This window comes from Populus trichocarpa, chromosome 10 (assembly GCF_000002775.5).
Source record: "Populus trichocarpa isolate Nisqually-1 chromosome 10, P.trichocarpa_v4.1, whole genome shotgun sequence".
Classification (NCBI taxonomy): Eukaryota; Viridiplantae; Streptophyta; class Magnoliopsida; order Malpighiales; family Salicaceae; genus Populus; species Populus trichocarpa.
Window position 1 is genome coordinate 7,427,735 of NC_037294.2, and position 138,925 is coordinate 7,566,659.

At 32.8% G+C, this 138,925-nt stretch overlaps 10 protein-coding genes and 1 long non-coding RNA gene across 16 annotated transcripts in view; 8 read left to right on the forward strand and 3 right to left on the reverse strand.

The window, feature by feature from the left end:
* Positions 1 to 4,047, forward strand: part of LOC7460776 (CRS2-associated factor 2, chloroplastic) — a 6,968-nt gene extending 2,921 nt beyond the window's left edge. Inside the window, exons 5-6 of the mRNA XM_024610375.2 lie at positions 1 to 123; positions 3,394 to 4,047. The exon at positions 1 to 123 is cut by the window's left edge and continues 25 nt beyond it. Of these exons, the coding sequence (XP_024466143.2) occupies positions 1 to 123; positions 3,394 to 3,794 (524 nt within the window). The 3' untranslated portion in view covers positions 3,795 to 4,047. The remainder of the gene's footprint in view (positions 124 to 3,393) is intronic.
* Positions 4,048 to 4,478: 431 nt separating this feature from the next.
* Positions 4,479 to 9,972, forward strand: LOC7460775 (uncharacterized). 2 transcript variants are annotated; one of them, XM_052456715.1, is made up of 9 exons: positions 4,479 to 4,756; positions 5,208 to 5,570; positions 5,965 to 5,998; positions 6,228 to 6,458; positions 7,815 to 7,904; positions 8,596 to 8,661; positions 8,754 to 8,845; positions 8,933 to 8,980; positions 9,516 to 9,972. In XM_052456715.1, exons 2-9 carry the CDS (start codon positions 5,254 to 5,256, stop codon positions 9,631 to 9,633), a joined length of 996 nt encoding a protein of 331 aa, XP_052312675.1. In that variant the 5' UTR covers positions 4,479 to 4,756; positions 5,208 to 5,253; the 3' UTR covers positions 9,634 to 9,972. The 2 variants fall into 2 exon arrangements, with proteins under 2 accessions (XP_052312675.1, XP_052312674.1); XM_052456714.1 differs by having other exon boundaries at positions 4,480 to 4,756; positions 5,219 to 5,570.
* A 6,521-nt stretch (positions 9,973 to 16,493) lies between these two features.
* On the forward strand, positions 16,494 to 20,141 carry LOC7460774 (ATP-citrate synthase alpha chain protein 1). 2 transcript variants are annotated; one of them, XM_002315651.4, is made up of 12 exons: positions 16,494 to 16,684; positions 16,802 to 16,908; positions 17,094 to 17,432; positions 17,531 to 17,611; positions 17,793 to 17,844; positions 17,948 to 18,062; positions 18,282 to 18,363; positions 18,554 to 18,649; positions 18,749 to 18,850; positions 19,088 to 19,204; positions 19,612 to 19,728; positions 19,847 to 20,141. In XM_002315651.4, exons 2-12 carry the CDS (start codon positions 16,810 to 16,812, stop codon positions 19,916 to 19,918), a joined length of 1,272 nt encoding a protein of 423 aa, XP_002315687.3. In that variant the 5' UTR covers positions 16,494 to 16,684; positions 16,802 to 16,809; the 3' UTR covers positions 19,919 to 20,141. The 2 variants fall into 2 exon arrangements, with proteins under 2 accessions (XP_002315687.3, XP_024465787.1); XM_024610019.2 differs by having other exon boundaries at positions 16,533 to 16,684; positions 16,807 to 16,908.
* Positions 20,142 to 48,866: 28,725 nt separating this feature from the next.
* On the forward strand, positions 48,867 to 50,392 carry LOC7460772 (F-box/kelch-repeat protein At1g23390). Its single transcript, XM_002315649.3, has one exon. The coding sequence runs from the start codon at positions 48,962 to 48,964 to the stop codon at positions 50,186 to 50,188; it is 1,227 nt and encodes a 408-aa protein (XP_002315685.1). The 5' UTR covers positions 48,867 to 48,961; the 3' UTR covers positions 50,189 to 50,392.
* Positions 50,393 to 65,743: 15,351 nt separating this feature from the next.
* LOC7460771 (protein NSP-INTERACTING KINASE 3) lies at positions 65,744 to 72,022 on the forward strand. The gene is made up of 11 exons (XM_006378163.3): positions 65,744 to 66,595; positions 66,745 to 66,877; positions 67,027 to 67,098; positions 67,261 to 67,404; positions 67,527 to 67,598; positions 67,738 to 67,797; positions 67,898 to 67,986; positions 68,096 to 68,242; positions 69,614 to 69,955; positions 70,703 to 71,094; positions 71,511 to 72,022. The coding sequence occupies exons 1-11, from the start codon at positions 66,490 to 66,492 to the stop codon at positions 71,826 to 71,828; spliced, it is 1,875 nt and encodes a 624-aa protein (XP_006378225.2). The 5' UTR covers positions 65,744 to 66,489; the 3' UTR covers positions 71,829 to 72,022.
* Positions 72,023 to 75,301: 3,279 nt separating this feature from the next.
* Positions 75,302 to 79,327, forward strand: LOC18102398 (protein trichome birefringence-like 2). Its single transcript, XM_024611282.2, has 5 exons — positions 75,302 to 76,417; positions 77,006 to 77,198; positions 77,364 to 77,554; positions 77,795 to 77,953; positions 78,795 to 79,327. Exons 1-5 carry the CDS (start codon positions 75,651 to 75,653, stop codon positions 79,135 to 79,137), a joined length of 1,653 nt encoding a protein of 550 aa, XP_024467050.2. The 5' UTR covers positions 75,302 to 75,650; the 3' UTR covers positions 79,138 to 79,327.
* A 23,534-nt stretch (positions 79,328 to 102,861) lies between these two features.
* On the forward strand, positions 102,862 to 113,051 carry LOC7460768 (homeobox protein knotted-1-like 6). Its single transcript, XM_002315646.3, has 5 exons — positions 102,862 to 103,402; positions 103,661 to 103,780; positions 103,938 to 104,073; positions 112,168 to 112,406; positions 112,721 to 113,051. The coding sequence occupies exons 1-5, from the start codon at positions 103,130 to 103,132 to the stop codon at positions 112,880 to 112,882; spliced, it is 930 nt and encodes a 309-aa protein (XP_002315682.3). The 5' UTR covers positions 102,862 to 103,129; the 3' UTR covers positions 112,883 to 113,051.
* A 734-nt stretch (positions 113,052 to 113,785) lies between these two features.
* Positions 113,786 to 122,055, forward strand: LOC18102400 (uncharacterized). Of its 2 annotated transcripts, none has more exons than XR_008060379.1 (4): positions 113,786 to 114,122; positions 114,279 to 114,377; positions 114,453 to 114,587; positions 121,352 to 122,055. It is a non-coding gene; the product is annotated as an uncharacterized LOC18102400 (long non-coding RNA). The 2 variants fall into 2 exon arrangements; XR_008060380.1 differs by having other exon boundaries at positions 113,975 to 114,122; positions 114,279 to 114,367.
* LOC18102401 (cysteine-rich receptor-like protein kinase 2) lies at positions 115,884 to 120,836 on the reverse strand. Of its 2 annotated transcripts, XM_052456657.1 has the most exons (9): positions 120,740 to 120,836; positions 120,175 to 120,263; positions 118,334 to 119,123; positions 118,095 to 118,208; positions 117,822 to 117,961; positions 117,509 to 117,719; positions 117,089 to 117,323; positions 116,806 to 116,956; positions 115,884 to 116,702 (listed from the first exon to the last, which is right to left on the reverse strand). In XM_052456657.1, the coding sequence occupies exons 3-9, from the start codon at positions 119,097 to 119,099 to the stop codon at positions 116,364 to 116,366; spliced, it is 1,956 nt and encodes a 651-aa protein (XP_052312617.1). In that variant the 5' UTR covers positions 119,100 to 119,123; positions 120,175 to 120,263; positions 120,740 to 120,836; the 3' UTR covers positions 115,884 to 116,363. The 2 variants fall into 2 exon arrangements, with proteins under 2 accessions (XP_052312617.1, XP_006378229.1); XM_006378167.3 differs by lacking the exon at positions 120,740 to 120,836 and having other exon boundaries at positions 120,175 to 120,603.
* On the reverse strand, positions 121,944 to 126,832 carry LOC7492389 (cysteine-rich receptor-like protein kinase 2). 2 transcript variants are annotated; one of them, XM_024610255.2, is made up of 9 exons: positions 126,697 to 126,832; positions 126,148 to 126,236; positions 124,311 to 125,100; positions 124,070 to 124,183; positions 123,797 to 123,936; positions 123,483 to 123,693; positions 123,063 to 123,297; positions 122,779 to 122,929; positions 121,944 to 122,664 (listed from the first exon to the last, which is right to left on the reverse strand). In XM_024610255.2, the coding sequence occupies exons 3-9, from the start codon at positions 125,074 to 125,076 to the stop codon at positions 122,326 to 122,328; spliced, it is 1,956 nt and encodes a 651-aa protein (XP_024466023.1). In that variant the 5' UTR covers positions 125,077 to 125,100; positions 126,148 to 126,236; positions 126,697 to 126,832; the 3' UTR covers positions 121,944 to 122,325. The 2 variants fall into 2 exon arrangements, with proteins under 2 accessions (XP_024466023.1, XP_024466022.1); XM_024610254.2 differs by lacking the exon at positions 126,697 to 126,832 and having other exon boundaries at positions 126,148 to 126,432.
* A 795-nt stretch (positions 126,833 to 127,627) lies between these two features.
* Positions 127,628 to 131,296, reverse strand: LOC18102402 (cysteine-rich receptor-like protein kinase 3). Its single transcript, XM_024610257.2, has 7 exons — positions 130,243 to 131,296; positions 129,769 to 129,882; positions 129,535 to 129,674; positions 129,211 to 129,421; positions 128,892 to 129,126; positions 128,315 to 128,459; positions 127,628 to 128,224 (listed from the first exon to the last, which is right to left on the reverse strand). The coding sequence occupies exons 1-7, from the start codon at positions 131,003 to 131,005 to the stop codon at positions 127,916 to 127,918; spliced, it is 1,917 nt and encodes a 638-aa protein (XP_024466025.1). The 5' UTR covers positions 131,006 to 131,296; the 3' UTR covers positions 127,628 to 127,915.
* Between the last annotated feature and the right edge of the window lie 7,629 nt (positions 131,297 to 138,925).

Sequence of the window (138,925 nt, forward strand, 5' to 3'; positions counted from 1 at the left end):
CTTTTGACGATGAGCAGATACTGATGTGGAGGGGACAAGACTGGAAATCAATGTATCCAGAAGCTCGACCTTCCATTTCATTTCCTGCTGAATTAGATATTGCAAGTGGTTCTGATGATTCAGGTATGTGTTAGAGAGGAGACTGGGAGTAACCACATTGCATTTGCATGACTTTAGAAGACAACTACTGATATTGCCTATTAACTTGAACAAGGATACTAGACTTTGCAACAGTAATTTCTCAGCCTTAAATCAATTTTTTTTTCTTATCCTAGAGTTTTGGAACATGTGATTTACATATTACAAAAAATAAAAAATAAAATCTTGTGGTGGTTTTATTGTGGTGTTTTGAACTGTGTCTTCTCTCACATTTATGTGGATTTGAACAGGGATTTTTTTTTGGTCACCAAACGTTTTTTACTCAATTGCATCCTTGCATGTGCTGTTTATAGTGTTCCATGAGTCAAGAATTTATTCTCTTATCATATACTTGAGAATTTAGGGTTTTTTTTTCCAAATTTCAGAGCTTGATTATTGGCAAAACTTGATTAGATATAGTTTAAATTTGTAGCACAAGGACACAAATAAAAGAAAAGACACCAAACTAACAACAAAAAAAAAAAAAACTAAAGAATTGTGGCATCTCTCACAATTCACCGTGGATTTCAAAAGTGATTTTTTTTTTTTGGTGTTTTGTGAGTTGAGAGTTTCTTCCCTTATTATATTCAATTTAAGGGTTTGTTTATATAGATTTCAGAGCTTGATCATAGGCAAACTTAATTAGATATTATTTGAATTTATAGCATAAAGACATAATTAAAAGAAAAGGAACCAAACTAAAAACCGTAAAACTTGTGTGGCCAATCTCAAATTTGCATAAAAATACGTTTTAGTCCACATTCTACATTGAATTTTTTATGGTTCCTTAGTTTTAGGATTTTAAGTTTTGATCAAAAAATTTATTTTAGTTACATTTCAGTCCATGAGTTTGAGAGAGGAGAGGAAAAGTTATCGAAAAATGGTGGAGGATTGAGAAATTGTTGATTGGCCACATTTCAACATCTAAAAAGCTGTTCTTGGTGTCAATGAATTCTATTTGATAAGAGGAGTTTCATTCAAGTGTTTTTTTATCACTTATCTTGCCAAAAGATAGATTGGGGCTCGAGAATGTTTTTTTATTCAGTTTAGTTTTTTGTTTTTTTGATCGATTAGGCTGATTTGGGTAGGGGTGTTCATGGATATACTTGGGTCAGGTTTGGGTACATAATTCTTTTCAACCAAACATCTGATATTTTACAAATTGTAAACTCAATTCATTCAATTTTATTTTTGGGACCTGAGCGAGTTGAATATACAAGGTTGGCTTAAAGTTTTTGTGGACATTACAAATATCTACGAGTTAGGCTTATATTGCTAATTGTAATGGGTCTGTATTTAGAGGCAGACCTACAACATAGATTGTAGGTGTCATGGTACCTCAATGTTAGGCCTAATTTTCATACTTTGCACCGTCGTAGTTACCTTCCCTTCCTCTCTAGCAAAGAGACATATCATTTTTTTTTATGTTAAAGAAGTTTAATAGGAAACCACTAACAAAAACTTTGGAACCAAAACATTTATAAATAAAATAAAAATAAATGTTGAATTCATAAACTATCAAATATAAAGACAAAAAAAAAAAATGATATATGAGTTGGGTTGAGTTGGCTGGGTTTTAAAAACCCGACCCGTGATATCTATTTATTGGGTTTTTTAATCTGCTATCATCTGTAATATCCACATTATTTGACCTTAACAGGTTGAGTTAAGTTAAATAATCCAAGTATTACAGATTGATCAATTTTTCTAAACACTTTTAGATTTGGGACTAAAAATGGGTCTGTTGAGGTCTGTAAGGTGTTTTCAGGTCACAAATGAGTTGAAAATTGATGTTTTAGATAAAATAAATCGGAACCTAACTTTGAGGTGGTCTGAATCTGTTTAGGTAGACAATGCTTCATCTACCATAGCAGGCGACATTTTGTCTATTTTGTTTTTTTTTTTTGTTTTTTTTGTTTTTGTTTTAATAAGGTGGACAATCATCCGCCCTATAAAAAAAAAAAAAGGCCAAGCATATGGGCTTGACTTGCAGGCCAAGTGCTCGACCTTAGTTTTTTGGCCTTCAATTTGTCCACTTTGTTTTTTTTTTTTATATATAAATAAGGTGGACAATCATCCGCCCTATAAAAGAAAAAAAAGGCCAAGCATATGGGCTTGACTTGCAGGCCAAACGCTTGACCTTATTTTTTTGGTCTCCAATTCATCACCACCATCTTAAATATTTTTGTTTTAAAAAAAGAAATGCGTATAATTTTTATTTATTTTATTACAACTTTTTGATTCACAATTAAATTTTTTCATGATGCTAGAAAACACATTAACAATGCTTGTCCATTCCTTTTTTTGCATTAAAAGTTAACTTTTAATCCTACCTGCAGCAGCGTAGCGGGAATAAGTTGGCTAGTTTAGACTAAAATTGGAAGCCTTAATCAATTTTCATCTCCACCAGTAGTTTTGGAACATGTGATTTGCATATTGACTGAAATTGGAAGCCTTGATTTTGACATGGTTCATGGTCCTATCTCACAGTGCAACTCTCAACTGATTCTGTTGGCTGTGCAATTGTTAGATAGGAGAACAAAATGCTGTAATGGTAGCTTTTCAGATAATTGGTACGTGGAAGTTGGGACTTATCACAGCCATGTCTGAAGATAGTGAATCTCATGAACAGTAATTGAATACTAGGATGATTTCAAGGTGTGCAATATCTAGGAAAATTCTTATGGCCACTAGAACTTGGTTAATTACAGGAAAAGCTCTGTCCAACTTGATCTGGCAGGCAATTGTTATTGAAAAATTCAAAAAGGTCCAAATCAATTGTTGTCAGAAAGCAGTTTCCTAGAAACTGCGTTCCTGAAAGCATCATATTATTGAGGGAGGAGGAGCCCACTGATGCAGTTTCTCTCCTCTTTTTGCAATCTGTTTTGTTCCCCGTTTTTACCCCTCCCCAGTTGCAAATAATGATCAGACGTGCATTTAATTATCGAGCAACCATATAATTGGTTGACTAGCCACAAACTGCTGGTGAACATTGGAATCTGGATTCACATGGTATTTTGTTTCTTCTCCACATTTTAGGAGGTCGTTTTCAACTTTTTTGTATCTTTGAAATGCATCTCAATCCTTTTTCAAGCCACAACAATCGATCGACATTGTTGCTTGATAATCTGGCTAATTGCCGTTGTCTATTTGTTCCCCTGAACTTAATAATAGTAATCCTACATGACTAGGAGCTAATTTCACAATGTTACAGCTCTAATATCTCCTTTTTGTTTATTTCACTGTTATTTTCAGGCAAGTCTGATGATGATTGTGATAACTCTGATGCCAAAATAGTGAGCTCAAGCCCTAAAATGATGCTCCTGTGGAAGCATGCACTTGAGTCAAACAAGGCAATTTTGCTAGATGAGATTGATCTTGGTCCTGATGCTCTTTTGACAAAAGTAGAGGAGTTTGAGGGTATTTCGCAGGCCACGGAACACTCCTACCCTGCATTAGTTATGTCTAGTGAAGATGGTAGCAGCAACTCAATCTCAACATTTGAAGATGATTCTCATAGTGAAAATTTTTCTGAAGATGACATGTATAGTGATGATGAATATTATGACAGCGAATCCTTTGAAGAGCTAGAAACCTCAGCCCCTCCGGGGTCATTATCCATTGATCTGATAGCAGAGAAGCTCGATAAAAAATGAAAATGGAAGAAGTATCTGTCTGGTGTGCTTATCAACCTTTCTTGCTCGCAAGGGCAAGGCAGTGCTATTGCATGGCAAGTGCTGTCCTCCTCCTCAGCTGAATGTCTCTTGTGTGTATTTGTAGCCTTTCCTTTTTGCTCTTAATAAATGTTCCGCTGCCCCCGATGTAAAGAGAGAAAAAAGGAATATTAAATTATTTATGATGAAAAATATTTATTAAACTATAAAAAAAAATGGAGTTTGATGCCAAAAAGGATTCTTATGGCTGTATTGTTTCCACGAGAACAAGAAAAAAGAAAACGTGTCAAACTAGTATCTTCCCTTACCTGCTCGTTCCCGGAGGTCCGGTGGCCGGATCCTTCTAGAATTAGAAGAGTAAATTATACATTAGTCCCTAATCTTAGAAATTATTCAATATATCAAGGATTGTACTCCCATAATAGTGGGATTTATGAATAATTTTCATGATAAATCCTCTTATCATATCTAATAATTTATGTTTCAATAATTCAAGATTTTTCCATGTAAACCAATCTATGTTTTAAGACAATGGTCTAGAAAAGAAAAGGGATTGAGTTGTAGGAGTTTTAAATAAACGAGCTAAGTTATAATTAGCTTCAGATTTTAGGGACTAAAACATAATTTACTAAAATCACAACTTAAATGTGCCGGGTTTCTTTCCTCTAGAATATCTTGTTTATTATTAGAGCGAGAAAAAAATTAAATCAATCAAAATCTTGTCTCTTCCGATCACCGCCTTGCGATTCTCCATACGCTGCCCCACCCCCTGACCATTAAAAAGACAGGAGACTAGTAGCAAAGCAAAAACTACCAACTGATTTTCCTTTACGTTGCTGCTGTTTATGTCATGTCCTTACAGAAAGTGTGCAGATAGAGAATAGGAGGAGGATAAGGAGGAGAAATAAGCAAATTAAGAATCTTCTTGATTCTATCCCTCAGCTGTAAGTTTCAAAGACGCTTGTCTCTTCTGATCTAATAAAACTAAATTGCATATAAAGCAAAGAATCTCTCTTTGTTTTGTTTTTTTTTTCATATATTGTAGTAGCATCCTTCATTCCTTGCTTGCTTGGAGTTTTTATTTTATTTTATTCCTTGCTTGGAGTCTTTATTTTCATCTACATTTGAAATCCCCACAAAAATATTTTAGCAAATTTATCTCCCTTCATTTGATTCTTGTAGTCCCTTTTTTATTTTACGTCGATGGTTTTCTTGCAATGGATGGGTTTAGATTTTTTTTTTTTTGTGATTTACCTGTTTAGCAAAATGTGAAATCTTATCGTAATATCTTGGAAGTTGAAACTTACAGCTTCATCTAATTTGCTTTGATTTTCAAAACTGAATCTAGTCGTAAAATATGATGATCAGTGGAGCAAGTTTGAGTAATTTGTTGAGTTTCTTATCAGGATCCTCAAAGCATACGCATACTTGGCAGCCAATCATGACTGCTGATACAACCTTACCGGGTTACTGGTTGAACTGGAGATTCTTCCTATGCGCTCTCTTTATTTTAATATCTATGGTTTTAGCAGCAATTCTAATATGGAAAAATGAAGGGTCTAAGGAATCGGAGAGGAGAGAAAATCAGCAAGAAAGACCAGGGTTTCTGTACAAAGATGAAGCTTGGAATACTTGTGTGAAAACAATCCATCCGGCTTGGCTGCTTGCGTTTAGGATTATCGCCTTTTTTGTTCTTTTATCATTGATCACAGCAAATGTGGTAACTGATGGAGGGGGCATTTTTTACTTTTATACTCAGTAAGTCACTGACCTTTATAGCATTCATCATAATTTTACTCAAAGATATTTCAATACAAGTTGAATAGGGGAACCATTTTGAAGATTTCTCTAAAATGCGGGTATGATGGTTATCTGTACAGAACGTTGTTTAAGTGTTCTGTAAATTGTATGGAGCACAGGTTGAACATATGGATTTCCAATTATCTGCTAGAGCATACTCTATTGGTCATCCAACTCTTTGAGTCTTTTCCTTTAGGTGGGGTTGAAAGCCTCCCTAGATGTACAAACAGTTGTGGCAACAATGGTGTTGCTGTTTATCCTTATAAGCAACTAAGAAAAAGAAAAGAAGTTATCATTGTTTCTCATTGCATATCTGATTTTTTTCCTTCCTCTTCTTCCTTTCACTGTGCAGGTGGACATTTTCTTTGGTGACAATCTATTTTGCGGTATTTCTCTTGTAGATCTGTTTATACATTTTGATGATGTCCAAGGAATAGTTTCTTTTCAGTTAACCCTGAAGAAACATACGAGTGTCAGTATAACTGTATAAGAGCCATTTATATATCAATGTTTCCCAAAATTCATTAGGTTTTGGATAAAGGGTGGCTACTCGAAGATTAATTTGATCGATCTCAGTTTGCATTAGTTACTGATGCTCTGAAATTCAATTTGCAGATGGGATCTTCGGTTTCCATTTATGGGTGCTGCTACTATCGCCGTGTATTGGGTGGTGATCGGGTGAATCATGAGACTTTAGATGCAGAACGAGGCACTTACATAGCTCCAACACCTGGAGAAGAAATTGTGAATATATCCAACTCAGACAAAAGTTTAGATACCAGCCAAGAACCTCGCACTCGCCAAATTGCAAGTTCGTGGGGCTATGTTTTTCAAATTGCTTTTCAGGTAAGTTCTTGTTTAACAATCAGCTTCCTTAGTTTCAATTGAACAATGAACATTTGATTTTCTATTTTTTGGCTCTCGTGTTTCTTTTATTCTTTCCATGAGGAGGTAATTTGCCTTGATTCTCTTTATATGTTTCTGTTGAAATTCTCAACTTGAAAATGAGGAATATATATGTAGATAGATAGATAGATAGATAGATAAGTATATAGATATGTATGTATGTACGGAGAGGGATAGTAGTAGTATTGTATGATGATCTTTATGAGTTGTTTATCAAGATCTAAAGCATCACCAAAAGGGTCAGGTTCTGACACTTGTTCAACAGAACCATGGAAAGATAGAAAGTGTATGGCTTGAGGGATTTTGAGTTTGTTGGGCAAAGACCATGTTGTTGAAAATTCACAAAGATAGCTTTCAGACCATTTATATTTCTTGGTCTGGAATGCTCTGGTAATTAAGTGACAGCACTTGCGCAGTCATTTTGTGAAAGAATGGTGAGTAATTTCTCACAAAAATAGATAGAAGGTAAATAATAAATGTTGTTTTATTGACATGTTTGACGCACATGCAGAAGAGGCATACTGGCCACCATTGAACTTGATCCATCTCTTCAAGTGGAGAGATCCAATTATTGATGGTGGATATTAGGAAAGGAAATTTGGTAGGAATGCTGTGGTTGGTGCTGTACTTCCATACCTACTACCAGCCAATAGACAACTTTTTTCAACCATGAGTAATCTTAATCTGTAAGGTGTTGGCTCAATCCATACTAGAAGTTTCATAGCTAATTATATTTTCTCCAAGGCAAAGAGAAGTTAGAATAGGATTACTTTGCTTCCGGTTGATTATTTTTTAGAATTGCTAGGCTTAGTTTAGACTTATAAGAACCAGGAACTCATGCCTGTAAACAGTAAAAGTTATACTAAGATTCATTGGTGGATATATAACACAAGTACTTGGTATTTGGTGAACCCATAAGTCTCTCTGATTTGAATTATGCAAAGATATATACCCTTGATGGTGCGTGCTGATGATTAAGTGCCTATGATCTGTTAACCCTGCTCACAGGTCAGAAATCCACCGGTTTGGATTAAGTTGTGCACATCATCATACCCTTTTTGTCTTTATTCTGGATGTTTATTATGTTTACTCTTATCTTTATTCTGGATGGTTATTATGTTTGCTCTAATGCAACTTTAGTGCTCCATTATTTTCCCATTTTCTTTTGACTAATTTTTTAATTTTCTGCCTCCTTCTGTAAGTGTCTTAAATAGATTTTAAACGGTGTTGCCTCTTGTATGAAAGGTAAGCTGATGAAATGCCTTGCTTATTCTTTTCTTTTCTATCTATGAACAGATGTGTGCAGGTGCTGTTGTGCTCACTGATTGTGTGTTCTGGTTCATTATTTATCCATTTCTATCAGCCAAAGATTTCAGTCTTGATTTTGTAAGTATCCATACCACTCCACTTGGTTTTTTGCTTCTGTTAGAGTTGTACATATGGTGGCAGGGTGGGAGGTTTGGGCGAAGAAGGGGAGGGAGCAAGTATGGGTGATATGAAAAATAACCTAAGATGGCAAGTTAATTTTCTTCATTGGCTGAAAATTAATCTGCTTTTCATTTCTTTGTTGGAAAACTTACTACAACACCACCTGACTTTTGCTTTTGTGCTTGTATATGCATAGAAGAACGGGGCCAATAGAAGTGAACCTTTCTAAATGCACATGATTTACTTTGCTTATGAATTCAAAGAATTTATGGTTGTTTTTTTTTTTTTTTCAATGTCTGATAGTTTTCTGACCTTCCCTTGATTTTTGTCTCTGAACAATGGGAAAAGAAGTGTTCTGGCATAACAACAATTTTCTTTGATACATAATAAAAAATTCTTTAATTGTTTAGTTTTTTCTAAACGACGAAGTTGTTTTTAGTTTTCTACATGTTCAAGAAATTAACATAACATGAGCCCTGTGTTGCAGTTTTTATAAAATTTGAAGTCTCGATTATAGATTAAGCTAGTCAAGTGCGCTCCATAATCAAAGCATGTGTTGAGGAAATATATGCTGCAATTCATTGCAACTGTATTGTAAAACAAGTATATTTTCCTTTCATTTGAAAAGTGTCTACTTTTGTAACTGCAGCTGAATGTTTGCATGCACTCAGTCAATGCTTTTTTTCTCCTCGGTGACACAGTCTTGAATTGCATGGTAACCCTGTCCTTTGTTTTGTAACATTGGTGGTTTTTATATTCTAATTCCTTAATGGTCAATTACAAATTCACATTATCCTTTTCTTCCAGCGGTTCCCCATGTTTCGGATCGCATATTTTGTTTTATGGACATCCATATTTGTCGTTTCTCAGTGGATCATCCATGCTTGTGTTTCAATGTGGTAAGGCCTTGTGTCATTTTGCCTTTTTTAGTTATTTACATATGATCCTTTTTGTTTTTCTGCATGATGACTATACCTTTCTTACAGGTGGCCGTACCCCTTTCTTGATTTGTCATCGCCATATGCCCCCGTATGGTATGTAATAATGTACTCATCATTTTTGTTATTACCATGTGGCAAAGCTTATACGTCCAACATCTAACCTGATACAAGCTAGTTTAAGATGCTGTTTCTCCAAAGAATTTACCCATGATGCCTTGACAAACTAAGAGATTTTGTTTGGGGATGTGATTTCTTGGACTTCAAACTTCTTAACTAGCAACTGGAAGCGACAATTTTGGTATTTGAGAAAAAAAGAATAAACATCCTTTTTTACTTTTAAGTCATATGAACCTTCAGGTTCATTGGCTCTAGTTGACTTTATTTCAAGTAGGCGAGCTATTGTGATTGTTGGCAAATGGGCAATCATGGTATTTTACTCTGCAGAACTGTTTTAGGTTTACTTAGATAACTACAGGGTTCCGGAAGGTTAGCACAGCAGCACTCTCATTTCTGCAGGTCCAGAGCTGACTGTTGCGACTAACAATTAAAGATTTGCTTGGTTCTGCCAGCGTATAACATTGATGCTGATGAACTTACCCATCCATGCTGCTGCTATTTACTTGTACAGGTACATGGCCGTGGGGTTGATGCATGTTCCATGCTACGGCATCTTTGCTTTGATAATTAAGCTGAAGCACATTTGGCTGTCAAGATCATTTCCAGATTCCTATCAAGGTTTGAAGTGAGAATTAGGACGGTACATAATGCCCACGACGTTATCATTGCTGCTATTAGCACACAATGGGTTTTTTTGGAGTAATCAATCAGGCTCCTCGCATGGTACATAGTATAATTGTTGTTTTTGAACGAGAAGCTGTGGATTTGACATCATAGCATCCAGCATCAGTGCGGGGTTTTTTTTTATTTTTTTGCTCAAAATAGTAAGATTTTTGAGAGAAAAAAATGTAAAAATTGTCAAGCACCTACCATTTTTTTGCATCTCTTGAAAGAGATGTACTAAACAAAACGTGCTTGGATGAATTCATCAAGGAAACGATATGGCACTACGCCACTAATTTACTGCAGCCATGTAGATATCTTTTCCTTTCCGAATTCATCATAATCCTATCATTTTTTGTTTTGTTTTTCTTTTATGGTGCAGCATGTTATGACATTTTTTAGGGATTTTTGCACTCAGTAAACCTACTTTAATGCCTTTGTAATCAACTACCCCGTTTTGAGTTCTTCAATACCCTTTTTTTCTCCCCTTAGGCGGGTTCGCATAGCACCTTGTTCCTCTTTCATGTGCCCCAAATCACCTATGAATTTGGTGCCCTTCCCTCACGCTTACGTGATTTTCATTACAATCTCATATGCATCTTGTTTGATGATTTCGATTACCCTCTCATGGTGTTTTTGTGTTAATGCTATCTTGTTTGAGCACAGGATCGTGTATATGTTGATTTTTAAAAAATAAAACAAATTGAAACTATATTATTTTAATTGACTTGAGTCAGATGTGACTTGAGAATGGTTTGTTTGAATGTTTTTCCTATTGTGCTATGAGTCTCCCTTCTCATTTACATCCACAAACAAGAACGTAAGTCGTCAGGAAAATATTATGGCATAAGATACAAAACACGAAACAATATTTTTATATTTTTATTTTTAAAAAAAATCATCAAAGCTTGTTTTTAGGAATCATAGCACTATCAAATTGATTAGTGATAAATTGGAGGTGATATCATTTTTTTCATGGGATCCATTGAACATTACTAAATTGATTAGTGACAAAATGGTTTGTACATTTTTTCTAACATAATGAAATGACTTAATTGCTCTTAAAAACAAAATAGATTAAAACTGACGTTCAAGGGCTTCTTTGTAATTTTATTATGGCTTTTTAGTTATAAGAAAAGTGAATAGGGTAAATTAGTATTTTAGAAAATATATAAATAATTTAAAAAACAAAAGTGGCTAGTGTTTGTGCTCTTTGGACAATACGTATGGCGCCTCCCGTTGCTCAAAAGCCACCTTCTACGACGTTGTTGGAAGCGTCACGTCGTTCTCTTCATGATTATTTTTTTGTTTTTCTTTCCGTGGGGTTATCTCGATCTCATTTCTCATGTTGTAAGTTTGTCGAGTGAACCTGGTTTGACTAGAGTTTATTTTACATATTTTTAATTGATTTTTTTTTCAGTTTTGTCTTTCATCATTTAATTTGCTTGAGGTTGACCTCCATTGTTTTATTTCATTTCTTCTGTATATAGTTATTTCGGTCTCATAACTAGGCCACAAATTTGGCATGTTAATTTGAGTCAAGTTTGTTTTTATTCTTTTTTAAATTGATTTTTTTTCAATTCATCCTTAAACGTTTGATTTACTAATAATTAAGTTTTGAATGTTTCTTATTTTTCTCTTTATGAGATTATTCTATTCTCATTCAATTTTTACTTTGTTATCACATAAAATTGTTGAGACCTTTTCAGAATATTTAAATGGTATCTTTTTATAATATTGGTAAATGTTCATTATTTTTTATTGGCCATTGACCTTTATAGATTTTTTTTATTATCATTTATTTTTCTAATTATTTTATTAAATTAACTAAAATTATTGAATTCATTTAAATAAATGATCGACTCATGAATTTTTCTTGCTTTTTTTTTAATATTAGCATCATTTTAATGCGGCGCACACCATTTTCTTACGTCATATCGACACTACCTACCTTACAAAAATTACACACAAATACCCTTCCTTTTGAACTTAGAAAAGCCTCGTTGGTATATTGCCAAGAAACTAAGGCTCCGTTTGTTTGTTGGAAAGTAGTTTCTTTTTGGAAAGTTAATTCTGGAAAAGTGAATTCCAGGAAAATGAATTATTTTTCGATGTTTGGTAGTGTAATGGAAAATAAGTTGGAAAACACTTTCCAGTATTTGGTTATGTCATGGAAAATGAGCTGGAAAATAACTTATTAATATTTTATTTTTTTCAAGTTTATTAAAATAATAAGGAACAAATCTTACAAATTAAAAAGTTGAATGGGAATGAAATTGGAAAAAAAATATATAATTTCATAAATTATCTCAAATAAAATAAATATTAATCAAAATAATAAAGATCAAATCTAAAAAATAAAAAAATTGAAAGATGAAGAAATTAAAATAATAATAATTAACATTTCATAAATTATTTCAAATAAAATAAGTAACAATAAAAAGAATGAGGACTAAATTTGATAGATAAAAAATTTTAATTAAAAAATGATAAGGGAAAAGCAAATAACAATTATAAAAATAAGGACCAAAATTAATATAAAAAATAAATTCTAAGGGATGAAATTGAAAAACAAATATTCAAAACAATATATATATATATATATAGCAATCAAAAGTTTGAGGATCAAATTTGATATAATCAGCAAATAATATGACATTTCTAAATTTTTCACAACTTCCGGAAAGTGTTTTCCGCCCAAAATAAAAGGAAAACATTTTCTTGGAAACCAAGCCAAATTTTTCTTTGATTGAAAAGTGTTTTCTGTTGATCAATTTTTTTAATAACAAACAAACACGTGAAAGTTTAAAAAATAATTTTTCAGAAACTAGTTTTCGAAAACAAACACAGCCTCGAAGTTTTTAATTCTCAGCTCAGTAGCCTCTCAAAACATCCGATGCTTATGCACCGTATGACATGGCTTATTATTTTTATTTTAAATCTCAAAATTAATATTTTTGTGTAATTAATTACTCTTTCTAATATTAATTTAAGTTAAATTAACAATAATGTTCTTTATATATATAGAAAATTATTTCTTCGGTACAAAAATGGGTGTTCATGTATTCTCTTGCATCCTCACATGCTCTCAGTGTCATTAAAAGTTGTAGACACACCTAACTGCCGCTTAAGCTTTAAAGTTATTAAAGCCTAAGCCTATACAAATACACCTAATTACTCTTTTAATGACGTTGTGGTTGAGTCGTCAACATGCGCCACCCTAGATGAGAGCCTTTGCCAAGAAGATTCCAATGACATCGATAGAACTTAGAAGGTTGTCATTGGAGCTACGAGGAAACTACACGCATGTAGACATTTCTTTTTATTTGTTCTTTGATTTCTTAATAACTCTTCAATTTAATTTAAGATTTAATATATCAAAGCCCAAATAAGATCCAACCGCGGAAAAAAAAAAAAAAAATAAGATCCAACCGCGGAAAAAATAATAAAAAAAAAAATGAAAGAGATAGATAACCAAATCAAGTTAGTTCATTGTGGTTGTGTTATAATAGGGAGAAAAATAAAGGTGAGAAAAAAATATTAGTTAGAGAGATAAAAGTTTTCAACTGGAGGGTTTAATTGAATTGAAAAATAGCTTTAATAAAATAAAAAAAATCAAAAGAATAAGGATCAAACTTAAAATAACAAAAATTTTGATTGAAGGATGAAATTGAAAAAAAAAAAACTTCAACAAAAGTGCCAAGGAAAAAATTACAAATTCAAAAAATGAGGACCCAAATGAAAAACAAAACATATGAAAAATTGCAATTGAAGGACTAAATTGAAAATAATAAAAACTTCTATAAATAAAAAAGGAACAAAATAAGAAAATTAATAGAACGAGGACTGAAATTGAGAAGTAAAAAACAAATAGGACAATAATATACATTACCTGTTAGGAGAGAGAAAAGAAGAAAAAAAATCAAATGACCACGGGTGACAATTCAACCACTGTAAGTTGTCACACGTCACTCTATATGAAAGAGAACATGGTGACGCATCTAGGAAGACAGCGAAAGGCCAGTTAAGTCCATCAGGTGGCGTCAAGCGCATTGCCTTAATGGCGCAGACGTCATCCACGCGCTAGGATGTGCCGAGCACGCTCTAGCAACTTCAAGCATTAAAAAATTCAAAAAAATGTGAAAATACCAAAATATTTCCCACGAACCCGGCAATTACACAAAATACTCATATGAAAGTATAAAAATACCCTCAAATTCTAAGCTTATATTTTATCTCTTCCAAGGTTAAAGATGTAATTGCCAGGGTCGTGGGGGATATGTAATTGTGCATTAAAATTTTAAAACCCCAAAGCCCCCTTATCCAACAGAACAATATTTTTTTGACTCTAGAGGCAAATACATATTTCTACTATGAAGAAGTTTATGTAAAGTCAAGAAAGCCATTGCTCAACGGTTTTATATTTTGTTGACTTTGGAGGCAAAAGAGTAATTTTACTGTGCAAAAAAAAAAAACATCAACACCCCCACCTAAGAGGCATAATGTTTTTGGATCAAAGGGTACAAAGGTAATTTTCTTAATATTTTTAGATCAAATGACACAAAGATAATTTAATTGTAGCTTAAGACACATTTAACTGTGAATTGGGTTACAATAAAACACTTGAATTGGCACGTGAATTGGGCTATAGGGCTATAGTAATTTTAGATGACGGGTAATTTGTTGGCTAACAAATAAAAAAAACTATTTTATATGCATAAAGAATGGAACTACAATGTCGCAAAAAACTAATAATAGGAGAAGGAATTGATGATATTCTCATCTAAGCTAAAAGAAAATGCATGAACTTTGCCTAAAGTATTAAAAGCTCTTTGATCTTAGAGTTTTGCACCTAACAACATAGCCCATGCTCAGACAAAAAAGGAAGGATAGTTGCATTGCATTTAGGGACAAGGCCATGGAATCCTCAAACTACAAGCAACGTTGTTCTTGAAACTAGTCTAACTTTGAATACTGACTTGTTGTATTGGTGACTGTTTAGAAATATGATGTATATCGTATTTTTAAAAAATTTAATTTTTTATTAAAATTTAATTTGTTTTATATGTTTTGATGTGCTAATTTTAAAAATAATTTTTAAAAAATAAAAAATATAATATTTTAATATATTTTAATATAAAAATATTTTAAAAACCAAACACACACACACACAACTGGACTCCCAGTCACGCAGAATTTGATATGATCTATGTAATTGAATTGATGAATTTTATTGACTTGTCAAGGAGCATATAGGCCGAAAGCTATCCTTTTGTTCTCATTACTTGGAAATGTAAAAAGGTTCTTTTCAGCCCACGTGTTCCATTAAAAGGTAGTTGAAGGCATAGTTATTAAACCCGGTCCGGGGATTGACCCGGCCAAGGGGCCGGGTCCCGAGTTTTAGGGGTCAACCCGAGTCAACTCGGGTCAATCCGGAAAAATTAAAAAAAAATAAAGTTTTAATATTTCATATGAAAAAATCTATGTAAATATAGATTATACATATTATGAAGTTTAAAAGAATATTTTAAAAAGTTTTTTATCCCACGTTAAAAATATATTATGTTAAGTTTTTAAGTTAAAGTATTTAAACTAAAAAAGTTTTTTATCCCACATTGAAAAAACATAATTTTTTCCTTGGAAACATAGAGTATATATACTAATGGGTTTCGAATCCCACATAGAAAAAACATAACTTTTTTCATGGGAACATGGAGTATATATATGAAAGAGCTTCAAATCCCACATTGAAAAGATACTATGTTATCCTTTTAAGTTGAAGTATTTAAACCAAAAGGTTTTTTATCCCACATTGAAAAAACATGGTTTTTTTCATGGGAACATAATGTATATATATGAAAGGGCTTCAAACCCCACATTGAAAAGATACTATGTTATCCTTTTAAGTTGAAGTATTTAAACCAAAATGTTTTTTATCCCACATTGAAAAAACATGGTTTTTTTCATGGGAACATAATGTATATATATATGAAAGGGTTTCAAACCCCACATTGAAAAAATACTATGTTATCCTTTTAAGTTGAAGTATTTAAACCAAAAGGTTTTTTATCCCACATTGAAAAAACATAACTTTTTTCTTGGGAACATAGAGTATATATACTAATGTGTTTCAAATCCCACATTTGGAAAAAAAAAAAAACCGGGTCTCGTCCGGGTTCGCCTGGGTCCCGGGTCAACCCACCGGGTCGCCCGGGTTTGGCCGGGCTGTTGCCACAGCCGGTCTTTTGTTAAACCCGGACCGGTCCAGCCACCGGGTCAACCGGGTCCCGGGTCGACCCGCCGCGCCGGGCCGGGTTTAATAACAGTGGTTGAAGGTCCTGCTTCAATATCTTAAATAAACTAAAATTTTTATTTTAATTTATGAATTATTTTTATGTATTGATATTAAAAATAATTTTAAAAAATAAAAATTATTATTTTAATATATTTTTAAATAAAATATATTTTTAAAAATAATCCTACCACACTCCTCACTATCATAATCATGAACTGAAAATTCTCAAAATTTGGATGGAAGCAAGCCTCTGTGATATCACCGTCCACATCTGTGAGAATTTAATAAACGACCCCATGTTTTTTTTTTTTTTTTTAATGGGTAGTTGAAACTGTGGTCTAAGATGGCTGGTGCCGTATCTGCTCATTCGTTTATTCAGTTTGGTTGCTTGAAATAGTTTTTTTAAAAAGAGAATTATGAAAACAATCTATATATAAAAAAATTAATTTGAAATAAATAAAATAATAATAATTTATTTTAAATTTCTTCAAAAATATTTTTAAAACTGGAGCTCTCTCATTCAACCGGGAGATATGGTGGAAAAATACTATATATGAAAGAAAAAAAAAATTCATTTAACTTGAGATCTTAACTAAGAATTCTGTGTTGTTAAACTGGGATTTGCAACTATAAATACCAGGAAGCAGTGCAGACTTAAGACCAAAGGCGCTAGGCAGAATATTCAAGTCTTCCTCTCTGCCTACCACATTCCTATTTTAAAGGTAATTAATAATAGTTACCGTTTGCTTGTTGTTCCTTAATCCCTATTACCGCCATGCATTTGTATTTGTGATTGAGGCTGTAATAATTTATGTTGATATCTCTGTTGTATTGAATAGAAAAGAAAATGGCACGCAAGAAGATCAGAGAGTACGACTCCAAGAGATTGTTGAGGGAGCATTTCAAGAGGTTTTCTGGTCGTGATTTGCCCATCAAATCTGCTCAAGTCAGTCCCTCCTTAGCCCCGATCTTCTTTTTTTTCTCTTAAATTAATCCATTAATTGTTTAGATATGTTGCAAAGGCTTACAGAAGATCTCTAAAATGTTATGCATTTGAATACACAAATTCCCATACTCGATATGTTGCAGAGGTTACATTTTTCTGTTCCTTACTATGTATATATGTTTCAGGTAACGGAATCGACTGATTTCAATGAGCTAGCAGAGAAGGAACCCTGGTTGGCATCGGCAAAACTGGTTGTCAAACCTGACATGCTGTTTGGGAAACGTGGGAAGAGTGGCCTTGTTGCTTTGGATCTGGATCTGGATCAAGTTGCTGAGTTTATCCAAGGGCGTCTTGGCAAAGAGGTTGAAATGGGTGGATGCAAAGGACCTATAACAACATTCATCATTGAGCCCTTTATCCCCCACAACCAAGAGTTCTATCTAAACATTGTCTCGGAGAGACTTGGGTGCAGCATCAGCTTTTCGGAATGCGGAGGGATTGAAATTGAAGAGAACTGGGATAAGGTATTGTTGTTTCATGGGAATTTTAGATTAAGTGTCTTGTTCTGGTTCTGTACTTAAGTGCTTTGTTTCTTACAATGGGATTTGTGGTTGTTGAACAGGTCAAGACTATATTTGTTCCAACAAGAGCAACGTTTACGTCGGGAGATTGTGCTCTACTTGTTGCCACCCTTCCTTCAGCGGTAATAATTTTCTTCGAGAAAGTGGTCCTTCTCACCATATTTTTTTTGTTTCGGAAAGTATGCTATCGAAATAGACAATGGTATTATCTATCATTCTGTTTAATTTCGTAGTTGGCATTTTGGTTTAGGCTTTTATTCTGGATGTGGAATCATTGACGCAGAATTTTTTTCTTCCATCCAGATAAAAGGAGAAATTGAGGAGTTCATTCAAGTAGTTTTTGCTCTTTTTCAAGGTATGCCGATGATCTCTGATGCATGCATATCATATTGTAATTGTAATATAACATACTTTGGCTATTAGAATTTTATGCTAACTTCTTAAGCTTTTATTGCTAGATCTTGACTTCACTTTCCTGGAGATGAACCCTTTCACTTTTGTTGATGGAAAGCCGTATCCGTTGGATATGAGAGGCGAGCTGGACGACACTGCAGCTTTTAAAAACTTCAAAAAGTACTTTCATTTGCTTAAGTGAACCTTTACTCTCTCTTTTTCCTTTCTTTTTTTATTAATAAGAGGTGATGGTGTTTCGAACAGACATGCACAAGACAAAGCATGGATAAAAGTTTATAAAACCAAGTGTTTTAAGCCCTTGTGATTTTATGCTCTAATTTATTGAACACATGTCTTGCCATCTTCACTGTCATCTTACCCAGCTACATTCTTTTTCAGATGGGGTAGCATTGAATTTCCAATGCCATTTGGAAGAGTTATGAGCCCTTCAGAAAGCTTTGTTCATGGCCTAGATGAAAAGGTAATAATCTAGATTGATAGATGCCTTGACCTGTACTGCACTTGAAATCTGTGTTAATTCATTCAAGAACATATTTCATTGTTATGATTTTGGTTATTCTTTAGCCTGAGAGTTCAAGACTTTTTAATCATGTTTATGATTTTCAGTTAGATCATGATGTTTATGATTGTTTTCTTTAATTTTCTTTCAGACAAGTGCTTCTTTGAAATTCACGGTATTGAATCCAAAGGGGCGAATTTGGACTATGGTGGCTGGAGGAGGTGCAAGTGTCATCTATGCTGATACGGTATGGCTATAGATGTTTGGTTACAGGATTGCCAGAAACCCTACCAATTTTTTTTTTCTTTGCATTGACCTCTTATATCAATTAATTTTTGCTGATCAGGTAGGAGATCTTGGCTATGCTACCGAGCTTGGGAACTATGCAGAGTATAGTGGAGCTCCCAATAAAGAGGAGGTCTTGCGGTATGCCAGAGTTGTAATTGATGTAAGGTCCTTTTCTCTCCACTCTTTAGGTGTCATGTTACTGTTTTACATCACTAGAGTGAACTGCCATTTTCATAGTTGACCACCTCATACTGTTTTAAGTTACTGTTTTTTCTGAAAACAAAGCATAAAAATGCTCTGAAAGATTTGGAGGGTATTTTCCGATGCCCATATACCCTCAGATGTGTGTTCTGTATTTCATCTTGGCTGTACAAATAATCTCATGACATCTCAACAGTGTGCGACTGCTGATCCTGATGGCCATAAGAGAGCCCTTGTAATTGGTGGAGGAATTGCAAACTTTACTGATGTTGCTGCTACATTTAATGGCATAATTCGAACCCTGAAGGAGAAGGTGAGTTAGTCTGGCTATCATTATCTTATCTTCATTCTTCTTTTATTCCCAAGTTTAATGGCAACACCAATGCAGTGCCAAATTGCCTTAGTTAAGAGTTCCAAAACTTCGGTTGCGTTGCAATTGAAATTCAAAACCTTCTTCGACAAACGCAAATTTTTTATTGTGAAATCTCAACCTTGTAACTGCAAATTCCAGACATTTTCATTTAAAATCTAAAATCTGTCTGTAACTCACAAATCTTTTAAACATAATATTTTTCTCACCAATGGAGAACATAAAGAATGTCTGGACTTGTGTTTTGGTTTGTATGTTAAACAGGGTTTGAACTGAACTGCTGTGGGTCTTTTTAAAATCTCCTTGTTCGAATGTACTGTTGATAATCGAGTATGGTATTCATTTATCAGGAATCGAAGCTGAAAGCAGCAAGGATGAGCATATATGTGAGGAGAGGAGGTCCTAATTACCAGACGGGCCTTGCAAAAATGAGGGCACTTGGAGAGGAGATTGGAATCCCAATTGAGGTACCGATGTGTGGGAAATCTCCATGGCCTTTTCCTTCAGTGCAAGTAAAAAAATAGTGCAGCATCACAAACAACACTAACAACTGACAGTCGTTCTTGTTTCTATGTCGTCTCATAGGTTTACGGGCCGGAGGCAACCATGACTGGCATATGCAAACAGGCAATCGAGTGCATCACCGCAGCTGCATAAGTCATCAACTCTAGGAATCAATCTGGATTTTGCCTGCAGTTTCTTACACCAAGTTTCGAGTTTGCCTCAGATCTTAGCACCATTTTCTTTCTACTAGAAATCCCATTATAGAAAGGTAGCTATAATAGACCAGGTAAAGCTTACCAAAATGAAAATGTAATCTCTGACCTGATGTTGGTTCTGATTCCATAATAAAGAGCTGCTTATTTCTGTGTTTGCTATCGATCCTCTGTTGTTGCGGGAGCGTTGTTGAATAAGCTGTTGATCAAGGGCTGCCTCATTCATTAATTTTCCGTGAAGACTGTTAGAATTTGTTTATGAGAATCTGCCTTATTTTAAGAAGATAGAGATAAGTGCAGAAAAGTGTTTGAATCAGTCTTCAATGTTATTGTTTTCATAACAGATTCTGCCACAAGATTTGCTGTAAATTCTATTATTTGAAGTCCAATAATCTCACATGTTTGTTGAGAATTTTTTTTATTTTTTATTGTTATGTTGTTTGTAAGCCTTTAAATAAGCATTTTCAATTAATTAAACGTGTTGATTTTTTTATTCAACTCAGCTTTTTAGAATTTTCAATTCTTCTCAAAACATCGTTACTTGTTAACTTAGATTTCTATAAGTGGTATCATAGCTTATATCCTACGGGTTATGAGGCAAGTATTCTAAGTGCTAAATACAGTAATAGTGAGTGTAAACACTAGTGATTTATTCTTACTTTAGGTTCTATGTCTACTTTAAATAATATTGCATCTGCAATTCTAGTGTTCAATGGTGAAGACTATCATATTTGGACTGTTAAGATGAGGTTTTATCTAAGATCTCAATGCTTATGGGATGTTGTAGTGTTTGAATCTGATTCACCACCATTGACAGCAAATCCCATAATTGCTCAGATGAAAGCGCATGAAGAAGAAAAACTTAAGAAGGACAAAGCCATCACTTGCCTATATTCTGGACTTACAGATCATATTTTCACCAAAATAATGAACCTAGGAACACCAAAACAAGTATAGAACAAGATTCAAGGTGAATTTGAAGGTAGCAACAGAGTTAAAACTGTTAGGCTCCTTGCATTGAAAAGAGAATTTGAGTTTATAAAGATGAAAGACAATGAATCTATCAAAGATTTTTCTAACAGATTAATGAATGTTGTAAATCAAATGAGACTTCTTGACAAAACATTTACAAATCATAAGGTGGTAGAAAAACTTAAGGTGGTTGTACCTCAAAAGTTTAAAGCCAAGATCTTTGCAATAAAAGAGTCTTGTGATTTGCAAAATCTCACCATTGCAAAGTTAATTAGCAAACTTCATGTACAAGAGCAAAGGGTACAAATGAGAGACGATGAGGTTGTTAAAGGTATTTTCTAATCAAACAACAAAGGAAAGAGTATTGGTAACCTTCCAAGAAAGAAACCTGTCAAGTTTTGCAAAGGAAAAGCAAGTATATCTTCAAAAAGGCAAATTTTTTCACCTTGCTCTTATTGCAGAAGAACCAACCATGTTGAGAAAGATTGCTGGTTTAAGGGTAAACCCTCTCTCCAGTGTACGTTCTGTAATAATCTTGGTCATAGTAAGAAATATTGTAGAATCAAGAAGAAACAATCTCCGCAGCAAATACAACAACAAGCTAATGTGTCTGAAGAAGACAAAGATGATGAGGAGCATTTGTTTATGGCATCACAAGTTAGCAACACTTCTGAACTGAATACATGACTCATTGATAGTGGCTGCACTAGTCACATGACCAAGTATTTGTCAATTTTTTCCTCTATTGACAGATCAGTTCAACTAAAGGTCAAGTTGGGAAATGGAGATATTGTGCAGGCTAAAGGAAAATGCACTATTGATGTCAGCACTAATAAAGGTACTAAAACCATCACAAATGTTCTTTACATTCCAGAACTAGATCAAAATCTCCTTAGTGTTGCATAGATGTTAAGGAATGGTTATACAGTCTCTTTTAAAGAGAGATTCTACTTTATCACTGATACACATGATTCAGAGATAGCAAAAATCCAAATGGATGGTAATAGCTTCTATTTGAAGCTCGATGCAGTTGAAGGGCATGTCTTTAGTGCCAAGGTTGATGAGAGTATTATTTGGCACAAAGATATGGTCATTTCAACTTGAATTCTTTAAAATTCATGTATGATGCTGGTATGGTAGATGATATGCTTGAAATCCATATTAGTGCCCAAACTTGTGAAAGCTGTGAACTTGGGAAGCAACATCGACAATCATTTCCTCAAAGTATATCCAAAAGAGCAACTCACAAACTGGAGTTAGTCCATTTAGAAATCTGTGGACCAATGAACATAGTCTTATTGAGCAATATTGTTCATTGATGATTTCAGTACTTGGGTTTATTTTCTGAAAACCAAGTCACAAGCATTTTCTATGTTTAGAAACTTCAAGAAAATGGCTGAAACCCAGAGTGATAAAAAAATCAAGGTGCTTAGAACTGATAACGAAAGAGAGTATACTTCTAAAGAGTTCAATGTCTTTTGTCAAGAAGCTGAGATTGTACACCAACTGACAGTTCCATACTTGCCACAACAGAATGGAGTTTTTGAAAGGAAGAATAGGACTTTGATGGAGATGTCCAGATGTATTTTGTTTGAAAAGAAGTTACCAAGGTTTATATGGGCTGAAGCAGTCAACACTTCAGTGTATCTGCTTAACAGACTATAAACTAAGTCTGTTCAAAGCGAAACATCATTGGAAGCATGGTCTAGTGTCCAACCTACTACCAAACACCTCAAAATGTTTGGATCATTGTGTTACTTTCATGTGCCATCTGTCAAGAGAGGCAAACTTGATGAAAGAGCTGAGAAAGGAATTTTTGTTGGATATGCGTCAGAATCTACAATCCGAATGGAGCTAAAATTCAGATTAGAAAAGATGTGCATTTTGATGAGAATTCTTGCTGGAATTGAGACATAAAAAAAAGTTGATCAGACTACTACAGCTACTCTTGAACCAGCAGTAGGAAGATTTGGTGTTGAAGATCGACTAGGTATTGAAGCAACTTCAGATTCACAAATACTTAAAGTAAGGCCACTATTTGATGTGTATGAAAGATGTAATCTTATACATGCTGAGCCTACAAGCTACACTGAAGCTGCAAGATTTCCAACTTGGATTGATGTTATGAAATCAAAAATTGATTCTATTGAAAGAAATGGAACTTGGAGATTAACAGAACTTCTTGAGGGTAAGAAGGAAATTGGTGTGAAGTAGGTCTTCAAAACCAAATTCAATCCAGATGATTCAATTTTCAAGCACAAGACTAGATTAGTTGTTAAAGGCTTTGCTCAAATTGTTGAAGTGGATTATGGTGATACTTTTGCACCAATAGCTAGGTATGACACTATAAGACTTGTGATTGCACTTGCGGGTCAAAAGAAATGGAAAGTTTATCATTTAGATGTCAAGTCTGCCTTTCTAAATGGAATACTCTTTGAAGAAATCTATGTTCAATAACCAAAAGGCTTTGAAATTGCTGGTCATGAACACAAAGTATACAAGCTATACAAGGCTCTCTATGACTTGAAGCAAATACCAAGGGCCTGGTACAACAGAATTGATACTCATTTAATTCAACCGGGATTTAAGAGAAGTGAAAATGAAGCTACCTTGTATCTGAAACAAAATGAAGATGGTCTACAGCTGGTAATATCACTCTATGTTGATGACATGCTAGTGACTGGAAGCAATGTAAAATTGCTAGTAGAGTTCAAAAGAGAAATGAAAGATGTTTTTGAATTGTCTGATCTTGGCATAATAAACTACTTTTTGGAATGGAAATACATCAATGCAATTCAGGTATCTTTGTCTAATAGAGGAAATATGTTGTTAATATACTCAAGAAATTCAAGTTTGAATCATGCAAAGAAGTAACAACTCTATTGGCACTAAATGAGAAGATTTCAAAAAAATAATGGTGAGAAACTTGAGGAACCCTCTGCAAATAGAAGCCTAGTAGGTAGCCTACTATACTTAACAGCAACCAGACCTGACTTGATGTTTCTAGCTGATTTGCTTTCAAGGTTCATGAGCTCACCTAGTAATGTTCATATGGGAGTTGCCAAGAGGGTGATGAAGTATACTAGAGGGACAACCGACTTTGACATCTGGTACTCTAAGACAGGAGGAGTTACATTGAATGGATATGCAGACAGTGACTGGGCAGGGAGTGTTGTTGATATGAAAAGCATTTCTGGATATATTTTCACAATTGGTTCAGGTGCAGTCTGTTGGAATGCAAAAAAGTAAGAAGTGGTGGCGCAATCAACATCTGAAGCAGAGTGTATCGCCTTAGCAGCTGCTGCAAATCATGCTATATGGTTAAACAGGTTGCTTGTTGATCTGGGCCAAGAACAAAGCTCACCAACTGAGCTTTATTGTGATAACAAGTCTGTCATTGCCGTTGCTCAAAATCAAGTTCAACATGGCAAGACCAAACACATCAATGTGAAATTTCACTCCATAAGAGACGCTGAGAAGAATTTACTTATAAAGATTCATTACTATCTAACCGATATTCAACTTGCTGATATAATGACTAAAGCACTTCCTAGATCAAGGCTAGAATTTCTAAGGATGAAACTTGGTTTGTCTAAGGCAAATCTCAATGAGGAGTGTTGGAATTGGTTTATGAGAATCTGCTTTAAAAATAGAAGATAGAAATAAGTGCAAAAAAATGTTTGAATTAGTCTTCAATGTTATTGTTTTCATAACAGATTCTACCGCAAGATTAACTGTAAATTCTGTTATTTGAAGTCTAATAATCTCTCATGTTTGTTGAGAGTTTTTTTTATTATTATTGTCAGGTTGTTTTGTAAGCCTTTAAATAGACATTCTCAATTAATTAAATGTACTGCTCTTTACAATTTCCTACTCTTCTCAAAACAGTGTTACTTGTCTGCTTAAATTTCTACCAAAGACAAGTGCTACTGTTAGAGTGGATAGCTACTAAACTGATTATACACTAAAGACTTCTTGTACATAAAAAGAAATGACCAATATGTGTTGTGCAAAAGAAATGTAATCGGGACTGATTGAGCTGGATCTAGGTCATGTCTCGATTAAATCTGCCAGGCTCAGTCTTTCAGGCCAATAATTGAGCTAGAGACTGGATCGAGATAGGCCTGTGATGTTTGGGCGAGAGCAAGATTGGTACAAACAACTTCTGAATTAAGAAGTAAAAGAACTGAACCGAGAGCAAGTAAAAGAGCTCCAAATATCATGTCATTAACATTCAAGAAAATCCACACACATGCATGCATGCATGTATGTGCCTTTGTTTCAGGGACAAATCTAGAATACACTGTTTAAAAGGGCCAAATTGTAATATTTTCATTTTAGAGTGACCCGTTAAATTAGAGCTTATTTGAGAAGCTTCAAAGAATAAAGGAGATTTTGTAATTTTCATAAGCTTTAGATTTGTTCTTACTTGGCATGACTACATCATGTAATTAAAATAATTTAATAATATCTCCTTATGCGTTTTATTTTATTAGAACAATAACAATTTTCTTTGCAACTGGATAATAATTAATACACCCACAGTAGATATGCATTCAAATCCTTTAAAAAAATAAAAAGCTAATAGGATGACAGTTAGGATTAGGGTCACAATTAGGATCAAGATTAACTAGATCAGGTCTACATCAACCAGGTTATCAACTTAATTCAGGTTTTTTATCGAGTTAGTCAGAGCTGTTTTTTTGTTTTTTCTTCAATTAAGATCTCAAATTGACCCACTAGATCAAACCAATTTTTATAATTATGATATAAATATCTTAATTTTTTACCTGATAAGATATGAATATTGTTAACTCAACCCGATCTATACCCAAACATGATTGAAAATATATATTAGTATATTTATAGTTTTTCATTTAAAACACACACACACATATATATGTTTGTATGTATGAATAATATTTATAATCCCATTATTGACTGCAAACCACTCAAATAAGTATTTGTTTTTTATTTTGTGTTCACTAATAAGTATTACTTGGATACAAAACTCAATTAATCGGTTATATTCAAACTCCTTATCTAGAAAATAATAAATATGTTATAGTTTATAGTTCATAGATATATGTTAGAGTGGAAAGCTCCTACAGTATGAAAAAAAGATATTAGAAAAAATTATTAATACTTATTATATGGTTAGGATTTGTTAGGTCGTTAGGTTTTCTTAGATGTTTTAAGGTCTATTATAAATATATACTTTGTAACTATACTTCGACATGGTAAAAAATTAAAACTCTTTATTTATGTATGTGTTTTATATATTTTTTAATTTTTTTATTAAATATTCAATAATAATTGCTATAAATTTTTGAAAACAAAATAGAATATAAATATTTATTGTGGAGAGGAGTATAAATATGGATATATTAAAAATCCCAAGGCATGGGTACTTTACACGATAAAGAGTGTGTTTGGCAGTGTGGTTATTGGTGCTTTTCAAATAACTTTTCATGTCAAAATACATGCAAATAATTTTTTTTATTTTTTAAAAATTATTTTTGACATCAGCACATCAAAACGATCTAAAACGTACAAACCATATTAAATTTTAGTAAAAAAAAAAAATCAAATTTTTGTACAAACCATATTAAATTTTAATAAAAAAAATCAAATTTTTTGGGAACGCAGGTTGAACCGCGTTCCCAAACACTGCTTAAAGTCTTAAGAGTTTGGTTTGAATGTAGAAGATTATGGTAATTAACTCAGATATATTAAAAAAGCTATACAGTGGTTGTGTTTGGTTTTAGAAAACACTGCACAGGTTGCTTGTGATTTGCCGCATGCTCTACTATTAACGTCTAAAAGAAGTTTCGTTGATACAGTTGTTGAGCGTAGATACAGAAAAAATATGCATTCAACGAAGAAAATAATTTAAAAAATAAATAAATTAAAGTTCACTCTTGTTTTTTATATATTAAAATATATTAGATAGATGAATGTCAAACCAGGTTCACCCTAAAAACAAGCTCTAAATCATGGATTTGACTTGGTTTAATTACTTTGTTTTTTTAATTATCTTTTAATTAATTACATGATAATAAAGATATGTGCTTGTATATTAGTCATCGTATTTAAAAAAAAAATAGGTTGTTTTAAAAGAATGTTTGCTTAGAAAAAAAAGAATTATAATCTTATTCATATAAGAACTAAAATTTTAATGGTATTTCAAAAAACAATAAATCAAATATATTTTTAATTAAATTAAAAGGTTAATAAAGAAATATGCATATAATATTAGTCATGTAATTTTTAATGAGATAAACTTAAAATAAAAAGGCAAAAAAATTCATACGCATGGTGGTGCTATTTTTCCCTAAAAAATTCATTTTAAACTTATCTCCACCTAAAAAACTTAATAAATATCCTGGAACCTCCAAAAAAAAACAAAAAAATATCTAACAATGCAACAAAAAAATTATCTTACAACTTTAATAACTTTTTTTAGGCAAGATAAAGGTTTAGAAAGACCTTAACGAAACTTTTCTCATTGAATGAGAACTCATTTATATCAAGATCGATCTTTTTTGTTATTAAAATGTAGTCAATTAATAACTTTCTCTTTATTTTTTTTCTTCTTAAATTCAGTGACTAAAATGTAAATAAAATAAAATCATGAAATAGGATGTATAATTTTCAAAATAAAAAAATCAATAATGAATTTGAACAAAATATTAAAGTTAAAAGGCACTGACACCATTTTTATATAAAAAGGGGGGTGCCATGTCATGAGTTTAATTTTGGTCCCTTAATGTTTTAATTTTTACAAATAACAAAATTGAATTAATTTTTTATAAAATCAAGAATCAATTCAATGTCAAGATATTTTTTAATATTACAATAATCTGAAATAAAACAACACGAACCAGATCATCGAGTCTAATCACCAATCAATGCAATGTGGAAGGGTTTAATTGGAAAAAAAAAAACCTTGATAGCTGGATTGAAAAAAAGAAGAAGAAAAAAGGACCGAAAAAGAAGAATATTTTCTCATTAATTAAAAGGATATCATTTCACCTCACATTTCAATTTCGATCCTCTTATATTTAATTCTTCATAAACAATTAGATCAAATCCTTCTTTACAAAGAGTCCGTTTGGCTAAGAGTTTGTGGCTGCGTTTAGCATGTAACAGTGACAGCATAGTATTTGGTTAAGAAATGTGCCGTGATTTTTTTACGTGGGACCTACCATTCTCTGCGTTGAAAACACGGTTTTGTTGAAGCAGAATTTACATGCTTCCCTCTTTGCTGCATGCTTTAGCACATCAAGCAAATTAATTGGCATGAACAGTGCAGCATGCTGCACTGTTCATGCAGCATGCTGCACTGTTCATGCCAATTAATTTGCGTGAATAGTACAGCATGCTGCACTGTTTGCGTCAACAGTGCAGCATGCTGCACTGTTGATGATAATTAAACAGTGCAGTGCAGTGCTGCACTATTCACGCTAATTAATTAGCGTGAACAGTGCAGCATGCTGCACTGTTTGCGTCAACAGTGTAGCATGCTGTATTATTCTGGCCGAATCGATTCCGATTCAAAACTTAAAATATATTAAAACGGATTCGATCCAGTAAAATAAAAATTATTTTTTATTATTTTAATTGTATTTTATTTGAAAAACTAGTATTTAATATTATTCAATATTTAACTATATAAATTAGACAAAGATCGCTTGATGACGTAACATTTGCAAAATTGTAGATATTTTAATGGAACAATAAAAAATATTTTATATAAAGTATTATTTATTTTATGATGTAATATCAATAGTTAAATCTACAAAATTTTAAATTAAAAACCATCAATATTAATATATATATATATATATATATATATATAAATTATTTTATAACCTCAATTTCAAAAGTATTATTAACCAAACACATTAAACTATTTTTTACTCAACCTCAATTTCAACTACAGTTTTAACCAAACACCTATTTTTTCAAATCAACTTCAACTAAAAGTATTTTTTATAAAACAATTTTTTTCAAACCACAATCACAACAGCTATCGCAATACCAAACACACTTAAAATCAAGAACCAAAGTCGAGGTATTTTTTAACACCGTAAAAACTTAAAAGAAACGAGCACGGAACAAATCATCAAACTTAGTCATTAATCAACACAACATGAAGTAGTGATCAAACTTAGAAAACACCACACAGGTTGCTTGTGATTTGCAGCCTGCTCTACTTTTAACGTGTAAAAGAAGTTTCGTTGATACAGACTCACAGTTGTTGAACGTAGATACAGAAAAAAAATATGCATTTAACGAAGAAAAGTATTTAAATTAAAATTCACTCATTTTTTTTTGTTATTGTTTTTTATATATTGAAATATATTAGATAAATAGATGTCAACCCGGGGTTGATCCGTTAAAAAAAATAAGTTCTAAATCATGGATTTGACTTGATTTAATTACTTTGTTTTTTTTAATTATCTTTTAATTAATTACATAATAATAAAGATAAGTGCTTGTATACTTAGTTATCAATTTTTTTTTAAAAAAAAATAGGTTGTTTTAAAAGAATGTTTGCTTAGAAAATAAAACAATTATAATCTTATTCAAATGAGAACTAAAATTTTAATGGTATTTTAAAAAACAATAAATCAAATATATTTTTAATCAAATTTAAAAGTTAATAAAGAAAGATGCATATAATATATATTTAGTCATGTAATTTTTAATGAGATAAACTTAAAATAAAAAGGCCAAAAAATTCAGACGCATGGTGGTGCTATTTTTGCCTAAAAAAAAATCATTTTAAACTTGTTTTTACCTAAAAAAAAAACTTAATAAATACGCCTAGAATCTCCCAAAAAACCATAGTTAGTAAACCCGGACCGGCCCGGCGGGTCAACCCGCTGGTTGGACCGGTCCGGGTTTGCCAAAAGATCGGCCGGTGCAACGACCCGGCCAAACCTGGTTGACCTGGGCGAGACCCGATTTTTTTTTTTCAAATGTGGTTTTTCTCCTATACCCCTCTTTTTTTATATTTTTTAATTGGTTATTAACACTTTTTAAAGCTCACTATATAAATATTAAAAAAATATTTTATTTTTTCAATGTGAGATTTAAAACCCTTTAGTATATATATTTTATGTTTCCAAAAAAAAGTTATGTTTTTCAATGTGGGATTTGAAACCCTTTAGTATATAAATTCTATGTTTCCAAGAAAAAAATTGTTTTTTCAATGTGGGATTTGAAGCTCTTTCGTATATATACTCTAAGTTCACAAAAAAAAAGTTATATTTTTTCAATGTGGGATAAAAAAAAATTTGGTTAAATACTTCAACTTAAAAGGATAACATAATATTTTTTCAATGTGGGATTTGAAACCCTTTCGTATATATACTCTATGTTCACGAGAAAAAAAGTTATGTTTTTTCAATGTGGGATAAAAAAACCTTTTGGTTTAAATACTTCAACTTAAAATGATAATATATTATCTTTTCAATGTGGGGTTTGAAGCCCTTTAGTATATATACTCTATGTTCACAAGAAAAAAGTTATGCCTTTTCAACATGGGATAAAAAACTTTTTTGGTTTAAACATTTCAACTTAAAAGCATAACATAGTATCTTTTCATTATGCAATAAATTTTTTTAAAAAATATTTTTTTAAACTTTATTATTTACAATATGTATAACCTATATTCATATGAATTTTTTCATATTAAATATCAAAACTTTAAATATATTTTTTAAATTTTTTCTGGGTTGATCCGGGTTGACCCGAGTTGACCCATGAAACCCCGGACCCGGCCCCTTGGCAGGGTCAACTCCTAGGCCAGGTTTGATAACTATGCAAAAAACCCCAAAAATGGTCTAACAATGCAACTCCAATCAGGAAAAAAAAAAATTCTCTTACAACTCTGATATATTTTTTTAAGCAAGATAAAGGTTTAAAAAGACCTTAACGGAACTTTTCTCATTGAATGAGAACTTATTTATATCAAGATCGATCTTTTTGTTATTAAAATATAGCTAACCGACAACATTCTTTTCCACTAGTCGTAATCAAGTGACTTTCTCTCTCTTTTATCAAACTCAATGACTAAAATATAAATAAAATAAAATCATGAACTAGAATGTATAATTTTCAAAATAGAAAGAACAATAATGAATTTGAACAAAATATTAAAGTTAAAAGGCATTGACACCATTTGTATATAAAAAAAGGGGGGTTGCCATGTCATGAGTTTAATTTTGGTCCTTTAATTTTTTATTTTTTGCAAATAACAAAATTAAATTATTTTTTATAAAATCAAGAATCAACTTAATGTCAAGATATTTTTTAAGATTACAATAATCCAAAATAAAACAACACGAACTAGATCATTGAGTCAAATCATCAATCAATGCAACGGAGAGAGAAAACATGATAGCTGGAGACTGAAAAAAAAAAACAGGAATATTTTCTCATTAATTAAAGGGATATCATTTCACCTCACATTTTAATTTTAGTACTCTTATATTTAATTTTTTATAAACAATCAGATCAAATCCTTCTCAATAAAATTAAGAACCATTCTCTATAAAATTAAAAACCAAGTCAATCTCGATGTATTTTTTAAGATTATAAAAACTTGAAGGAAACGAGCATGGAACAAATTATCAAACTTAGTCATTAATTAACCCAACATAAAATGATAAAATTTTAACCAGCATGAAATGATAAAATTTTTAAAAAAATTAATAACTGAAGTAAAAAAAACAAAGGATAAAAAAAAAAACATTAAGAATCCACATTAATTCCTCTCAAATGCCATAGTGAAAGGTTTATGGCTTTTAGTGTTTTTTTTCCCTATTTAATTTTAATAATCCTTACGTTTTGAAGTAAGCTTTTCAGATTTCTGCATCTAATTAAAATCACACCATATATGTTTGCAGCTCCATGAAACCGAAAAGGAAAATACAACATTCTGTCTCTCTCCATCCATTCCAATTGCATTGCGTTTCTCTCTCTTCCAGCCTTTCAACCCATGAGGCCATGACTTAGTCGTGCAGGTGCACATGGCAACAGCACCATTGAGCCCTCTTTTCATTTAAAAATTGCATTTGAGGTCGCATTGATACTCGGTTTTTATGTATACATAAGTGTTCCGATCCAGTTTAAATTTTTCTTAATATAAAAAAAAAAAACTCAAGCCATGATAATATTTTTAAAAGAACAAGAGAAATTTAGGATTCCGGTCATTGATTTAAATAAGTTAAAACTAAAAAATATTATTAATTAAAAAATGTAAACGCTTGTCAATATTATAAAAAGATATCCTATAAATATTTTTAAAAGTTCTCAATGATCTTTTTTTATAACAAAATAAAAATTAAATGAGAATGGGGTAATCTAAAAAAATTTAAAGTCAAATTACCAACAAATCAAATGTTGAAGGACGAATTAAAAAGGAACAAAAAACCTGACTCTAGTCAATATACCAAACTTGCGGATCGTCTATAAGGTGAGATAACTTCGTATAAAAAAAATTGAATAAAATAATGGAGGTCAACTTTTAGACCAACAAAATAATAAAAGGCAAAAGTGAAAAAAAATTTAATAAAAAAAATTCGAGTCAACAACGGTAAACTAGACTAACTCGCAACCCGAGATATAAGATCAAGATAACCCATAAAAAACTAAAAGTGAAAAAACTCATGAAGCCACAAGCCCAATAATATAATTTTGTAAGATGAAATTAAAAAAAAATATTTTTTAAAAAAATAAACCTAAAAAAGATCAAAGTCAAACCAAGCTTATTTTTTAAACCGGTGACCTTGGTCATAAAACCAGGTTACCCCATAGAAAGCAAACCCAAAAAAATCATGAAGCAAAATTCTCAAACATCCAAAATTAAAAAAAAATAGCAATCAAGAGAATTAAGACAAAATTAGAAAATAAAATAAATCAAGAATAAGTATTAAAACACAAAAAAGAAAAGTAGAAATCAAATGAGGACCAAATCTACTATTAATATTAAATGAAATAAAAGAATGAGGGATGAAATTAAAAATTAAAATAAATCAAGAAAATGATATAAAAAAAAAAAAGATAGTCAGAATAATGGAAACCAAGTTTAGTAGATGAAAAAAATTAAAAATGGATGAAATTGAAAAAATATTCCAATTTTATAAATCATTTAAAATAAAAAAAATAGTAATCAACAGAAAAAGGACAAAATTCAAAAGAAAACCAAATTGAAGGGTTAGTTTGAAAAATTGGATGATTTGGCGTGGAATTGAGGGGGAGAGAAAGAAAAGAGAAGGAAAAAAAGGTTGTCGGTGCCAAACCAGTGATATGTTAACCACACCTGTTGCCTAGGCATGGAGGGGACGCTAACCACTTTCCAACGCCGCCCCAGAAAACTAGTGTTTGGCCAATGAGTAATGCCACACGTGCTACCCGAAGCTCGTAGGCTCAATTGCACGCGTCAGTCACTTTTTTTAATAATTTTTATATTTATTAAATTACCAAATCACCCCTCAATCCCTGTGATAATAAAGAAAAAAATGATAATGAAAAAGACAAAAAAAAGCCCCTATCAATAAGTTTAGTATTTTTACTTTTAAGGGTAATTTAGTCATTTAATTATTTTGAAAAAAATTAAAAAGATCAAGAAGCCCCTTAATGCAAGGCTTTTTTTAAAAGGTAATAATGTCTTCTTATTATGCTAAAAAAAGTGAAAAGAACAATTTAACCTTGATCAATGCAATAATGTCAAATGAACCGTATAACTTGAAGGGCAAAAACATTATTACATTATACTAATTCACAGTCCAATAAGTCTTCATCCACAATATTTTACTGATATATATACACATATATAATTTCTGATGTGAAAGTAGAAGCAAGTCCAACAATGTTAGGATCCTCTAACAAACATATAGCATACTTATAAATGCAAGAATATAAAACAAATTATCTAGAAAATAAAACAAAGCTTGAAATTTGAAGAAAGCTTACATAAATTTGTATTAAGGTAAATGCAAGACTTATAAATTTGGTTATAAGTAATACAAAGATGGAGAAATTTGGTTATAAAAAATCCACAATACTTTTATGGATTTGGTTATAAGGTAAATACAAAGACTTATGGATTTGGTTATAAGTAATACTTATGGATCATGTAATCTCGAAGGATGAAATTGTAATTATAAAAGTTTGATGACCAAAAAAAAATAATCATATAACATTGGAGGATGAAAAAGAGATTGATAACCAAAAATATCCTATAAACATTGACAGCAGCTAAAAGTTTTTAGTATATTTGTTAATGTACAAACATTTTCAAAAAAAATATTTTATGACAAGGTGCAATTTATCATTTTTTTTCTGCTAAAAAAATGAAAAGAGATCCACAAGATTTTGAGCAAATTAACTGGGAAAGGGCTTAGTGAAATGAAATGATCCATTGGACAAAAATTGTGGTTATAAGAATTAGTGCCACCTATTTCAGTCCAATATTTTGTCATATCCGAGAAGATACAAAATCCACCAAACAACACCATAAGGATCCAAAGTTATTAACAACATTTATTTGAAGATTTTATTCTCTATTTAGTTGTCTAGAGAAAATTGCTTGCCTTGAATAAAGAGAGAGCCGCCTATTTATAGGGGGAAATGATAGAAAATTTGAAATTTAATGAAGTCTTGTAATTATTGGGCTTTTAATAAGTTGTCTGATGTAGTTGTTTACCTTGTCTCCCACCACTGAAAGATTTTTGTTGTATTTGCAAATGGGGGAGAACTTGTCTTCTTGTGCCTACAGAAATCTTTGAACTGGGAGTATGAAGGGCCAGGAGAAGATGGGCCTAGATGGACCTGTTATAAAGGCCTGATAAGATAGGTCTGATAAAAAAAGAACAAAATTAAAAATGGGCCATGAATATTTTTGGCTTGAGCCATATTTTTTTACACACAGACATATGTACACAAGCAGAAGTGTTTAGGGTTATTGTATACGAGGGAGAATGCCAAAACAATCATTTTTATTTTCATCTTCTAAACTGATTATTGATTTTGAAGATGAAGATAAAATACAGTCATTTGATTTCAAGTAACTTTGTAAGAGCTACTTTATGATTTCAAAATATTCTTATTTGGATTTTGTTGCAGTAAGAAGGGTTGAAGCATGAGATTTCTGGGCTAAGAACTTAGATTGAGGGTTTAAGTCCTTAATCTCAGCCTTTTGAATTCTTGTTAACCATTATAAGACTACAGGTTTAGAACTCTTAAATTTTGCTGCAAAAAAATCTCACCATTTGACTTCAAATCTCCTGATGAGAATGGGGGATCCATACTGAGCATAGTTTTGAAACCAGGTCCAGCCTGACAGGTCAACCCGGGACCCAGTCGACCTGGACCTGGGGCCGGGCCGGGTCTAAGTAAAAAACAGCTGGGGATTTGGCCTGGTGAAACCCGATCAACCCGAGTAAACCGGGCTAAGACCCGGACTTATATGTGTGTGTGTGTGTGAAATGACGTCGTTTGTCGTGAAGAATTGAAGACATAATGGGCAGAAGACCTAATTAAAGAAAACCTAATTAAAGAAATCTTGAAAGCCATTTCAGTCGTGAAGAAGAACAGAGGAGCAGAAGACTCTTGATCACTGTTTCAAATATATGAATAAGGTTAGATGAAGTTGTTGTTGTTTCTCTTCACGATTCTCCTTCTTTCACTCTCTCTTTTCTTTATTCTTTGTCTTTGTTTTGAATTTGTAGTTCTTGATCTGGCAGGGCTGTCAAGGAAAATGATAGAGTTTACCTCATGAGGGTTCCTTCCCCTAGTTCCTTACCCCCTCTCCCAACATTTTCCATGGTAAAGATCATGTCAATGAACGATGTACTTGATGCCAGCAAGGAAAAGATGTTTGCTAGTCTTGTTCTAGACAGCAGTGCAAAAGCTCTTTCAAGGTACACTGAAATGGTCGATGATATTATCAGGACACAAGCAGAAAAATTGCAACAAGGGAGTGAGCTAACTCGAGTGAGGCTCAAAGAAATGGACTTGCCACATTCAATTCTTTCTTTGGAAGGAAACTTTACGCTTCCAACAAATCTTAAAGAAGATGTGGAAACAGTGCAGATTAGTGGGGGGCCAACTGGCCTTGAAGCTGAGTTACAACAACTTATGGATTTGAGGAGGGTAAACCAAGAATTGCTAGTTTAGACCGAGGAACTTTTGCAGAAGGAAGCAACGAAAGATGCCCAATTTAGAAGTCAATTTGGGACACAATGGACTAGGCCGCAATCCAACACTTTGACAAAGAACTTGCCGGATAGATTAAATAGGTTTGCTACCAACTTAAAGCAAGCTTCAGATAGCAATGCCAGAATTGAGCACTCAGTGAGGGATCATTTTGCACTCATATCAATTCTTGATCGCCGACTAGTATGTCTTTTGAACTACATCTGTTATTTGTCTGTGTAACATAATTTTTTTTTAACATGTACCCGTTTTACTCTTGCTATGACCTAGGGTTTATTGGGTATCAATAATGCTCTCATTGTTATTTATGCAAATGGTTGCATTCATGTACGTAATGTGGTGGGAAATCAATCATTTGAATAACAAAGCCATATACATCAACAACATTCATTGTTTGTTACCTTTTCTTGATTTTTCTTGTGCTGAAAAACTTGGTCATGATCTTTGAAGAATAGAGATGCTCTATTCTGTGGAGGAATCTTATTTTTGTTTTGCTCTCATCAAATAGAATTTGCACTTCCAACTTTAGCTAGGCCGATAATGTCTTTGGATGCTAATGAAGATGTTATAATGGGGGCCTTAAAGCAGAGCTTGGTATGTATCTTCTTTCTAAACTTTTTGTTTTTCAAAATAATTTGGAGTTGCATTGTTTAGTTGACGCTTCCTTTTCCCTGATAAACTCAACCTTACCTCTCTAACAATGAAAATAAGTAGAAAAATGAACTAAATGCTTTTATGTTGTTGCATCTTCTTTCTCTAGTTGTTTTTCTTTTTTACTCCTCATCCATAGCTTATGTTATGGTTGGTTTCCCTTGACATTTCTTGTGTAGGTCTTAGTAATCTTGAGTAGGTTTATATAAGTGTTGCATTGTAACTAGTTAGGTGTTTTCTATAGGTGTTGTATTGGTTTTTTTTTTTGTTGACCCGGGTCAACCCATTTGACCCATGACCTGATCATTAGACCGGGTCGACCACTGGGTCGGGTTTAAAAACTATGATACTGAGTGTTGTAATCAAAGTACCATGAGTAGACCCAAAGAACAAATAATTTTGAATAGAAAATAAGAAATGGTGGAAATATTTTTTTTCTTTCTGTGGCTTTGTAATTTTGTTTGAAGAAGGTGTAATCATTTTTTACCATAGGATGAGGTTGAAAAAGATCATACGAAGAACCAAAATAGTCCAACCATTGGCGAAACCAGTTTGATAATTTTGATGTGTTTATGGAGTTGTTGAAGTAGAATAGCCAAGAATGACTATCCTTGGAGTTTTGAAGAAGAAAAGTATTAAACCATACCTGTTTGTAATCCCAATAGGTGTAGGAGCGGTAAAGGTTATGTAGTGTGGCTTGGAAATTTACTGAAAAAGAATTTCTTTGTGAAAATCTTGTTTCCAATTAAAAATGTGAAGGATTTTTTGAATACATGTAAAATATGCGGGTTTAGGATGTAACATTTCCATTTCTGGGATCAAACAACATAATTATACTACCAAATTTATGGGTAATTTTTTTTTCCTATTATTTAAGGTTTACCAAAATTTTGGTAGAGTCTCCCATATACTGGGAGATCCCAAGTTATCGACTATCGTCCTGTACACATCTTATACTCACATCTCAATCATATCGCAATCATAATGAGTACAACTCAATAATGTATTCAAGAATATAAATATGACTCCTAATTTATGCAAAAGAAAACTAGGGGACCTAAATATTACTCCTGACGTGAGTGAGAAGGACCTACAATTTATAATTTTTAGAATAAATAAAATAAAAATACAATAAAATAAAAAAGGAAAATTTACATAATACATGCATATATATTTAATCATATACTAATCCATGCACAACAATGGCTCTTTGAATTATTAATTTGTCTTCTATAATTATGTCCTTATTTATTCTTATGAGGATCACCCATTATTTTTCATTTCATAAACATCCCAAATTTCATCCGAAGTATATCATCATTCCACTTCTTTCTAATCTGGAAAGATCATTATCGATACTAATGACTCACATTAGTATCTATAATCGTTCATTCCGGGATCGACTAATAAAGTTCGTGGGAATGCTGACACCAACGTAACCCATTGATGTCATTAACTATTTCTGAACTGAAATAGTTAATCAGTGTTCCATATTACCTTGGGATATCCTCGGGCATGTCGATGTCAAGAATTTTTGACATCATTAGCTTTCACATCAGGAAAGCTAATCAAGTTTCATAGGTGTAGATTACATACCTACTACAGAAGCTTGGTATGCGTTGTCTTGTTGTTGTTGTACTCCTCCTGTTGTTCCTCCTGAATCACAAGTACCCATTATTATTCCATTCTGAATCACATTTCACAACATAGTAATAGAAATGGTGAAAACATTTGTTTCTCTTGTACCATTATTTTTACATTTACCTTCCCATTATTATTCTTTAGGATTTCGGTTCATTAGCAGTCATAACAAACATCACTAATTCAATTTCAAATGTGGTTTATTCTTTTTGGAAGTCAGGACATGATGCTACACAGTTTACAAAGGGAGGGAAAATGAATTCTATTCTTAACGTGGCTAAATTTTGTTGTTTTGTCAACTTGGTTAAATCTGCCAACAAGGGTGGCAGCTCAACCTCCCCTCAGATTGTTACCTATATATGGAGCTCTGGAGCTCCAAATTAAGCAAGGTCGGATCGTTGGAAAGTTAACATCTCAAACTATAACTTCTATGAAGGGCGATACTCCAGATTATGCCTCTATCTATGTCAATTCTTGGGCGCAAGTTAATTAACATAACAACCCAAATTTTTCTTAGTTTGGGTGTTCATTTCAGCACACAAACCATCATTTTTCATGCATTTCTTTTCCTTTCTTCATCCATTATTACTCACAGAATTTCATCCTTTTCTCACATTAACATTCACACATAAAGACATAGTTCATTTAGGGATTTGACTTCATAAAAAATAAATGTAACAAGGTTGTTCATATGTTTTCAAGTATCAACATATCATAATTTTATGAAATTCAACATTGTCTCTCAATATGCATGCTTAATTAGGATCAATATATTTCTCCTCCCTTTTTATTCATATTTGGCCGAAGGTATACAAACCTTCCCCTAGTTTCTTTGTACTCTAGTTGGATCAAGAATATCACTTAGTCTTTCTCTACCTCTTCCCCACACTTATCCTCACCTTAACATACCTAGAAATTTTCTCAACTTAACCTAGAGCTACTGTTTTCATGTATGCAATTTACCCAAAATGTTTGAAATTGCTATAGGAAGGTCTTAGGTTTGTTCTAGTTATGCTTTCTGCTCCTTGGAGCCCCTTCTCCCTTAAATATTTTTATTGTTCTTCTTCTATTCTCTTGCTGCTGCCAGCTCTTTCTTGGCTTTCTTCTTCTCTTATCATGTCTTTTGATGTCTAAATCTTCCCTCACCCTCCTAGTTTCTTCTTATATGGTGGATTGTATGTGGTTCTCCTTGTTTGTTCTTGAGAGAAAATAAAGAGGTAGTGAGTGCCTCTTCTTCTCCCTTTTTCTTTCTTTTCTGTTGTTAGCTCTCCTCCTTCAAGGGCTGGCGGTTTTCTTCTCTCTCTCTTTCTTTTTTTGTTCTTTTGTTTTTATCCCTCGTTTATTCATACCTTTTAAGTTTGGTCCTCCCCTCTTTATTTCTTCCATTTTAGGTCCCCAAATCTCTTTTTTCTTATTGTGTGGGTTGCCGACTCTCTTCTTCTTCTTTGTTTAATTGCACTATTATTATTATACTCACCATAATGATTTTTTTATATAAGTGTGTTTCTCAGGGGTTTACATAGGATGATTTTGCTGAAGTTTAAAGTGTTCAAATCTGGTTGATCCTGTTATTTCAAGGATTGTCATATAATAAGGTTGGGGTTTTGTAAAATCCCTTGGTTTATAATTCCAACCTGAAGGAAAAATCCTTAAAACTGTTATTGAAGGATCATGATGAAAATATATATCTTCAATAGACAAAATATTTTAGAAATATTGTTTTATAATATATTTAGATTTTTTTAAAAAAAATCTTTTTGTTTTGAGATAAATCACTTTGAGAGTTATGTAAAGATTGAAGCAAGGGGTTTTAAGAGTAAGATCTTCCTTTAGTTTTGGAAATTGGTTAAGAAGATTTATCTTCCTATGAGGATTTTTGGCGTATAGTATGTAGAGCCAGAAGTAATTCTGGATAATTTGAAATGGAATATACCCAAGTTTATACCTGAGAAAAATGATTTGTTTCTTCTTATTTGGTAATCATATCAATCCATGATTTGATTGGTTTTGTAGAAGAAATTCCTAAAGAAAATAGTTTTGAAGGGTGTAGGCATTTTGAAGATTCTAGTTTTTGTTGTGGGGCTTTACCCTTGTCTCTAGATTTTGATGGCATCAAAATCTATTTTGAAGAAATTCTTTAGTTGGAAAATCAGGTATAAAATTGGTATCTCATTTTATAAATTCTTTATCAAAATCAAGAATACTAAGTATAGCTTGCCATTACGCAAAAATCTATTTTTACACAGTGTTTTGAACATATTTTTGTAAAACCTCTTTAGCTGATTTACAATCAATACGCAAAAGAAACTTTTAGTTTAATAAATCACTCTAAAATTTTTAAAAAAACATGACAATTGAAAGAATTTTTTTATGGTTGAATAATTTTTTTGACAATCATTCCAATATACAGATGTAAATTGAAGAATATGTAAGTATACTACCATAACCTAACTCTGAAGCATTTGTTTCAACTATTTTGGGAGATAAATGATTGGTTATGTGTAAGTAAAGGGTTTTGTGTTCCTTTTTTTAATTATTTTTTAACAATTTTAGAATGTTCATCAGACCATGTTACATGATTTTTTTCTTAACCTATTATGCGATGGTTTTGCTAAATGGCTAATGTTTGGATACAAATCTAAAACATAGTAAAAACTCTCTAAAAATATTTTGCATCTAGTTTTTGTCAAGGATTTTGTATGATTGCATTTTCAATTTCTCATCTATAAATTCTTCTCTTCTTTCCCTTCATTTCTACTCAACCCATACATTCAATAGATATAGAAGTGTCTAGAAATGGCAGGTTCCTCATGTCATCACATAAGAAATATTTGTGTTTTCGGTGGATCCAGTCTTGGGAAAGAAAATGAGTTTTTAGAATCAACAAATCATGTTGGTCAGGTACTAGCTGAGAGAAAGATTCATTTAGTGTGTGGGGGAGGTAGCCTTGGGTTAATGAGAGGTGTGTCAATAGCTGCATTTTAAGAAGCAGTCAAGTTTTGGGGGTCGTCCCCAAAGCTTTAGCAAAAGGGGACATCATTGGAAAAACAATTGGAGAGGAACTACAGGTCTCCACAATGTCTGATCGAATGAATGCGATGTTTAACCATGTTGATGCCTTCATTGCTTTACCAGGTGGTCTAGGCACATTGGAAGAGATCTTTCATATTTTCTCTTGGGCCCAACTGCACATTCACCATAAACCTATAGGTTCGTTAAATGTTAATGGTTTTTATGATAATTTGTTGTCTTTTCTTGATCAAACTGTGGAACAGGAATTTCTAACATCTTCGACACGACAAATCATAATCTCTGCTGCTACTGCTGAACAATTGATTGACCAACTACAATCTTTCATCCCTGTAATTAATCCCTCCATGAGTCGCATAAATTGGTCAACTAAGGAAAGCCGTAAAAAGCTTAGATTGGATTTGAGCCTTCATTTGTGAAACCTTGTGTCTTTTGGTTTTATTAATAGCATAGTATTTTATTTTTTTATTTCTTATATTTGTTTAAATGTGTTTCAGGTTTGTCAGTGTTTGTTGTTTCAGGTGATTCTTCTATACTCTATCTTTCTACCTTATGACATTGAGGACAATGTCTCATTCTGGTTGGGGGGAGAGGGTAGTTGTTGACATTAAAAAAAAAACTAACTAACTATTTTTGCTATTATTAAAACCATATGACAAAACTGTTATTAGGATGGCAGAGTAAGTAGGAATTTTATTGACTCTTGAGACGCATCTTAGTAAATAGTCTTATCAAGGTCTATCCGAATACTTCTTGAAATATTCAGGTTTACAAACTCTCGCATTGTTATCACTTGATTCTGCTCATATACTCATTTAACAAGTATTCTTAAACCTTCATTTTCACACACACACACACACACTTTAACATATGATTGTGGGTTGCACATTGGATTATTGCATTATTTATGTTCTTTTATTAAAGGTAACAACTAAGGGAAAGGGATAGTATATAATTTGCAAAAAAAAAATGATGATATTGATGATAATAAAAAAGTAGATAAGTTTGGTTTCGTAGCCTCCCTAACCTAAGCAATTAAACCTCAAGGGGTGTTTTAACACCTAATACCCTAAAGTCAACTGACTTGGAAGCTATTGGTCCAACGCTTGTTACATAGGTTAAGGAGAAAAGCTTAAGGGAATCAAACATTGCACTATCTACATATCAGTATCTGCAACCCGAGTTATTAAGCTCGTAAGGGTGTCTTAACACCTAATCCCCTAAGACCAATTGGTCTGGGAGTCATTAGCTGAAAGCTCGTTACATGGGTTAAAAATGCATTGTGTTTTAAGTTATATGTATATATATTAAAAAAGAAAAAAAGAAGATAATAATCTCAACCCAAGGAAGTTAACCTTAAACATTAGAACAAAAATTTTGTTTTCTTCCAAGTAAAGTCTCATAACTATGTGTTGATATATTAAGCATAAAAGAAAGGTTTATTTATATCTTGTTTAAGAGGTATTGAGCAGATATAAAAATTTAATGAGAGTTTTATCTGGATAGATTAATGGAAGTTGAATGATGAATGCCTTGCTTTGTGGAATTTGCAAATTGTTTTTCTATTTTAACGCTTTGATTACTAGGGACTAGTAATAAGCTGGTTGGGGGGTGTGATTAGTACTTAAAAGTGTATTTTTATCAAGGTTTTATATCATCATTTTGCACTTGAAGTATCAATAACTCCTTAACTAAAGCATGTTTTATAATAACAAGTCTGATACTATAAGATACATTTAATTTATGGTAAATGTTCATCTTAAATGCAGGTCTATCACATAAATGAAAGGATTGATTGATGAGTTTAAATACTGAAATTGAAAGGATAAAGAGAGGGCTAAACTTAGAAAAGAGATGTTGGTTCAGTCCAAACTAGAACACTGTTCGGTCATTGGGTCATATCTGGAGCTATAGATCTTAGATTTAGGTTTGCTCTATATGTATGGAAAGCTAAGACATAGGCCTAAAACTTTCATGGGAGTCCAATATTTAAAAAGGTCGTTTTCAAGTCCAAATTGTAGCAAAAACGGAGAAGTCTGAATCTGTCTTCCGGCCCAGATATTGTTTAGTGTTCAGCCCATATCTCGAGTTCTAGAAGTCCAAATGACCTCAATTTTTTTTCCTAGAAAGCTGAGACAATTTCCTAGAACTTTCATGATTTAAGTCTGTTCAAATTATGACGTTATCAATGACGTGTTGTTCAGACAAGAAGATAAGGATTGTCACCAAGTCAAGATGTGGCCACCCACTCAACAATTAGTCATCAAATCAATAGTTCCAAATTTTTGCCTATAAAAGAAGGCATTTGCCATGCATTTAGGCATCTTGATTTTCAGATCAAGATCATGTTCTTGCTTCCTCTCTTTATATTTTGTAATGCTTAAGTTTTGTTTATATTAATCTCTTGTTTATGCTTTTCATTTCCTTTCCTTTACTTAGTTAACTTATATCTTATTTATGTTCTTATCTTGTTTATTTATGTTTCTCTCTTTCATTATGTTTAACTAAGTTTATTATGTCAATGTGAAAAGGTTACGCTAATGGTGTAAGAATAATTATAGTATAAACTCAACATGGACCTTAATGTTTGATACTAAAATGTTTTATATTTGTTATCTTGTTCACTTTTAATACTTTGCTTGTTAAATAGTTAATCTAGATTTATGTTGTATAACCCTTGGTACAACAAATACTTGGCACTTTCATAGCCCAAACCGTATAGTATAACCGACACATGTGCTATGAAAGGAACTTGATTTGTTGTTAACATAAGTTATAATCATGAATGCCTAACAACATTTACAAGTATTAGCATTATTCGAATAAGATAACTAATGTAATCATGTTAACAATTTATAATCCGATTGGAACCTCCTTTATGTGGTTTCCAGTTCAATAATAAGAGTTTATACTATACTTGTTTGAAATACCATTAGTGGATCCTCTAACCTTGACAATTGTTTTTATCATTGTTTAATCCTCATATCAATATCACATCTCAAAGCTCTCTTTACTACTACTACTACTACTACTACTACTACTAGTATTATTATTGATGTTGTTATTATTGTTGTTGTTGTTGTTGTTGTTATATTATTGTTATTTATAATTTATACAATTAACCTCCCTGTGGTTCGACCCCGATCTCGCCGGTTATTTATTACTTCGACACTCCCGCACTTGGGAGAAGACATCAATCTTTTGGTCGTGTCATAGTTGTTGTTCTATTTTTTGTAAAAATACATCTTATTTAAGATGCATAAGCTGAGTTTTGTTTCAAGAAATCAAAGTGTTTATTTGATGAGTATAAATAGAACATGCTTTGATTAAATTAAGATTTATAATTTTTAGTTTTTCTAGGAATGGAAAAACAAGTACTTTGTAAAAATCATTTTGAAACTATTTTTTCTTTGATACAATCTAAATCTGCACTTATATCAAATAAAATGATAGTATCTATTTGAAAATCATCTGAAAAAACCATTGTAATTTTTATCAAATACCTTTTTGAAGTAATTTGAGTTAAAACATAGAGAAAATCTTCAGAAATATGCTCAATGTTTGTAAATGCATGATTTCCTAGGTCCTATTCTATATCATGATTAGAACTTGATTCTCTATCAGAATTTGAATCATTTCTTAGTTTTGCAAAAAGGAGTCGTAATATGGTAAAATCTTTTTGTTGAGCTTATTTAATGTTTCTAAGCTCAGTCTTAATGGTTTTGATTTCATATTGTAATTCTAGGATAGTAGCTAGAGGTTCGAATTTTTTTTCTTTTTATTGAGGATTTTTGTAAAATTTTAAGTATTTGTACTAGTTGAAGGTAGAAGGGAATGAATTTGAACAGGTTGTGATGATTTGAGTTTATCAAAAGTATTTAAGAGTTTGTCTAGGTAAGTTTTTTGTAGCTAAGGATTATCAAGGCGTGTGATGGCTTCAATGATGAATTCTTGTCTCTCGTAAAGACATTGATTTGTCTTGAAATGTGGTCAGAAGAGTCTTCTGAGTCAAAAATAGATGTTGTTAACTCATTAGTTTGTAGGGGTTTTTAAAAAGCGTTTAAAGGGTTTGTTTCAGTTTCAGATGCTTCAATTAAAAGAGATTGGATATGATGAATAACTTCTTCTTCTAATTAAAGTTCATGGAGTTTGGTATTTACACGGTAAAATCTAGAAGTATGACCTCTTTGGCCACATTTGTAACAAGTAATGGTTTTGAGGTAAAATCTGGGCTTGGATTTGAAATTTCTTATTGGTTTTTTTATTAAAGACTTTATAGTAAGGTTTGGATTTGGTATGAAAATATTTTTTGTATTTGTGGGTTGATTATTTGTGAAGTGATTTAGAAGGTTTTAAGTAAGGCTTGGTATAGGTACCACCACAGGTTGTTTTTTTAATGATAGCTCAAACTGTTGATAAAAACTTCTTAACTCTTATCTAGTTTGTTTCATTTCCCACTTAAGGTGTTTTTAAAGTTTAAGATTTTGACAGATTTTGAGACCTTTCTTTTAGGCGAAACTAAAAAGTTCACCATATATTAGTTGGTTATAGGGGATAGTTTTATTGCTAGAGGTATCTTTAATTTTCTTTTTAACTCTCTCTCTCTTAGAAGGTTAAGTAATCTAACAAGAATTTTTTTTCTTTTCGGAAAGGCTGATTAGAGTCTTCTTTGAGCATAACACGAGTGAGAAAGGTGTTTTTGTACCATTTCAAGTCACTAAGTTTTTTACACCTAATGTTTGAAAGAAGTTTGACATTTTATCCTTTAAAAGGGATGGATCTCCTATGAAATGCAGAGAAATAGTTAATATCAGGGTTGATACTGCATCTTAGATAATGGTTCTAGATGGCTCAAGGATTGTGTTTGGTCTTCATAGATTTGAATGGATTATAGAATTTTTTATTGTTGAGTATTAGTGAGATGTTAATCCCACCATCCTTTTAATTGACTAGAAAATCATGTAATTAAAAGTTCAATTTCGGCTTTGTCTGAGGTACCAATCTAGGTTTTGTAAGCATTGTCAATCATGGTCATTTAAGTTTTTTAGGATGTTGTATTCTATCATTCCATCAATGTTCTATTCATAGAGAGAAAAGGCATTAAACTTATGTTGGTTAATAATGCCTTGTTCACTTTAGATTCCTATGTCTGGTCCAGCATCAGTTGTTTTAGGTGTGGGATTTCTCCAACTAAGTTTGTTTATTTTAGGAATTTTTTCTCGGAAGGCTTTTTCTTCAGCAGAAGTTTGGTTTTTGTCATGTTCCATTGTGTTTACATGGCTTGTGGAGGTTTGAGGGTGGTTACTGATTTGGGGTGTGTCAGGAGCAATTAAGATGGAAGAAGAAGCTTCAAGGTGATTGAGATGGTTCTTGATAGCTTTAAGAAAATCTTTTCTGTTATTTTGAATTTGAGTTTGACTAGTTGTAGTGACTTGGTATGATTTCAAAACTTAGTTTTTTAGCTTTTGTTAAATAGGTTTTGTAGTTTCAACAAGAAAAAATAGAGACTTCTTGATATGTTTTTCTATTATAGTTAGTTGTTTTCCTATGGTGTTAAGGTTTGTATTGGTGAAGTTGTTTTGTTGTATAATGTGTTTGGTATTGGTGGTATGGAGCAACTTTGTAAGGAGCAACTTCAATTGTTTGGTTTTTAAGAGGGATTTTGAGGTTTCTTAAAAGAGAATGTTTAGATTCAATGGGAGAACCATTTGCTAGTTTCCAAATAAGGGTTTTGTTCCTTGTTGTAATGGGACATGCATATTTTATAAAAAGGTATGCAATATAATTTTTAAAAGTATAATATAACTTAAACCAATAAAAAAAATATAATTTGTATTTTATGTAATGTAACAAAATCATAATAACTTTTTGTATTTCTTGTCTTTGTTTTAGAAAATTAAAAAAAAAAACAAAATCATTTTTTAGAGCTATGGTTACTATAGAAATCATCAACAAAATATTTTTTATTGATGATTTATTCTTTTTAAAAAAAGCATTTAGTTCACTTTGGATATTCTCTATTATAGCAGAGAAAGTTTAAGAGGTGGGTAAAGAAGATCAATTATTTTCTAGTTTGTATATAAAAACTTGGGTATATTTGTAGTATAATCTGCATTTTAGAAACTGGTACTAGAAATATCATAGGTTGATTTTCTAGATGGGTTTGTATGGTAAGGTATATTTATGATAAAGAGGATCTTAGAGATTCTTCCTAAATTAAAAGTACTTGATGAAGATGATTCATCTGAAAATCTAGAACTAATTGAATGTCTGTGGAAGGTTAGTTTAACCCTGCCATCATTGTATTGGGTTATTTGTTTATGTCGGACATTTAGTTGTAGGGGTTGTTGAGGCTTAGGTTAGGTTGCTCCTTTAAGGATCTAGTTTTTTGGTAAGGTTACATCTTTTCATTGGATGACTCTAGGTACAACTATGTTTGATTTTGAAATGTTTATTTATAAAAGTAAGGTTTCACTTTTCTGAGATTGAAATTTATGTTTGATGGCAAAGACAGAGAACATAGCTTTGTAATGGATTTTGAAGATCAAAGCTACTAGAATTGATCCTTTAATCATATTATAATTATGAGTTTTTATTTGTAGGATTATACTTTGTAGTATATTTTTTTTTTGGAGAGAGATGGTAAGATTTAGGTAGCAGTCAAATAAGACAGAACCATTACATAAATTGGATACTATAGAGCTTAATAATGAATCTTGAAAATTATGGAATATGACATCTCTAAAGCCTACAAAGATAGAAGTGTTTAGATCTTTTTTGGTAATGGGCTTTATTTGTACTTGTACAAGACCAATATGAATATATTTATAGTTTTTGGCTTTATGTTTTTATAAGAATTTTTGGGAAAGAAGTTAGATGATTTCAAAAGGTTTTATAAGTTGTATACCTCTTTCTTTAGTTTTAATAGTAAAATCAGTTTTGAAAAGATTGAATGAAAAAGTTTGATAAATTTGATTCTTTTAAATTTTTGATATTTTTCAATCATTAATATTTTTTTTTCCTCAATGATAATTTCTTTACAATTAATAATTTTTTTGTTCTCAATAAAATAAGATGTAGAGGAGACTAAAAAAAAGTAATTCTACAAAAAAAAATTATAATCCATAAAAAATTATTTAGAAAAATAGGCTTCAAATTATATGAGTTTGTTGCCCTACTTCACTTTTAATTGAAAAAATAACATAAAAATTTTGATTGAGTTAAGATTTTAAGATTTTAAATTTTTAATTAAAAAAATATTAATTGATGGATTTTTTTTTCATTTTTATATTAAAGAACAATTAATGCCATATCCACTGCAATTCGCACCTTTTCGCCCCTATATATACACTAAAAACCACGATTTACCAAGTCCAAAAACTTGCAACTCCGCAAGCACTCCGGCGCCACCAATAATATAATATTATCGGTAGTTAATTATCATACTCGAAGGAGATCGATGGAGGTCACCGGGGATAATTTACTAACACCAGAAGATTCAAATCAAATCCATGGAGACATCTTGGAGTCAATATTCAATCACGTCCCTCTCGTAGATCTCGTTCCTGCCAGTTACGTGACCAAGTCCTGGAAACTTGCAGTTTCCACTTCTCTGCAGGGAGTTGGTGGTCGTCGTCGTCGTTGCCCCAACAGAATCAAACCATGGCTCCTAATCTACACCCAGAACACGAGGTTTCCTCACTCAACAACAGCACACGCTTACGATCCACGTTCACACGTTTGGATCGAAATCCATGAGCCATCTATCAAGTTCATCTCAGCCCTCCGATCATCTCACTCCACTCTCCTCTACATGCTTTCACCTTCCAGCCTTTCTTTGTCTTATGACCCTCTCCACCTCACCTGGCACCACATCAAGGCCCCACTCATATGGAGAATCGACCCCATTGTGGCCATGGTTGGAAAACGTGTCATCATCGCCGGTGGAACCTGCGACTTCGAGGACGACCCTTTAGCAGTCGAAATGTATGACCTGGAGACTTGCAAGTGGGAAATGTGCGAGTCCATGCCTGCGATACTCAGGGAATCAGCTTCCTCCACCTGGCTCTCCATTGCAGTGAACTCCAACAAAAACAAGATGTATGTCGTGGAGAAAAGCACGGGGGTGGCTTACTCCTTCGATCCCAGCATCAAGGCATGGCAAGGACCCTACCATCTGCGCCCCCCTCAGACAACAAGTACTATCTCCCACTGCTTCATTGGATTTGCCAACCATGATCGTCTGATTTTTGTTGGTATAATTGGAGATGATATCAAAAGCATAAAACTGTGGGAGGTGGATGGGGAGTCATTAGAGGTTTTCAGAGAGATTGGAGAGATGCCAAAGCAGCTGGTAGAGAGAATGAAGGTTGTTAGCAGTGAAGATGATGCTGAGAATACGATATACTTTGGTATGCCGACGCCATCCTCTATAGGTGTGAGTTTGATGGATGATCTTGTATACATATACATAAGCAGTGTTGGAGGGGCTATCATCATGTGTGAGCTTAGCGGAGATCACAGTGGCGCGTGTAGCTGGACCAGTGTGAAGAATATAACAGGGATTGATATTGACAGATGTAAGTTAACCCAGGGAACAGTTTTGGGCTGTTCAAGGGTGGGTTTGGATGATCTGGATAAGGCTCTGCGTGAGAGTAGAAAATTTCATGTGAAAGAGACGGTTTGATTCTTGACAAGAGTCATGGATTCAATCTGGATAAGATTTAGGGTCATTGATTTGTCATTTCCATTTTTTTATATGGTGAAGTGTTTCTTTAATATACTTTTTTTTTTTATCTATTAAATGTCTTTTATTTAATTTAGTGTGTATTTAATAATACAATATTTTTCAATTGAAAATTAACGTCAATAAATTCCTTCTTTGCTTAAATTCCCTCTTTACTTTTTGGTTTATATTTACATTGGTGTCTGAACCAGCTTGTGTAAATCTCGATTAATCTCACGAACCCTAAAGTTAACGATCATGTAAATCTATAATGGTTATCATATTAGCAACCACAAGACTCGAACTTGAAATCATAGGATGAGCAAACCTTTTAATCTTCAATTTTTATTACTAGTTACCTACTAGATGGTTCCCTTTATATTTTTTGCTTTTGGTAATGGAGGAATTTAATAGCTTGTTCAATAATATTATTACGAATATTATATATCATAGATTATAATAATAGATAGTGCTATTGGATCATTAAATTAATTTACAAGGCTTGTCCAGTTGAAGCAGTTGGTGAGCGGTTTTGTCTAGGTTGGTAATTACAGGAAGTGGTTTGTTAAGTTCCTAGTATCAAGTCAAAGAAGTTTACCGACAATATCCGTAACGACGGGTCTAATCATATTTTACAAATCTAAAATCAAGCAATGATCGATCCACCAACTATATTTTGACTCTTTTCTAGTTAGAGTATGAATTAAAATGACAATAAAAACGAAATTAAATTAAGTGGCAACTTTTTATCTTGTTTTTTTTTTGTTCGGTGGTTTTAAAATATTTTCTGAAACTAAGAACTCTTCAAAGTCTTGCAATTGAATGATTTTTTTTTGGTATTGATGTGAACTTTACGTCGTTGTATTTTAATTTTAATAATACAATCTTCCCGATACAGGGGGTGTGTGTATACGGGTGTGTGTGCATGTATATTGTTGCTAAAAGAGATTCAATTATTTTCTTATATTTTTTTCCAATATATATGGTTAAAAATACTGAATATGCATGTGATATGCAAATCAAGTTCTACAATCTTATAATTTTTTTTATTTATTATTAACGTGAATGTCTAAGCAAGCTAGCTTGCATGCATCTCACAATCTCATGTTATTAAACTTATATCGTGTATTAAGTTTATGGGGATTGATTTTATGGTAAGGAATTTTATTTATTTATTTATTTTTACTTTCTAATCTTATATTTTGTTAAGAGTGATATCTTTTTTATAAAAAAAAACATTCACATATCAATTCTCTGATTAGAGTATGAATTAAAATCACAATAAAATTGAAATTAAATTAACTGGCAACTTTTTTCTCTTGTTTTTTTTGTTCGGTATTGTGGTTAGTCAAGCTAAGAATAGATTAAGGATATGTTTAAAATATTTTCTGAAACTAAGAACTCTTCAAAGTCTTGCAATTCAATGATTTTTTTAGTATTGATGTAAACTTTAAGTCGTTGTATTTTAATTTTAATAATACAATCTTCCCCATACCCCCTGTATACGGGTGTATGTATATATATTGCAATATATATTGTTAAAAATACTGAATATGCATGTGATATGCAAATCAAGTTGTACAATCTCAGAATCTCACGTTGTTCATGGGAATTGATTTTATGGTCAAGGGATTTTATTCTTTTTTTTTTTTACTTTCTAATCTTATATTTTTCTAAGAGTGATATCTTTTTTTTATAAAAAAAAAAATTCACACATCAATTCATATTAAATCTTTTTCTTTGAGCTATATGGATGGCATGCATAAAATCGGCTGTAAATATGGCCTGCAACCCTACCATTTAAATTAAAACCATCATGATGCTACCAACATTTTCCGACGAGTCCATTTCCCACCCACCATAAATCCAGGCCCGTTTCTGAAGAAAAATGTCCAAGCCAAGCAGTGGTCCATGGTAGCCACATCCACTGGTGATGGGTCCTTTTGAAGGAGACATCATTAATTTCAATAACGATTTTATCTTTTCTGTTAACTTCAAAACTTCGTCGTGCTTTCAAACCGGTGGCCAGAGGCGAGCAAAAAAAAAAAAGAATCATTTGAACAAAAGAATTCGTCAACTTCTATGCATGTCCCGATGCACAGGTGTTATAACAAAAACGATTTCAAAATATTTTATTACAGTTTAATTTTTTATTCTTATCCTTTTAATAACTTAAACCACCTAAGATGGTATTATGCAGCCCCCTTGGTATATATAAAAAAATCAAAACAAAAAAACAAAAACTCAAAAATTCTTTATAACTATATATATTTTTTATTATTCGCAATAAAATAATGGAAAAAAAAAATCACAAACCTTGATTTTAGAAATATTTTGGATTTTTTACACAAGGCTTTGTGATACTTTCGAAGAAGTTTTATGGTGAATCTCATAAATATGAAGGGTAATTTGTTTTCTTGTCTCAAAATAATAATTTAATCAATAAAGTTGTTGACATGTGAGAGGCGTCGCACACTTTGAACAGTGCATGTAGCACCTCCCAATAACCAAATAATTTTTTCTATAGTGTCATTGGATGAACCACCGTGTCCTCTTCCACCAACTATGACGCATGTCATCGGTGTGACGGTTTGTCATTGATTGGCTTTTCCCCTCCCTTTTTGTCCCTCTTCTCGCCAAAAAATGCAGGTCTGTTCTTTTTTTATCTGCTATTTCAATTTCAGTTCTTATTTTTTTTATTTCTAATTTTTTTATCATTTTATAGAATTTTTATTTGTTTTCAATTTAATCCTTCAATTTCAATTTGACATATTATATTTTTCCAGTTTGATCCTTATTGTTTAGATTTCTGATTTTTCTCTTTGGCCTTTTCGTGAAGAAATTTTTATTTTCAATTTAGTTCTTAATTCTAATTTGTTATATATAATATTTTTTTTCAATTTGATCATTCTTCTTTTAATTTTTTATTTTTTCCTTGGCTCTTTTGCTAAGGTTTTGTTGGTTTTCAATTTCATCCTTCTATCAAAGTCTATAATGTTTTTTTTTCTAATTTGGTCCTTATACTTTAGGTTTTTTTTTCTATTGTTTTTTTTTTTGTTTTCAACATAAACTTCTTATCAAAGAATTGTTCTTGCTTACTAATTTATTTATTTGTTTATTTTCATACTCATTCTTTTGATTGCTATTTTTATTTTAAATCCTTTCATGTAATTGAGTTTTTTTTTTTCATTTCATCCTTCAATATTTTATTTGTTAAGGGTTGGACTTCTTGATTTTTTTTCATGTATGGTTCTTTTGGTGAAATGAATCGTGTCATGAATTTTAAAAGTTATCTATTGCATAGCTTTCAAACCTGATTTTGAGATAGACACAAGACAAGTCCCAAGTCACGGGTCAAATGGGTTGAATCGGGTAAAGGTGGTTGACCCGAGTCAACCTATTTTTATTTTATAAACATATAAGAATCACAATGTTTTGAAGAAAAAAAAAAGGTTAAAGGGTTTTGAGTATGTTTTTTCAAGGCTGATAGGGTTGCAGGTCGATCCTATTTTTTTACCAGGTCAATCCTCCCCTATTTTTGTTGGAACCCAACCCGACCTAGGTCCTATATCACCTAGGTCATAGGTCAAACTATCGATTTGGGTCGGGTTTTAAATAAATGATCTGTTAAGTTATCTTGATCTTGTTACCATAGCTACCTAGAAAATAGTTTGTTAAAATGCGAATTATTCAAGTTGTTATATTTTTTATTTAAAACCCTGAAATATTATGTAACTCTATGTTAGATTGTCCAAAAATAAATGTTTAAATTTTAAATACATAAAGGAAAATGGGCAAGGTTAATAACTGATTCATTTTTCAAATGATATAGTATTTTTCACGTTTACCTTTTCTTTTGTTCATAAAACTATGCTTTTTTGTAATTATTGTCATGAAAATTAGTTTACTAAATCTAAGACATTATTTAAAAGATACTTCCATTAATTTGAACAATGTCCTTGCCAAAGGTCACTGCAAATAAAAAAAAATGAATATATTTGGATATTTAGATCAGCTTCGAGTATTTTTATTCTATAATTTTGAGAATTTATTATTTGGATATTTAATTATTTATTTTAATGATTTATTTTAATTTTGATGCTACCATAGCATCGACACATCAGTTTTTTATTTTATAAAGTTTTTTTTATTTTAAATGAAAAATCAGAGTTTTGATAAGAGTATATAAACTCGATTCTCTATTTAAAAGCTCACATCTCAAAGAAACAATTGAAAATATTTACAATTCAATTAAAACGAAACTCTCTTTTACTCATAGAGTTATAATTATAATACATTTTTGCATGAATTATATATGTGGATGATTCGCTTTACTGACATTTGTTTTTTAATATTTTATTATACACAAGTATGTAGTTTTTAATTTGTGTTACACTGAGATGGATAATTATCTAGTTGTGTCACACGTAGTGCGCGGCGTGGTGAAATGTTAAGAAGTCGTTATTTAGCTATTTAGTTTAGGGTATTAGGAGATTCGGGTGGGTGTTTTTATATGAAATTTTAGGATAAAAAACTAATTGTGGCTAGAAAATATATTAGTACTGCTAGTACATATTCCATGAAGTAAGCTGCATCATGTGATTTGAATATAGATTAAAGATGTTGATTGGTTCTTAACTGGTAGCTCGTCTATGACTCAGAACAAAGATTTATGCTTATGAATAATTCTAGCATTTTAAATTTATTATGAGCTCGTATATCCAGGTAAATTCTTATAGGAAGAATCCATATAGGTGTCTTGACAAAATTCACCTATACTGAGAGGTGAAAGTATTTTCCACAATTTGTATATTGTAATGAAAAATACTCTCATTTAAAATTGGTGAATATCCAAAATGATTCTGTGAATTTCTAGTCAACTTCTATTATTTAAATATTAATCTACTTGTAGATTCAATATTTATACAAGAATATTGGTCATTACTTTTCAGCAATTTAAATTTTTAAAGTTATTAAAATATTAGCTAAATACTTCAAGAATTTTATAAACTTATTATAAACTCTAGTTAGTACATGCATATCAAAAACCTAATTAGATAAAACATGTTCAATACACAACTGATTTTGAATACATCATTCAATACTTTTTTTTGGTGCTTGAAAAAAAAATTTCTCCGACCCGCGCCATTGCACTGGCTAATAGGCTAGTTATTTTACGAAGCCTTCATCGGAAGTTGGGTCATCGGAAGTCAATAAAGATGATAGATACATGCAAACTTGGAGCTGTTACCTTGTTGGACATGGCAATCTCTAAACCTTGTGGGCTCCCTTTCTTGGGTCTCTGGATAATTTTGCTGCCCTTCTTCCTTCCTTCCTTCCTTTTTTGTATCCTTATGTATTTTGTTGAAATATTTAGAAACAGATAAGTTGAATTTTTTATCAAGAAATAAAAAAAAAAGACTAACATTTTTTAAAGCAAAAACAAAAAAAATCTCTATTTTTTTTTTTTAAAAATGCATCGAAAATAATACTAAACAATTCCTTAACTTTCAACTATAAATAAATCACCACGAGATGTCGAAAGGATAACCTTCAATGTCGATAACCTAATCATATCCTTGGATTGGTTAGGAGAATAACATTTGAAAAATAAAAATAAAAATTAATAAAAAAATCCGCGTAAATGAATGAGAGAAGCAAAAGCATAGGTGGTGGTCTACCATGGCAATTATGACCTGGAAACGGACCCACAAAACCAAAAAGGTTTTTTCTACTATTTGTTTGGTCCACCTAAACCTACAAGCACCAATTGTGAATATCCTGCTGGATACTTTGAATCATGTTTGTTAAACCGCCCGAACTCATGGATTTATAAAAGAAAAAAAAAATCTAGAATTGACAGCTTACCGAGTTTTCAATTAAATTAAATATTGATTTTATCAAATTCATTCTATCAATTAAATTTCTAATAATTTGATTGATTAATTTAAATTGGATCAAACTTCAATATTAAAAATATTAAACTTAAAAAATATGTTTTTTAAGTTCAGGATTCAAATCTCACTAATTATATTTTTTTAGAGTCATGTTTTTTAGTGTAAAAAATCAGTGATTTATCATGTTTTTATGTGAGAAATTTTAAACACAAGAATTTGAAAATTTAATTAAAGTATACGTAAACTGGTCAAAAACTCCGGATATATATATATATAATTCAAAGTTTGTTTTACTCCATCTTTATGCAAGAAAAATCCCAAAAGGCAAGCACCAAATCATTTTAGATAGGACTTATGTTGGGCCAGTGAATCATTTCTCACTTGACAATTTATCCAGAGGAGTTCACTCAATTTACACTATACCCCTTGTTCTTATGTGATTTTGAGCCCATGGGTTTTGATCTTATTCTAACCCATGAGCATTTTAAAATGCACTAAATGCTTTATCAATCTATATATTTTTATTATATTTATTGGATTATTAAAAGCAGATGAACAAAAAAAGGCACGTGAATTTAATTTTTTTTATAGGAAATACAATGTTTTTGAGACATCTAAATAAATAAAAAATGATTCTTTGATAGCATGGAGAAGAGAATAATAGTTTTTTTTTATATATATAATTTTATGGAATAAAATGGTTGAAGAGAACACGCAAAGCAAAGGTATAATAATGGCTACCGCTCCTTTTCCCAAGCGACCAAAATACCTTAGGGTCGAGAGTTAGGGCTTTAGACCACCTCAAGTATAGTTCTTGAAATTCCCCACGATTTAATTTGTATATAAATGATGATCAGAGAATATTGAGTTTTTCCAATGCGACAAATATGCTCTTGGCCTTAGGGTTCTTCACTGGAGCACATCAAGGCATTGCTTCTCCTTTTTTAATATATATATATATATATATATATATCCTTCTTAACAGTAACAGCTTTACCAGTAAGCAGGCTTTAATTTCCCAATCTTGTCTCCACTCCACATAATTAATTGTTTTTTTCAAATGCAGGTCCTATGTATCTGCAAATCCCCAGGTCCTCCTCCTCTCGTAGACAAATTATCCACCTTTTCTATCATCTCTGGTGCTAAACACTTGTGAATTTTTAATTTGAAAGTGTTTTTTAAAGAATTAATTCAATCTAAAAATTTAAGATATTAGACGAGGTTTTAAGATATGATTTATTTTATTATTCAATACACCTCCTCGAATGAAAGCTCTTTGAACTTGAAACTCGCATAGACCCACGCTACTTTATATTTAATTTTTATCAAATAAATAGAAACGACGAGATTCAAACTCGTGATTATTTAATTATTAAAACTCTAATATCATGTTAAAGAACCAATTCAATTAAAAAACTTAAACCTTTAGAGGAGGTTCCATAGTATGATTTATATTATTTTCTAATGGTGTTAATAATTGAATTTTAAATTTAATTCAACTCTTAAAAGTTATATCTATTTGGTTTATTACACTAAAAAGGATAAATTATTATTATTATTTCTTAGAAAGGTGCGGGTACGTATGAAAGTTTTTAAAAAACCGAAGCGGTTAGACGACAGCATATGATATTAGGGCCACGTGTTCCAAGGCAGATGGCATATGTCCCGGAGAGCGCATTTTAGATATTCCCTGGCGGTATCCAGCGGGGAATAAACAAGGGCTTGCAAAGCAGGCAAAAGAAGTGCATCGCCACCCAGGCGTATTTTAGCCCTTCAACTTTGTGAGAATAATGCAGACAAAATAATGAAAGCAGCCCGTCACAGAGGCAGATATTGAAATGAAATGCCAGTTCTTATCTTGATCTACGCAAGCAATTCTTACTTTAGCTTCTTGATCGATCACGACCGTCCATCGGTCCGCAGATTTGATTAATGCACAAAGAAGGGGTTGAAAAGCAAACTGGTAGGGTCCACTGAAGTGAAAATATTGCTTCGTAAATTGTATGGAGCATCTTAGCAAAACATTCCTGCCTAACCACTACCTCAAATTAATACCAAACTACCACTATATCATGATTAGAAAAAACAAAACAAGGAAGACCAGAGAAAAGGATGGTTCCTCTTTTTTTTATTTTTTTATTTTATTATTATTTTTTTTTTTTTAAGGAAAGGAAGGTTGATGCAAGCCAGTAAAATTTATAATATTTTTTTCCAAACTTTCTAGTAGGCATTAGATAGGTGTTATGTCGTGTGTATCGAGTTAAATTCTTTTAACGTAAAGAAAAATAGCCAGGAGATGATAGATTTTATATATATATAGTTGTTTTTTTCAAATTATTACACTAGTAGTTAGTTAAATGATTTTATTTGAGACCCGTAAAATAACTATTTTATTGTTCCAATTCATATTGACATGTGTCTTTATTTGCAATAATTTACTAATTTGTTTTTTTTTTTGTTATTTTAATAACAACAGGTAGAATTAGATTTTTTTTATATTTATACCTTGTTTTTTATCATCATGTAAAAAATTTAGATATTCATGATTTATCTATTAGGTATTGAGTATCTATATAGACATCTATTTTATAATAATTATTTATTATTCAATAAAAAATAAAATACTAATATAAAATATTATTTTGTTATTATTAATGAATCATGTGAAAAGATGTTATTTTGATTGTTTCACTTACAATTAAGAAGAGAAAAGATTTATTATTTAAAAATAGATCATATGAAGAGAAAAGATTTATTCATCCCTGATTAATTTTATTATTACAAATAGATCATGTGAAAGATATTACACCCTTAATAATTAGTGTTAATGTTTTTTTTTGGTGAATATGCAAAAACATCATTATAATATTTTTTAATAAACAAAGTGAATGTGAAGTTACAATGTTGTCCAGTGTGTTTTAACTCTTTTTAATTGTTATTTTATTTTATAATAGTGGTGAAAAAAGAGAAAAGAAAGGGGAATTGATGAGCGTTTTATTTATTTATTTACTCTTTAGAAACGGATTATCTTTTTTGGAATTCACTCTAAGTCTCCATTCTCTCTCACTACTTAACCCATCATAATAGCCAATTATTATTAATTCCATTTGCTACTACAGAAAGAGTTTAACTTTTTTATTCATGTAATAACAGCCCTCGGATTTAAGGATTTGTAGGGATGGATAAGTGTTTATTTTGTTTGACAAAAAGAATGAAAATCCAAAAACAAAATCCTCAAGTATTTCTCACTTGTAATTGTCGATCCTTCGAACTTGAGAACATTGACTTGTATCTTCGGATTTAATAATTTGATTTTTTTACTTTAAATTATTATTTTTTATATTTGTAAATCAAATAATTTTTTAATATATTTATTTTAAAAAAAACACCGCCAACACGCAGTGAAGTACGGGGTGTAAATAATTTTGAAAAAGTGAAGGTACGTACATGGAAAATGTCAATTATCACAGGAGCTGTTAAGGTAAAATAAAGAAATAAAGGAGGATGCCTTCTGTTGAAACTTGGACATCAATTCGAGTAGGGGGGAGTCTTTTGAGAGAGGGTGGGGCCACCCAACAGCAGAAACTTTTAACAGAACGTGATTATTAAATTGCTTTTTGGCAAAAATGAAATTTCAATGGCAAAAGCCAACAAAATGAAGGACAATTCGAGCACGTGACCTGCCATTTACTTTCCTGCCACAAACTTTGCCTTTTTGGAACCACATATATCCTCTCTGACCAATCAATCCCTTCAGTCTAATCACCGAATTTTAAATCCAGTTTTCTAATTAATTACATACTTTTATACATTCCCTCCTTCAAAAACCAATATTTTTAAGGACATTTGGAGGTTTATACAATGTTTTGTATTGCATTTATGCCTTTTTTTTAAAGTGCTTTTCTAAAATGTGTTCTTAATTTAATAGTTTTTAAATGCTTTTCCTTTATTTTGTTTCATTTTTTAGAGAAAAAGTATGATTCATTAACTATCAATGAAACAAAACTCCCGCTAATATTGTATTCATAATTTTTAGAATTTATAGCTAAGCAATGCGCAATAACATTTATAATTCTTTTAATATGCAGCATTTGATAATTTTCAACGGCACCTAAAAAAGCATGTCAATCTTCAATCACCAAATCAAACTCACTAAGATTAGTACGGTTAAATGTCAACTGATCTACTACAAGTTTTGAATTAGTTTTCACAATAACACACCTCATATTTAATAATATCAACTTTTGCAGCATCTTTTTCAATACCAATATCTCTCCTATTGCTGAATTGAATACCCCCTCTAAGAATCCAACTTCCACAACATATAATTGTCCCATTATGATCCCTAAGAATATATCCTGCTTCCATTATAGAGATGTCCTAAAAAACATTGTATCAATGTTGCATTTTAACTGTTCCTAGTGCTGGCTTCTCCCATCATGAAACAAGAGAATGATTGACAAAGGATCCATTTCAACGCACACGAGCTACTTTATACCAGTTTAAAAAATCAATTCCCCTCTTTATTGCACCTGATACCGTCACCATTTTGTTATGTCATAGCTTATCATTGTTCTGATTCCATAATGACCAAATAATTGCAGCAGCTTGTTCCATCTTCTCCTCGTCTAATATAGCAAACAAACTAAAGAACCACTGCTCAAAGTTGAGCATGCCAACACGTAACTGTAAAATGGAATATTAAAAAAGACATGTTCTCTAGATTCCCTTACCTCTTCACAAACAACACAGATATTAAGAACTTCCATTCCCTTTTCAATTAATCTAATGGAAGTTGGAATGCAATGTTGACACACTTGATAAAATAAATGTTTAATCCTTATAGGGATCTTTAAATTCCATAATTTACGTCAATCTCCATCTATGTGATCTCCTAGATTAGGCATGTTGATGTCAATGGCAGCGTGATAGCCAAATTTACACAAGTAAACACATGTTTTAATATGGTGTCAGATGATGTTATCCTCTACTTGTCTTGTTGATAATGAGATGCTTAGGATGACAATGACATCTACTGGAGAAAACAATTTCTCTACCAAAATTTCATCCCAACAAGCTATCTTTTCAGTCATCAAATCACATACTTGCAGCGATTCAAGCCCTTTAATCATAGGTGTTTCCAATAATATGTTAGGATCCGTAAAAAAAACCATGAATCCTTCCACACATTCACATTTGCACCCTTGCCAATACACCATTTATAACCCTTTATAACATCTTGAGAACTAAGAATGCTACGCCAAACAAAGCTCGGTCCATGCCTTAATTTGGCATTTAAAAATCCCGTTTTGGATAGTATACAACTTTGATGACCCGACTCACCAACAAGTATGGTTTAGCTACTAACTCCTATCCTAGTTTGCCAAGTAAAGCCAAGTTAAAATTGTGTAGATGTTGAAAGCCAATGCCCCCATCTTTTTTTCATATACAAAGTCTTTCCCACCTTGTCATACCTTGCCATCATCCACTCCCCCACCAAAAGTTATCCATCATTCATTGCAACTCATTGCATAATGTTAATGAGATAAGAAAGACTCTCATACTATAAGTTTGAAGTGTTTGGGCAATTAAATTTATCATAATTATCTTGCCTGCTTTAGATAACAGGTGATTCTTTCATCCATGAATCCATTTCCATATTTTACCCCTAATAAAAGAAAATACAACTCTCTTATTCCTTCTAATGAGTGATGGCAAACCCAAATACCTCTCATGGTTTAATGGAGAGTGAACACCCAATACAACTGATATGTCTTGCCTGCATTCATTTCTGACATTTCTACTAAAAAATATGCTCGACTTCTGAAAATTAATGGCTTAGCCCGAGGATGCTTCATACTAATGTAGCAGATGTTTGATAACTGTGTCTTCATGTGCATTTGCTATGAAGAACAAGAAGCTATCATTTGCAAACAACAAGTGGGAAACCAGTGTAGTTATTTGACTGACTTTGTATCCATATACCTTTCTACATGCTTTTGCATTCCATAAAAAAAAAAAATTGTAAAACCTTCACTGCATAAGATAAATAAATATAAGGAAAAAGGATCCCCTTGAAGGTTTTATTGGTCCCAATTCTGTGATATTAAAACATATAGAATACAAAACAGACTTCACACAGAGCATCACCAACTCTACCCATTTAGAAGCAAAACCTAATTTTAACATAATTTTCATTAAATATTCATAGTTGATCCTGTCATAGGCCTTACTAATATCGATCTTCAATGCTGCCCAACCTTTCCTGCCCCTCTTCATGAAATATATTGATTCATGAGTGATCACCATATTATCGGTAATAGATTTGTTAGGGACAAATGTTGTTTATGTAGGTGAAGTAATATTCGTTAAGATATTTCTTATCTGATTTGTTAGCAATTTTACAATGATCTTATACAACATAAAACAATCAGAAGAAGGTCATTTATTGATTGTGTTTTTTCAACCTTCAAGATAAGAACCATTAGGGTCTCCACTAATGATTGTGGAAATGTATTGCTAGCTAACCAACACTAACAAACATTAGATATGTATGTTCCAATAAAATTCCAAAACTATTGATAAGATTTTAGGTTCAACCCATCTGAACAAGGAGATTTGTTTAGACCCATTTGAAATATAGATCTCTTAAATTCTTCATCCTGAAATGGTACTAGCAAAATGTTATTCATGGAAGTTGATACACATAGATGAACAGAGTTAATAACTTCATTAACCAAGTTAGGACTTGCATTGAACATTTGGATGAAGTAATCAATCACAACATCTTGCATACCCTTTTTCATCCTCGATTGTCACCCCTCTTTCATCAATCAATTTCATAACTCTATTCCTTTGTTTTCTCGAGGTAGTTGCAATGTGAAAATAACAAGTTTTAGAATCCTCTTCTTGTAACCAAAACTGTTTAGCACATTGTTTCTAGTAGGCTTCTTCTTGTGCTAGTAATTGGGCTAACTTCCCATGATAATTAGAGTAGGACTGTAATGATGCATATCCTGCAATGGTCTTAAGGTGTTGAGATGAGTATAACAATCCTGAATCTCATCTTTAAATTGCAGTGATAAATTCTTACCCCATAATGTGAGCTTTCTCGTGGATGATTCAAATCGTTCCAGTATATCAGTATCATTTGAATCCTCCTACACCATACACATCAAAGGATAAAGCTCTGGATCCTTTGTTCAGGTATTTTCGAATCTGAAACGGACATGCTTGTGATGTAGCAAATGTTTATGGGCAACCAGCATGATAGGACTATGATTGAAAGTTGCAGCCAACAGATTGTGCAATTCAACATTCTAGAAGAGGGCTACCCAATTAAAATTGCAAAGTGTTCTATCAATTCGTTCTTGAATCCATGAATTTGTGCCTCTACCCCTTTCCCATGTGAATGGATATCCTTGAAGAGGAAGATTTGTTAAATTACATTCATCCACAACCTTACAAAAGCCTTATATTAAAGTCAGTGGATGCTCGTTAGCTTATTTTTTATCATCAACTATAAGTATATCATTAAAGTCTCCAAAAAAAGTCCAAGGCATGTTTGATTTGGGACATAACACCCCCAATTATCCCATGATTCTCTATGTCTATTACGCTCTGGATACCTATAGAATCTGGTTAGTCTCCATTTAAAACATCAGCCTCTGTTACTTTCAATTCAATGTGATTTTGGGAGTAACCTATCATAGAAATTAAGTATAATGTCCTCTAAAAAATAGCTAAACCACTTCCCTTACCATACATATCCACTGCAAAGCAATTGTCAAAGTTAAGTTCCCTCCAAACTATTTCATTTTTACTATACTTAACAAGCATTTCAAATAAGAACACCACATCTGGCCGTTTTGAATTAAGAAGCTCTTTAAGAGCTTGGACTACCCGTGGTTTGCCAAGCCCAATACAATTCCACCTTATGCAATTCATGGCTTTTGGCAGACCTGACTATCAGGACCTGCCTTTTATAAATTTCTAGTAGATGGGCTTTGAATCTCCTTGTTGGAGAAAGTTAGTTCATCATTTATGCAGTCTCCTTTAAAGACCTTAAAGCTAGAACCATGTATCTTAGAGCCAAATCTTTCTTCTTCTTTTTTTCTATCCTCCACCAGTTGTAAGCCCAAATCATCTAACCCAAAAGTAGCACCCTGACTAACATTAGGGTCCTATAAACTGCTCTTTAATTGTTGGAGTAACAACCATATTCGTTATAGCTCTCACATCAGACTTTCTCCCCTATTACCGTGAATAAACCCTTATAACAGTCCCATAATGTTTAGTTGTTTCATGGCCTTGTGATTGTAACGTATAGGAATCAAAATTGCCCCCAACCCATTAATTGTTTGAATCCTTTAACCACCAGCCACCATCTCACCAAAAGATCTCCTCAAAGTTGCCCTCAACGACAATCCCCATTCCTTTTTCACCTCCCCTCCTGTAGTTGAAATAATTTTCAACATAACCTATTAGTATGCCCTAGCATGCCATAAATAAAATAGAAAGGAGGCAAGTGTTTATATTTGAATTGTATCACAAACCAAGACCCTTCACCCTTACGGATTTTCTTCCATCTTTTAAGAGGCTGTCTGATATCAATATGGACTTGAATTAGCGTAAAGTCCCTCTAAATTCCACTGTTATTATTTAAGTCATAATCCAAAACCAAGCCAATAAAATTCCCCACTTACTGTCCAATAGCCATGGACATGCAATCTACTGGTATATCATGAATTTGGACCTAAAATTCAACATTATTAATCGATGGTTGATTCAGGATTTCACCCTCCTTCAACTGATGCAAGAGAAATAATTGGTTATCAAACATCCATGGAGCCCCATCAAGGACTCTGTTTATATCCACTTGGTGGAAAAAATGGAAAAGATATTTGCCTACATTGAGTTCCCTTATGGACATCCCTTTCCCGTGACGTCATAGGCTTGCCACCTTGTTTTTCATGGCATTAAAGTTAATTCTTTCTATCTATGAGAAAATGACCTACTAAACACAAATTGAGTGATTGCAGCTCTGAGATCAAATCTTTAACCTCCATAACAAGTTCCTCATCTTCATCCTTCAAAAACGACAAATTCTCAAAACATGCTTTCATTACATAACAATATGAAATAACTAACACACCCTTGCCACTAGAGCAAGACTACACCCTTGCCACGTGAGCAAGATCAGTAAGACCGTGAAGATTGTTCAAAATGATTTCCTTTATATACATACTTATATATATTTAAAATAAAATTTAACAAAAAATATATATCACACCCCAAACTCGATTACTATAACTTCAATAGCAATATGATAATTTAAAAGTTTTGAATACATAATTGATATTTACAATATTTTTTTTAAAATGCATCAAATTGAAATGGATATAAAAAGGACCAATGAAATAGAAAGAAAAGCTTGAACTTAATCGATGTATAAACTGATTTAAAAATATCCTAATTGTTAAATAAAAAAAAAACTTTTATGACCAAACCTAACTTGAAGTAAAGAGATATAGTTAAAGAGGAAAAAATAAAAGAACTGGCAGCAAGCATTACTTTACTTATTACGGGGTGCGATTCTTTTTATTTATTTTTTTGTACCAGTAATGTTGTTCTTTTCATAAGACAAATCGATTACAGGTTTTTTCTACATCTGTATCTGTGTCCAATTTGGCATTTAGCTTTGGCCTTTGTTTTTTTGGCTGCATCTCTCTCTCTCTCTCTCTCTCTCTCTCTCTCTCTCTCCCCCTCTGACAGTCACTGTAATTTATGGGAGTAACATTGATTTTTTTTCTGTTTGAAAATAATTGTGGCATAGATTGCTTGCTTGCTTGCTTGTGAAGTTGTTCTGTGTTAAAAGGAAGCAGAAGATAATGCTAGTGAAATTACATAGTAGTCAACTGAACAGGGCAAGGCTAGAAGAAACCAAAAATATACCAACATGGAATTTGTGGGGATCAACCAAAACTTAAAACCCGCATTCTCAGATCTCTAGGATCTCAGAATTTCAGGCTTCACTATTATCTTTGCTTGTTTCTCGAGAAAATTCTTTTCTGAGCTGGGTGTCATGTAAGTAAGGAAGTGATTTTGGTTTCATCTGGGAGTTAATTCAAAGTGAGAGTTGCTAAAAGGGACCATTTTGTTGCTGGAAATACTGGGCTTTTGCTTTATTATTTTGTGTTTCTGATTCTTAAAACAAAAGGTGTTTTCTTTTTCTTTTATTTGGATAACAGAACAAGTCCATTTTAGCAGAATATGGCTTTTGGGGTTGGTGGAGAAGCTGGTTTTGATAAGAAAAGAATTGTTGGAGTTTTGCACAGTGAATGAAGTGAGGGTAAGAAAGTATCCATGGAAAGTAGGAGGAGTTTCAGGTTGTGCAGAGTGGTATTTCTGGTTTTGGCATTGATGGAGATTTCTACTGCTACACTTTCTCCTGCTGGTATAAACTATGAAGGTTAGTCCACAACTTTCTCATGAGATCTTCTCCTGCTCATTATAGTTTCTGTCCACAGAAAAGTAGCTTGTTGCAATAGATGGTTCTTCATTTGTGGAGAAGCTCACAGTGATGATTTTTGTTTCTTATTTTAATTGAAAATTGAGCAGTGGTAGCTTTGGTGGCCATAAAAACTGCTTTACGCGACCCATATAATGTTCTGGATAATTGGGATATCAATTCTGTTGATCCTTGTAGCTGGAGGATGGTTACTTGCACCCCAGATGGATATGTTCTTGCTTTGTAAGTTGCTTCTTTTTATTCTTACACCCACACACACTTATATATTTTATGTGCCAGGAAATGACCTAGAAAATGCATCATAGTTCATTTACTTTCAGTATGGACCATACCATTAAGTGAATGTATTTTTTTCTTATATTTTTAAACAGGGGACTCCCCAGTCAAAGCTTGTCTGGGACTTTATCTCCGTCCATCGGCAACCTCACTAACCTGCAATCAGTGTAAGTTCTAACCTTCAGTTTTTTTCTGAGTAGTGAATGTGCACTTTGTTTACTGTTTGGAGTTTTCTCAAAAGTGATGAAAATTTCTCGTTGCTGATTTCTGATAGCATAATTCCAGAGTAATGTCATTGAAATACAATTCATACTTGCATAAATGTGTAGGTTGCTGCAGAATAATGCCATTTCAGGTCCTATACCTGCTGCAATTGGCAAGCTGGAGAAGCTTCTTACACTTGATCTCTCGAACAATACATTTAGTGGAGAAATGCCCACCTCTTTGGGGAACCTCAAGAACCTGAATTACCTGTGAGTGTCAAATTTGATAATTACTTTGGTTTCTTCAGCAGATGCTGCATGCTTTGAATATTTTTTTATTTAGGATCGATGCATATTGTTACCTCTCTTATGTTGTCTTCTGGGAACATCAGGCGATTAAATAACAACAGCCTTACTGGACCCTGCCCCGAGTCTCTGTCCAAGCTCAATGGCCTCACACTTGTGTATGTCCTTGAACCTATGCAACCCGCATATTGCTGTTTGGCTGCAATATGAACATTTCTCTAAAATTAGCTCATTTAATGATTATTGTTAATTTTGTGAACATACCTATTCACCATTATAATTATGTTATGCTTTCAGGGATCTTTCATTTAACAATCTGAGCGGTTCCTTACCAAAAATATCAGCAAGAACTTTCAAGTGAGATATTGTTTAGCTGGCTTTGAAAGATGCTTGCTCCTTGTACTAGTTATAATTTTTATTACTTAATTAGAAATCTCAAGCTCTTTTTTCATTTCAGAGTAACGGGTAACCCTTTGATTTGTGGACCTAAGGCCAGTGACAACTGTTCTGCTGTCTTTCCAGAGCCTCTTTCTCTCCCGCCTAATGGTCTGAATTGTGCCTATCATGTACTTGAATATTTTGTTTGTTGGTTTTTTTTTGTTATCTCCACAAAAATAGATCATATATATTTCTTTTCTGCTCTTTGGATTCATAGGTCAATCAGACTCTAGAACAAACAGTCATCGTGTGGCTATTGCATTTGGGGCAAGCTTTGGTGCTGCTTTTTCCATCATAATAATTATTGGTTTACTTGTTTGGTGGCGATGCAGACACAACCAGCAAATTTTCTTTGATGTCAATGGTTAGTTTATACTTCGTTTTTCCTTTCTTTAGTGATCTTCTTACTTGATAGCTTTCCTTTGGCGGTTCTATGAATGCATGGAACAAAGTTACCGAATAAGTTCTTATTAACCTCACCTCTGTCATTATGGAAAAGTGAGTTGTGGAATTATATGGTCAAAGTCATACCGTGTTGCTTTCAACTCATTATAATGGCTTCAGCTATGTGGTTTTGTACTAATTGTCCGAGAAAGAAATACAATAAATATTATCCCTTAAAATTTGATTGTTATACACTATTTGCAGCATCACTTCCACCACTAATGACATTATACTTGAACTCAGGACAACTTGATTGTAGCACATTGTATATAACATTACTTCCACCCCAAAATTGTATCTGAACTAATAGGATGAACTACCTGCTTGTATTTGTTATGTCTTGCTGCATTGTTTGAAAGTGCGGCTTTGATTTAGTCAAGGCTACACAAAAATCAGGTAGAATTTGGATACTCTAGCGGTTTCAATCCCAAGTGTTTTACTATTGCACCAGTAACGACTCCTTTTGCAGTTTCAAACAATTATAAAATGCATAAAATATTTTACATCCTGATTTTCTTGTATTTGTTTCTTGTATAATATTTACAGAAAACTAGTCAATATAAAATATTTTACAGTCAGCCCTTAAATTTAGTTTGAAAAATATTTTTAGCTCATATTTTTCAAATAATTATAAGTTTAAGGGGCATTTGGTTTGCTTAAAATATTTTACACGAATATGTTTTCCTGATTTTTCTCTTGTAAAATATTTTATGGAAAACTAGTGAACTTAAAATATTTTACAATCAACTCTTAAACTTAGTTTATTTCTTGAAAAATATTTTCAGTTTATAAAATCCCGTAAAATATTTTATGGAAACTAATCCATTAACAATATCTTTCAATTATTTCGACCACCACTACCTTGCTACCTCCACCCTCATCACCACTACTAACATAATCATTACCACTATCTCATTACCACAACATATTATTATCATTTTTACTATAATCATATTTTTCAAACCATTACGTATCAAACATCATAAAATGTTTTTCATATAAAACGTTTTACAGTTAAATATTTTACGTAGAAAACATGCTCCTATTCTCAATTTGCATATAATATTCTCAAAGTTTTAACTTGTACCCTTATGGTTGCCCTTGAGGTTGCAGCTAAGCAGCTTTACCATTGCACCATGCAATGAAACTTTCTTAGCTACATTTTTTAATACTTCTGTATTATTTCAATTTTCAACTGATCTTGTTTTATTTATTCAATTTGTTTATGATTTTACTCCTGTTCCTGCATTTTCTATTATACCTGGATTCTCAACTATGTGTTGCTTGTCAGAGCAATATGACCCAGAGGTGTGCTTGGGCCATTTGAGAAGGTATACATTTAAGGAGCTTCGCTCTGCTACTGATCATTTCAGTTCAAAGAATATTCTTGGGAGAGGTGGATTTGGTATCGTGTACAAGGGATGCTTGAATGATGGAACTCTGGTTGCTGTCAAAAGGCTAAAAGACTATGACATTGCTGGTGGTGAAATCCAATTCCAGACAGAAGTAGAAACAATAAGTTTGGCTATTCATCGAAATCTTCTGAGGCTCTCTGGGTTCTGCACGACTGAGAATGAAAGGCTTCTCGTTTACCCCTACATGCCGAATGGGAGTGTAGCATCTCAATTAAGAGGTCAGTAAAAATGAACTCTTAAGTGTTTAGTAATCATTGCACAATTTTTATTTTGTTTAAAGAATTAAACTTGCATGTGGGTGAGCTTATAACCCCAAATGTGGTGATGAACCGTATAGCAAGTTTACTCATAAAGAATCTACTGAAAGAAAGGGGGCATCCTCACCATTGCCATGCCACTACTTTTGTGACAATCCTTCAATCACTGACATCATATGCCTACTTCATCAGTGGGCACTACCAAAGTAACACCATGGATGCACAAGAGCAACTGAGGTGACTCTAAGAACCTGTGAAACCTCTGTCACCATCACTACCTATCTACAGAGTCACTGCCACAATTAAAAGCATGCTCTTCCCCAGGTGCCAAGTATCTGATTGCACCACCATGATGCTGACCAATGTGCCATGATTTTCTAGCTTGTGGCAGCATATCTTTTCCTAACCGAATCTCTAGCATTCACCCCCTGACAGAGACATGACTATACATAAAAAACTTGGCCATAATGAAATTTAAATATAGCCTTAGTCTGATATTGTCGTGTTTCATCTCCATTCTTCCAGCGTGTTCTTAAGAAAATATTTATTGGAAATGCTATATTTGCTAGTTTAGCTTCTTAAATGAACACATTTAAAGTTCATTGTTCACTTTAAGGTTAAATTTCTCATCCTACCCCCCCCCCCCCCCTAATATTTTTAAATTGTCTGCTCAAGTTTAGTCTCATTGGTTGTGGATTCTATCTTTAGATCATATTCATGGCCGAGCAGCATTGGACTGGGCAAGAAGAAAGAGGATAGCTCTGGGTACAGCTAGAGGGCTCCTATACTTGCATGAGCAATGCGACCCCAAAATTATTCACCGCGACGTCAAAGCAGCCAACATTTTGTTGGACGAGGACTTTGAGGCAGTAGTTGGAGATTTTGGGCTGGCAAAGCTTTTGGATCACAGAGATTCCCATGTGACCACAGCTGTTCGTGGCACCGTTGGTCATATTGCTCCGGAGTATTTATCAACAGGTCAGTCATCAGAAAAGACTGATGTGTTTGGGTTTGGGATCTTGCTTCTTGAGCTAGTCACAGGTCAGAAGGCATTAGATTTTGGAAGGGCAGCGAACCAGAAAGGTGTCATGCTTGATTGGGTACACTCTTTTTCTTTCTCTCTCTCTATCTCCCTGCTTCCCCCCTCCCTCTCCTAGTAGCTTTTGCAACCATGAATAAATAATTGAATGATAACATGATGAACTCAGCATTTATATTGTAGACTTTTGTCATCTGGGACACTTCGAAGTGGAGTGTCTTGAGATTGCACATTCCACATTTCCACCTACTTGTGCAACAGCTTGTTAGAACTCTATATCTGCTCCTGATGGTGCATCAGGTGTTTCCTACAACATTATCAGGAAAAAAATGCATGGTCAGCTTCATTTGTTGGCAGTTAAGATAGAATTCTATATTACAGAGATTCCGAGCATGGAGTTAAAACATATTGATCCAATATCGTTCTGAATTCAGATAATCAACACCACCTCATCTTTGCTCCTTTTTTTTTTTCCAGGTGAAGAAGCTCCATCATGAAAGAAAGCTAAATCTCATGGTGGATAAGGATCTGAGAGGCAATTTTGACAGAATTGAATTAGAAGAAATGGTCCAGGTTGCTCTTTTATGCACGCAATTTAATCCTTCTCACCGTCCAAAGATGTCTGAAGTACTAAAGATGTTAGAAGGTGATGGTTTAGCTGAGAAATGGGAAGCCTCACAAAGGGTCGAGACCCCAAGGTTTAGATCATGTGAAAACCCTCCTCAAAGATATTCAGATTATATAGAAGAATCTTCACTGGTGGTAGAAGCCATGGAGCTTTCTGGTCCTCGGTGACAATCATTTCACACTCACTTCTACACCTCCTTGCCTGATCAAACATTAAGTTGCAGAACTTTGATGATGAAAATTATGTCATTGTTAATAGTGGTTGAATGCATGTATTCATCTGTAAAAAGCAAAAAGAAAGCCATGTATAAACAAACATCTCGGTTCTTTGTTGGAAAGCCAGTTTGAGTTGATTGCTCCCAGCTGAGATCCCTTGCAAATCTTGGATCATAGAGACTTGTATTTAATTTAGTCTGTGCTGCCATTTTGTCTCAGCAGCCAGAAATGTGAGAAATACATCCACCAGCACAGCCTTCATGTACTAGGAGGGTCCACAAACCAAATGGGCTGCAACCCGGCTCCCTGCAATATCCATTGGTTCCGGCCAAAATACATGTATGCTTCCCGTCATTTTTTCAAGGAAGAATATTCAGACTTGGATCTCTCTGATGGAGAGTTGAGGTCGTGTAAATCGTTTGGTTTTTTCTTTCTTTCTTTCGGCAAACAAATGTATTACGCGGTTTCATTATGGATCGAATTACGATTAATACTATATATATATATAAAAACTAAAGGCCCTTATTTGTGAAATGGGCTCCAAGAGTCCACCCAAGATCCAACCAAATAAACGAGAAAAAAGTCCAAATACAAGGACTAAAGCAATCAAACAATGAAGCCTAACTCATGCTGCCGAAACCTCCAATCACACACACGTAAATATCTAGGGCACTGCTCCCTTAGCTAGTCATATACTAAGACGAGATCTACAGGATTAATTTGTTAAATTCATGATTTTAGGAATTTAGTGAGTTTGTTAATATTTTTTTAATTTAATTATATAATAAATAAATATAAATATCAATTTAAAATAAATAAATATTAAAATTAAAGAAAAAATCAATAAAAACCCAATAATAAAATTAGGTCAAGAAAAAAGAAAAAAAAAGTTAGATCAAATGCGCATGTGGAAATAAAATAAAATTAATTATTCATTAAATATTAAGATGTATCATACAAATAGCAATTTGACAAAGTTTTGTTTTTAAAATTAATAGGGTCACAAGAGTTGTTTATAATTTAATTTTTATAATTCCTTGAAACTATTTAATTAATCATTGTAGTATAAAAATTAATTAAATGATATCTTAATCAGTTAGCATTATTTGTAAAATGAATAATTATATTTTAACAATTTAAATACATATTTAGTTATTAATGTGGTTGTTCACGCACACGTGTGTGTATTATATTGTGTATTTTGTTATAGTTTTATTTTTAATAGGAAAACCAAAAATAAATCTCCTTTAGAAATTCAAGTATTTAATGAAATAAAATTTAAATTCATCCTTATGTATTCACATTTTCTTTTATATGTCATTTTCTTGATATCAAAATTAATATTTTTCATGATTGAAATTAATTCAAATAAACTTATTATATCAAAAATCAATATTTTTCGTGATTGAAATCAATTCCAGCCAATAATTTTCTCTTTTCAATCAAAATTCAACAATTCTATTTTTCCTCTCTCAGAACCAAAATTAAAACAAAATATAGTAGAGGACCAAAAGTGAAATGTATTAAACTATAAGTACTTAACATGTATCGACTTAAACGTAAGAGGATGTCAGTTAAATTTTCACGTCAAATGTTAAACAGCCACGTGGTTTATCTGTATATTTATACTTTGATCTTCTGTCTTGCAATCTTACCCTTCATTAAGAGATTTTGACAAATTAGTCATTAATTAAAGCATAAAGGGATGCAATTAAAAAAAAAGATTTTATAAGAGAAAAAACAGCACGTCAATGTTTTACCTGGGCATTTTAGTTTGGTCAATTGCCCGACAATACTTTTAAATATAGTCAAGCTGGATGAGTCATCACGGTAATCTATTGACATGGTTGCCCCCGTCGAATTTCAAAGCAATTTCTGTGAGAGTTGACCAAGTCTGGCCTGGTCAATTTAGTGGGTGCACTTACTAATCAGTTGACATAATAAAAACCGATTTAAAAAATATATATATATATATTTTAAAAAGACATTGATTTAAATTTTTTATATAAAAATATTGAAACAAATATATTTTTTACTGACCTGGTCAAATCAGGTATATCTTCCTAGCCGTGGCCGATGTCATGACTGTAGTTGTATTTAATAATCTTGCTTTTCAAAATTTATTTTATGATCAGTTAAATAATTATAAAAATAAATATTTGCATGAAAAAAATTGAATAAAATTATTGAGAAAAAATGTAATTTTTTAATCAAATTATCTTTTTTTATTTTTGTAATAATTTTTTACTGTAAAAGTTGTGTTTTTAATAGTATTATAGTTCATTGTTAAAAATAATAATAATAAATAAAAGTTTGAAGAAATTATATCATTTAAGATAAAAAAAAATTAAAATTTCATATTGACTCGTTTGTTTTTACATTTGTTTAAAACTTGTTTTTTATTTTTTATTTATTGTGGAGCATTGTTTTTTAAACAAGATTAGTTTTTAATTAATTTAATATTAAAATGTAAAATTAAAAAAAAAACTACTGGAATAAATTCGGATTAAACCGGTAACTTGAATAAAAAAACAAAGTACACGAAAATTACATGATGTAATCTTAAATAAATCTCAAATAATTTCTTCTCGGAAAAAACAATGCTGTAGCAACGAAGCTGACGGAAAAGTTGCAGTGTGCTGAAATCAGCGTGCTCCTGCCACCGAAATGATTCTTTCTCCCGAACAGACACACACTTATGCTACGATTCAGATGATTAGTGCATCTAACGGCGGTGCCAGCCCTGGCGCTCTCTGAGAATCAAGAGCTCGCGCCGCGTGCGTCCATGTCAGAAATTTATGACTCCATAGAACAACCACGTGATGATTTTTTCATGTCGACGGGAAGGGTTTTTTTTATTTTTGTTTTGTTTCTGGAGGTGGATTTTCTACTCTTTTATTCTTAATAATAATAATAATAATAATAATAATAATGACGACGACGACGAGGAGAATTGACGGGTGATCCTACAAACTCATAAAAATCATATAAGACCTCCATAATTGATCCATCCATTTATCACTTGTAACGAATCAAAATACTTTTTTATTAAGTAAATTATTTTTTATTAATGATAATAAAATAAAAAGTTTACACATAAAAGTAATAAAAATAGTAGCTGATAGCCTGATAATAATAAATATAATGATAATAATATTTATAATAATGATGCGAATATGTTGATGATTAGCTGGGAAATACTTTTTATTAATTTATTTTATAATATTTATTAAGCATAAAAAATAAGAAAAATTTTCAAAAAATATTTTCCAACAAACTTGGATTTAAACATAAAATCACATCCACTTAATTATTTTGATTAGCACAAGTAGAACAAATCAAATAAAAAATATGAAAAAATTAAGAGTAAAAAAAGAAATGGGTAATTAATTAAGTAGTAGTGGGAGCTATCCAAATATGATAATTATATGGCAGTTCCTTTTCTCTCCACGCCGAAACACACCAACAAGAGCAGCCGAGGAACACTGCTACCGATCTTTTCTCTTCTTTTCTTTCCATCGTAGTAAACAGTATTCAGCATTATAAGTGCTCCCTACTTGATACATTTATCCGAAGAACTCAAGGGTTTTTATTCTCAAGAAGAATATCACTCTTTTCTTTTATTTTCATGGATTCTTTTGATTTCAAACAATTTTCTTTCACAAATGGAATTGTTAGATTAGATTAGGTTATTGCATTTTGATTTTTGATTCCTTTAATAAAAACGGGCTTTACATTTCTTTCTTCTTCTTCTTATTTTGTGTGTTCTTCTACATGGAATCTAAAAGACTTGCCTTGCCAGACCAGCTTCTTGCGCCCAGAAGGAAGCCATTTCTGTTGTGGGTTGTTGCTTCTCTTATAATACTCTCTCTCTTCTTTCTCACTACTTCTTTCAAGGGTCGAATTGTGACCCCTTTCTTTCAAGGCTTCAATAGTGTTACTCGTAATTCTTCTCTTGTTTCATGGCCTTTCTCTCGTTTTCCTCCTTCCGAAAATAGTACTGCCAGTCCCCCGTCTAGCGTGATAGGGGTCGTTTTAGAGAAAACCTATGTCGGCAATTTCACTGAGATTACTCAAAATGGAAGTTTTGGTGATGAAGCAACTTCTGTACCAAAATCCCCTGAAGCAAAAAGTGGGAATTTGACAGATTCTAGCGGAGATGGGGGGGTTTTAGAGAGGCCCCTTTTGGGTGTTATTGAAGTTGGGAATCACAGCCTTTCTAGCAATGTGGATGATGCAGATGCAAAGAGAAGCGCAGAAGGAAAATCTGTAGAAAATCTTATTGCAGAAAATAAAAATGAGGGCAATGAAGAAAATGGTAGATTCCCTGGTGGTGGAGGCGAACAAGGGGGCCATAATAAAGTTTCTTTTGAGAAATGTGACATATTTGATGGTAAGTGGGTGAGGGATGATTCGAAGCCATACTATCCTCCAGGCTCCTGTCCTTATATTGATAAGGATTTTGATTGTCACCTAAATGGGAGGCCAGATGTTGGATTTGTTAAATGGAAATGGCAGCCAAATGGGTGTGACATTCCAAGGTATGTTCTATCTCAAATTCAATTCAATTTAATGGATGTTATTATTTTTGTTAATGGAAGTGAAAAATAAAGTTAAAATCACCACACATCATTTTCTGCAGGTAGTGAAAGTTGGTTAGAAAGCTTGATTGATTGGAAAAATTCTGTAAATCATGGAAAATGTTATGTAATTATACACCTATTGTTTAGTTACTCAAAGAATCAAATCATCCTGCATGGGATGGATTATCAATTAAAACTTTTGAGTTTCAAAATAAAGAAAAAGTATGTTCAATTTGTTGGGGCTATTCTGTATATATGACCTAGAGGCTATAGCTGATTACATGCATGATTCAATTAAAAAAGAAAAGAGAGAGAGAGAGAGAGAGAGAGAGAGAGAGAGAAGAGAGAGAATCAAGTAGCGGGTTCATTGCATTTCTTAACATACCTCTCAGTTAACATACCTATTAAAATACTAATGGTTGTTGTGTAAGGATTTATTTAATCTTTAGATTATAGACTAATATGGGCAACTTTGAAATTCAGTCATTGTGTTTTGGGTATAAACTGTCTTTTCTTATCTCATTGTTAATTACTGAATCTGTCCAGTTTGAACGCAACTGATTTTCTTGAGAGATTAAGAGGAAAGAAGCTGGTTTTTGTTGGGGATTCACTTAATAGGAACATGTGGGAGTCTCTGGTGTGCATCCTTAGCAATAGCATCGGAAAGAAGAAACGAGTTTATGAGATATCAGGAAGGAGGGAATTCAAGAAGAAGGGTTTCTATGCTTTTAGATTTGAGGCAAGTTTTTCATTTTGAAAAAAAATAAAATTATGGCAAGTTTCTTGATACTGAACACATTGTTAATCAGGTTCATTCCATGTGTTCTACTGAACACATTGTTTGTGTGTTTTGAGAAAATGCTTATTCTATGTGTATGTCTCTGATACTTTGCTGTGATTGTAGGATTACAACTGCACGGTGGATTTTGTTAGTTCTCCATTTCTTGTTAGAGAATCATCCTTCAAAAGTAAAAATGGAACATTTGAGACCTTAAGGTTGGATTTGATGGACCGGACAACTTCAATGTACCATGATGCAGATGTCATAATTTTTAATACAGGTCATTGGTGGACCCATGATAAAACTTCCAGAGGGTGAGTACAATTTGTTTATTTTGTTAAAATACTCTTGCCTTCATGTTGTTTAAACCATGGATTGCAGAAGCTCTGAAAGGAAAGGCCTTTTTCGCTTGCAAAATAAAGTTTTGTGCTATTTTCACTCTGGTATTCTGTGCATAAGAAACTGACATTTGCATGCTATATGTGACAGAGTGCATTTCCAATCAAGGAATTAACCTCTTTGGGTCTTCTGTTTTGCACTTTATTGTTTCGCAGAGAAGACTATTACCAGGAAGGTAATCATATACACCGAAGACTCAAGGTCCTGGAAGCATATAAGAGAGCACTTTTGACTTGGGCAAGATGGATCGACAAGAACATTGATAGAAATCGAACACTGGTTTTATTCAAAGGTTATTCAGTTACTCATTTCAGGTACAGAACTGTTTCGTGCTCTCTATTTAGCTTCTAGTTATGACTTTTTCTTCCTTTTTTTTTCTTGGTCCAATGCTTATAGTTATGACTAGCACTCTGTTTGCATGCGTTCTTCATTGTCATATATTCATGCTCTCTTAGCTGTGTCTTTCTGTTACTTTCATATCCTTGAACCTTCTTTCTTTGTGGAAAAGCTTGCCTTTATTTCTCCATCATTTACATGAATCAAGTAATAAAATATCCTAATTTGGTGTTGCGAAGATTTATTTAATGAAGAATTACTACTGCAAGGATCCCGAGGCTGGAGGCACAGATTTTTCATTACCATTTTCAGTCTGAGGGAAAACTTAGTGAGATGGCCGCGCTGGGTTTTGAGGTTGCGAGTTTATAATCTAGTTATAATGGTTTAAAGTGGTCGACTCTTCCTTTCCATTGGTGCACGAGATCTAACCAAACCATATAAGCTGCTAATGTCTTTCTTTTTTCTGCTATCTCATTCGTGTTACTTCTAATTGCTGCTCATACGCTATTTAACTGCTGAAAAACCAGTGGTTATATAAAAGATATTTGAAGGGTGACGGAATCGTTCTAACTTCCCACTGAAAAAAAGATGCTTGTAATACCCAAGAGTGGCGAAGGGGGTAAGAAAATGACTAGTTGTTGGAGTTCACTGTTACTGATTGGAAAAAAAATCAACGTCTCATCCACAAGTTTTACCTTCATAACAGAAGGTTCAAGGGTAATGTTTAATGGGAAATTAAAAGGGTGATTTCGTATATTATTTCTTTGTCCATGCAATGTGTTATAGAGCAGAAGTTTCTGACGTGGTATATTATTGCAGAGGAGGCCAGTGGAACTCAGGAGGACGGTGTCACAAAGAAACAGAGCCAATATTTAATACAGCTTACTTAGGAAAGTACCCTTCGAAAATGAGAGCTTTCCAACATGTGCTTCAAGAAACCAAAACTCCAGTTATTTATCTAAACATAAGTAGGCTCACAGCCTATAGAAAAGATGCGCATCCTTCTATTTATAGAATGACGTACAATACAGCAGAAGAACGAATTGCTGCAGAGCGATCTCAAGATTGCAGTCATTGGTGCTTACCTGGAGTACCAGATACTTGGAATGAGTTGCTATATGCTTCACTATTGAAGGTCGGCCTGGGATCTTGGAAAAAGTGAACAAGTTTGTGCAGAAACCATGTGTCAGTCGAGAACTTGTATTCTGTAGATTATCCCTTCACTATAACCTCTGTTGTAAGTTTTTCAATCAGGATGTTGACGTCGAGCGGGAGATAGAGTCACAAATGCGCATGTACATTTTACTAGTCATATTACAAGCAATGAAGACGCAAATTCTCTTTATTTGCAATTATGATGGGAAAATATCAATTTTTGTTCTGATAGGATTTGATCATTTGCAAGTGATTTATGACTGTGCTGAAAGAATGAATTTGGAAGGACCTAGAGGAGGAGCATACACTCTGTTCTGTGGTTTTGCAATCAATCTTTATGAATTGATAAGTATTAATTGGAATGTCCCAACTGGATTAGAATGCTGATGGCTTAGAAATACAAAAAAGAAAAAGAAAAAGAAAAAACAACTGGATTAATGCATTCAGAAATAGAACATAAGAGGGAGAGTTGTTCACTTCAGTATTTAATTATGTGAACTAGTACTTCATTACATAATGAAACTGACACACAGACATTTGGTGATCACAGCAGACAAAGAACACTCACCACAAAATCTGGGTGAGGCACTTCTGCTTAGAATACAGACCTTTTTATTTATTACATCCCATGCTACAGCTACATTTAAGCCAGGAAAGACTCGTGACCGAGCCCGTTGCCGTTCTGTGACTTGCCGGTTTGCCAGGCATGCATTAACCGAAGACTCTGCCAGCTAGCTTTTAGAGCAAAAGCTTCATTATGTAGTTAGCATAGTCGACAATGGCTAAGCACAGGCAAACTGTTGAATTTTGGAGGAGGGTGAGGGATCCCTCGCTCCAAAACCCCCCCTCGCTCCTCAAGGGCCTTGGATGGATGAGTATTCTTGACAAGAGATTTCCATGCCTATCAGATTCAAGTTGCTGATAGAGCCGGTTTCAATGAAATCCAATGAGCTCTTACAAAAGCTAGCGGGGAAGTCACTCCACTGTTATATGGGGCTTTAAATAGGCAGATGATTGAGAGGTGCTGATCAGAAATTTAGGGTTCATTTCTGGATAAAAATCATCATCTATTCTTTATTTTCCAAACTTTGCCTAAAATATCCCACTATTAAAAGCTATGGTTGAAAAAGTTTCTAATAATTAAGTGCGTGCATGTCTTGATTAGCTAGATGACTGTCATGCCCTTCACCTATTAACTCGTTCATCTCTCATGTTTCATAAATGCTATTTACCTCAAAGTCAAGTACATAATCATTAATTAAATCATAATTATTAAACTTGATTAGATAACAAACCAACTTAGAGTATGTACGATCTTATTTGAAACCAATTTAGAGGTTAGTATAATCAAGCCCGATCGGTCCAACTAAATACTCATTCAAAAATCGATGAGAGCTAATTAAATTAACTTTAATATAAAATATTTTAAAAAAAATTTCATTCAAAATAATATTTTATTTAGAAAGAAAAACAAGAAAATTATATATTCAGGCTCGTTTGATGAGTGAGGGAAGAGTTAATTTTTTTTTATTAACATACATGTTGAGACCAGCTTATATATATCTTAATTAATTTTATGAATTTTAAAGTGAACGATTATATAATTATTCAATGATATTAAAGTTTGTAATATTTAAATTAATAATTTTTAAAAAATAAATCTAAAACTGATGAGTTGAACTATATTTCTAGAGTTAGAGAAGGGCTTGGCAAGTCATCGATGGCTATTAATTACTATAATCCATGATTAAGCAAGGATTCTGCTTGAAATCTTGGCCGCTGAAATATAGAAGGATACTAATGTCAACGAAATAAAAGATGGGCGGCCAGACTACTTTTCTTGGTGCATTGCTTTCTCCATTATTGGACTCTTCTGACTTTCCAAGTTGGATCAGTGGATCCACTAACTCATGCTCATCTACGTACTTTTCCATCTACAAATCCTCCTAATTGTCCACTAATCCCATACTTTGTGGCTGTATTTAGCCATTGGCAGCTTGTTGACTCACACCAGAGAAACCACCAGCCAACCTTCTGCCGACAACATCGAGCTTTCCTTCTAGTTAATTAACGTGGCAAAACCCTGCAAATTAGGCATGTCGTAGCTAGCCCTGTGCGGAAGGGTCCCCGATGTTGCTGCTCCTGACTTATCTCCCTCTCCATCTCCTTTACGATCTCAAGCAGATTTTCTCACTGTTCCCGTAATCTACCGGAATTGAGGCGTGTCATCACTTGTATTGACCGGCTATTTTTCTTGGATTCATGGAATTGTGACGAGGATTGTTTTTTAAAATAATTTTTTTTCAAAAACATTTTTAAAACGTAAAATAAACATGATTTTTTCGATATGTTAAATCAGCTTCTTACTGCTCAATTGCTATTTATCTTGAGAAGTCTCAAGTTTCTTGCTTTTCTCAACTCATTTCCAAATATTTTGATCAACTTAATCCCCTCTAATCAGGTATGAAACCAGAGTTGCAACATTTGGACCGAGCAAGAATGTATAATTTTGATTTTAGGAGGGCAATTTTCTAAAGACTAATACCTTGCTGGAATTTAAGAGGGATTTTGAAACATTTGAAGACTTTGAGGGGTGCGAAGGCCACCCCTAGCCAACCACCCAGAGTCGTACTTCCCTACCTCTAATGGATCCCTCATATCGTAAAAAAGCAGTGATCTTCCTCCTCAGAAATGCACCCAATAACAATCACAGTTAGACTATCCACCCATCCTTGTTCTTTAACGCAAACAAACAAACAAGTACTGCTTTTCATGTTTGTTCAATTAGAGAATCTAACTTTTCTAATTTGATTGTTACTTTCTCTTTTATATAGTCGGTGATATACCAATGCTACAAGTTTTGCCTCCTTGAAGCATGATAAGGAATATATCTAGGTATAATATTTACTGCAAGGAACACACCACTTTTGGTAAGCTGGGGAATGCCTGGCTAGGTAGGATGATGTGATATGAAGCTTAGAAAAACTTTACTAGCACTCGAGTTCTATTCCCAGGTAATATTGGACAGGAGATGTAGATGTTATCTGTAAAATAATACTTTGACGGCTAAGTCAGTGTAGTGTTTAAAATATATTTTTATATATAAAAAAAATATAAAGAGATTAATTGTAGATATATAGTTGTGAATGAAAAGATTCATTTCCTGAACAGAATGCTGAACAAAACTCTTGTTCATTTCCTATATTATTCTTTTTTATTTACCTGATTCTAGAGTATTTATGGCAGAGATAATACATAAATGCCAGGAAGAAAAGTCATTGACGTCCCTCCATCTTTATCAACTCCACGTATGAATCTACATCAGCTCACTCAACATATGATGACACTTACTGATGTTGTATTAGTCATCTAGTGATAGCTTAGTTCTCTCTAGAATTTCTCGGCTGCTTCACAAGCTCTTGTTGTGCCCGTGGCACTAGTTGCTCCTATTATTCTTTCTGTGCAACATCAACTCCAGTTTCATGGGGAAAATGACAATAACGATGTAAAAATTAGACACCATACCCACTCTCCTACAAGAAGTAGATCACGTCACCAAGAGCAGTACTCCCATGTATCTTCATAGATCAATAAACCGGGCCAGGAATCACAACCATCCCCATTAACCGACTTGTTCTCCTCCGGAGTCTCACTCCATTATCCCAGAATCTAAGAGGCAACGTAAAGATTAAAGATAAAAAGGACTCCAGTCAGGTAGGAGGATCACCACTATGTGTGATAGTGTGTTGAACACATGCCTCCTATGAGACTTTGTAACTAGTATGATTAATTTGGATAATTATGATGGATTGTTCAATCCTAAGGAACATGTTCATAACATGAGAAGTAGTTTGGAATTGGTGGTGCAGGATTCTAAAGCTACGTGCAAGTTTCAGACTCTGAAACCTGGTTCAATATCCAGTTTTTCATATTTGTTTCATATTTGTGTGACAAGTTGATTGATTGTTTTAGCACGAGCATACTTGCCAAGAAAAGTTCAGCTGAACTTTTCTCCATTATTTAGCTAGAAAAAAAAAAACACCATTTAAATACTACACTAATTTAGCCATTAGAGTGTTATTTTGCAAGTAACACCCACGTCTCGAGTTCATTATTATCCGCAAAGAGAACCCAAGTCCTAATGAAGTTTTTTTTCCAGAGCCACCATAATTTAATTAAGGCTTATTGCTTAATGAGACTAGAAATATGTGTATATATGGAGTTGGATTTCTAAAATTATGATCACGATTTGTAGGTGTCCGAACAAAATCATTGATGTCATCATCAACTTTCAAATATCGGATAATTAATAGCTACTTTGAATTCCACATCACTTGTGAATCGAATTGCAATTAGTTGTATGTCACCAAAGAAGAGTAGTGCTTCATCACCTTAATTTCAAAGATTGTTCTAAGAACAAATACATGTCTTGCAATAAGATATATATTATAAGAACGTCAATGTATGGATAGGAGGAAGGATGCATGGAGAGAAGAGTGGAAGAGTTGAAAAATAATTCATTTAATCAGTTGTTTGACGAATAATAAAGCAAAAGAATATGAATCAATTCATTCAAATTGGAAAAAAGAAAGATGAAAATTACAAGTGAGGGAAAGATCGATGGTATGGATTCTTTCATTCTTTTTTGGATCTCAATTCTTCTTATCAACTCTTTCCTACCCCATCCCTCCAAATAAAACATACTCTTATTATCCTCTGTGGCCTCAGGTTCGAGTCCTGTGGTTGCTCATATGATGACCACTAAAGGATTACATGGTCATTAACTTCAGGGCCCGTGAAATTAGTCGAGGTGCTCGCAAGCTGGCCCGGACACCCACATTAAACTAAAAAAAAACATACCCTTACTATATACAAATTTATCCTAAAGACAACAAATATACATCTCACTAAAAAAGCTATTATTACTAACTCTTCACAGGAACTCATGCATGAGGTAGAGAGGAAAAGATTAAAAAAGAGAGGAGAGAAGGTATGTGTTTCGATTTTAACTAGGACATGTATTTTTTAAAATAACAACACATTCTTAAACCGTTTAAAATTAAATTAAAATCAGGATCTAATTATTAGTTCAAATTAAATTAAAAAAAAATCAATCTAATTTAATTTAATCAGTCTAGAAATCAATTGAATTAATAAAGACAAGATTTAATATTTTTTTAATAATTTTTTTAAAATAAAACAGTATTTTAATTGATTCTAAATCAATTGATTTAATCCATTAACTCATGATTTAGATCTAATAACTTCAAATAACAATATTTCCTAAGAAAGAAACTAATTAATAAGGTTAAGTTTATCTATTAAAAACGAATACAATATTGTTGACCTAATTAAGTAGTGAATGTGTGTGCGCTAACGTGCTCGATGTGTGAGTACGGAACTAACTAATAAGGGTAAGTTTATGTATTAAAAATGGGTACAATGTTTGACCTGCTTCATGAATGTGTGTGTCTGCCAACCTACTTAATTATGCGTACGACTGTGCTCTTGTTTCCTCGTAGGCTAATAATCTATTTAGTGATTATTTATTTTTATGTTTTAAAAATATTTTTTTAAAAAAATTAATTTTATTTATTTATTTTAAATTGATATTTTTTTATATTTTTCAATTATTTTAATATATTAATATCAAAATAATTTTTTAAAAATAAAAAAAATATTATTTTAATATATTTTTAAATAAAAAATATTTTAAATAACGAATTTTAAAGTTGCCTAGAACCTTGTAAAGTCAATCTCATTGTTTTACAAGAATAAAGCTTATAAAAAAATAATGCTATACATGCTAACAATTATGCAAGATTTTCATATAAAGTGATATGATAATATTCTTTTCATTTTTAATAAATAGTTAGTATTATACTTCATATCATATATCTCGAACCATACATGACTTTGTATGATATTCTATTATTCATATACATAGTATTTAATTTTCTTTAAAAAATTTGAAACCGACAATACCTCGGTCAAGGCAATACTATTATAATAGTTGATGGATTTAATTTGGCAACTAATTTGACAAAGAGATTGGATCACCTAGGTTTTTATTAAAACAATGTTATTTTATTTTGTTTCTATATCAGTTTTAACTGGTTTAATAAAATCATTAAAAACCTAGTTAAATTAATTAGTTTTATTATATCAATATTATATTAAATTCAACTAAAAATCAGGTGATAAATCTTGAATTTAAAATTTTCTAGGTCATCCCAAATAAAGCAAAACAAGTTTAATAACTATGTCTAAAATATAAAAAAAATATCAAGTACAGTGATGTCTTCATATAATCTAATATTAAGAGGTTGTTTGGAATTGCATTCCAAACAATGTTTTTAAAAAATTTGAGTTTTGGTGTAGTTTTTTTCAATCTTTTTATATCGTTATGATGTGCTGATATCAAAAATAATTTTTTTAAAATAAAAAATATATATTATTTTAATATATTTTTAAATAAAAAATACTTTAAAATACAATTATTATCACACTTCCAAACACCACTAAATTTGCAACTTTGGAGCTACTTCACATTAGGCCTTCGCACATGCTCCAATCTGTAATGTGTCTGAGCCCATATTTTACAGTACATATATAGTTATAGCTTAGTTAGAACTTAGAGGGCATCCATTGCTAGAGGCATTGCTAGCGGTTTGTAGATGTACGGAGTGCTACGATACAGAGATGACAAAACCCTTCATATTACGGGTTCGGAGCTGGTGAGAGAGATAAGAAGAGAAAATTCAGATTTTAAGCAAAACCATAACAATTACGTACAAACACCAGCACCCTACCAGAGCTAGCTAGCTAGCTAGCTAGCTTGTTATATTATTTTAACAAATTTGTTATTTGTATTTTACAATATTATTCAAGACGCGATCAATAAACTATTTTGAACTGTGACAAAAAGGTAAACTTTAGTAGAAAAAATTAAATGCATATCATTCGAGATTGGTGTCTCATGAGATATTATTTACTTATGGTCTTTTTTATATTATTAAAATTGACACAGTATTCTTGATTTTAGAATTTAAGTGTTTCTATGAGATATTGTAACCATAGTTTTCATATCTGAACCCGAGTTTTGAGTTATATGGATTGATTCAGGTTAACTTGGAAAAATTAAAAAATATATATTTGAAATCTAGGTGTGATTGAGAAGTATCTAAGTTTTTTATATGTCACGAGAGTCTTTTCCCTGCCAATTCGAGGTTTGTAATGGGAATGCCCACATGTCATGCACTCGGTCACCTCAGCATTTTCAAGGTAGTATAACATGCAGAAGTTAGGGCACATGTCAATTCTCTAGTATCTTAAACCGAGAGGTTTCATCACGGACTTATCAGCATAAAAGTTCTCTTTCAGTCTGTTCCCTTCAGCTAAAATTCTTCTTGTCCATTCAATAATTTTGTCATAACCGGCCTCACTCAACCCGTGATCTGACTTGATGGTAAACATCTGTGCTACGACCGATAATTTACTGTGATTCGCGCAACCATTCTATAATGGTTCTTCAGAATCTTTCAACAGATCAAAAAACCTTGTTGCATCTGCATTAAGTTTTTCTTCTATGATTGAACATTGACTGACATTACCTTGATTCATTCTCATTGCATCCATAACTATATTCCTGTAAGGATTACTGTTGTCATTTACAACTCCATGCACGTTGCTAGCACTAGAAGTTGACCCAATCACCCTTTCTACCATGCTCTCATTAGGAACAAATAGTTTTCCGTGTGCATACCAACATATGTAATCATCCATGAAACCCTTTGGTTAGAAGATAAATCGTTACAACATCTAGATATATATGCTTTTTATTTTTACACTTCCTGCATGGACATCTAATACCGCCTTCAGTAAAATTCCTCGGAATAGATATTGCGAAATTAATAAAACCCTGAACCTCATTATAATAATCCATCCTCCGCAATTCTTGTGGTGAGTCTCGATACATCCATGAACGATCATCCATGACTTCTATCAAACCTCTATAAAATTATGATGACAACATGTATTAATTAACTATATTAAGTAAATAAATTTAAAAAAATATTGGTTTCTCTCGACATTATCCAACAAACTAAAAAAGGACTTCTCTTAAATATTCATTAACACTTATCAACGTCCATACAAATTTATACATGTATAAATTTATGGAAATTACAACTCCGTAATAGAATTGATAAAAATTAAAACGGACCCGTTAAACAAGCTATTATTTATTTCATCACAACACATCTAATTTGGTAATTCAACAAAGTTTCAACAATTTACAAACAAATATAATTTGACAAAATCCAAAACAAACCATAACAACCACAAAATTATACATTCATACTACAAGTTTCTTTGACAAATAACAATAAAACATGTACATACACTAACGAAATACATGTACTAAAAAAAATTAAAAATTATAAAATTGACATTTAAATGTTAAAATTAAAAAGGATAGATTTACTTACAAAAAATGATAAAATCCACAATAAATTAGAGCACGGATGTTGTGACCACGTACAAAAGTACAAGAAAGATGACTTGTGTTGAGAAGATGAGGATATTTTTAGGGGGGTGGGTGGTTGTTTGCAGTTTGGGAGGGGAGAGTTGGGAGCGTGGGGATATATTAGCTTTTACCGATGGAGTCCCCGACGGCCACATTTTATCGATATAACCGTCGGTAATATATCGGTAATTCTGACGGTGAATGGGTCATGTCACTGTACGGAGATCTCGGTTTGAATCCCTCGGTCATTCCGTCGGTAAAATCGCCTGCAAAAATCCACGTCATCAAACTGCTTTTATTTTTCAAAAATCTATATATTTCGTCTGGAATCCGGTCAGTAACGACCGATGAAATTGATCCATCAAAACATACCGATCGAATTGCAGACGGATTACAAGCCGTCGGTAATGATTACCGACAACAACATTCTGCCAATATAGACTGACAGAATTACAGACGGAATTAACTATGTCGGTAATTATTACCAACAAAATCATTCCGTCGGTAATGCCGTTGGTATTAGATGAATTTCTGGTAGTGTATTTACTTATGGTCTGTTTTATATTATTAAGATTGACAGAGTATTCTTGATTTTAGATTTTAAGTGTTAATTTTTAGGAGATATTGTAACGTATACAAGGATTGGAGGGAAAACATAAGATCAGAAGATAAGAAAAGAAATATGAAGGGAAAAAAAGAGTCAAGTATTTCATTAAAGATATTTAATGGAAAAGGATAATATTGAAAGTATTTTAAAACTATAGGGTCAAGTTTGATAAACAATACAAACGAAACTTTGATATTGAATCGATAAACACAAAAGTGTACATGAACGTATGAAATGCCAAAGCTAAGGAAAAGTCCCCAAATTATCATCTTCCTGTTATTGCACTTTTCTTTAGACAAATTCTTATTTGACTAGCATTCTTTTCCCTCTCTTTCTTTCAGAATCAAACAAATTGCTGTCTGGAATCGCGTTTTGCCTGCTAAAGCTCTGATAATGGACCATGTTCTGGGATCACAGGTTCTTCTTTTGGTGACCAGATATAGCCAGCCAGGTGAAGTCACGGACCCAAACTGGCACACAAGAACAAACATCTGGCTGGTCTGTGCCACCTTTAATCCTGATTAGATTAGGAAAATCACAGCTTTTAAGAGTTGCTCCATGGAACGTGGCTCAAGGTCGACCGTGTTATGTGCTCTAAGAGTCAATTAGTTAACAAAATTAGATTCGGCAAGCTCACAGGCAGGAGATAATATGCTAGATTTCTTTACATGCATGGGCATCTCGGGGATTCGAATTGTTGCCACGTTTAGCGATCTTTCTTTTAAAATGCATCATTAAGGTTTGTGGCTTAGTGAACTTTCCATTTGGCTAATGATTAGGACTCTAAAAGTCAAAATGATGAAAGCCCTAGTCAATTCTATTATTATTATTATTATTATTATTATTATTATGCTGGTCGTGGTGACAAACACATGTCAGTAATCCAATTTTATCTTTTTTCTTTTAACTGCTTTCGTTCATTGAGGTTACCCAATCAATGGCTTTAGTTCTTGGATTTACTGTTGTGATTTATTTATTTATTTATTTGTCTTAAATTGTTTATTTTTAATATTTTTGAATTGTTTTCTGTTATTAAAAATAAATTTTAAAAAATAAAAAAATTATTTTGATACATTTCAGAGCGAAAAAAACACTTTGAAAAACAGTCCTTCTCATCCTTTGAGAAACCATTTTAATTATTAAAAAAATATATTAATATCTAGATTTATCTAATGTTTAATCTCAATTGACAATAAATTAATATGAAAATATTCCATCATTTCATTATCATAATATATACCTCATGTAATGTTCTTCGTGCGTGTATATATATAATATGTGATGGTGCAGCCACTTGCACCATTACCTCATGTAATGTTCTTCGTGTTCTGAACCCTAGCCTTCTGGAATTCAACTCCAAGCGTCGTGGATGCAAGAATTTTGTTTTCCAGGTGGCTCAATCAACGAAAAGAGAAGATCATAAAGCAATTTAATCCTGTTTTTATTTTATTTTATTTTATTTTTGTCAATCTACCATGTTATTCTTTTGACTTCCTTGAATTTTGTATATTAAAGCAGAAAAGCACATGTCCCAAGAGATCCACTCCATGAAATATCCCTCGGCATTGATTCTTGCGATAACATTATTAACGAGGGAACAAATTAGTTTGGCTGGAATAGTAAATATAATTATTTAGTTTTGAGGTGTCAACCCTAGGCTTAGGTTTTGCCCTTGATCCCGTGAGGTGGCATAATTGTATTTAATTAGCCCCTATATATGCTTATTTATTAGTAGACTGTAAATTAGTCCCTTTAGTTTTGTAAAATGAATCAAATAGTTCATTTAATCTCGAAACTTAATTAACCAATCCCTATCATGCACTTCATGCTCCTTTTCTATTTATGTTCTTTTTAAAGAAAATGGGAAAAAAGATATTTTTAAAACAAAGTAATGTTAGTTTAATTAAACATGGTCGACTCCGGTCAATAAACTAATTAATTAATTTTTAAAATCAGAGAAATCTTTTAAATTTATTTTTATAAAATTAGAGGCATTAAACATCTATTGAACATTACCCAGTAAACCCTTGCCTTGATTATTTTTTTTACCTTTATAATCATAAAAAACGAGGACCCTATTTGCATTAAAACAATTTTTTTTTTCATAAATATTGATGGTGAGATTAATGGGGAAATGCTTAATAAATGGGGGACCCAATTGGGAGGTTTTCTTGTTTGGGGAGGAAACACGTTCTCACGTTTCATATGCATCGCAGGAAGGTAGTTGACCTAGCTAGGGATAGGTATATTGTGACATATTTCTGAGAATAAAAATCTTTTATATAAATTAAGAACCAAGTGCCCAGAATCCTCCTAGACTCCATCTCCACATCCTTCAAAAAAACTTCCACTACGTATTCAAAAACAATTCTTCTTCTTCTTCTTCTTCTTCTTCTTCTTCTTCTTCTGCTCTGGATAATGTATCCTTTCTTCCAACTTTCTGAAGTGCACGAACATGTAACCATACCAGCCCAAAACTACATGCCTTTTCTTTTCTCTGAATATTATCAATGTGGATTGATAGCAAGGCAGTGCTCTCTCTTTTGTTTTCTTTCAAGACAATCAACCTAGGCTCCCTGGAACATTAACAGAAGGAAAAGAAAAGAGAGAAGAAGGCTGAAACTGCAGAGAGATCAAGTCAGCTTCAAATTAGAGACCCGAGCTTTCCATGCACAGGTACTCTTATTTCATCATTTATTTTTACGAGCAGCTTCGAAGTATTTGCTATTTTTACTAGCAGCTTCTAGTAATTTATTTTTAAATTACTAGATACATATAAAATGATGCTTATTTTATCTTTGTTATATCATTGGACACAATATGGACCGAATTTTAGAAAAAAAAAAATAAGTGAGAAAAGAGAGGAACATTTTTTCCATGCGTAGGGTAGGGGGGAGGTACCTCTATGCTAGCTTGTCATTATTTGCAGTCTAAAATTTGACACGTCAGTCAGTCATGAATCTGACGAGTATCAAACACTGGCGACTGGGTTTTTGCTCGAAGAGACGGCCTGAGGCCACCAAACTGATTTTACCTTTGTTCTACTATTTCTTTTATTTATTTATTTATTTTATAAATGACGAACCGAGCCGGTTTTTACGGTAATACTTGGTTGTTTCCACTTCGGGGTCTCATGGGCCGCATACCCAGCCCACTAAATAAAGCTCATAGCTTATCATAAAATTAACCGATGCCCATAATCTGCCCGTACCCATTAACAAATCACTCCAAATCCAAGCCCCACGTGTCAAACATTAGATTAGCGTACAGCCCAATTAACCCATGAGCTCACTTGGTTAGGGCTTCATGGGCCACGCATCATCTTTGGGTCATGTTATGCCCGGCATGGTTACTCTTACGCTCGGGTATAACCTTGACCCGGTTGACTCAATCTTTTCAAAAATAGTCTAATTAACCCATCACTCTAAGTGTTGAGTTTAAAGTTACCATACAAGAACAACTCCATCACCATCACCATCTAACAAGATTGAATTCATGATGCCCATGCTTCATGGGCCTATAATAACAATCATGGGCCTATAATAATAATAATAACACATCTAAATGTATCATTTTATAATTAAATTGTAACTATTTATTATCTTGCATAGTTGCATTTAAAATAGACTATAGTTTATCCTCACCCTTATCTTTTATTTTATGCAAGTTGATATTATTCACAAGTAAACATCTATGATTTATTGGGTGAAAAATTCAATTCATAAACCCACTTAAAAATACTCTTCATCCACATCCAATGTATCCATCATTTTCATTTATTATCTCTACAATACACTATGCACAGTATTTAAGGTAACATTTTTTCCAACTTGGACATAGGAAAGTTTCCTAAGCCATTTATAAAACTTGTTTTATAATTAAGACGGCCATTAACCAAGCTATTTTTCTTTAGTTTTCAAAGCTAGATAATCATTTATGAAAAGGTCTAATAATCATTAAAGTTTGTTTATGATTTTATCTCTATTTGATATTGCAGTCTAATTATATTTTTAAAATTTTATTTTAGCTTCAAATTATTTATTTTAATTTTTAAATTGTTTTAGTGTGCTCGTATCAAAGATAAATTTTAAGAAATATTATTCTAATATATTTTTAAATAAATTTTTTTTATAATATACCAAAGATGCCCCAAGCTCATGCTCTCAATTAGGCATGTTTGTTGTTTGTGTTTTAAAAGAGTTTTTGAAAGAATTTAAATTTTTTATTTATTTTTTCTTGGTTTCAAATTAATATGTTTTCTTGATATTCTTAAATAATTAAGTTATAAAATATTATTTTAATATATTTTTAAATAAAAATATTTAAAAAAATAACAGTTACTGTAGTATGAAAATACCCTTTAAAGCCAGTACAAGCTAAACAATGAGTCAATGAGTAGAAAGAGTTCATACAATAAACATTTTAGCATGCTTCACTGGCATCCATTGAGCTTGATTGGATGGATACTTACTGCAGGGCCCGTCTATTGATTTTCGTACAACTATGAAATTTACAACTGAGTCCCTCTATGTTAACAGTTTGCTTACCGCCACCCCCTCTGTTTCTCAACGAGTTATCAATGATTTGATTACTTGTTGTTAGCTTTATTTCGATTCCATTTTTTTCAGAAATATATAATTTAATTTGACGATGTAGAAACTATTTTAGATTAAAAATATTAAAAACAAAAAATAATTTTAAATTATGTTTCATTTCGTCGCCTAAATTCAAAGGCATTGCAAATTAAGTCACTTTAGAAATCATTTTAATTGAAAAAGAATAAGGAATAAAAAAAAATGATAACTATAATTTACATTGCAGCTCATTTAATTGGAAATTAATTAAATAAAAGTTAAAAAATAAATTGAGAATTTTAGACCTATTTTATAATGAATCTGAATTAAAATCTAAAGTAAATTAATTAAAATTAAAAACTCATAATTATGATTTTTGTCTGGAAATTAAAATTCAAGACATTTGAATTTATCTTAATTTTAAAACCATCGTTTATAGTCTATAACTATAACGATGAATTAACATTTTAGAATATAAATTAAAATTTATGTTTAGTTTAATTGGAAATTAATTAATATTATTAAAAAAAATTTAAACCTTTATTAATAATATTTCAAGTAGATTGAAATTAAAAAAAACTACAAGTGAAAATAATTCTTAGTGATTTAGTTCATTTAATATAATTCAATTTCAGTTTATTTAAGCTGTCTTTACTAAACTTTTTATTCTTATTGTTTTGAATTTTTATTCAGTTAAAAGAATTGAGAATGTTGGTTCATATATTACACCAGCGTGAAATATATTCATGTATTTATAAAGATATTTACATGTTTAAAATTACAGATAAGGTAAGAAGTTTAAAATACAAAACCAAAGATCATAACAATCAAATATTGTGAACAAAACAACTAGATAGAAAACATGAACCGTCATTCCTTTATTTTTTTGCATATCTTCTAAGATTGCTTGTGGATCATCAAATTCTTTTGGCTTGGATATATCTTGTCTAACATCCCCCCTCAAGTTGACGGGGAGGGATTGAACCATCAACTTGTTGCGAAGTAGGAAGAATCATGAAGAAGAGAGGCCTTTAGTAAAGATATCGATGGTTGATCATAAATGGAAGTATAATGAGCTTGTAAGTCTTTGTTTAGAATCTTCTCACGGACGAAGTGATAATCGACTTCGATGTGTTTTATCCTAGCATTAAACACGGGATTGAAGGATAAGGTTAGAGCTCAAATGTTGTCAACCCAGAGGCAAAGAGATAAGGTGAGTGGAATATGAAATTCATGAAAGAACATATGCAGCCAATAAAGTTCAGCCACGGTGAAAGCCATGGATCGGTATTCAGCCTCGGTACTTGACCTGGCCACAACAGGTTGCTTCTTAGCTGCCCATGAAATTAAGCAGAAACCAAATAGATTACATATCTAGTTGTTGACTCTCGATCATCGGGACTATCGGTCCAATCTAAGTTACATAAGTCATTGAGGTTCAAAAAACTCTTGGTGAATTATAGACCCAATGTAAGAGTGCCCTTAAGGTACCTTAAAACAACAACAGTGAGATGGATTGTTGTTGGACAATGTAGGAATTGGCAAAGCTAGTTGACACCATATGAGATGTCAAGTCTAGTGAGAGTGAGATATTGCAAAGTTCCTACGACAGATTAATATTTTGTCGGGTTAGATAAGGGTTCGCTATAAAATTTTGATAGTTTTCTACTAGGGCAACAAGGAGTGGACACGGGTTTGGCACCAACCATCTTAGTTCGATGAAGTATATCAGTCACATATTTTCCTTGATGATGGTGAAGACCATCAATAGTTCGTATGACCCGAATACCCAAGAAGAATGAGAGTGCACCAAGGTCTTTTACTGTAAATTCACTGCTCAAGGTTGAAATAAAGAGAGAAATGGCAGTAGAAGAGTTATCAGTGACTATGATATTATCCACATAGATAAGTATATGAATGCATATATTATGATGATTAAAAGTAAATAAAGAGGTGTCCATATTAGAACCAACAAAACCAAACTCCAATAAGGCTTGTGAAAGGCATATGAACTAAGCTTTAGAGGTTTGTTTTAAGCCATATAAGGATTTTTAAAGCTTATAGATATAATCGGGATGGTGATGGTTTTCAAAGCTCTTAGGTTTCTCTGTAAAAACCTCATCTTCAAGAAGTCCATAAAGGAAGGCATTTGATATGTCTAGTTGTCGAATAGACCAATTATGATGAACATCAAGTGCTAAAACAAGTCAAATAGTTGTTGGTTTGATGACTGGACTAAATGTCTCATGAAAGTCATTGCTATTTTCTTGATCAAAACCTTCAATCACAAGCCTTGTTTTGTACCTGTTAATAGATCCGTCAGATTTCTGTTTAATCTTGAATACTTATTTGTTACTTACCACTTTCTAAAATGTGGGACGTAGACATAAAATCCAAGTTTTATTATTTAAGAGAGCATTGAATTCAGCTTGTATAACATCACACAAATGTTGATCCTTTAATACTTAAGAGTAGGTTTTTGGTTTGGAGGGAGGGTAATTATGGAAAAACATAAAGAGGATGCTTAATGGAGTAAAATAGTCGATAATCAGGGAACTGCTTTGATTTTAATGAGTTGGTTTGACACCTTATGACCATATAAAAAGCTAATAAAGGAGCAGATTCCACGTGGCAGTGATAAGAGAAGAGAATGAATTGAAAGGGATAAGTGAGGTAATGGATATGGGTTTGTGAGGTATTGAATTAAATGGGGACTCAAGTTCTGTGATGTCTATTGCAATGGAAAATGTAGTTCAAGATGAAGAGTACGTGAAGGAATTCTAAAGATTAATTGAAAAACAGTGGCAAGCTGGTCAGACCAATATTTAGCTGTTAATAAATAATTAGAGTAACTTTAAGACCCTTGGTTCAAAGGTTAGAGTTGTCTTTTGAGATGAGAGATAAGAAGGATATAGGTTTAAACCATCAACAATGCTCAAAAGATTATAATCACGCATGACATGAGTGAACTGAATAATCCAATTAAGGTAATGAGTTCAATTTAGTTTAATAGATACCAGTTGGGTGATGTTGGGGTTAACAAAGGTGGTGGAGGATTCACTTAAAGAGGTCATATGAGATTAAGTGGGGTGAGCCTGAGAATGCTCCGGTACCAAGTTGAAAGAATTGAGAAGACTAGTTCATATATTGCAGCAACATGAAATATATTCATGTATTTATAAAGATATTTACATGTTTGGAATTATAGATAAGGTAAGAAGTTTAAAATACAAAACCAAAGATCATAACAATATATTATGAACAAAACAACTAGATAGGAAATGCAAATCGTCATTTCTTTATTTTATGCATATCTTCCGAGATATATCTTGTTACAAACAAAACTAAAAGGCATTAGTCTTTTACTATTCTTCAAATAGTGTGCACTCTCTCACAATACACTTTGGATTGGAGCAGTGCATTTTTTGGTAATTTTCATTTTGGTCCTCGAAATTTTATTTTGCACGATTTGGTCCTTTTGAGCCCAAATTAGCCTCCAATTGCATATTTTTTAGGAGGGAGGGTTGAATTGAAATCTAAGGGACTGAAATGAAAATCTCGGGTAACATAGAGGGCAGGTTGAAACTTTTGTTGAAACATTCATTTTAATCCTCCATATTTTTTAGATACTAAGTGACTAGTCCCTTAAATTTAAAGACAATATATTTTGATACCAGACTTTATTTTCCTTTTTTCAGCCCTTTTCTGTTCAAAGGAGAGAAAGGGAGTCGTCGGATTTCAACTTAAAGAGAGAAAATGGCTATTGAGAAAGATTTTGGCCACCAAAATAGTTGATTTTTGTGTCAAAAGGTTCCATATGATGAGGGTGGTTATGTTTAAGTGTTTTTTTTTTTTACCTTGAAAACACCTAAAACAACAGATCTGAGCTTGAGAAGAATTTTTATTTCGGGTGGATTTCGGGTTTTGGGGCGGTTTATTGGTTTTTTAGTGGCCATAGATTGTTTTAATAAGGTCTCTAAGGTGTTTTCTAGGTGTTTTGGGTAAAAAATAGATTGGAAATGAGATTTTAGGTGAAAAAAAACAAATGAGCATGTTCTTCCGGCCATCGATTCTGGATTGAGAAGATAACGTGTTGTCTGTTGACGTAAGCAATGCGTTATTTTATTTTTTTAAAATAATTGGGGCGGACAACACATTGTTCGCCCCATTAATATTTTTTTAAAAATAAAGGTCCATGCTTGGGCCTGGACTTGCAGACCCGCGTGTAGGCCGTTGCTTTATTGGGCCAGACGGGGGCCTGGCCGATTCCTTTTCCTATTATTCTTTTTTTTTTTTTTAATTTTAGTTTTTTAAAAAATAATGCATTATTTGTGTATATTTTTTCAAATAAATTTTGGTTTTATATTTTAATTAGATTATGATTATTGTTAAATAATATAGAGTATGTTTAATTTTTAGAGAGGTAATTATGATTTATCTATGATTTTTTTTAATTTTATATAGATTAAATTTGTTTTTTTTTAGATATAGATTTTTTTATAAGATTTTTCATATGTGCAGCCTTGCATTGTTTTTTTTTTAATTATTGTTCAATAAATTTTATATGTGTGTCGTTTTCTATTATAAATTTTATGTGTTTTTCTATTGCAAATTTATTTTGATCAAGGAATTCATTAAATATAATATGGTAAATTACTCGTATTGTGATATTAGATATCTTGATCTTTATTTTTCACTTGGTTTTCTCAATTTCATTTTTTGTTTATTGTTGATGATTGTTTTTCATTACTTTACACAATGATTGTTGGATTGTTTAATTAAATGCTTGCGTAAGTTTTTTGATTTACATCTAGGATTTTTTTAATGTAAAAAAACACATTGAGGAATTCTCTATATTCATTTTTTATTATTATGTTTTGATGTTTAGGATTTGATGGTTATTTTTTTTTTATTTTTTTTCCTTGAATCTTTTATGAAAGTGTCATTATTTTTTGTTTCACCCTTCAATCCAAGTTTATTGTGTATTATTTTTTTTCTTTGTTCTTTTGATTTTTGTCCTTTTATTAATGTTTTTATTCTTTTCAATTTAACTCTCAAATTTAAAATTTATTGTTGCCTTTTGATTTATTCTTTATTGCAATTTTAACATTCATTATTTTTATTTTGGATTTTTTTGTGTTGTTTTTTTCTATGATTTTAACCCTTAACAATTTTTTTCATATATATGGCTTTCGGTCTTATAATCAAGGTCATGGTTCAAAAAGTTAACAATAATTGATTTTTTTTTGTTTTATTTTTTATTCATATTTGTTTTTATTTTTCTTTTGATGAAATTATCCTATTCTTATTTAATTTTTACTTTATTAACAAATAAGATCATTGAGATGTTTTTGAAATATTGTGAAGATATATTTCTATAATATTGGCAAATATTCATCTTTTATATTGAATCGTTGTTTTTTTTCTCGCTTTGTTTGTTAACAATATCTTATTTTCTAATAATATTATCAAATTAACATAGTTTATTAAACTCACTCGATTCAATTACCTTAATATTATATTGTTTTATTTTAAAAATATTATTTGTTTTTTTAATATTTTTTTATGCCAAAATAAAGTCCCGCATACCTAACTAGAATAACATATTTATTCTCAATATTACTAGAATGGTAATATTTAATTATAATTTCAATTCGACAAGATGCCATCCCCTAGGGAAAGCCAGCAACCATCGTTTTAAAAAGTTTAATTTATACTATTATCTAAGTAAAGTTTTTTTTTTTTTGGTCGATATAATATTCTTCTATCTTTTTTCGGCATCTACGAAGCCAATCAAGATGTGCTAATATATTGTTATACATGCTGGAATATTATTTTCCGGTAGCTGTGTTTGTCCAGCTGATAAGAGCAAAAATGGGAGTAACTTTCCTATCCTTACTCTTTCTGGGCATGCTTTTGCCGGGCAAGAGGTGGTTCTGCTTCTTCCTCGTTATTCCTCGGCAAATTAATCACGAGTCGTTAAAAATCTTGAGTGGTATGAATTTTGATTATCTAGAATTTATATATTTTTATAAGCAATTCATAACATAAACAAGTTAAAATAACTTTGATTTAGAAATATATTCGATAAAAATTATTCAAATCAACTTTATTATAAAATAAATGCAGTGTGAGTTATGAATTAAAAATCTTATTTTTCTATTAAAGCAGAATTTTGATCCAATTTTAAAACAAAGTTAAAAGTTCTTTTCAATCCAACATGCTTATAACTTCTCATAGAGTTAAGAACCAAAACATAAGTAAGAAAGGTATAGTTTAACTGGTCAGATTCTAGTTTTACTCCTTAGAAATTACTAATTCGAGTCTTACAAATCTCGGGACTGCTGATAGCTTATATGATCGTTAACTTTAAGGTTTGTGGGATTAGTCGAGGTACGCGTAAACTAACTTGAATATTCATATCAATTAAAAAAAACCAAAACATACCTTGAATCAATTTATAAAAATCATACCAACCATAAATTATCATTAATAATCCCATATATTCCTTGCTTTTTTATAAAAAGAAAAAATTCTTGCAAGTTGCAAGTTTGGCTTCTCCTTAACAGCACTGTCAATCACAATCAAGATAAAGGAGGAATAAAATCGTCCAATTAATCTATCTCCTTGACAGCATTATTAGATTTTGCGTGCATTGAATTTCAGCTTGAATGACTCTAAACAACGTTCGATTTCAAATTACACTCGATTACTACAACCAAAACTCTTTCTACCTCGGTGAGTTGGTTGAGTGGAATTTATGTTGAGTAGATATGTTGAAAAATCCGATTAGTTTCACGAAAAGTTAAATTCGTAGGAGTTTTTTAATTTTATTTTTAATATATTTAAGGTAGCGTTTATTTAATAACTCAAAATAAATGAAAAAAACAAAGATAATAGGAAAAAAGAAAAGAAAGAAGAAGTTTACCCTATACGGGTAGAAGTGATAATTGATGAATTTATAGGACAAGAAAAAGAAGTTTACCCTGTAAAATTTATTCCCGTACTACCTAAAAGATGAAAAGACGTCAAAACATTCACTTGATGAATTCTAGAGTTATAATTATATAGTTTGCAAGTGCCACACTAAGTCAAATTATTTTTATTTTAATATATAAAAATATTTAAATATTGTTAATGGTTTTTTAATAGAAAATAATTTAAATTATATAGGTGTTGGTTTGATGTGACCAGATTAATTTTATAGATTTAAAAATAATTTAATCAACCAGTAAAACTATAGTTTAACTAAAGAAACTCAAAATAATTTTTTAAAAATAATATTGAGATGACAGTATAATTGATCTACTTGAGCCAACTTGAGTTAATTGTCAAATTCATTACTCGGGTCATGAAATCATGATAACTCTGTATAAAATAAATCAAAACAAATTATAAAGCTCAGCTCCCAATCAACACAATATTGAATAATAAAATTAAAAAAAATCAATTATAAAAAGAACAAAAAAACAGCATGAGTCAACCCAAACTTGTCAAATCCCTTGACTCGAGTTATTAGACCAGGATAACCCTGTAAAAAGTAAATCAAAACAAATTATAAAGCTCAATTCCTAAACAATTCGATATTAAGGGGTGAAATTGAAAAAAAAATCAATTAAAAAAAGACACAAAAAACAACATGAGTTAACCCACTAAATTCATGATCTAGGTCATGATACCGAGATAGCCTTATAGAAAGAAAAATGAAAAAAACAACCTTGGTCATCCTATTTTACCTTGCCAAATCCATTACTCGGGTCATGAGATCATGATAACTCTGTATAAAATAAATCAAAACAAATTATAAAGCTCAGCTCCCAATCAACACAATATTGAATAATAAAATTAAAAAAAATCAATTATAAAAAGAACAAAAAAACAACATGAGTCAACCCAAACTTGTCAAATCCCTTGACTCGAGTTATTAGACCAGGATAACCCTGTAAAAAGTAAATCAAAACAAATTATGAAGTTCAATTCCTAAACAATTCGATATTAAGGGGTGAAATTGAAAAAAAAATCAATTAAAAAAAGACACAAAAAACAACATGAGTTAACCCACTAAATTCATGATCTAGGTCATGATACCGAGATAGCCTTATAGAAAGAAAAATGAAAAAAACAACCTTGGTCATCCTATTTTACCTTGCCAAATCCTCAATTCAGGTCAAGAAAATGAGATAACCCTATATAAAGTAAATCGAAATAAATTATTAAGCACAATTTTCATCCAACCAGTTGTTGAAGAACGAAATTAAAAAAAAATCAATAAAAAAATGACATAATAAAATGACCCGAGTCAATCTAGGTCAACTCGTAAAACTCATAATCCGGGTCATGAGATTGAAATAATCTAGTAGAAAGTAAACTGGAGCAAATCATGAAGCCTAATTCCTAATTATTTTAATGTTGAAATATAAAATTAAAAAAATACAAATTAAAAAAGGAAGAAAAACCATGAGTTAATCAGGTTAACCTGTAATACGAGCTATGAGATTGAAATAACCACATAAAAAGTAAACCGCAATGAATTATGAAGCTCAACTTTAAATTAATAAAATGCTAAAGGATAAATTAAAAAAATATTTTTTTTTAATAAGCCGAAAATAGAAAAAATAAAAAAAACTGTTTATGAGGTGATAGATCTCTTGTAGTTTTTGTTAATTACTTAAATAATCATGGTAAAGAAACAGCTCATATTACTGTTCTAATGACATATTAGCACGATGATATTTCGATGTTCAAGGCCGACAGGTGAGTATAATATGTGCATGCGAAACTGATTTCCTGGACAGTATAATTAAGAAAAAATAGCATGGCTATGAGCATGAAAGGCAACAGATTTCCATCTAACCATCTAGTAGGTGACCAATAATAAAAATTTAGGACTAAAAATTTATTATTTCTATGATTTCAGATTCGAGCATTATAATTGTTAATATAATTATCACCGAAAGCTTATATGATCATTAACTTTAAAGCATGTAAAATTAGTCGAGATACACACAGACTAATTTAAACAACCATGTTAATAAAAAAAAATACATTTTAATATATACATACGCCTTAAAAAAGGAATTGAAATTGAATTTTAAAAAAAGAAAAAATATATATATTCTACCCCTTTTTACTGTTTGTTTTTCAAAGAAATAATCAATAAAGATATTTTAGAGTCTTTTCGGACGTACAGGAGCTATTTTCTACATGAGAAGCAAAACAAATTAGTAAATAATTAAAAGATAAAAAGGCATTGAAGTATTTTAAGGTAATTAATTGCTTAATATATTCTTAATCATGTTAATTTAATCATTGATTAAAAAAAAATATTTTTTTAATTTTTAACATGTCATCTTATTTATTTTCATAATCTAAATTAACAAAACATCATATGACTTGCACATGATCATTTGAGATGATGCTAAACCTGATCCATATTCTAAAAGCGTGTTTGACAGTGTGATTATGAGTGCTTTTCAAATAACTTTTCGTGTCAAAATACATGTCAATAATGTTTTTTTATTTTTTAAAAATTATTTTTGACATTAGCACATCAAAACGATCCAAAACGTACAAACCATATTAAATTTTAACAAAAAACAAATTTCAAATTTTTTAAGAATACAAGTTGAACCATGTTCCCAAACATTTTCTAATAAGCGAAGTAACTCTGTTGCTCTTTAATTTTAAAATCTATCCCATGTATATCCACACTTTTTTTATTTTAAAATTTATTTTTTATAAATTAAAAAAATTAATTGGCCTGTACATGATTTATGCTGATGCTAAAAGTACTTTATACTCTAAAAAGCTAGCTCTAATGTTTTCTATTTTAAGCTTTATCTCCTATAAATCCCTACATACGAATTAAATTTAAAAAATAAATTAAAATATTTGTCGTTGATTTTTAAAATGTTTTTATTTATTTTTTTAATATTAATTTCTGAAAATTAAAAAATTAATTCCAATATAAATTCTGCAAAAATCACGCAACACAAAGGTAAAAATAACAGGAGGGTGAAAAAAACATTTCCCTTTTCTTCATTTTTTCCTCTCAAATGACATCCTCCCTTCCCACTTGCTTGAACATCTGTCCATTGTTTATATGTTAGCCATAAGATCACACCCTCCAAGGCCCCTTTCAGCTTCTATTGTCCCAGCAAATTCAAACTTAAGAGTCATTACTAATGGAACTCCAACTCCAAAAACATAGAAAAACTACAAATTAAGAACAAAACGCTAAGAAAACAAAGTTAGAAGGCCAAGCTGTCTGTGCCTTCTTCCTTCTGCTAATATGGACGGAACGTACGGTCTGCACTCAACGGTGGCGGACTACTCAGACAAGGCGTTGATGTCGCCGGAGGATTTGATTTTACAATCGGAGTACCAGAGCTTGCTGTCTTCCGAAACTCTTCGGCTGCGGATTCCGATTCTTGGATCCGAAGAGTTGCTTTCAGAGGCGGCTTCGATCAGAACAGAAGAAGATATGTCCGCTTTGATCAAAGCCAAAATTGCCTCGCATCCTTGCTATCCTCGTTTACTCGAGGCTTATATCGATTGCCAGAAGGTGATCATCCAACTAGCACTGAAAGCATAGCATTAGCAGCAGTTGAATTGATAACAGTTTTACTCCTATTATATACATGGAAGCTACAAGACCTAGCTAGTAGCTAGGCAAAGAAAAAGTTGTTGAGTGCTAATCTATTTATAAATTGCTATTTAAGGGCTAGTAGTATTTCTCGATGACTTATTTGGGACTTTGAGAATTATATATTAGCTCATGAATCGCATATAGAGCTTTAGAGAATTTGTTTTGTTTTGGCAGGTAGGGGCGCCTCCGGGGATAGCGTGTTTCTTGGATGAAATCCGGCGAGAAAACGACCTTTTTAAGCAAGACGCTGTCTCCACGTACTGGGGAGCTGATCCCGAGCTAGACGAATTCATGGTCCCCTCCCCCACCCTTCTCTCTCTCTCTCTCTCTATATATATATATATATATATATATATATATATATATATATATATATATATATATATATATGTACTTATATATTTTTTTATGGGGTTTGGGTTTTTCTCATCTGCCTTGTGTTTCTTCGTAGGAAACCTACTGTGATTTGTTGGTGAAGTATAAATCTGATCTTGAAAGGCCTTTTGATGAAGCAACAACCTTCTTGAACAAGATTGAAATGCAGCTTCGTAATCTCTGCACTGGTGCCTCCATCAGAAGCATCTCTGGTCAGTCTCTTTCTCCTTCTATGGAAGATCCTTTGATTTTTGTGCTATACTTGTTTAGTCTTCTCTGTTATTGCATTATTCGTGCAAATTACAATCTTCTCATCATTATCAATGCGTCTCAAGGGCAGATTCGTGTGTTTTTACTCGTGGTGTTAATAATACATGAAACTCACATGAGTTAATTTGGCCATGCTTTCCTAGTCCTAGCTAGTTACTGACATTTTTCCTTTTCCTTTTTCTTTATTATCTGCAAAAACTCCTTTATCGATAAGAGAACAATCGAAGAATACGGGTACAGCGATAACATCACAAACAAACAAAACAAACAACAAAAACCCTAGCTAGCTAGACACTTGTGACTTGTTTACATTAGCAACAACTGCTGCTCATTTAAGTAAATATAGTACACACTCCCTTCTTGAATTAATAACCTGAAATACTTAATCTCTTTGTGGTAATTTGGGTTTGTTATGATCTTATGTCATATTTCTCGTCCTTGTTTTGTAAATGATGGAGTAAGAAGGTTAATGGTTCTGCAGTGATGGACTTTGCAACAGTCTTCGAACCTTTTCCCTTTTCAGTTCATCGTTGCATGAGCTTGAATTTACTTGCATTTTCCCACTCATCCTTTCTGTTGCGAGTCCTTCCTTTTAATTTCTTTTTCTCGCTTTCTTCTTCTTTCCCTCCCTTGTCGGTGTCAGGAAAAATGAGGCTTCAAAGTAGAACCTTTTGTTTTAGAGATTCTGGATTTGACATTTCAGAGCTCAGTTAACTGATGGAATAAATAGTAGTCCGATAGTATTTGTACAGTGGCGGGTGCCTTTCCAACTAAAAGACCATTGATTATGGAGAACCAATTAGTTAATGCTTCTTGGTAGAAGCACAAGTCCTAATTTGACCAGCCAATTCACCGTTTGAGATTTTATCAAAGTAAATGAAAGGTGCCATTCTACATCTCTTCCACTCTTAATGTATGTGGCATGCCGTTGATTTTTTTTTTAAACATTATTTGATGACTTGATGTGATTAGTTTAATATAGTTTAGTTTAACTAGTATGGTGTCGTTGCTTACCTGAGAAACTCGAACATGGAAAAATGTGTGCATAGCTAATTAGACCAAGAAAAGAGTCAATGGATTTTTGCTGTTAGAAATTGTTTTGATGTGGCCTTGTTTCTTTGTTGCACTTGTCGATCACTGCTTTTCCCAAGCATGCTTTTATATATATAATAAAATGGTGATAGTTAAAAGATTAGAGCATTTTCTAGTGTCACACCCTAAAGTCCTAACTAGCTTGAACCTGCTTGAGTTTTCTTTGACATGGATATTCCTGTGCAGACAGAACATTCTCAAGTAATAATTTAGCTGAACTTGCCTATGAATATGATCATGAATGATGCAGTCTTGTGGAAAGATAAGAAATCATTCAGTGTAGCTTGTGTGCTGGCTTGTGCATATACCATAGTTAATGCTCCTCTAAATTGATGAGAATATTCTCAAAATAATTTTTAAACCTTTAGATGGTACAATATTGTTGCATTGTGTTTGTTTGATAGTATTTTGCTAGTCAAATTATCTCTCATTCAAAGCCTATTCCAAGCACTGCTCTAATTTTATTCCCGAGAGCAACAAATGAGTTATAGAAGTTTTGATTAAAGGCTAATTTTCATTCCTTTCATCTTATGAATTAGTTTTCTTTTTGGTGAATGGGAATTCGTCATTTGAGTGGTTGAGTTCCCTTGCATTTAGCCTTTCCTTTCTTTGGTGCGCATGGTTCCAAGAAAACGCAAAAATCTATGTTTCAGACTACCTGTATATGTTGCATGCTTTGGACCTTCACATGGTTGTAAAATAAATTGGGCTTGCCTAGTTCCAATGGGAATGTCATTGACCTGTAATGATACCCAGTATGGTCACTTTAAAGAAATTCAAGTTCCAATAGAGCATGGATAAGGATGGTGGAGTGTGAAAAATTGAACATTAAAAATTGTTTAAGAACTGGCAGGCTTCTGTTTCTAAAGTGCTCTTGCCGCAGCTATTATCTTTTGGGTAGCTGTTTAGATTTCAAGCATGGATAATTTTATAAACAGAGAGTATTTTGTTATTATAATCCTCATCAACAATAGATTGTCGCGTGACATATGGAATCTAACTAATCTCATGGGTATAAATGATGACTTTCTACGAGAAATCAGCTCGAGGCTGGATGATAACTGCCATTTTACTCCTATATGACATAAAGTTGCTTTTTGATATTTTAACCCTCAAAACTCTTTCGAGGCCGTGTAACTTAATCTGAATCCTAATTTTTAAATGGCAGAAAAGTAGAAGTAAACCTAGAACAAATTGCACTTGCTGACTGCATTAGGACTTCCCTTGCTTGCTTGTCAAAACCCTTAAGACAGGATGGAATAGCACTTTTTTTAAGCACGAGTGGAGGTCTTGCATGTGAAATGGGCATGGCAGCCTCAGATTCTCAGGGTGATTATCAACTTAAACATGATAAAGCTTGTGAAATCACACTTATCTGGTTGGTATTAGTTGGCAACTTCGATCTATTATTGTTTTCATTCGAAAGTACCAGCTGCCCTTTTGCAAGATGTTCGTATCATTTCTCATCTCATCTTCCCTTCCCCGCGTTTCTTGTTTTCTCTTCTGCTTTAGTGGATTTTCAAATCTTTTAATTTTTCAGAAGACCAACGTTTGCTAAGACTTGTAGACATGACAACGGATGTCAATTGGACATTACTACATATTAGCATACATACACGTGCTCTGATTGTGCTAAGGTGCATATCTGCAAGGCTGCTATAACTTTGTGTTATCCTTTCAGGTCTGCTATTTATTTATTATCTATTATCTATTATTATTATTATTATTATTATTATTATTATTATTAATGATGATGACGATGACGACCATGATAATTGATAATGCCGCTATCTGCCTTCATTGCACTTCCCAGTCGATCTTAGATGGATATGTCCCCCATGCATTTTGTAATGCAATTTGTTTAATACAACTTGGTAGATTGCTTTGCTGATAAAAACTGGTCTACCATTATGTTCGGAACTTGAGACATTTGATAATCCATGCTAAACTTTCCAGGGTTACTTTTCCTCGAAATTTATTTGGCTATATGACGCAGTCAATATTGAGTTGAAATTTGCAATCGATAAAGATTCAAGATATATATAAGCATTTTTTCTGCTACTAAATAGAATTGCAACATGCATTAGTGGAGAGGAGAAAAAAAAGTCGAAACCTCCTTTCATTAATTATTCATGTTCTTTGCCTTGACGCCCTTGCATAGCAGCTGTGTCAAAAGTGTTGGTGCTACTACAGGATCCCTGGATGTCCATTGTTTGTTTCGTAAGGTTCCCCGCTTCGGCAAAACATACTTGCTAGAGTACATGATGATTAATTTTTTTTAAAGTCCAGCATATGTCTATTAATGAATCATCAATGCTCTAGCTAGTTGGTGCTCCATCTATTGTCCGTGCTAAATGAAATATATGTAGACTTGTCTGATAGTTGGATAGGTGAATACACAAGGTGGTGCTCCCTAAAAAAACCTGCTGTTATAGCATATAGCATAGCATGCATGTAGTTCTTGACTTGCTCGGAGAGGAGAGTGATTGTTTGGTGTTATCTGGTATGCAATGCATGTGGGGTAGGCGGTGGGTACAGGTGGGGTTAGGCTAAATTAATGAAGGCTACTTTATGGGTCTTTATGCCCGGTTAGGGCGGGTGGCCGGAGTTCACATGGGACTCCCGCAGATTTCGCTGTGATCCCACTACCTTTTTTCCTTCTGTATAAAGAAAGACTAGAGAGAGAGAGAGTTCATCATTGAATGCCATCTCTACTTGTCTTGCCTCTACACTAGCACTGAGCAGAACCTGTTCGTGCTCTAGCTAGCTATTGTTTCTGTCTGCTATATGGAATGTATAGTTTAGTGGTTGTCATTTCCATGGACATTTGTTTCTTTGTGGCTTTGTGGGTCTTTGTGCTTCTTGATGTGCTTCACACGTGTCTTATCCTTCAGCTTTGAACTTGGGTTGTTGCGGGTCCCAATTTTGGCTTCTTTCCAGCGTGTTCTCCCATCCCGCTTCCCGTCGCTGTCCACAATTTCCCGTAACGTTTAGCATTATTTTAAGGTCTGGTGGAAAATAACAATAATTGGGAGGATTTGTTCGCTCCATTAAATTCTAAATCACTCACAAGTACGGCCCTGTTAGAGAAATGGTTAGCGTAGGATCCCATTAAATAATCTCTTAGAACTTTGGTTTAAAACAAAACTATAAACCACAGCTACAAAAACTAACTATCGCAGAACATACGCACACCTTGCCAGCAAAACCGTAGCATATCTTATTCTTGTTATTAGATTTATGAACAGCAGAGATCTTACTCCTTTGGGAAGAATCAATATCCATGTCACGCTAGCAATTTCCATAACTGGAAGTTCAGAGATGATTGAGGTATGGATTAATTATATCAGTAGGCTATTTGGCTTTGATTATAGCTATTACTAGGGTTATAAATAGCTTTGATTATAGCTATTACTAGGGCTGCCTTGGTTTTGGTTCGGGGCCATCAATTTTCTGTTCTCAATTATTTGAGATCGTCGTTCAAAAACCATACCTCACCTTCTCTGCAGTCTTTTCTGCAAGCTTGATTTGATAGGCTACCATCTTGTCCGCAGGAACTCTCTGAGCCTGCCTCTCACTGACAAACGATATAACCAAACGAAGCGCTGCCTGACCTTCAACTTTTTTAACATGGGAAAAGTAACAACTTTTAAGGGCACCTCCGGTGAAACCACCATGAATATTACAACTGAGTAAAAACATAAAGGAGTACTAATCCATGTACCATAAGAAACATAAGCTAAGAAAATAGTAATGATTATATATGCTCTCAGGAAAGAAATAGTGATTATTACATTTCATTGCAATGGTTTTAGGCTTTTTTTTAGCTTTGCATTACTCTACTTTTTTTTTTTTTTTTAATAACCTGTTTGGCAATGTTGTTTTGTTGTGTGTTTATCAAAAATTTAATTTTTTTATTTAAATTTAATTTTTTTTAGGTATTTTTAGATTATTTTAATATACTGATATTAAAAATAAAAAATATTATTTTAATATATATTTAAATAAAAGATACTTTAAAAATAACGGATCTAAATTGTAGATTTGTTTTTGCTTTCAAAAATGTTTTTGAAAAAATTAAAAAAAATTACTTTTTTCTTTGTTTTAAATTAATATTTTTTTTAATGTTTTTAGATATTTTGATATACTTATTTTAAAATTAATTTTTAAAAAATAAAAAAAAAATATTATTTTAATAACTTCCATCTTCTGCTTCCTTTTCCTTCTTCCAACGGTCAGATCTCCTCGCATGCTTGAGTTGTCAAAGTGATTTTTGGGGGTCACCTCCGAAATAATTATAGGTCATATGAAATTATTCTCTTAGAAACAAACCTCTTCTTATCGTGATTAAAAATATGTCTCTTAATTGTTCGTAGTTGATTTATTTCTTCCATAATATTTATTGTTTATTTAACATTACAGTTCCCAGCCTAGTGTCGTTGCTGCTTCATATCGTAATTAAAAATATGTCTCTTAATTGTTTATTTTCTATATATTTCTCTTCTTAATTAGGACACTTAATGTTAAGTTAGTTTATGTAATAATCTAATTGGCTTTAGACACAAGTACTTGAGTTTTAAAAATTGAGATTGAAAAAGAAAACTCGGAGGGGATTGAAAGAGAAAAACCCTAAAACATTTTATAAGGTATCCCAACAGGAAATGAAATCCTGAATGCTGAAAAATAGCTCACAAGTCACGCTTAAATAGCTAGGGTTAAAAACTTTATTAAAAAAAAGGTAAATCTTAATTATTCAATAAAATAAAAATACTATCTAAAACAAGTAGATAGAACTTAAGCCGAAACCGAAATAAAAAGCAGCATAAAATAATCTCGAAAAGTTAACAAGAATAGTAAAAAACACAAAACCCTAACGAGCACGATTGATTGTCTTCATGTGCTCACGAAACAAGCTCTCTGGATAGAGGTGATTTGCATTCGTTCTGACACTCATAGAAAAAGTTATGGTCAAAATAATAAAGGGTAAATAAAAATCCCCAAATCGACCTCAACTAATGTTTCTTGCCATCCTTGAGTTGGTGTGCTCTGTCAAGGTAGCTCCTTCAAAATCTCCTGCTTCTCCCTAGGCTAGAAAGAACTACTAAGTTGAGTAACGCACATTGAAGACGTTAGAGTTCTTTAAATAACTAGGAAGACAAAGTCTCTAGGAATTGTCGTTCTTACAGCACCTCACAAGGCCCCATCTTTGTTTTTCAAAGCTTGCTGCACTCTCTCATTGGAAACCAGTCATGGGTAAGCATAGCTTGTATTGAATTTTCAACCTCAAAAGCGACCTAATTGCAGTGACTTATATTTTGGATTACTATCAGTGATTGCCTGTTCAACCTAATCATGAACCCCCCAAAGATACCCTATCATGTTTTCTCCCTTGACGCTCGAGTACCCAATACAGGGAAAAGGCGCCAAGTCAAGTACGCTTGATGTTTGTATTCTAGCCATACGTTAAAACCTCAAAAGGACAAAGTTGACTGCTGTGATTTCTTGACTATTATATACGAACTCAGTTTGTGATAAGGCAAGATTCCATTTCTTTAATTTTCTCCCTACCAATCTCTTTAAAAGAATCCCTAAACATCGATTACCAATTGTTTGAAAGTAGTAGGAGGCTTTATTCAAATTCAGATATGCCCAACTTCCCCTATAGACAATGGCTCATAAACTTGGTATCCTAATCAGATTTGATGGACCTAAGAATCCCATGTAAGTGAGCCACCTTACCTTCTTGAAGTAGGGTTGGACATTGTAGTAGTTTTCTTGCAAGCATTGAAATGGCCCATGTTGGAGGACCTATCCACTACCACAAAAATATAGAATCCACAACTCTTGAGACGAGGCAAATCAATCTTAACATCCATCCAAAGAGCTGGAATAGGTGTGCTTAGACCGCTGACAGATGAGACACCACAACAAACCGTGCCAATGGACTTGAAAACTTAGGCCAATCATAATTAGAGGTGAGCAAAACAGAGCCTTATCACGTTCGAAGTAACCCTTGCTTTGCAGCTCACAAATAATATATTCTTCAAAAAACAGTCTAGAATACACATTTGCAAGCCACTAAACAAGTAACTATGAAAAATAGCTTAATCACTTCACTCATTGCTAATAGCTGCTTTGGAATAAACAAGTGTCAAACCTTACAAAGTGAGGCGTATGGTTTCGAGAAGAGTAACCCACCAGCTAGTGTATCGATCACATTGTTGAGCCTGTCAGATTGGTGCCTCGAGGAGAAAGTAAACTCTAGAAACAGGACATGTATTTTGTTCAGCTTATGTTGCTCATTGATGTATTTTAAGACCTCATGATTAATGACGAGAATGAACTCTTTCTGCACACAATAATGACCTAATGTTTCAATGATTAAACAATGGCATATAACTCAAGGTCATAGATGAATTAATTTTTGAATCAAGATTAATGGCATGAATCTGATGGTAACCGTTCTTATCTGTCTTATCTGATGGTACTCCTTCAGAATCTCACTTTGTTAACATTATTTTTGCTATTAATCAATAACAAACATATCCTTAATTTCTACCCATTAGAGTGTGCGAGTATTATCTTTCCTACGTTCCTCTTGATCAGCAACGGCGTTTGTTAAAGAAGTACTATACTGAACCCTAAATTATTATTGTGCTTGGATGGTGTAATGGGATGGTCAATAAAAATGATAACCAATCACTTCGGTTATCCTTCACTAGGACTAGGAGGCTCATCTTGGCTATAGGAATGGAAGAATGTTTTCGGTAGTTTTTCACAGGCTCTAAAGGGCTGGGTCAGGGTTAGTAACGTTAAATTGAGATTTCACCAGCTCGATTCAATTAAGTGTCAGTTGTAGGATAAATGAATGAATGTATATTGTTGATTCTATGTATTTTGTGCATGCATAAACCATTTAAGGATTTTTCAATTCACTTGTGTAGATGAAGGTGCGCCATCATCAGATGAGGAGTTAAGTGGAGGGGAGTTGGATATGCATGAAGCTCAACCAAGTGGTGAAGACCGAGAGCTTAAAGATAAACTTCTCCGCAGGTTTGGAAGTCATATTGGTACGCTGAAGCTGGAGTTCTCAAAGAAAAAAAAGAAAGGAAAGCTACCGAAGGAAGCTAGGCAAACCCTACTTGGATGGTGGGATGCTCACTATAAATGGCCATATCCAACTGTGTGTATCTCTCTCTCTCCTTGAGGCTGCATCTATTTTAGTTTTTTTTAAAATATGCAAGTCCTGATTTCCGATGCATAGGATATCATAGAACGCACGAAATTATTTTCAGGTGTGAAACTGAGAAGGGTAGCATTATGTCTTTTGATTCTTATAAACGAGTTACAGATGGGCCGGATGTAGATGTTTCATTTGATGCTGGTAGCTATATATATATATGTAAATGCTATGAATTTGTGCAGGCAGGATTTTAATTGTTTTCCAAAGTTCAACGCTGGTAAGACGATAATTTGCTTGCTTAATCATCTTTCCAGGAAGCTGATAAGATAGCATTGGCCGAATCGACGGGACTAGATCAGAAGCAAATTAATAATTGGTTTATAAATCAACGTAAGCGCCACTGGAAACCATCTGAGAACCTGCAATTTGCTGTTATGGATAATCTTTCTGGGCAGTTCTTTACAGAAGACGACTGATATTCCTGTTGGCTTCATGTACATTATGCAACGCAACATTGCTGGCATTGAAAAGTTCATCTTTAGAAATAAAAAAGAAAGGAAGATTAACTGTATTTTGCATCATGTATATTCGCAATTAATGCTTACATAGTTTGAATGAATAATCTACTCCTTATTCTTGGCGTTATGCTCTTTCTGTAGAAGATGTGTAATCTTCGAGGTCTATCTTGGTTGTTTAGACTAGTGAGATTCAGATTTGCTCGTATAAATCAAAGTCTGACAGAATTAACATCTTGCCACTGATCTCTTGTGCTAGGAGAAAAAACCTCCAGCCTCTCATTTGGAGACACTGTTCTGCCACTCAAAATCACTTGACAAATTCCGTCCGTCTGGAGTGAGCTCCTGAAAATCAAATTAATATTTTTCTTAGAATTTTTAGAATTTTTATTATTATTTTGATGTGTTGATATAAAAAAAATATTATTTTAATATATTTTTAAATAAAAAATATTTTGAAAAATATCCTTTTCAAGTGTTTTAATTCCCTATCTATACAGGAAGATTAAACACATTAAAGTGTTAATAATAGTTAAATTAATATATGTGTTTAATTATATCCTCCTCAAAGCCACTTTCAAGGAAAGCAACAGTTTAGCTGAGTTTATCCATTACAATTTGGGAGACATAATGCAAGTGAGGTGAATCAGAAAATGAAACAAGTTACTTTTGATGAACGGTCGTGATACTAGTTTGATAAATCTTGAATGGATAATATTTATTCATGCATAAACATTTGGTGTTAATGCAATACATGGACAATAAATTACCTCATCAATTCTGAACCGCAAGATTTCATCAATGGTTGGAAAATTGCCATGTCAGTTTTGAGCTTCTTGACATAAGTTAATTATTTTTTAGTCTTTGGTCTCTTTATCAACTACAAAGTTTGAGAAGATAAAAACAGAGCTTGGGTGTCTTAGCATCGCTTCAGCTGCAGCTAAGTTTTGGTTACAAATCTTCATCCTGTCGACTACACCTTCCCATACCCATCCAATCGTTGCGCTAACAAACGCCAGCTGCTCTTCAACAGCATTGCCCCTTCCCGTTTTTTTTTGTTTTGCACAGTTGAATGATTTGTTGAGTTTGGGTCAGCTTCGTATCTGGAACCTTATGGCCGTATCTTCGACTGGGTAATTAACGCATTGGAGCCAACTTTTTCAGACAAGAGAAATGCTAAACCCCCACTTCCACAACACAGGTCCAGCACACAGTCTCCCATTTTCGGTGTCCCAATATCATTCTCTTTTTTTTCTTACAAGAAAAAGTTAATTCCTTTTTGAATCCTTAGTTGTGCTTGAATCATCACATTGCGTGAGTGTAGCAATGGAAAGTAATCTCTTGTCAAGATTTGCAGGTGAGTAATCTTGATTTCTCAAAGGAGCAGCTGTTTATGGCTTCGTCCCGGCAACATTTGCTTGCAAAGGCTTACTGCAAGAGCATCGAGTGAGCATTGGTAAAAGATTTTTTTCGCACCTAGTGATTTTAACATTTTGGATAACCTGATTTACATTGCATTGATTGATCACAGGTGGGTTGAGGGCGAGGCAACTGATTTGCCCTTCCAAGATTGTTACTTTGATGCTATTCCCATAGGATATGGGTTTCGAAAATGTGGTGGATTAGCGGAAGGCCTTGCAGGAGATGTTTAGAGTACTGAGACCAGGTCCCATCTTCTTCCCTCTTGTTTGAATTAACAAATCGTGACATTTCTCACCCGTGTGTTGATATTCAAGTTCTAAAGCATCAGTCCTTGATTTTAATTGCAAAATGAAGAGTGCTTTTCTGCCTCTTTTTTTCTCTCCATGTTTGTTGATATAATGTGCCTGTTGGACCAGAGGAATGAAATCCGATCCTTAGCAACGAATGCTTTTGCATGAATAGTTGTCCTTTTATCTATGATGATTGATAGCTGTAGGCTCTGAAACACAGTTTTCCTATTGGTTTTAACCTTCTTTCTAAGAATGTTTGTTAGAACTTATTATCAGATATGTGTAGATTTCGCTCCTAATCAGGATCTGATAAAATAAATTCTTTTGTATGTTTCCTGTCACAAGGAATGGATGATTGACAATGTTGTCGTCCCTGTGGCAACTTCATATGGTCTTGCAAAGAGTATGAATATTTGAAGGGCTCAATAGGAGAATATTTAACAGGGTCGTTGTTCCTCTGTAACTTGTAATCTACTATGCCTTTTGCTGGATTAGATGAACAGTGATTTCATAGTAGACAAAACTTGAAATCTGATGAAAGCTCAATCCTCCAAACACTGCATATCTAATTGTTTGTCTGTGTCAATGATAAGGTCTTTTTTTCCCGATAATTCCTGTTACTCGCTATGTCTGGAAATTTCCTTAGCCCACCTTTCACCATTGGTAAGAGCCCATCAGTTTGAAGAATATTATTGTCAAAAACCATCTCAACCCAATTATATTACTCTTTAATACACATTTTCAAGTGCAAACTTGTAACCGTCTAGTCATCAAAGTTCTGATATCATGTTAAAGAACTAAATCAACCCAAAAACTTAAGTTATTAAGAAAAGTTCAAAGAATAATTTTACATTACTCTCTAACAACTATAACATGGAAGGAGATGACAAGTTGATTATCATGTTTGGAAGGAACATGCTTCTCCTCTAGAGTTTTTTATCTTTAATTTTTTTGTAGTGAGGTGACATGATTTGTATTTTTTATACAGGGAAGGAGGTGGAAGAACATGCTCTGGAAGCAGGATTTTGTACTTCCACACACTATGAGATTAGTGGAGGCCTAATGGGTAATGTAGTAGCCACACGCTAGATGAGGTTTGTTCCCAGTTTTTAACAGCATGTTTTCGAAGTTTTTGTTGGGGATGGACATATTATATATAGGGGTTGATGATTTTTATGTTTAGAGTGTTTACTGCAACTCAGGCATTACAAATGATAAGCTAAAAGCCACAAACAATCTGGCTACATGGATGATAAATTTCCATTGTATTAATTTTCGACGGGAGCTTCCCGCCCAAGAGTATCCTTGATGGAAGAGGAAATGCATGCCAACCCCTCAAATCAAGAATGTATTCCTACATGATTTTTATTTTCAAAAAGATCTTAAAACTTGTAATTCTAGTTTTCCTCAGCTAGATTTGTTTATTTAAACCTACACAATTTTCTAAATCAGTCAGTTAAACTTTACACTGTCATGCACTCTTGTCCAACTCCTGTCCAACTCCATGATGGATATAGGAATTGGCATTGCTGCACTCAATCTCATCTTTACAACTGTATAATTTATTGACAACTTCTCATATGCCCATCATCATATTCTTTTTGCAAATGCTTCTGACACGGTGCTTGAATTAGTGGAACTGTGGCCTCTGATGTTTGGCCAGTTTCAATAAATAGAAGCAGTATGTTGCACTGTACCTTTGTAAAATCTACCTTTCATCCGTCTTGAGGTTATCTTGGGTGGAAGGAACTATTTTCAATGGTGGCAATTGATGCCGAAGTACCAGAATTAAGGGGGTAACATGGATCCTCGCATGTGTCATTGAGTTCCATGGTCATTTCGTCTATGAAAGGGGGATTAGAGGGCCGAGGGAGATGTTCCTCAGTTGTTAGCATTTGTAGAGCCTTTGACATTGTTGGTCGAAGTGATGGGATTTTTTGGGTGCACAGAAGGCCCACATGAACTGCTCTCTTAACATCATTCTTAACATTGTTATCATGGTGGTTATGCAGCATCAGATTTGGGTCATAAAGCTCCTCCACAGTTCCTGCCTGGAATTTTTTCCACGTCTGTTTTCTCCCACAAAAGAGAGGATTTATGGACAGGCCTTTCATAAATACTTTATAAATTAAAGACAATAAAGAAGTTTTATGGAAAGCATCTGAAACTTACTAGTATGACTAGACTCTCCGTGTATTCTGAGTTTTTGCTCCTGTTATTCTGCCTTCCTGTAACAATCTCCAACAAAAGCACCCCAAAGCCGTAGACATCTACCTTTTCTGTTAACTGACCATGGGCTAGGTATTCCGGAGCCATGTAACCTCTGCAAATTATTTGAATTCATTGCTTGTTCGAATATTCAAGGACTTTAATTTGCATTTAAAGTACTGCAAGATTTCTGGCCAGCTAATTGTCTTTCGAGCACTTTGGAAATATCTGAAAGAAAGATACTTACAATGTTCCTGCAATGGCTGTGCTGATGTGACTCTTATCGTCTTGGAAAGACCTGGCTAACCCAAAATCAGCAATTTTAGCACGAAGCCTTGAATCTAACAAGATATTGCTGGCCTTTATATCTCTGTGAATGATTCTGATACTGGAGTTCATATGAAGGTAGGCTAAACCTTCTGCGGTGCCAGTAATTATCTCATATCTCTTCTCCCAGGTCAGCTCCTTGCCTTTGTTCTGATCTGCCACATTTAGATATGCAAAACACCATCAAGTTCCATTTCAGTCAGCATTCCAACTCCGACACAGACTTAAAACAGCGACAATATCAGCAATGCAGTAAGGCAAGTATTCTTTGTTGGTACTTTATTGAAAACATTTTTGCAATATCAGAATTAAGGTTTAAATGTAGATTTATAGCATTTACCGAAGATGAAACGATCGAGACTCCTGTTAGGCAGGAATTCATAGACGAGAAGGCTTTCAGGTCCAGAACAACTGCACCCCAACAACCTGACCAGATTTTTGTGTTCCACACTACTTATCATGTTTAGTTCATTGTAGAAATCCTTAGCTCTATGTCTGTTGTTAAAGAAGAGCCTCTTCACTGCAATCTCCCTTCCATCAGGTAAAGCTCCCTGCAATGAACAAATAAAACTTAGACAAACCCTGGTCTAATTTAGTTATTAGAAGAATTTGATTAGTACTAACATATCATAATGAAACTAGTAGAGAACAACCTTGTAAACAGATCCAAATCCTCCTTGTCCAAGCTTGTTGGTGTCGTCAAAAGATCCAGTAGCCTTCTCAAGTGTCGAGTACTTGAAGTTCAAGCTACTGTCATTGAGGGTTCTGGCCACCTTTTGAGCCTCATTAGAACCTGTAAGATGAAGACACAAGCATTCCAGAAGTCAAGGAAAATGTCAAAGATAACCAATACTGTTATAAGTCGTCAGATTATGAGCGTTATATATTTTCTGAAGCAGATAACACACGCAAAGGAAGTTTGTTACCTCTTCTTTTCTTCATTATATATCTGCGTTTCCATATATGAACTCCTATAGATACTCCAAGTCCCAAAACCACCAGAGAGCTGATAACTGAAACAACTATTATTACAATGCTCCCTGCAGTTCATTCATCCAGATGCATGAATCACGAGGCCAAGTTTATTAGTGTAAGAACTTCAAATATATATGAACCGCATTCAGTCATAGCAACTTTGCAACACAAGAGAATGCAATTCCTTTACCTCTGGAACCTCCATTCCCAAGTTCGTCGTTGAGAAAATCTATATCCGAGTACCTCATGAAACACCCAGTATATAGTGCTCTGCCCTCCGACCATGGCAAACATCCCAATATAGATGCAGTGGCATTCTCCAAGCATGCCCTGCAAGAGCTTGCATTTAATGTCTTCCAGCAATTAGCTAACACATAAGCTGACTCATTTGTGCCCGGAACTGTGAGCTGTACCCGTGCATAACCTTGATTATTTGATGCGCTAGTGACTGCTTGTGAGACAGCCTGCCTTGTCGATTCCGCAAAGGTTGAATTCTTACGCGTTGTATTTCCACAAACAGCCTTATCTCCAGGTCCTAGATATTCTTCATAGAAACTATAATTCTCAGCTCGAATGAAGCAACCATCAAGGTGAATGCGACCCCCATTATAAGGATAGCATTGTGGAAGAACCGTACGTGCCTCGGCATAGCATAGTACACAGTCAAGTAACGACAGGTCCCCATAGCATTGGGCAAGGCCATAGTTAATGTCAGGTCCAGAGCCTGAAACTGCAACTCCAAAGCCTGACGCACTCATCTGTTCACTGATGTTTTCCATTGTGGCAACAAAATTTGGCACGAAGATAGTTGCGTTGTGATCCAGTTGGCGTCCACACATAACTTGGACCGTCTGGGATCTAGGATGTCCAACCACCACCCGTTCACGCAACAAAACATACCCAAAAAAGCAGAAGAAAATCCTTTGGTAAGGGATCGATTGGATTGCTTTTGTCATCTTTGGCTTCGATTACAAGATTGGCTGTGCAAGGTGGATCAGGTCGTTAGAAAATCTCAAGTCATGACTAAGATCAAAAAGGGGTAGCACGTCGAGAGTAATGAAAACACAACAAAGACCAGAACTGTCAAAACTATGGATTGAGTAACCACTCGAGAAAGGGAAATGGGCTGGGCATAAATAAGGCGTGGAGTTGTTGCCGGCTTTTTATTTGTGGCACTCTCGAACAGATTGCAGATCATGGGTTCCTTCATTTTTCAAGTCAAAAAAAGTAGGTACTCTTTTGGTGCCAAACAGCCCAGATGGAGTTTCCTGATTTCACACCTGTTTTTCTCCACCATTTTCACACGATATATCTCACAAGGAAGGAAACAAGATGAAATGAGAAAAACCACCTCAGCCGTAAGTATGCGTGTTGGGCAAGATCCAATGGTTACTAGCAACCCGATGCTCATCTTGATTAAAGAAGAATTTGCCGTCAAATTCTTAAATGATCCAGAAGCAGTGTGGGGCATTAATTATCCAAAAAGGCAATGGACCCTTCCTGCACCCCAAGGCCAGCCCCACACTCTCTTGCATCGCATCCATCCTCTTAAATTTTTTAGCAAGACATTAAGACGGTGACAGCTAGCCTACGCCTAAGCCCAGGCCTATACAAAACTACTGATAAATCCTCGAACACGTGGTTGAGTAGTTTATCCATCTTTTTTTTGGTGAGAGGAACAGTGAAAAAACATAAAAATGTTCCTGATTACACGATTCTGATCCAATATTCCAGCTTCGACAGCTATGTCGGGCAGCCAAATCAAAGTAAAAAGAACTGAAAGAAGGAACGACTACCTTTCTTACAAAAAACTAAAATAAAATGATTCATGTTAATATTGTTTTTCTTGATCATACTAGACTAGCAGGGCGAGATGGGTTTCTAATTAAATTAAGCTTCCTTCCTAGCTACCTCTGCAACGTCAAGTTTTTTGTCTTTTTCTTTTTTTAAAGAATTATTAGTCTATCAAAGAAAATAAAAGAGAAAAAGACAAGAAATTGTATATATAGATTTGCATGCATACATACACACCTTAATTAGTGTTGTGTAGAGCAGCTGAACTGAGAGATCTTGTGCAATAATGGAGAAAGTCTTAGCTTTATCTGTTTCTAACTTTACAACTGAAGAAGATGAAGAAGAAGAAGAATATTATTATTATCTAAGTAGTTGAATACAAGATTGCCAAGGTAGCGCGCTCAAGTCAAAGTGAAGATACAAACGACACCAATCTCTCTCTCTCTATCTCTCTAAAAATTCTAAAGGGAAGGAAGAATAGTGAGAAGGAAGAAGGAGAACGAAAGTCGTTTCAAAAACCAATAAAAAAATATGGCAGAAACGCGGTTCTACACTCTTCAACTCTGTCCTTTGACGGTAAGGAATCCAATATAAATTTCAGCCCTTTTTTTATCTCAATCTGGCAACTTGAGCTCTACATTCATAATCTGATCAATTGAGCCCAGATGGATTCAAATGTTACTCGATTTCAAAGCAATTGATACTCACCATAAAAAGTTAAAAACCATGGCAAATCATTTCCCTTTCAATTATAGTCTAATGGCAATGAGAGCAGTGTTTTCAGGAGTATATATATTCTTACCAGAGAATGGCTTTGGAAGACAATAATATGTATAGATCGGAGTGCCTTGCTGGATGAATGGATACAGAGGAAGGCACTACTTGTCTTGTCATCCATGAGAGCCTAGAAATAAAATTAACTGTTGATTTCTATTCTTGCATTTATATTATATTTGTTTTTGTATTTTAAAAATGTTTTAAAAAAAATTAATTTTTTTTATTTTTTTGTTTTAAATTAATATTTTTAATGTTTTTAAATAATTTTGATGAGCTGATATCAAAAATAATTTTAAAAAATATTATTTTGATATATTTTTAAATAAAAAATATTTTAAAAAATAATCACAACCATATTCTTAAATATATTAAATAATATTTATGTAGTTCTATTTATTAAGGGTAGAATAATACTTTCAGTTTAATCTATATATACTTTATTTGTATTTAGGTTAAGACTAAGCATTCATAATATACAAATTATTTAGAATTCTAATATTTTTTTTATATTTGATCTTAATTATTTTAATATGGTATCTGAGCTTGTTTTGAAAATTCATAATATACGTTATGGGTTTCGAAAATGCGGTGGATAAGCGGAAGGCCTTGCAGGAGATGTTTAGAGTACTGAGACCAGGTCCTATCTTCTTCCCTCTTATTTGAATTAACAAATCGTGACATTTCTCACCCTTGTGTTGATATACAAGTTCTAAAGCATCAGTCCTTGATTTTAATTGCAAAATGAAGAGTGCTTTTCTGTCTTTTTTTTTTCTCTCCATGTTTGTCGATATAATGTGCTTGGACTCAGAGGAATGAAATCCGATCCTTAGCAACGAATGCTTTTGCATTAATAATTGTCCTTTTATCTATGATGATTGATAACTGTAGGCGGAAGAACTTGCTCTGGAAATAGGATTTTGTACTGCCAAACACTATGAGATTAGTGGGGGCCTAATGGGGAATGTAGTAGCCACGCGCTAGATGAGGTTGGTTCTCAGTTTTTAACAGCATGTTTTCAAAGTTTTTGTTTGGGAAGGACATATTATATATAGGGGTGGATGATTTTTATGTTTAGAATGTTTACTGCAACTCAGGCATTACAAATGATAAGCTAAAAGCCACCAACAATCTGGCTCCATGGATGATGAATTTCCGTTGTATTATTTTTCGACGGGAGCTTCCTGCCCAAGAGCATCCTTGATGGAAGAGGAAATGCATGTCAACCCCTCAATCAAGAAGTTTGTATTCTTACATGATTTTTATTTTCAAAAAGATCTTAAAACTTGTAATTCTAGTTTCCTCAGCTAGATTTGTTTATTTAATCCTACAAAATTTTCTAAATCAGTCTGTAAAACTTTACACTGTCATGCACTCTTGTCCAACTCCATGATGATATAGGAATTGGCATTACTGCACTCAATCTCATCTTTACAACTGTATAATTTATTGACAACTTCTCATATGCCCATCATCATATTCTTTTTGCAAATGCTTCTGACACGGTGCTTGAATTAGTGGAACTGTGGCCTCAGATGTTTGGCCAGTTTCAATAAATAGAAGCAGTATGATGCACTGTTCCTTTGTGAAATATACCTTTCATCCGTCTTGAGGTTATCTTGGGTGGAAGGAACTATTTTCAATGGTGGCAATTGATGCTGAAGTACCAGAATTAAGGGGGTAACATGGGTCCTCGCATATGTCATTGAGTTCCATGGTCATTTCGTCTATGAAAGGGGGATTAGAGGGCCGAGGGAGATGTTCCTCAGTTGTTAGCATTTGTAGAGCCTTTGACATTGTTGGTCGAAGTGATGGGATTTCTTGGGTGCACAGAAGGCCCACATGCACTGCTCTCTTAACATCATTCATAACATTGTTATCATGGTGGTTATGCAGCATCAGATTTGGGTCATAAAGCTCCTCCACAGTTTCTGCCTGGAATTTTTTCCACGTCTGTTTTCTCCAACAAAAGAGAGGATTTATGGATAAGTTAAAAGACCGGCCTTTCTTAAATACTTTTAAATTAAAGACAACAAGGAAGTTTTATGGAAAGCATCTGAAACTTACTAGTATGACTAGACTCTCCGTGTATTCTGAGTTTTTGCTCCTGTTATTCTGCCTTCCTGTAACAATCTCCAACAAAAGCACCCCAAAGCCGTAGACATCTACCTTTTCTGTTAACTGACCATGGGCTAGGTATTCCGGAGCCATGTAACCTCTGCAAATTATTTGAATTCATTGCTTGTTCGAATATTCAAGGACTTTAATTTGCATTTAAAGTACTGCAAGATTTCTGGGCCAGCTAATTGTCTTTCGAGCACTTTGGAAATATCTGAAAGAAAGATACTTACAATGTTCCTGCAATGGCTGTGCTGATGTGACTCTTATCATCTTGGAAAGACCTGGCTAACCCAAAATCAGCAATTTTAGCGCGAAGCCTTGAATCTAACAAGATATTGCTGGCCTTTATATCTCTGTGAATGATTCTGATACTGGAGTTCATATGAAGGTAGGCTAAACCTTCTGCAGTGCCAGTAATTATCTCATATCTCTTCTCCCAGGTCAGCTCCTTGCCTTTGTTCTGATCTGCCACATTTAGATATGCAAAACACCATCAAGTTCCATTTCAGTCAGCATTCCAACTCCGACACAGACTTAAAACAGCGACAATATCAGCAATGCAGTAAGGCAAGTATTCTTTGTTGGTACTCTATTGATAGCATTTTTGCAATATCAGAATTAAGGTTTAAATGTAGATTTATAGCATTTACCGAAGATGAAACGATCGAGACTCCTGTTAGGCAGGAATTCATAGACGAGAAGGCTTTCAGGTCCAGAACAACTGCACCCCAACAACCTGACCAGATTTTTGTGTTCCACACTACTTATCATGTTTACTTCATTGTAGAAATCCGCAGCTCTATGTCTGTTGTTAAAGAAGAGCCTCTTCACTGCAATCTCCCTTCCATCAGGTAAAGCTCCCTGCAATGAACAAATAAAACTTAAGACAAACCCTGGTATAATTTAGTTCTTAGAAGAATTTGATTGGTACTAACATATCATAATGAAACTAGTAGAGAACAACCTTGTAAACAGATCCAAATCCTCCTTGTCCAAGCTTGTTGGTTTCGTCAAAAGATCCAGTACCCTTCTCTAGTGTCGAGTACTTGAAGTTCAAGCTACTGTCATTGAGGGTTCTGGCCAACTTTTGAGCCTCATTAGAACCTGTAAGATGAAGACACAAGCATCCCAGAAGTCAAGGAAAATGTCAAAGATAACCAATACAGTTATAAGTTGTCAGATTATGAGCGTTATATATTTTCCGAAGCAGATAACACAAGCTAAGGAAGTTTGTTACCTCTTCTTTTCTTCATTATATATCTGCGTTTCCATATATAAACTCCTATAGATACTCCAAGTCCTAAAACCACCAGAGAGCTGATAACTGAAACAACTATTATTACAATGCTCCCTGCAGTTCATTCATCCAGATGCATGAATCACGAGGCCAAGTTTATTAGTGTATGAACTTCAAATATATACATGAACCGCATTCAGTCATAGCAACTTTGCAATACAAGAGAATGCAATTCCTTTACCTCTGGAACTTCCATTCCCAAGTTCGTCGTTGAGAAAATCTATATCCGAGTACCTCATGAAACACCCAGTATATAGTGCTCTGCCCTCCGACCAAGGCAAACATCCCAATATAGATGCAGTGGCATTCTCCAAGCATGCCCTGCAAGAGCTTGCATTTAATGTCTTCCAGCAATTAGCTAACACATAAGCTGACTCATTTGTGCCCGGAACTGTGAGCTGTACCCGTGCATAACCTTGATTATTTGATGCGCTAGTGACTGCTTGTGAGACAGCCTGCCTTGTCGATTCCGCAAAGGTTGAACTCTTACGCGTTGTATTTCCACAAACAGCCTTATCTCCAGGTCCTAGATATTCTTCATAGAAACTATAATTCTCAGCTCGCATGAAGCAACCATCAAGGTAAATGCGACCCCCATTATAAGGATAGCATTGTGGAAGAACCGTACGTGCCTCGGCGTAGCATAGCACACAGTCAAGTAACGACAGGTCCCCATAGCATTGGGCAAGGCCATAGTTAATGTCAGGTCCAGAGCCTGAAACTGCAACTCCAAAGCCTGACGCACGCATCTGGTCACTGATGTTTCCCATTGTGGCTACAAAATTTGGCACGAAGATAGTTGCGTTGTGCTCCAGTTGGCGTCCACACATAACTTGGACCGTCTGGGATCTAGGATCTCCGACCACCACCCGTTCACGCAACAAAACATACCCAAAAAAGCAGAAGAAAATACTTTGGTAAGGGATCGATTGGTTTGCTTTTGTCATCTTTGGCTTCGATTATAGGATTGGCTGTGCAAGGTGGATCAGGTCGTTAGAAAATCTCAAGTCATGACTAAGATCGAAAAGGGTTAGCACGTCGAGAGTAATGAAAACACAACAAAGACCAGAACTGTCAAAACTATGGATTGAGTAATCACTCGAGAAAGGGAAATGGGCTGGGCATAAATAAAGCGTGGAGTTGTTGCCGGCTTTTTATTTGTGGCACACTCGAACAGATTGCAGATCATGGGTTCCTTCATTTTTCAAGTCAAAAAAAGTAGGTACTCTTTTGGTGCCAAACAGCCCAGATGGAGTTTCCTGATTTCACACCTGTTTTTCTTCACCATTTTCACACGATATATCTCACAAAGAAGGAAACAAGATGAAAAGAAAAAAACCACCTCGGCCGTGAGTATGCGTGTTGGGCAAGATCCAATGGTACTAGAAACCCGATGCTCATCTTGATTAAAGAAGAATTTGCCGTCAAATTCTTAAATGATCCAGAAGCAGCGTGGGGCATTAATTATCCAAAAAGGCAAGGGACCACTCCTGCACCCCAAGGCCAGCCCCACCCTCTCTTGGATCGCATCCATCCTCTTAAATTTTTTAGCAAGACGTTAAGACGGTGACAGCTAGGCTACGCCTAAGCCCAGGCCTATACAAAACTACTGAACAAACCTCGAACACGTGGTTGAGTAGTTTGTCTGTCTATTATTTGGTGAGAGGAACAGAGAAAAAACATAAAAATGTCCCTGATTACACGATTCTGATCCAATATTCCAGCTTCGACAGCTATGTTGGGCAGCCAAATCAAAGTAAAAAGAACTGAAAGAAGGAACGACTACCTTTCTTACAAAAAAATAAAATAAAATGATTCATGTTAATATTGTTTTTCTTGATCATACTAGACTAGCAGGGTGAGATGAGTTTCTAATTAAATTAAGCTTCCTTCCTAGCTACCTCTGCAACGTCAAGTTTTTTTTCTTTTGTTTTTAAAGAATTATTAGTCTATCAAAGAAAATAAAAGATAAAAAGACAAGAAATTGTATATATAGATTTGCATGCATACATACATACCTTAATTAGTGTTGTGTAGAGTAGCTGAACTGAGAGATCTTGAGCAATAATGGAGAAAGTGTTGGCTTTATCTGTTTCTTACTTTACAACTGAAGAAGATGAAGAAGAAGAAGAATATTATTATCATCTGAGTAGTTGAATACAAGATTGCTAAGCGCTCAAGTCAAAGTGAAGATACAAACGACACCAATCTCTCTCTCTATCTCTCTAAAAATTCAAAAGGGAAGGAAGAATAGTAGGAAGGGAGAAGGAGACCGAAAGTCGTTTCAAAAACCAACAAAAAATATGGCAGAAACGCGGTTCTACACTCTTCAACTCTGTCCTTTGACGGTAAGTAATCCAATATAAATTTCAGCCCTTTTTTTTATCTCAATTTGGCAACTTGAGCTCTACATTCATAATCTGATCAATTGAGCCCAGATGGATTCAAATGTTACTCGATTTCAAAGCAATTGATACTCGCCATAAAAAGCATGGCAAATCATTTCCCTTTCAATTATAGTCTAATGGCAATGAGAGCAGTGTTTTCAGGTGTATATATATTCTTACCAGAGAATGGTTTTGGAAGACAATAGTATGTATGGATCGAAGTGCCTTGCTGGATGAATGGATACAGAGGAAGGCACTACTTGCCTTGTCATCCATGAGAGCCTAGAAAGAAAGTTAACTGTTGACTTTTGAGTCTTGCACCATAATCATGTTTTTGGTGCCATATAACTTGCGGTAGTGTTTTAATCCCAAACAAAGCCTAATTACTTGGAATCTCGACGGAAAACCAACGGAAATTTCTCCATAATCTATCGGAAGGATAATTAGACGAACCGGTGCTTATCTTTTTGCTAGATTCGGGTTCTTATGCACTCAGATTTTACTTCATTTCGCACTACTTTGAAAATCTTGATTATTCCAGGGACAAATTGTGGCTATAATCACCACCGTTATGATTATCGTGACGCTGTCATAACTTGTTGATTCATCACGCATCATCATCACCATCACCGTCAATAAACTTCTAGTCCCCCCTCTGCATACTCGACAATTTATAACTTATTATTGCATCCTTAAATTTTTTTCAACGTTGAAAACAACCTCAGCCTTGGGGCGTTGTACACCGAAAAATCTCGAGCTAACCATATTTGACTTCACACTGACACGTTTGTTTTATTCTTTCCTTTTTTTTTTTTTTTTTGTCTTAATTTACTCAGATATTTTCTTAATTGCCTTTAAATTTTGAAGATCCCGTTTCAGGTTAAACCTGTTTTTCATTTAAAATATATTTTTTAAATTTTAAATTGTTTTAATATACTGGTATAAAAAACAAAATTTTAAAAATAAAAGAAATATTATTTTAATATATTTTTAAATAAAAAATACCTTGAAAGCTTGTCTTGCTATGAAAAAGTAAAAATTCCATTTCTGGCATTGTTCACTAAATTGCACAATGAAGAGCAATGGATTCTTAAGAATGTGGCCATCAAAATGGGGGAAGAGGAGAAGACAATCTTATTCAGTGTAAAGTGCTAAACAGATCAATCTGATTTCTATACAACAAAAAGAAAATCATAAACGTCTAATTTTATAGAATGGCTGCTTTATATAATATCAACATGGAAAACCATTTCTATTTAATTGTTTCAGTATATTTGCCTGTTCCCAGTAAAAAAGGCCCTCACAACTCAAGAAGGGACAAGCAGGGGAAGAATTCTATCAAGTTATATGAGGTCAACTGGAGCAACCAAGTTTCAAACTGTCAGAACTGCCCAGGATGTCATCTGGGCTCGATCCAGCTTTGTGTCATGTTATTCCCTGAAGAGTGGGTAGAAGACTCAGGCTGCCTCAATGGGCTGCTCTCCATAGTAGCAGGACTGAGAAATGGTGGTTGTGTTGGCTGAGGAATTTCATGGTTATCATTAATCATTTTAACAATGATCGACATAGATGGACGCAGCTCTGGCGAAGCTTGTACACAAAGTAGGCCTATTTGAAGTAATCGCGATGCTTCGTCTTCTTGAAAATTTCCTTCTAGGACTGGATCAACAGCTTCACATAGTCTACCATTTCCATACAGGCTCCATACCTTTTCGAAAGAGCAAAAAGAAAAGGGCAAAAAGTGAGCATTTACCAGTGCAGAATACATTTACTCATCCCATATGAGAAAAAGAATCACCTTTTGTAGGATAGATCGTGAATCTTGAGGGACCGAATTTTTCCCTTTTCCGCTGACAACCTCAATCACAAGAACTCCAAAACTGTAAACGTCAACCTTCTCGGTCAGTTTTCCACGAACAACATACTCTGGGGCCATGTAACCTCTGCAACAATTTAATTAATTGTCTTAGTGATTCGACATGTAAATATGAATAGCATCTCGCTCTCTATTATATATCAGGTATGTGAGCCAGATGCATCAGTAAATGTAAACCTTATTAATTTGGGGATGGATAGAAACTGTTAGCTGATAATAAAACTTGAATATAGAAGCTGTTGGCCATAAGTAATAATAGATCTCTTTTCTTACCATTGCACTACGTTTTAGCACTGTGAAACAATATGTTAAGCTTATAGGAGATGGAAAAAAATACTGTAATGTATATTATATAGCAAAAAAAGTAGTAGATCATTGACATCCTTTTTGCCACGACTTATACTTGTGTAATTTCTCAGATGAAGTGAGAATAATTACAAGAAGAAACACCCTGTGAAGGAGGACTGATAAACATAATTGAAGGAAGCATTTATCTTACAATGTGCCAGCAATTGCCGTACTGATGTGAGACTTATCTTCTGGAAATAGTCTAGCAAGTCCAAAATCAGCTATTTTTGGGTTAAAATCCTCATCGAGCAGAACATTGCTCAGTTTAATGTCTCTATGTATGATTCTCAACTCTGATTCCTCATGAAGATAGGCTAAGCCCTCAGCTGTACCCAATATGATGTTAAACCTCATTGCCCATGATAATGGTCGGAGATTCGTTTTGGCTGAAGCAGATTAAATGAAAACTCCTCAGTAAGAATGCTTACGAATATGAGACCAATGTTAGCATTTAGAGATGAGATAACAACCAGAAAAGTAATCGTGAAGGCTTTGATTTGGCACATATTCATAAACAAGAAGGCTTTCTGGTCCTGTAATGCTACATCCCAACAACTTTGCTAGATTCTTATGTTGAATGCCACTGATCAAATTCACTTCGTTAAAGAAGTGATCCACCCATTGCCTTGTGTTGAATAGAAGCCTCTTTATAGCAACAGTAGTCCCATCCGACAACGTTCCCTACTTGATTAAAAAGAAAGAAAGAAAAAGAGAGTGAATGTGCTTAATTAATTCCACAAGTAAGGATCATTTGGCTACCTGCAAAATGAATAAAAGCTAATATAAGACTTTACTTTGTAAACTGATCCAGATCCTCCTTGTCCCAGTTTGTTTGAAAGGTGGAAGTAATTTGTAGCTTTTTCAAGAGATTCATATGAGAAATTGAGCTTGGACTTGTTCACTGTGACCAGTAAAGCACCAAGTTCCTTCCTTGCTGTACAAATACAAGATCAGAGAAGTATGTTAAACTTCATGTTGATAATCAGAATCGAAAGAAAATGAAAATCTAGATAGTCATATATACTTGCCTCTCCTCTTTTCCACGACTCTCCTCCTCACAAAGAAAACAGTTGTTGCAATCATCAAAGCAACAGCCACACTGGAAGATGTCACAGCCAGAATAACCGTCAAGCGGCCCCGACCTAATAAGCACCACGATGATACGAATGTCAACGCAGGAGTCAAGTTATAGCTATAGATTTGTCTTGTGATGCTCAACTAGGTTCAGGCAAGATGCACTAATTAACTTTTCTAAAATGATCTTGTACCTTCCATCAATGATTACAGCAAATTACAAACCTCAATTGATTGATTGAACTATCCAATTTAAAGTTTATAAGAAGCCCAAAATGAACATAATCTTTTGAATTTAATTATCAAACCTGCAAATGCTAATTCTCAGCAATAACCATACCGTAATTGATAGTACATGACGAAGAAAAACAATGGAAATTAGCAGCAAATAGAAAAAGACGAGCAGAATTGAAGAAGAGCCATCTCACTTTTATTTCTTCCAATTGGAGAGGTTGAATTATCATAAAATTTTTTAGTTGAGTATCTCAAGTAACAACCAGCATTCAAAGCTCTGCCTTCTTCCTTTGGAGTACATGAACCAATCCTAGACACAGCATTTGTTAAACAAGTCTCACAAGCACTTCCATTCACAAACTCCCAGCACTGAGCCAACCCAAAAACTGAAACATTCCCTCTATCCACAGACCCAACATAGAACCCATCATTCTTTGGAGCTGATACACTCAAGTTCCTCATTAACTCCAAAACATTAGCGCTGAAAACAGTCTTATTACCACCACTGAAATCCGCACTTGCACAAATAGTCTTATCTTGTGTACTCAATGTCTCATTAAAGAAATCATAATCATCGTACCTTACATAGCACCCATCACAGAAAATTCTACCTCCACGAATGCCTCGCTGGAAAGGGAGGCACCTCAAAACCTGAGTCTTGCACTGAGCAAAACAGAGGTTGCAATCTGTTCCATCAAGATCTTTCATGCACTCACCGAAAGCATAAACTGTAGTGCTTCCCGTCCCATTAATAACAGCTGCATATTTTTGTCTCAAAATCAGCGGTGTCACTGCGTCCAACGCTGCCAAGAAGTTTGCAACGAAGGTTTGCCTCTCTGGCATCGCTGCTGTTCTGTTTGTGCATATTAGAGCTGCCTGGGTAGCTCTTGGATCAGACAGAGAAAGATTTACAAAGAAACATAGAAAAGAAAGCAGAATTAAGAAAGAATGATGCATTTAAAGCAATAAAGGAGGAATTAAGCGAAATTAAAATCAGAGAGAAAATAAAACGAAGACGGGTAAGAGACGACACTTTGATGAGGAATCATCCCATTCAAGAGGTGGATTTTCAACGGCGGAGACGTAAACGCGTGATACGGCTGAAAGGGAAACGGTAGAACTAGAAGCCATACCTGCGTCAACTCCTGTCTCTGACTAAACAGAGAGAGATAGAGACAAGCCGCAAAGATTTCGGTTTCTGAGTTCTGACTAGGAAGTCAATGGTTAGAAAGAGTAGATATGTTCGCAGAAAGTACAAACCGGTTGTTGAGTTCATAACTTATTTCGATTTGTACCTCGATGTGCAAAGACTTTCAATTTTTTCGTCATTAGTCCGTGTTTGGTATTACAGTGCTGCGAATATTTTTAAAAATATTTTTTTATTTAAAAATATATTAAAAGATTTATTTTAATTTTTTTATTTTTTTACATGAATAAATTAAAATTATTAAAAAATATAAATTTAATATTTTTTTAAAACAAATTTACTTTTAAAAAACATCAAAAAATGCACTTCCAAATATCTAAATAAGGTAGAAGTCAGACCCTTTCCAATTGATTCAAACATATATATATATATATATATATATCATTCCACTAAATAAAATGGCCATTAGACCAAATATCTAAATTTTTTATTTTTTATTGACTTCAAACCTTATGTATTAAGTTGCTTTGTAAACCACGTCTCTTTTTTTTATTATTATCTCTTAAGAACTTGGGGGCGAGGTCGGTGGATCTAAACCGACCGTTGGATTTTTTTTCTTTTAAAAATTGACCATCAGACCAATACCCATTGGCTTGCATTAATATTATATTATAGTTAAAAAATTACTCTAAAATATAAGAGGAAAATATTGTTTCACATGCTATTCATTGCCGTGTTTTTTTATCTAATTATTATATGTCTAAATTAATGGTTAATTAAAGCATTTTTAATTAAAAAAAACACTTAAAAATAAAAGACTAAAATAAAAAACTCACAAAAATTTAGGGCTAAGTGTAAACATTCAGTCCTTCAACTTTTTAAATTATAAACATTCAATCCTTAACCATTTATAAAATTTAATTTTAATCCTAAATTTTATTTTTTTTATTTTTTATTTCTAATTTGATAGAGTAGAGAGAGAGTTACTAGATTTAAGTGGTATAGAGAAAATGTCTTAGTTAATAAAGATTCTGGCCATAAAAACCGATGATTTCGGTGTCAATAAGTTCTTTTTAAAAGAAAGAGTTTATCCAAAGTGTTTTTTCTCTTAAACTTGCTCGAAATATTAGATCTAAACCTAAAAAGAATTTTGATTTCAAATTAATTGTGAGTTTTGAAGATAATTTTTGGATTTTTAAAAGCTATAGGAATGTTTTACAAGATGTTTATGGTGTTTTTTTTTTTCAGGTCGAAATATGATGGGAATGCATTTTCCTTGGTCTGAAACAAACTAGCTTGATTTTCCAGTGACTAGAGGTCACCAAAATCTGAGCAAGATAGGCGACATATCACCTACTATTTTTTAAAAAAGATTTAAAGAGTAGACAACTTAAGAAATTTTTTTAAAAAAATAAGACCTAGGCGCATGAGTTGCTCCAGGCCTGCGCGCTTGAGCCTTTTTCAGGTGGGCCATAAGCTTTTGGGCCTTCCTAGTCCGAGATACTAGGTTTTTTTTTATATACATTACAGTTGAATTTCTTTTAAAGAATTTCTTTTTTTTTTTAATTTCATCACTTAATATTTGGTTGATTATTAATTGAGCAACATAATTTATTTCAATTTGACTTTTTTTTTCAATTGCCTTGATATTTAGTTGGTTATTAATTTTGTAAGTGTCTATTTTAAATAAAAAATTGTTAAATCCAATTAAATCCATGACCCAGATCACGAGTTTGACTGATTAATTTTAGTTAAGTAGGGACATGGCTTAATATTTGATTGATTATTAATTGAGCAATGTAATTTATTTCAATTTGATTATTGTTTTTTCAATTGCCTTGATATTTGGTTAGTTCTTAATATTATAAATATCTATTTTAAATAAAAAATTATTAAACTCAATTAAATCCATGACCCGAATTATGGGTTTGACTGGTTAACTTTGGTTAGGTAGGGATTTAGCCAAATAATGTTTTTTAACATAAATAATTATTGATTTATTTCATTAAAAAAATGCATAAACTTTTTGAATTCTACTTGAGATTTTTTTATATATAAAAATACTTTGTAAAAATTTGAATGTATATTTCTTTTATGATAAAAATATTCAACGCATGGAGAAGTGAGTTAAATAACTTAGTGATATAAAAAATAAAAATAAAAACTAAAAAAATCAGATAAATTGTGAGGTGTTATACTGTTGATTCAAGCAATGTTTCTCGTAAAACTTGTTGATCTCGCTATAATTTTGTTCAATTTCTTCTCCTGCTTTCTCTGTCCTTCCATTTACTGAATTTACTGAGAGACGTTGATGTTTGGAGGCCCCAATTTTCCTTCGCTTTTTAACTTCTTGGCAGCTAATCTTTTTCCTTACCTTCGTTTTTTGAAACCAAACAGATAGAGGAAAGAGACAAGAGAGAGGCTGTTATGGAGAAGAAAAGGATCCAGTGAGAGGGTCTTGCTCTTGCACCAACGATGATGAGCTCGGTGGTGTCTGTTGACGGTGGCGCTTTTAATGTAGATAGGAGGAGTTCGTGAAAAAAACAGAGAAAGTTGTATGTATCCTTTGAAATCCTAATCTTTTATGATCTTTTTTTTTTACTGGTTGGGAAATTATGCGTTCTTTTTTATTTGTTGTTTTTGGTTAATGGGTTTTGATTTATGGGATATATATGCATTTTTACGACATGCTGGGTTTTAGATTTTAATCTAATTTCTTCATTTGTGGGATTTTAATTCTTCGGTTTGGGTGTTATTTATCTTTTATTGCATTAAATTATTATTGATATTACTGTTTTTTTTTTCTTGATAAATTAGAATTGTACCAACAACTTTCTCTACGTAGGTGGCAGTGATGTTCAGTCATCTAAACCTTTAAAATATCACTTTGATTTTATTATTACTAACAAAATAATTTTGTATTATGATTATGAGTATCTGGTCGAATCTAAGAGAAATTTTGTTTAATTTTTTTACAAGATTTTAAAATAAAAAAGAATGGAGATTTGAATAATTAAAGAAATGAAAGTTTAAAAATAATAATAATAATAATAAATTAATATGTTGTTAACTTAGTTTAAGGGTTCATAAATTCATTCTTATAAATTTATTGATCATCGAAGTAAAAATAAATATTTTTTCTAGTCAATCAAATAAATTTGATATCCATTGAAGTTAAAGCGAATCAATGAGATTATTAATAAATTAATTAAACAAAGCTTTCTAATTAATTTCTCACCATCAAATGAATTTAATATTGAAAAACAATTCTCATTCACTTGACGATAGCCTTAGGAGCAAAGTCCGTTAAATTTATTCTAAGTAATTGTTCAAAAGCTTGATAATTTATTCTAAGTAATTTAAATTAGCTTATCTTTCTCTAATATATTAAAATGAGAGAAGTAACAATGAAGTTAAATTTTTTTTACTTCTAACTCTAGTCGCTAACAACAATTACAATTTGAAAGAAACTAGAAAGCATACAAATCATCTCAAAATAATTCAATTATCTTAAATAGAAGATCAATAGTATAATTCTGAAATAAGAAAAAAAAAGTACTTAAACATGAAAGAATTTCAATGTCAACGTTACTTCTCACAACTTGATAATAAAGATGGTGTCTATTCCTCTTGAATTGGAATTGAGAATTAGTTACTCATGGTCTCTGAAAATTTCAACAGCAAAGATGATTTTTCCCAAAATTCTCGTACACAAAGATTGTCCTAGTTGTTTTTATCTCCTCCTCTTTGTATCCCAATAGACAACCTTCATAATAAGCTATTAAGGCTAAAAATTAGAAAGTTAAAAGCTATAGATAAAATCCATCTGATCCTATCAGATTTCTTCTTAAAATGAGACTCTCAAAGTATTAGTTTCTCATCGGATTAAGAGATAAAACTCATCCTTCATCTTGCATCAATATTTTCATCTTGAAAACGATTCTGTCTGACCTGGAGCCCTTCATGAAAGTTGTAGCCCTGAGTGTGTAGATGAATTTGGGCTTTGAATCGCCTTATTTTAATATTTGAAGCTTAAGATATGCCCGTTTGAATGTTAAGTGTAAAAACAGAATTCTGCTACAAGTAAGATTTCAACCCGATTTTTGCAGGTCTATTTAGACTTTAGAGATCTAAACTAACTTGGATATCTGCCCATAATATCTATTTGAAAAGCTTGATATGTGTACTTCTACTTAGATTGAGTTGAAATTCACATTCTGAAACGCTAACTTGGCGAAAAACTTGTTACAAGAAGCAAAGTCCGAAATATAAAATGCAAAATTTCTTATTTTTTATTAATTAATTCACAAAGTCTCACTCTCCACCTTGCAAATCATCTCACTCTCCACCATTTAGATTACATGCATTACACAAATTATAAGTTCTTTCTAAAAGTTGTAACATGGCTTGGTTCAAGGTAGGAAATATTTGGTGAGGTAGCTTAAAAGTCATTGAAATCAATGGAGCAAAATACTCAAAACCAGACATAAAAATATTAAACACTCCCTCCAGCCATTTTGAACTTGGCAAACATTAAAGCTATATTAACCTTTTTTATTGAAAAATTGATTGTTCAAACAGATGAAAATTTTTGTTCAAACTAAAAAATGATCTTTCATCCTTCTAAAACTTCAATCCTTTACTAGATTTTTTTATAAAGGAATCAATGATATAAAAGGTAGAACAAGTTCTTTTTTTTTTTTTAATTTCTCCAGAATTTCAAATTAACAACTTGTTCATCTGCACCTAACATAGCCACTTCAGAATTTAAGACACCCCCACACTTATTTCATATATTCTCATGCTTTTATATTGATGTATGATGCTCCATTAGTACTATGGCTTGAGTAAGACATTATTTGATTTAAGGCTTGTAATACAGGATTATAATCAAAGAAAAAAAGTCCATTAGCTTAAAAAATGGTATAAAAGGGAAAATTTATTCAAAGATGGATTGCTAGGCTACAAGATATATACATAACAAAAAAAATACCTTAATTATGTCCATGCATGCATATAAAAGTATGGTTTCGACAATTCAGGACAAGTTCTAGAAAAACATACTATTTAAATGATGTTTGGGTCAGGTGGATGAAAGAGGCTAGGCTTTGATAAGAGTTCTTAATTTGTGTTTGTGCATTTCATGTTCTTATGGATTTCGTGCTTGGCTTGCAGATGCTATTAATTCTTTCTTTGGTTATGTTGTTCTGCTGATAGAGATCTATATTGTTTTTATTTTGGTATGCCATGTTCATGCTCCTTTTCTATGCAGTTGTTTTATAATGGAGCAGCTTCGGAAAACTTCAGTCCCTCGCATGGCATTATATAATAAAATATAATAAAGATTATATACATTAATAAAAACATATAAAATCCTAATAATATTTAACATAGTAGAAGAATGGACAAATATTGTAATTGTTACCGTGAAATACTGTTTTCTTAGTCATTTATTGTATAATAATTTAAAAAAAATTAAAGAAAAACAAATTACAAAAAAATAAAGAGAAGAATAATAAAAATGATATAAATAAGCCAAAAATCGTATAAATAAATCAAGTGTAGAGTAATAAATGTTTAAAGTGTAAAGAATAAAAAATAATATTTTTTCCAAAAAAATAATGTAAAGAAAATAAAGAAAAAACTAAAAATATATTATAAAAAAATAGTGATAAATAGACTAAATGTAAAATGATAAAAAAAATTAATATAAAGAGAAAAATATATAAGAAAAATTTGTTTTGCTAAAAAAAATTAAAAATACAATTTTTCCACTCTTAGAAAAAAAATTAGCAAAATTTATAATTATATTATTTTTATAAAGCTTTTAATAGCATGTTTATTATTGCGGTTAAAATACTATTTGTTAATAAAAAAAATTTTGTTTAAATATTGTTTTAGTATGTTTTATCGTATTGACATGTTAAGATTAAAAATAAATATTAATAAATAAATAAAATATTATTTTAATATCATTTTAAATAACAATTATTTTAAAAAATAATCATTGCATACAATCAAAATCACTAAAACCGAAATGGAATAAGAGAGGACTTACTTGGCTCAGTCTTATTCCAATTAGTGTCATGATAGAGTTGCTTTTGTTTGTAGCCGTTAATTAAATATATATTTTAAAAATATTAAACCTAGTCAGTCATTACCTCACAATTCAATGTGGACTTTCAAGGTTAATTGACAAGTTTCCCTTGTTAAACAAAGCTAAATAACTTTGTCCTAGGAGTAACGTGATATTTTCAATAAGACCTGTTTGTTATTACAAAATTGAATGGGGATAGATTAGTTTTTTTTTTCTTTTTTTCAATAATATAATAGCTTAACTACCCTTGGAAACAGAGTTTAATCAACTTTTGTGTAGGGGCATTTTTGAGTTTTTAATTTCAAAAAATAATAAAATAACTGAAATAGGCTTCAACACAAAAATCCTATAGTTGTTATCCATAGGCTTTATTGTCTGTTACTTTTTTTTTTTTTTGTTATTATCAAGTTTGATGAAGTTTAGTTTGGTTTTTTAATAAATAAAAAATAATAATGAAAAGTTGCACGCGCCAACAAGTGGAGGAACCTGCACTATTTTGACAGTGTGTGCGGGCTTCTCCGATGGCTAAAAACCACCTTCCATGACAGAGTTAGAAGTGATTTACCATGGTCTTTCCAATCAACTGTCATGTGGCGGCGACGAATTATCAATGTGGCTCTAATAAGCTTTTTTCTCCTCCTTTTTTCTCTCTTTTCCTTGGGAAAATACAAGAGATTCCTTTCATTTGATTTTTATATTCAATTCGGTCCTTATTTTTTTATTGTTATTTGTTTTGCTGTTAATGCTTATTGAAGTTTATTTTTTATTCAATTTAATCTCTATGCATTTTATTTCATTTAGTTTTTTTATCTAATTTGATCCTCATTCTTTTGATTACTATTTTTTTATTCATTTCTTGATTTAGTTATATTTTTTTTTATTTTGTCCATCAATATTTTATTTTATTATTCAATTTTGGTTCTTATTTTTTTGATTGCTATTTTTTTTTATCTTTTTGTTGATTTATTTATGTTTTTCAATTTTGTCCTTCAAAATTTTATTTTATTTAATTTTTGTATTCAATTTTTTTCTTATTCTTTTGATTGCTATTTTTTTTTCCATTTTCTTGATTTATTTTATGTTTTTCAATTTTGTCTCTTAATTATTATTTGATTTAATCTTTGTATTCAGTTTTGATCCTTAATTGCTATTATTTTATATTTTGTTTTTCAAATTAATTCCTGATTTTTCTTTTTCATTTAGTTTCAATATTAGATTTGATCCTCATTATTTGATAGTTATTTGTTTTGTTTTTAAATTTTTTATGATTATAAATTTTTCTTCATTATTTTTATACCAGATTTGATCCTCATATCTCGCACAGTGGGTGAGTCAAGTTAGCTCGGGTTGAATCAGGTTTTTCTTTTGATTTTTTTTAAATGACTTTTTTTTTTCTAATTTTCTAATTTGGCATTAGGTTATTGGGCTTTGACTTCGTAATTTCTTATGCTTTCCTTTAATTAAGGTTAAACCGAGTCATGAGTTGGTTAAGTTAATCGGACTTAACTCGATTTTTTTATGTTTTTTTTATTGATTTAACTTAGGTTTTTTTTCTAATTTTTTAAAAAAATCAGTTTGTTATCCCGATCTTATATCGCATGTCGTGGATTAATCGAGGTAACTCAGATTGACT

Bases quoted from the DNA above. Each gene is read 5' to 3' on its own strand.
- LOC7460775 (XM_052456715.1), top strand. From the start codon at position 5,254: ATGACTGCTGATACAACCTTACCGGGTTACTGGTTGAACTGGAGATTC. The intron at 5,999-6,227 runs GTATTTCTCTTG...TTCAATTTGCAG, and splicing joins TGGTGACAATCTATTTTGCG to ATGGGATCTTCGGTTTCCAT. The intron at 7,905-8,595 runs GTAAGTATCCAT...TTGTAACTGCAG, and splicing joins AAGATTTCAGTCTTGATTTT to CTGAATGTTTGCATGCACTC.
- LOC7460774 (XM_002315651.4), top strand. From the start codon at position 16,810: ATGGCACGCAAGAAGATCAGAGAGTACGACTCCAAGAGATTGTTGAGG. The intron at 18,063-18,281 runs GTACTTTCATTT...ATTCTTTTTCAG, and splicing joins GCTTTTAAAAACTTCAAAAA to ATGGGGTAGCATTGAATTTC. The intron at 19,729-19,846 runs GTACCGATGTGT...GTCGTCTCATAG, and splicing joins AGATTGGAATCCCAATTGAG to GTTTACGGGCCGGAGGCAAC.
- LOC7460772 (XM_002315649.3), top strand. From the start codon at position 48,962: ATGGAGGTCACCGGGGATAATTTACTAACACCAGAAGATTCAAATCAA.
- LOC7460771 (XM_006378163.3), top strand. From the start codon at position 66,490: ATGGAAAGTAGGAGGAGTTTCAGGTTGTGCAGAGTGGTATTTCTGGTT. The intron at 68,243-69,613 runs GTTAGTTTATAC...GTTGCTTGTCAG, and splicing joins AATTTTCTTTGATGTCAATG to AGCAATATGACCCAGAGGTG. The intron at 71,095-71,510 runs GTACACTCTTTT...TTTTTTTTCCAG, and splicing joins AAGGTGTCATGCTTGATTGG to GTGAAGAAGCTCCATCATGA.
- LOC18102398 (XM_024611282.2), top strand. From the start codon at position 75,651: ATGGAATCTAAAAGACTTGCCTTGCCAGACCAGCTTCTTGCGCCCAGA. The intron at 76,418-77,005 runs GTATGTTCTATC...GAATCTGTCCAG, and splicing joins AATGGGTGTGACATTCCAAG to TTTGAACGCAACTGATTTTC. The intron at 77,555-77,794 runs GTGAGTACAATT...ATTGTTTCGCAG, and splicing joins CATGATAAAACTTCCAGAGG to AGAAGACTATTACCAGGAAG.
- LOC7460768 (XM_002315646.3), top strand. From the start codon at position 103,130: ATGGACGGAACGTACGGTCTGCACTCAACGGTGGCGGACTACTCAGAC. The intron at 103,403-103,660 runs GTGATCATCCAA...TTGTTTTGGCAG, and splicing joins CTTATATCGATTGCCAGAAG to GTAGGGGCGCCTCCGGGGAT. The intron at 103,781-103,937 runs GTCCCCTCCCCC...GTTTCTTCGTAG, and splicing joins CCGAGCTAGACGAATTCATG to GAAACCTACTGTGATTTGTT.
- LOC18102401 (XM_052456657.1), bottom strand. From the start codon at position 119,099: ATGACAAAAGCAATCCAATCGATCCCTTACCAAAGGATTTTCTTCTGC. The intron at 117,324-117,508 runs GTAAATGCTATA...TAAATGTGGCAG, and splicing joins TCTCGATCGTTTCATCTTCG to ATCAGAACAAAGGCAAGGAG. The intron at 116,703-116,805 runs GTAAGTTTCAGA...GGGAGAAAACAG, and splicing joins CGGAGAGTCTAGTCATACTA to ACGTGGAAAAAATTCCAGGC.
- LOC7492389 (XM_024610255.2), bottom strand. From the start codon at position 125,076: ATGACAAAAGCAAACCAATCGATCCCTTACCAAAGTATTTTCTTCTGC. The intron at 123,694-123,796 runs GTTGTTCTCTAC...TGTTCATTGCAG, and splicing joins GATTTGGATCTGTTTACAAG to GGAGCTTTACCTGATGGAAG. The intron at 122,665-122,778 runs GTAAGTTTCAGA...TGGAGAAAACAG, and splicing joins CGGAGAGTCTAGTCATACTA to ACGTGGAAAAAATTCCAGGC.
- LOC18102402 (XM_024610257.2), bottom strand. From the start codon at position 131,005: ATGCATCATTCTTTCTTAATTCTGCTTTCTTTTCTATGTTTCTTTGTA. The intron at 129,883-130,242 runs GTGAGATGGCTC...GGTGCTTATTAG, and splicing joins TCCAATTGGAAGAAATAAAA to GTCGGGGCCGCTTGACGGTT. The intron at 129,422-129,534 runs GTAAAGTCTTAT...TTAATCAAGTAG, and splicing joins GATCTGGATCAGTTTACAAA to GGAACGTTGTCGGATGGGAC.